General features: G+C 28.1%; 4 protein-coding genes across 13 annotated transcripts; 1 reads left to right on the plus strand and 3 right to left on the minus strand.

The window, feature by feature from the left end:
- Positions 1-3,167: 3,167 nt before the first annotated feature.
- LOC136091712 (uncharacterized) lies at positions 3,168-5,514 on the minus strand. Its single transcript, XM_065819420.1, has 4 exons — positions 5,452-5,514; positions 4,755-4,911; positions 4,175-4,666; positions 3,168-4,123 (listed from the first exon to the last, which is right to left on the minus strand). The coding sequence occupies exons 1-4, from the start codon at positions 5,512-5,514 to the stop codon at positions 3,168-3,170; spliced, it is 1,668 nt and encodes a 555-aa protein (XP_065675492.1).
- A 3,272-nt stretch (positions 5,515-8,786) lies between these two features.
- On the minus strand, positions 8,787-12,139 carry LOC136092289 (uncharacterized). Its single transcript, XM_065820161.1, has 3 exons — positions 11,923-12,139; positions 10,502-10,754; positions 8,787-9,082 (listed from the first exon to the last, which is right to left on the minus strand). Exons 1-3 carry the CDS (start codon positions 12,079-12,081, stop codon positions 8,811-8,813), a joined length of 684 nt encoding a protein of 227 aa, XP_065676233.1. The 5' UTR covers positions 12,082-12,139; the 3' UTR covers positions 8,787-8,810.
- A 25,819-nt stretch (positions 12,140-37,958) lies between these two features.
- LOC136092368 (forkhead box protein C1-A-like) lies at positions 37,959-42,564 on the plus strand. 6 transcript variants are annotated; one of them, XM_065820455.1, is made up of 2 exons: positions 37,959-37,979; positions 41,021-42,564. In XM_065820455.1, the coding sequence occupies exon 2, from the start codon at positions 41,027-41,029 to the stop codon at positions 42,428-42,430; it is 1,404 nt and encodes a 467-aa protein (XP_065676527.1). In that variant the 5' UTR covers positions 37,959-37,979; positions 41,021-41,026; the 3' UTR covers positions 42,431-42,564. The 6 variants fall into 6 exon arrangements, with proteins under 6 accessions (XP_065676527.1, XP_065676528.1, XP_065676523.1 ...); XM_065820456.1 differs by lacking the exon at positions 37,959-37,979 and adding an exon at positions 39,535-39,681; XM_065820451.1 differs by lacking the exon at positions 37,959-37,979 and adding an exon at positions 39,549-39,858.
- An 18,313-nt stretch (positions 42,565-60,877) lies between these two features.
- LOC136071980 (potassium voltage-gated channel subfamily KQT member 1-like) lies at positions 60,878-120,944 on the minus strand. 5 transcript variants are annotated; one of them, XM_065818851.1, is made up of 15 exons: positions 120,734-120,944; positions 108,056-108,143; positions 107,305-107,431; positions 94,910-94,982; positions 94,733-94,829; positions 90,791-90,916; positions 84,805-84,915; positions 78,880-78,975; positions 77,180-77,330; positions 74,790-74,832; positions 67,879-67,954; positions 65,942-66,036; positions 63,809-63,828; positions 63,403-63,446; positions 60,878-61,466 (listed from the first exon to the last, which is right to left on the minus strand). In XM_065818851.1, exons 1-15 carry the CDS (start codon positions 120,826-120,828, stop codon positions 61,104-61,106), a joined length of 1,605 nt encoding a protein of 534 aa, XP_065674923.1. In that variant the 5' UTR covers positions 120,829-120,944; the 3' UTR covers positions 60,878-61,103. The 5 variants fall into 5 exon arrangements, with proteins under 5 accessions (XP_065674923.1, XP_065674924.1, XP_065674925.1 ...); XM_065818852.1 differs by having other exon boundaries at positions 61,062-61,466; positions 65,942-66,033; positions 120,734-120,928; XM_065818853.1 differs by having other exon boundaries at positions 61,332-61,466; positions 63,390-63,446; positions 120,734-120,928.
- Between the last annotated feature and the right edge of the window lie 952 nt (positions 120,945-121,896).

Here is a 121,896-nt window from a genome sequence, read left to right on the forward strand (position 1 = left end):
AATGCTGATGGAAATAACTTAATATGGGATCAAAAACCCCAAACTCCGATTTTTAACAGAGGCTTCTGATGATCCTTATGGAAAAAAATTCAGAGCAATGCACAGTATTTCACTTTTTTTAAATCTAGATATCAAAACATTGAAAAAGGAATGTTTCATTATTATCATTAATGAACAATATTTGAATATCAAAATCAACATTGTTGCTAACAGTTTTGCTAACAGCATTAAACATATATCAGAGCCTTGGATGTGCCTATTGTGATCTTACTATAACTTATCTAAGGAACAATATTAAGATACAGGTACAGTTGAACAGGGGTTCATAATTAAAAAATTAGGACATTGAAAACCATGAAGCATATTTTTGGACTTAGTTTACGAAGATGATTCTTTAACTAAAAAGTCAAAGGATTATTTTTTTTATTTTTTTATTTTTATTTAGGTGCCCCAAGAAGTCCTTACGGTCTTATCACAGAACACCGCGGATAAACATTTAATTGGAAGTTCACGCCTTCTTCCTAACCGATGTCGCAAAACTTGCACAGAGGTGGGGTTTGAACTACGGATCCTTTGTTTCTGAGGCAAGTTCGCCACCACTGCACCACGGCTGCTCATAACTATGATGTTTGTCATGAGCGAAGAGACAACAACTGCAAGACCAACAGCTGAATCTAATATAAGGTTCAAATATTCCATCATACTATTACAATTCAAATTGTATTACCATTACTTGGAAAATCCTGCGTCATACGAGGCGCACAATCTCTTTTAAAAGCAATTTTGTTATTTCACGTGTTGTAATTTTGTAATTGCAAATTAAAAATATTTATATTAATGTGAATAAAAAGTTCCTTTTTATGATGTATTTAACTTAAACATTTCATTGCAATGTCTTATTTTTGAATTAAATTTCTTATTATTTTCTATATAATTTACTAGGAAATTTATAAAGCTGCCCGGGGCACCCGGAAAAGTTTTGCACAAGGATGGCAGGAAGGTAGGCACTGTATAAATATATAAACAAATGTACAAAAATAAAGTAATCATTTATACATTTGTATTAACAACTAAGTTTTAATAAACTTTTAAAAGTGATTATTATAAAAATATTTTCAATCAATAGTTTTAGGTATATTGTAATCTAATAACGAATAACTACTAATAATCGACTGTAATCTAATACACAATAGAGTATTCAAGTCGAGTACATAATAGTGTATTTTACTATAATCGAATTTTATGATTTTTTTTTTTTTTTGTAAAGTATTTTGATTGGTTTAGCTCTACAACTGCTAGTTTCTAGCTAATCATAAAAACGCTTCTTTGCTGGTTTACAGAAAACTTTTTAATAGTTAACGCCAACTACAGAAAATAAAGTTGCTGTCTGCTCCTGATGAGTATAAGTAAATTAATATCTAAATCACGACCTTGTCTAGGTAGCTATAGTCTTTCTTCACTTTCTTTTTTCAATAAACCACTTTTCCTTCACCAAAATGGCGCTGAAACTCACGTACAGAAAATTCAAATTCCAAAAACTTTCCCGGAATATAGTTGGCACAATGCAGGGATGAACCCAGGATTTGTGATACATTTAATATGACACTTGCTAGCATAGAGCAGACTCCAAGTTTAAATATGTTGATGCTTATGTCAAATGAGAGTGTTTTCTGAAAAATTGCAGTGATTGAAGCCTGGAAACAAAAATATCTTAAAACGTTATCAACTTTTTCCCAAATGTGATGGCGATGAGTTGAAAAATATTTAAGTTAACTTCCATAAAATCGAAATTCGTCGAAATATTTCATCAAATAATCTTTTAAGTTCGAAAGTTCTGAGTAGTTTGCAATTTTATTTTTGAGAGGGAACTTCACATGAGATGATATTTTTGAGAGGGTGTAAAAACGCGAATTACTTTTAAGCGTAAATAACTTTACATCACTCATACTAAAATATATAATTTACTTACATCTAAAAGTAAATTCATTTTTTTTTTTTACATAAATTCTAAACCATGTAAAACTTATAAACTTAGTATAAACTTAAAAGTTAGTTTTTTAAATGAGTAACTGTTACTTAAAAAAGTAATTTATTTTTACTAGCGAAAGTAATTTGCATTTTTACTTTACTTTCAAATTTTGCAAGTAAAAGTAAAAATGCAAATTACCTTTACTTGTAAAAATAAATTACTTTTTCAAGTAACAGTTTTTTAAATATTATATTTACGCAAGTTTACTTCATAAATAACTTTTTTTACATATAAAAAATAAATTAATTTCGATGTAAATTTCTTACATAATTATAACCAAAATTGTTTAAAAAGTAGTTTTGGTTATAATAATTTAAAATTTGAAATAAAATCTAAAATAAAAATGCGGCGATTCCTTTATCGGGGATTATCACCAAACCGATTAGAATTACTTAATCAACAGCATCTTTAAACTAATAGTATTATTATATACTTATGTACAAATGATGTCTTATAATGTGTTGTTAAAAACCATATTAAATTCATTTAAAGACTTTATGGATAACCAATAATACAGGGGCGGATTTAGGTATGTGGTGGCCCCTGGGCGGAATATACTGTGGGGGCCCCTTATAATAAATAAGGAAATATATTTTTTTACTTATTGAATAATATTTATTATTATGTTTAGCAGTAGTAACACTAGTAACAATTAACTACTATTTAATAATAAATAATTATAAAAACAATCAAATCGAGTATAACTAGTTACTAGTTATACTCGATATTATGATAATATTACTTAATATACTAGTTACTGTAACTAGTATATTAAGTAATATTATCATAATATTCAGTGTAAGTAATTAAATGAAAAATAATAAATAAAAATAATAAAAATAACAATGTCAAGTAATTAAAATTAAATGCCGGGAACTTTTCTTAATTTTATTTGTACAAACTTATCAATAACGTTTTGAAAATCAAGTTTTCTTAAAATATCAGACTCAGAGCTCATTATCGCTAGTTGATTGAGCCTGTCTCCGTCCATAGAAGTACGCAATCTATTTTCTATGTGCTTTAAATTAGAGAATGATCTTTCACTACTGCTGTTTGTAATCATAATAACAAGATAAATACGAAGAACTATATCAACTTTAGGAAAACAATCTTTTACTTCCTTATTAATTAATATTTTTTACATTAAATGTTCTTGACTAATATTGTGAAATTCACTGATTTCATCTTTCAAATGTTTATAAAATTCTTTAAATTGAATAAGTTCGTTTCCTAAGTGTTCATCAATATCATCCTGGTAAATTTTAACAAGTTTAATTGCTTCATTTTCAATTTCTTGGTTATTTAGTTGTTCTATTTTTCGAAGAAAGCCAAATCGTTGGTATACCAATTCATTAGCAGACAATCGTTTATCCAAGTTAGAAATAAATGGATCAATTACAGGTAAAAAAATTTGAATTTTGAATTTTTGAGAAGAAGTTAAATCTACCTCAGGTGTTTCATAAAAATCTATTGGATTTAAACGGATATTTCTTTGCCGTTTACGGTGTTTCAAATAATCTGTTGTTTCCGAAATTTCTGCTCCTTGTTTTTCATATTGATCAAAGTTATCACGTTTAGCTTGAACAAAATTCTTTAAAGACTTGATGGCAGATGTTGCAGTATTAAGGTCTAATGTCGCATCTTGCAGTAATTTATTAGTTTTATCTACTCTTTCAAGGATATTATTCCCAAAAACCGTGTAAATTCCAGTTTCAAGTGTGCACAATTTGTTGTATACACAATTTGCATCGCAACGCGTTTTTGTTGTTTGTTCAAAGTCATCAGCTATTTGAATTAGAGTACTTTTAAATTGTTTATAGCCTAGTATAAGAGCTTTTGTTGCATCAGATCTACATGACCAGCGTGTAGTATTAACTCGTTGTGGTACATGGATACGGGTTTTTGTATTTTCTAAACTTAGAGCTTTAACCAGTAGTTCATAACGTTTTGTTGATGCCGTAAAAAATTTTCCTACCAAATTTAGGGAATGTGTAGCACATGGAATCCAGGAAGCTAGTTTATTATTTTTCAGAACTTTTGATTGGAGACCATTATATTTCCCACTCATTGCAGAAGCATTATCATACGAATGGCCTCAACAATTTTTTATGTTTAAGTCATATTTATTTAAAAAGTTTATTAAACCATCATACATATCTTGAGCTTTATGGCCTTGGTTTGGCATAAATACCAAGAATCTTTCCACTGGTGTATCTTTTTCAATATATCTAAAAACTAATGTTAATTGATCTATATGACCTTCATCAGATGTTGAATCTAATGAAATTAAAAAATATTTATATAATTTTATACGAGAAATTATTTCATTCAAAACATTATTTCCCATTATTTCTATTAATTCTTCACAGATAGTAGAAGATAAATAGTTAGTGTGCCCACTTCCACGATTTGCATGATTTTCAATGTGCTGTTTAAGAAAATTATCATACTCAGCTAATAGCTTTAGAATTCCAAGATAGTTACCATTTTTAAATGAACCAACAATTTCATTTTTACCACGTAATGCTAAACCTCGTTCACATATAAATGTTATAACACTTACGAGTCTCTTGATTATATTACGCCAGTAACTCTTTACATCTTTACTTTGTTTTATAAGTTCATTGTTAATACGGCCTAAAACATTTACGAGTAAACTTCACATCAAACTGTTTTTTTGATTTTTGTATAAATAATTCTTCATTATAATTTTGTAAATTTGAACTTCCTACTTTTGCCCAATAATCTATTAATCCTGTCATATTTTCAGGCCATAATCCTATATCTAAATTTAAGCTTTCATTAGTTTCTTCAACAATATTTTGAAGTGAAGGGTTTTCGGCGATATTTACTAGTTGAGGCGGTAGAGCAATTTGATATGACTGAAATAAAACAAATATTTAAAATATGTACCTAATGGAAATTAAACTGATAAGACTTTTTTAAATTTGTATTTATAATATTAATGCGTTTGATTTTCAATTTTTATTATTATTTTTTTAAATTAATATATACCTAAGTGGCCTATATACGTATAATTTTTTTCGATTTTAAACAATTTTAATTAGAAAAGGTAAATTTGAAGAGATAAGTATAGTATGTATACATGAAAAAAATATTAATTGTAATATTTATTATTTAAACTACCTAACCTGCATATATTTTATTATTATATGCTATTAAATATAAAAAATAAAAATATATATTATTAAAAGTAATATTTATTCTTTGTATAGTAATTGTAAAACTTTGAACCCCAGAAGAAGAAGAAGAAGAAGAAGAAGAAGAAGAAGAAGAAGAAGAAGAAGAAGAAGAAGAAGAAGAAGAAGAAGAAGAAGAAGAAGAAGAAGTTGTGTTGGGCTGTGTGATGAAAAACTCATTCGCCTAGTTTTTGAAATTATTTTTTTATCTTTTTCTTTTGCCAATATTCGTTTATCTGCACCACTCATATAAACTCGCTTTAATTTATGACGATCTTCTTCCATTTTTAAATTTTAACACTATTCACTGGTTAACTTATAATTTAAGAAACAAATAAAGTCTGTAACTATTGTCTATTGTGTATGCAACTGCTGTTAACTGACGTCTGACATGCAATAAGTGCAACGAACAAATAACGATAATTTATCTACAGACAGATAGTCTGTAATGTGTATTTTATATTTCCATAAACCCACATGTGTATATTTAGAATCACATTTACTAATATTATTACAATCGACGGTGCACACCGATCGCGGACGGCATAAACTATCTTATCTTGATTTTTACAGACCATTCATTGTCAATAAACGTAAATACATCTGTTATTAGTTAGTAAAATAAATATTTTTAAATGTCCAAAAAAAGTTCAATATTATTTAATTAAATATGTGTAAATATAAATAAAATATTTTTTCTGTATTCTAATTTAAATATCATAAAATTGTGGGGGCCCCGAATTTGTGGGGGCCCCTGGGCTGCAGCCCACTTAGCCCTCCCCTAAATCCGGCCCTGCAATAATATAATGATGTCTATTTGCGTAAATTTTGAGATGTGATATAGTATAATAGATAATATAATAATTTATAATATAATATAATAATATAATAGATTAATATAGTTATGAAAAATTTTGGTAATAAAACATACTTAAGTTTCAAATTTAAGTATGTTCTTGTTTATATCACATTAGAATGTTTAGAAAAAGATTGAAACAACCACCACATTTGGTTAGGGTGCAAACTTTATATAACCATAACTTTTGAATTTTGAACTTTAAAAACTGTCTACTTAAATCTAGTGTAAGAAAACAAAAAAATAAAAATTACTAATTTGTTGTCTCACATTTAGGGTAGGGATGGTAAATGTTTTATGGTGTTTTTGTTTCCAGGCTCACCACGAGTTTTATTTATTAATCAACGTATAAGTCGTTGCTTAGCTAAAGCTCGGGTTATACGTATATTACACAGTGGCGTAGCAAAATATTTTTGACCAAACTGATCAGTGGCTGATCAGTGGCCTAACTGCAGCAAGACCATTGTAAGCAAAACTTACATTTTTGCTTACACTGGTCTTGCTGTAGTTAGGTCACTGATACTACACACAAATAAAGATATGTACATAAATAGTTCTAAATTTTTCAGGCCCATATAAAATCACGTAGTTCTTTAAACCAGTGCCGAATTAAGACTTGCAGGGTCTGGGGAATATTTTTGAGCAGATGGGCATTTTTCTTATTAAAGCGGTGTAAAAACTTTAAAGAAATAAAGCATCCTCTTAAAAATTTTGGAGCTTCTTAACCTGCGGGACATAATCCGGAACTGGTTTAAAATTTCTCTCCTTAGTTTTTAAATTATAAAAACTTTTACGCAAAAAACTTGTAAAAAACTAACAATTATGCCAATCGAATTAGTTCAAATGTCTACTCTTTCTGAGTTTCTTATGCGTATATGAGCCTTCTGCACACTGCCATGTTTCAGCTTTCTGATTTTTAGACCTTTCAAATGGTTGAAATTTGGGATTGAATAGGGATTGAAAATTTTTGGACGGTTTGATTTAAAGTATGGTTTTTATAGCCTAAACTGGCTATAAAAACTATCATGGACCGGACCTAAAGAGGGTTTTAATTATGGGCAGAAGCCTGTTATTGATATTTTCAAACTTTGTAGGGAAGAAATACCTAAAACCGCTCAGACCAAACGTCGCCGCAAACTAAACGTTATTTACTCAAAGTTTTACTTTTTTGTATTACTGTTGTACAAGATCCTCTCATAGTTATTGTCGAATATAAGTTTATTTATTTTATATAGACTACTTTTAATTTACTTTATAAATTATATACAATTTAAGCTTATTTAATCTAAATTTTATTTTATATAATTCATTTTTAGTAAAGGTTACTTTTAAAATAAAAAATGCCTTCTTAAAAGTTATTATTTCATTTGTTAATTTAATTATATATATATATCATTACAATTATATATATATATATATATATATATATATATATATATATATATATATATATATATATATATATATATATATATATATATATATATATATATATATATATATCATTACAATTTTCATATGCAAGTTTTTTTTTTATAATTACGGTAATAAATTTTTTTTTTAGTTAGTTATTTTTATATGTAAATTTAAATTACAATTTGAGGAAATTTTATACTATATAATGTAATTTTAAAAAGTAATTAACTTTTACATGTCAAAGAAAACAGCTTTTTCATGTGATTTTTTTTTTACATGTAAAAGAAAACTACATTTTGATGTAATCTTCTTTTACATAACTTACTTTTGAAAGTAAGTTATGTAAAGACTTACATTATAAAGTAAAATCCGTTTCAAAAATATCAAATACTTATACGGAAATGCAATTTACATTAAACGTTTAAAATTATTTATGTAATTGATTTTTCCATAAAAATTCGTGTAAGTAAAAAAAAGTAAAAGAGCCATCCCTAATCCATGAAAATTATAATTCATGGCTAGAAAGCCTAACCTTTGATGCTATATAACTATCGTTATTAAAAATTAAAAGACAAATGGAATATCATCGTTTAAACGGTAAAGTAAAGCTTGGTTTGATGACTTGGTTTCTTGGTTTAATTGCAATAAATTAAAAAAATACTTACAGAAATCGTGATTACAAAGCTAATTACAAAAAAATTATGACTAAATTTTACTTAAACTTTTTACACATACGCTAAATGGAGCTGTTTAGGGAATCTGTGAAAAGATTTTTTTTAGAGTTTTGTACCCAAAAATGCTGAATCTTCTTTGATTTTTTTTTTTTTTAGGTATTATATATATCAACCAAAATTTAAACTTTGTATAAATATTTTATTTTTTCTTCTTTATGATAATAAATGTATCTTTATATGGTATACATGAAGAAGAAAAAATAAATAAAAAAATGAGAAATGTTTTAGCTCAAAGAAAAATAATTTTTTAGAAGTTTTTTTTTTACAATTTTTTATTTAAAGGACAACTTTATTTGCTTAGCTGTAATAAATGTTATGCAATCAATTTGTTGAGTTTCCAGGTGAATCAAAATAATAAAGAAGTTTGTTGAAAAGTTTTTATAAACTTTTTTTGAGTTTTTCGTGCCAAAATTTTCTTGAAATAAAAATTTTCATATATCAATAGAAATTATCAACAACAACAACAAAAAAGGACTGGGGAGGATGAATTAAATAGTTCTGATTATATGTTCAAAATTCTTTTACAAATAAGAAAAATAAAAAACTTGCTATTTCTTTTTAGTACTTTTTATAAACTATTTTTCATTCAATATCTTAACAATAGCTTCGGCTGTGCCAGTTGCTGATGCAGGATTTTGTCCGGTCACAATGCGCTCAGATACCTGTACATTATTAGTAAAAACGGGAGCAGCATGAAAGTTAGCTCCGTGATCTTCTAGTTTGGTTTGAAGAGCAAAAGGCATTGCCTCCATTAAATTAACAGCGTATTCTTCTTCGTTTGTAAATGAAGTAATATTGTGACCATTAACCAAGTAACTGCCATTGGAGAGCTTTACGTTTAAAAGACCTGAAACATAACAAAAACTCTAATATATAAATTATATATATATATATATATATATATATATATATATATATATATATATATATATATATATATATATATATATATATAGAGAGAGAGAGAGAGAGAGAGAGAGAGAGAGAGAGAGAGAGAGAGAGAGAGAGAGAGAGAGAAGAAAGAGAGAGCAATAAGTGCTGCTGTAAAATTTTAAAAGAAGTGTTGAGTTTTATAATCACAGTAGAAGTTAAACTTCAAATAAAATTTCAAACAAAGCTTGTAGTTATATATTATTTAAATTATCACATGTTTAATTTAAATTTATTTTTGTCTTGAACTTTTTTTTTCACCTTACTTAAATTATATCATTTAAATTTATTTAACCTCGACTAGACAGTAAAAGTTTTATTATAATGCTCCCATTCGATTACTTTTTATGGTATAGGTTACTTTATTTTTATAAAAAAGTAGTAGTCACTTGGTAAATTTAAATTCATGCAACTGTAAATATTATTACCTAAGTAAAATTACGAACAACAACGAAACTCAAAACAGTATACATACAATATATGCAACAAGCTTTAACTTTGTAGCTTACGTAAGACTAAGTAAGCTTTAAAGTTAAACTTAAGCATACTTTAGCGTAAAAGTATGCATACTTTAGGCCTAAAGTATATTTAAAACTTATGGAACAAAAATAACAACGTATAATAATATATTTATTAAACTATTCAATAATTCAATTTACCCTATTTTATTTAGTTACTATTATTATTTTTTGTTATGGTTATTAAGAGGCTCTCAGAAGTCTTTACGGTCTTATCACAGAGCATCGCGGAAGAGTATTTATCTAGGAAGTTCTTGACTCCTTCCTTACAAATGTCACTTATTGGGCGAGAGCCAGAACTCTAACCACTGCGCCATGGCTGCAAAATTTTTAATACTATTCATTGTAGATCTGTATTTTAACACTGTATATATGGATCAAATTTATAATATTAATTTAAGGCAAAAAAAAGCTCCAACGGCAACACAACTTGAATAGGAACAATAAGTAACGCTAATGCAAAACCTTCCATGAAGGTAAAGACAATTCCAATACAGATAATTTTAGCAGCCATGGCGCAGTGTTAGTGCACTTGCCTTAAAAACGTAAGATCTGTCAAACCCCACCTCTGGGCAAGTTTTGCCACATCGGTTGGGAAGGAGGCGTGAACTTCCTATTAAATGCTCTCCCGCGGTGCTCCATGATAAGATCGTAAAGACTTCTTGGGGCACCTAAAAAATTAAAATAAATAAAATAACTAATTGTTAAAGCTATCTTCGAATATCTCACTATTATGGAAAAACTATCCAAACCACAACAATTACCGAAATATGAAATCTAATAATAAAAATTAATTTTAAAATACAAATTAATCTCACCAACAGTTCCATGGCAGACAGCAGATACTATTCCTCCTGACTCATAGATCTTTGCAACTAATGTGTTAGAAGCTTCACAATCTGGTATATCAAACATAGGGCCATGACCACCAACATAAAAGATCACATTGTACAATGCTGAATTAACATCACTTAGTGAGATAGTTGAATTAAGTTGTTCAGAAATACTTTGATCTTCTAAAAATTCTTTGCATATAGGATCTTCTTTGAATGCTTCATAACCACTAGGATCCTACAAATAAAAATATAGCTCAGATTTTACATATAAAAATAGATTCTAGATATTTACGTATTTTGAAAGACGGTTGGTACTTTTTACAAAATAGATCAAAACTTATTGAAATAGTTTAAATAAAAAGGTTAAATTTTTCCACATAATAATTAATATTTTCAAACAAATTATAATAAGTTTAGCATTTATTAATATACTTTAAATATTTTTTTTCCCTCTTTTTACCTTCTACTAATCAAAGAATTTTCAAAAAATTATATATATACAATCGCATAAAACTCTCATGTAAATTTTCACAATTTACATAAGAGTTTTATGCGATTTTGTTTGATATATAGTATATGTTATACTATATATAGTGTATATAGTATACAGATTTATATATTTACAATCGACTTGTTTTGCAAGTAGTAAAGAAAACATTTTCAATTATCTTGTTTATCTTTTACCAATATTACTATACGATATTTCGTTTGACTTTTTGGGAACTTTGGGAAGTTCGCAAAGTTCACGGGGAAAAAATCTCGGACGAAATATCATCTACAATATTACCAGAAATTATTATGTTTATGTTTCGCGTCTCTCTACAGCTAGACCTTACGATCTTTTACGAGTCCTCGCTTTCTTTTATTTTTAATCAACGATTTATTTTTTTTTAATTTTATTATTGTTATTTACTTTTTCAGTTTTATCTTAAAAAAAGTTTTATCTTGCAAATTTTTTTATTTTATAACGAAATGTTGTTTAAAATGTAATAAAGAAAAAGTTTCATCGGTTAAAAATTAAAATTAAGTTAATAAAATATAGTAAATTGATTCTACTTTTCTTAAGAAAGCGCCAGGTGCGTTTTCATGGAAGATGAGGAGGTGTCAAGTATCTTCCCCCTCCTTTTAACAAAGTTTGTGTTTGAGAGTTTCAATTGAGAGCGAAAGCAACAAATATAAGAAAAAATCTAAGAAGCTTCAACGACTGTATAGGTCCCCTCTAGAAAAAATGCAACCGCACTTTAAAATAGGTTAGGAAATACATATTTAAATCACTAGATTTAAAAAAAAAACTATACATTTTTAAACTAATTGAAGAAATATTTTGTGTGTTTTAGAAATACAAAAATTTACAATACAAAGTAAAGTAAATTTTTAGGAATTTAATGTATCATTAGCCTTACCATTGGAGTTGATCCACCATTTGGACTGGCAAATGTTATTGAAAGACCAGAATTTTTAAAAACGTGATATGGATGTGCAACTTCAGGCAAGTACCAACCTGTCTTTTTGCCTGTATTTCCAAGTTCACTCCAATTTGTCAGTACAATTAAAACAGCCATAAGCGTTCTTTAATTCAACTTTATAAATAATTACTTTAAAATGAACTAAATTGAAATGATAATTAAACACAATTATAGAATGCTACAAAAGAATTACACAATTAAAGAAAACCACTTAAAAATACAAATTTAAATATAATAAGTTGAAATTTATATTCAAACCGAGTTTCAATCAAACTTTCACTTTTTACTCTCTTTAGGGTATAAGCTAATGTAGAGAATGTAATATTGATTGAATGAGGAAAAGGTCAACGGAAAGTCTCAGGTAACTTTAAAAACCAAGTAAACTAGGTGTTAATCAGAAGAATAAAAAAAAAGAAACCAAAAAAATCATAAAAATCATATATAGTGACTGGGCGTTCCCAGAGTTTTTTTAGAGAAGTGTGTAAAAAAAAAAGAGTTTGTTTCACAATTATTTTAAAAAATAAGACAAAAATAATCAAGTATGGTAAAAAAATATATTTATTACCATGCATAAATTATATTACCATGCATAAGTTATATTACCATGCATAAACTATTTTAAAATACTGTAAAAGACTCAAATTATGCCTAATGTTTTGCATAAAAAAACACGTGAAATAAACTTTGAAATAAATTTTGTTTGAGATGCCCAGCCACCGTCGTTAGCATCTAAAATGTAAAAAACTAATTAGAAAAATAATTCAAGATACAAGCAGAGTTGAAGATAAAACTAGATAACGTTTTGTCTACTGTTCTGCGTTCAAGTACTTTAGAAAGTTAACTGTCTACAAATTTATATTTAAACTAATTGCCTGCTCCATTGATCTAATAAATGTTCTATTTATTTTTTATTTAAACAAGTCGCTTGTTCCATTGATCTTATAATGTCCTATTGACCTAGTTTTTTGATTTTTTAGTGAGATATAATAAAGCTTCTAAAGACTTGAATAAACGCACTAATCTCAAAAATAATAAGTTATTATTTAAATGAATATTTTGAGACTAATGCGTTTATTCAACTCAAGCTGCTTTATTAATCTTAGTTAAGCAAATCAACCTTGAAAGATGATTGAGTCTAATTTTAAATAGATTTAAAAATTTTATGCTCTTTCGCTTTAATATTTATTTTGTAGTGTCTGAAAAAAAAAACTTAGATTAAAAGAAAAAGAAAAAAAAACTTAATAATAATATAAAACAGTAAAAATAGAAATAAAAAGAAAAATTAGTTATATTACAAATATAACTAATTTTAATATAATTATAATTTTTTTTAATATAATATTACAAATATTAGCCGCCGAAGCGAAACGGATTAACTCCCAAAAAATTAAATTCCGGTTTTAATTTATTTCAACTCCACGCTTAAACTATTTCAATACAAAATAACTCCAGAAGTTAAAATATTTTAAAACATGACAAATTGGATAAAGCGGGAGAATAATCTTTTGAAACCCAACTAATATAAATTACCCTTATGTATGTTACATAACTTAGCTTTATTAAATTAAAAAACGCAACTTCTTTGATTAGAAAGAGTTATTTGTCTTTTTATTTAAGGAGTATTTATACATACATACATACATACATACATACATATATATATATATATATATATATATATATATATATATATATATATATATATATATATATATATATATATATATATATATATATATATATATATATATATATATATATATATATATATATATATATATATATATATATATATAGAGTGCTCAATGTTCTTAAAGAACAGAGCAATAATAAATTAGTAAAAAACACTTATCTAACTTTTTTCTTCAACTCGAAGTTTCACCATTGCTGGATCATCAGGAAGAGTTACTAAATCTCAAAAAAAATTCAATCTATAGAAAAAAATATTTTATAGGAAGTTATAATTGCTATATAATTTTTTGGTTAACGGGAAGTTACAGAAAGTAATTATTAAATAAATATCTTTGGAATGGGGATAGTTTAATTTGCTCATTTGCTTTTATAATTTTTGAAGAGGTATTTATTTTCGTGCCTACATTTAAAAATTAATTCAGATTTTTTATTTAATAAATTTTCATGATTTAAATGAGTAATTATTTCAAAATTTTCTTGCAAACATAGCATACATTTTTTGGAAATGTTATTATAGGCAGGGGCAGATTTTAGAATAGACCATTGTAAATTAAAATTTTTATTTTGTTCTTTTAAATCCCAAATATATTTTGACAGCATTGTCTCTTTTGAATATTTTTTGTGTTTAAACGATTCTTTGTGGTTGGCATAACGTTTTTTCCATTCCCCTCGAAAAAAGTTAAATAAGTGTTTTTTACTAATTTATATCTATATATCTAAATATCTATCTATCTATCTATCTATCTATCTATCTATCTATCTATCTATCTATATATATATATATATATATATATATATATATATATATATATATATATATATATATATATATATATATATATATATATATATATATATATATATATATATATATATAAAAACACAGACTTATTATTTAAAATTGTCATCGTTTTGTCAGAAGTTTGGTGTTCATGCTCCTTGAACCTTAGACCATCGATCTAACTTTGTAAACTGACTTTTAATGAGAATAAAGCTTCTTGATTTAAATAAAAGCACTGATTTCAAATAGAATAAGTTATTATTTAAATAAATGTCTTGAGATCGATTCGATTATTCAACCCAAGCAGCTTTGCTAATCTGGCTAAAGTAAATCAATCATAAATATTTGGTTAAATGTAATAAATAAATAGATCTAAAATGACTTTGTTAATGGTTCAAAAATAATGTTGTACTGTTATTAAAATTTGTTGTTATTTTGCTCTGGTATTTATTTTGATATGTTTGAAAAAAAATTTTATCGCAAAAAAAAAAGCATCTATAAAACGAAAAAAGTATTAATATTATAAAAAAGCTACCTTTATTTCATTTGATTAAATTACAAGTATTAAATTCTTCTTTGCTGGTGTAGCGATACGGATTACCTAGAAAATCAAAATTTGCTATTAAAATATTTTAACTCTACGATAAATCAACTCAACTCTAATTTAATGCAAATTAACCGTGGGAGTTAAAACATTTTAAAACATGGAGAAATGGATTGACCGGGGGCATAAATATTTCAAACCCCTTCCCTTTAAAATAAATATACCACCCACTTTGATATACGTGTTATACTATTTAACTATAGTACTTGAATAATTATTAAAAAAAAAAACACAAACACACAACTCAGGGGAATCTTTCGTTTGACATATTAAGTAAATTTTCTGAAATGTGTTATATGATATTGTCTTCTTTTATAAGATTTCATTTTTTATTTTTAACACCTTTTTCATTTGATATTTACGTAAGATATTTACGTAAATATCGTAACTTCGATGCCTTTTTAAGCATTTTATAAAAATCCAGAAACTGATAATATGATGACGAAGACTGTGTTTTAAACTGTATTAAACAGTTTAAGTTTTTCGTGTTTAACAGTTGTTTGGTATAAAATATTAAACTGTTTCAATCTAATGAGCAAAATCATGCTAACAAAAAGATAATGTAAACAAAAAAAGTTACGTTTAGTATATGCACTTGATATTTTTGAAAACAGCAACAAATCTTTAAAGTACTTAAATAAAATTATTTTTAATGCAAGAGAATTAGCTGACGAATTTGACTTCAACTTTAATTTTGAATCAACAATACCACAATATCGAGTAAAAGAAAGAAGAAAGAAAAATGCTCTCATCCAAAGTTTTTTTTTAATAGTTATTATTCATAACTACTAAAAAAAATTTGCAACAAATAAACAAATAAATCATTAAATAGAAAACAAATAAATCAAAATTGTTAAATATCTTTTGATATCTCCCAGTAATTGACAATTTATATCATACAAACTTGCCTTTACTCAGGGTTGCTTTTGTACTTGTCTTTAATAAAGTCAACAATAAATTATCTTTTGAAAATGATCAAAAAACTTGGATGATTGTATCATTTTTGAAAATAGTTTAGCAAAATTTAGCTTTATTTCTTCGAAAGAAAATAAGGAAGTAATATGGGTTCGAAAAAAGATACAATAATGAAATAACTGATGTATTACGTTTTTAATCAGGATTTTTAAAACAATTAAAAATAACATTGAACCTAAGCGTCAACGTGGCACTCATTGCAATCGGCTTCATAAAAACCGTCGATTAAAAAATTCCTCGTGGTAATATACTTAAATATTTAAACCATTGTGAAATCGAGATTTAGGTACTTTAGAAATATCTCGGAAAATGTGTCTCATTGTTTAATAATTTTAAAGATTAAAATTCAAAAAAAGTTTCGGTTAAAAGTCAAAAACGGTTGATGAATGGGATATTTATTTTAGTAGTAATCAAAAAATAGTAGATTATTGTAACAAAGATTCACTTTATTTAAAGCTTCTAAAGACTTGAATAAACGCACTAATCTCAAAAATTACTTTATTTAAAATCATAATTGTTGATAAAAATACAAATAAACGCCATCTTATGTCTACAGAAGAATAAGCTAATTTATAAGAAATTTTATTTATAGATTATAGTCTAATATAAGTAGATTATTAAAATGAAATACTGTGTACAGATTATAACACTATGTGACAAATTTTCACTTTTGTTCTGTTCCTGGGTTGAAAGTGTGTTTTCCTAACCCGTTGCTGTTATTCCAGAAAAACTTTGCTTCTGCGAACAGGATAATGAAATTTGAAAAAACGCGTGTTTTTAAAAAAATTCTCGATTTGCTTTGAATGCTAAGCTAACTCCTATATTATCACTGAACTGCTAGAGTTGTCCAGATGTTTCTACAATTCTCCTAAACACTCTAGAACGTTCAAGAAACTTCCAGAACTTTCGAGAAACTCTCAGAACTTTCTAGAACATTTTCGAACGTTCCAAAAGTAGCTGTACACGTATAAAAGCACAGGTGTCTCGAACCAAGTTTCTAATTTGAGTTATTGCAGACTGAAAGGATAAAGATTCGTAGTTGAAGAGAGGTTATTTATTTGATTGTTTGCATCCAGCTGATTCATTCTGCAACGTGCGAGGACAATTCATAAAAACAAGTGCAAAAAAATTCCGTGGAAGCAAGTTGTATAATGTGCAAGACCTACTAGGCATCGGGGAACAAGATAAATCTTGGGCACCGCATTTCATCTGCAAATATTGCAAGAATACACCCAAAGATAAATTGAACAGTTTCTTCTCACTTTGATGTGTGTTTAATTCATTTTGATATAATTTTAATGCTTTAGGTCTAGTTCATTTCAAGGAGTTGTAATTTTCAAAGTTTTTCCATGAGTTGTGTACTGTTTTCCTGCAGTACACAACTGACTCACAACTATACGTTCCATCTTGAAATCGTTCCATTTTTTGAAAATTCTTGTCCTCAAATTATTATTATTCTTATGTATTATTATGTGTTATGTTACAGGTTGGTACAGAGGAGAGAAGCTAGCCATGAAGTTTGCTTTCTCTCGAACTTGGCGAGAGCTGACGGTCCACACAAGCAATTGCTACTTCTGCATGGTAAACCCAAAAAATTGTCGCACCGTCAAAAATGCTCCTAAAAATCGTTTATCTATACATAACTTCTTTCATCACCCCAGTAACACACAAACCTAATCTGCCAGTTCCAACTCCTCCTAAACGGCATCGGCCATTTTCAAGAGACAGCAGCTAGTCGAATAGCGAGACAGATCCTGAAGATATGGACTACGATTCCGTAGATGAAGTTGGGGATAGAAAGTCGTACTTCCCTAACCAGAAAAACGTAAACAATTTTATTAGGAACCTTGGGCTTACAAAACTGAATGCTGAGCTTCTAATATCTTGGTTCAAACAGTGGAGCTTGGTTGATGGTAACGTACAAGTCACGGATCAGAGGAAGCGGCATAAAAGATTCTATAACTTCTTCAGTCAGTGTGATAGGATGTGCTTCTGCAACGATGTTGCCGGTCTATTCCAGGATATAGGTTTCTTGTGTAATCCTATTGAATTGCGCCTATTTATAGACAGCTTATCCCGGAGCTTCAAAGCTTTGTTGCTTCACATTGGAAACAACTACCCTTCTCTACCGATGGTCCACGCTGTGCATCTTAAAGAGGACTACACCAGTGTTAAAATGTTGCTAAGTGAACTAAAGTATGGCGGCTACGGATGGGAAAACATTGATGACTTCAAAATGGTATCATTCCTCATGGGTCTTCAAGGAGGTTTCACAAAATTTTTTTGTTTCCTCTATCTCTTAGACAGCCGTGACACTTTATTGCACAAAGCATCGGCCACAACGGATCAAGTTTTATGTTAGGAAGAGCAATGTAAAGTAGGAGCCGCTTATAAAACCTCATAAAGTGCTTATGCCACGGTTGCACATCAATTCAGGCCTCATTAAGCAATTTTTCACTGCTCTTGACAAGGAGTCAGCATCATTTCAATACCTTCAAGATCTTTTTCAAAGTTGTCTGAGACTAAGGTCAGGGGTGGTATATTCGTTGGACCACAGATCAACAACATCATAGAATGTAAGTATTTTGCAAAGCTGTTAAACAATAAGGAGAGAGCGGCTTGGAGCAGTTTGTTTGCAGTTGTTCAAGGCTTCCTAGGTAATCATGAAACAACTAAAAATTAAAAATGATCTAGTTATAGAAAAAGCTCATAGAATAGGCCCATCTAAAGAAGATAAGAAACCGAGAACTATTGTCCTAAAGTTGTTAAATTTTCAAGACAAAACAAAAATACTCAATGCTACAAAAAACTAGCGAGGAACAGGGATTTATGTTAATGAGGATTTCGCTAAAGAAACGATCGAAAGCCGAAAAAAATTGTGGGATCAAGTCAAAAAGCTGCGACTAGAAGGTAAGTATGCAGTTGTAAAATATGATAAAATTTTTTCTAGAGAATTTTGGAAGTAAATGTGTTCGTTCTTAAAAAGAACTCCTTTTTAATTTATTTGTTATAACTAATCATGGCTTTAATAAGTGACTTTGAAACTCTTGCCTTTAATTTTTTTTAAACGAAATTTTTTTCATTACACGAAAACTCCGACCCAGATATTAATTATTTTCATGATACAAAAATCGAATGTTCTTACTATTATCCAAATGAGTTAAAGGGACTTCTATTTAAGAATGTTAACAAGGAAAGCAACGTTCAAATTAGAATTCTACATGTAAATATCAGAAGCATTAATTGTAATTTTGAAAAGTTCCAAAATTTACTTGAGGAAACTAAATACTTTTTTAATATTATTTGCTTAACTGAAACTTGGGCTACCTCAAACGACACTGATAAAAATTCTAATTTTTATCTTTCTCATTTTGAATTGATTTCTCTTGAAAGGCAAGTAAATAAGCGTGGTGGTGGAGTTCTAATTTACGTTCGTGAAAATATTAGGCATTGCTGTAGAAATGATCTTTGCGTTTCTAGCGGCGATGGAGAAATATTAACAATTGCGATTATTAATGAACAAACAAAAATCATTTTAATTAGCTGTTTTTATCGACCACCAGATGGCGTAAGCGAGAACTTGAGCATGTTTTTACAGCAAAAAGTTATTGCGAAAGGTAACAACGAAAAGAAAAAAAACTTTCTAATTAGTAATTTTAATATGAATTGTTTTGACTACAATGACGATAACAAAGTTAGAAATTTTTATGATGCAATTTTTGAATCTGGAGCAATTCCTTTAATAAGTCGTCCAACTAGAGTAACAAAAAATTCAGCAACCTTGCTGGATAATATTATTTCCACAGACTTTTTCAACAGTGGTATAAAATTGGGCATCTTAAAAACAGATATTTCAGACCACTTTCCTATTTTTCAAACCATAAACACTGACCAACCACAACAAAAATTAAATAAAGTTATAAAAAAACGTTTTTTTAAACCATCAAACATCAACTATCTTTCAAAAATCAGCTCTCATTATTACATTGGAAACACTTAAATTCTAATGAAAACGCAAACAACCTTTATGAAAAGTTCTTTGAAACATTCACCTCTGTTTACGAATCTAATTTCCCAATTGTTACAATTACATTAAAAACAAAACACTTTATTAATCCCTGGATTACCAAAGGATTCAAAAAATCATCCAAAACAAACTAAAAGCTATACATAAAATATCTGAAAACAAAACACCAGCTAGCGAAAAAATTTACAAAGATTACAAAAATCTTTTCGAAAAAATTTGAAAAAATTTAAAAAAAAGATTCAAAATTAATTAATAAAGTTAAAAATGACTCAAAAAGCACTTGGAAGGTATTAAAAGAAATTACTGGAAATCAAAAAACATGCTCAAGCTCTTTACCACAAATGTTGAAAGTCGATAACAATAGCTTGTATGAACCACAAATAATAGCTCATGAATTCAATAAATATTTCACTGAAATTGGATCAACTCTGTCAAGAAAAATACCAAATATCCAAACCTCATTTTATGATTTTTTGGTACCTATTGACAAAGATATTTGTTCTGAAGAAATATCTGCCGAACTATTATTTGATGAGTTTAAAAAAGCTTTCAAATCCTTAAAAAAAAATAAAGCACCTGGTGCAGATGAAATAAACGGGAATATTGTTATAGATTGCTACGAACAATTAAAAAATATTCTTTTTAAAATTTTCAGAGCATCTATTCATAAAGTTATTTTTCCTGAACGTTTAAAACTTGCCAGGGTTACTCCTATTCATAAAGAAGGCGACAGATCCAATATCAGTAACTATCGCCCTATCTCTGTTCTTTCTATATTTTCTAAAATTTTAGAAAGAATTATTTTCAACAGAGTATACAATTACTTTAATTACAACAACTTATTTCATGACAGTATGTTTCCAGAAAAGGGAGTTTAACTGAACATGCCATTATTCAATTTATACATAACATCTCTGAATCTTTTGAAAAATCTCAATATTCACTATGCGTTTTTATTGACCTATCAAAAGCTTTTGATACGGTCGATCACCGCATTTTAATCAAAAAAATTAAACATTATGGTTTAAACAATAAAATCTTAAAATGCTTTAAAAGCTATTTAACAAATTGAAAATAACTTGTGTATAGTAATGATGGTCAGCAAAGTGAACCCCTGAGCATAACCTGTGGTGTTCCACAAGGTTCTATTCTCGGACCACTACTATTTTTAATCTATGTAAACGACTTGAACAATGCTTCCAAATTGAAAAGTATAATGTTCGCTGTTGATACTAATCTTTTCTTATCCCATACTGATGTTTATGAAGTCTTTTCAACTACAAACAAAGAACTCAGTCTCATTTCTAATTGGTTCAAAAATAATAAATTAACTTTAAATATTAACAAAACAGAATGGATTATCTTTCACTCCTGTGCAAAAAAGCGTTTTTTACTAAGTAATATGCCTAAAATTTATACTGATGAAACGATAATAAAAAGAAATAGGGTTATAAAATTCTTAGGTGTTTATCTTGATGAGAATATTACTTGGAGAAAACATATTGATCATGTAAGCACAAAAATTTCTAAAAAACATTGGCATTTTATACAAAGCCCGAAATTATCTAAACAAAAAAAACCTAACCCAACTCTATTATTCATTTATACCCAATTATATAAATTATAAAGTACGGATAAAAGTAAATTACAACATCTTTATCGCCGTCAGAAACATGCAATCTGCGTAGTTAATTATGCGGATCGCCTTTCACATTCAAAATATTTTTATGATTATATGAAGGTTCTAGATGTTTATAAACTGAACGTATTTAATGTCTTATGTTTTACTTTTATATGGAAAAACGATTTATCTTTATTTGTTTTTAACGACCTTTTTTTTTTAAAACCAATAAATCAATACACATTAAGAAATTATAGTTTTTTAAATGAACCTTTTTGTAGAACTAAGTTCAATCAATTTTGTATTTCATATCGTGCACCCCATCTTTGGAATAAAATAGTATTACCAAACTTTGATCCTTCTATTAATCTTCCTGTTTTTAAAACTAAGTTAAAAAAAAAATTCGGTTGCTTTTTGTAATAGCTATTTTTATTTAAAATATAAGCTCTAAAAAATCTTAACTATTTATTTTTATATTTCCTATAGTTTAATGCATTCCAAGTTATAAAAAAACACACAATTTGCTGGGAAATAGTAGCAATACAGTTTTAACCATTAAGTTTTAATCTGGCTTACTTTATTCATAAAAAATCCCAAACACAACAGAAAGTCTGGATGAACGCAGGATGTATGTTTTCTATGCTTACAAAAAGCCAACAGAGATATGACTAATTTTTTGTTTGAGGGTTTACAAAAAGTCTTTCATCATCAAATTGATTTCAATAATCATTGATTGAGGCTTGGATTTTAGACTTAAAACAGACTTAAAACAGCCAACAGTTGGCTGAAAAGCATACTGACTTATTAGCGTTTCTATTAATCGAAATTTTTGTAAATTTCAATTTTTTTTTGTGTGTAAAAATTTGAAAATGTAAAAAAGCGTATAAAAATGCGACTTATAAGCGTTAAAAAATACAACAAAAAATTAACAAAACCTTACTAATGTCTTCTAAATTTTTGATTATCCAATTTTTAATAAGTCCATTTGTTGTTGTAATCTATGAATTATAGAACACAGTTACTTAGTACTTGTTATTTGCTTTGCGTTAGTAGTGAATTTCATAGTGTATATTTCAATTTCAAAAAGTTGCAATATTTGTTGCATTTTATTTGTGGTTTTTCATTATAACTGTTTTCGTTTTACAGTAAAAAATAAATAAACTAGAGTATTGTGTTATGGAGAGTTTAAAATTGAAACAAACTAAACATTCTTCTACAACTAATTTAACTAAGTATCTTGGAGTTGGAAAAGATTGGTTGGAAACAGAAGTTCCTACACTGAGAGATATACTAAGGAAAGGTCTACATATTTAGAAAAGTTTGCTTCTTTCTGATGATCTTGATAGGTGAGTTTTTTGAAACGATATTACAATATAATATAAACTATATAATAGAGTTTTAGTGGGCATAGGACGTCTAATAACATCCATAGAACATCCATTAGACATCTTGACACCCGTTGGGCGTCTTGGACATTCAAAGGACGTCCAAGTATTAGACAGTTCAAGTATTTCAAATGATATTGTTACAACAGTTTAAATTTTATGTTTTTTTAGGAGATGTCATCTACCTATAAAAGAAATCGCAGTGGTATTGGCAGACTTGGTATTGAAACAATGGTCTCAATCCAATGCTATGTTTAAGACCCCTGTTGTCATATCTCTAAAAATGCTCTCAGATAAAATTTTAACTGCCTGGCATAAATTTAGAGATATTTGTAATCAAAAAGAAACAAAAGAAAAAACTGTCAAATTGTGGGAAGGTAAGCTGGACAAATTGCTAGATATAACAAAATGTAGGTGTAACATTTTACTTTGTACAGATGAAAATTCTCCTTGTAAGAAAGTTAAAAATTGTTCTGAAAGAGCTCATATTTTATGCATTTGCTCTAAAGCTATCAAGATGCCACAACTTGATTTACTATGGCTCAAATCTCAAAGAGATAAGGTTGGTGAAAAATCAGGCTACCAAATATACCAACTAGACAAGGAAGAAACAGAAAGACAGATTAAAGGAGTGAAACGTAAAATAACAGATATTGCATCTATAGAAAAAAGAAAAAATTTGATTAAAAAACCTCACATTAATACACAGGTTCAAATTGAAAACATCGAAGACAAAGTGGGGAATGACTTAGATCAAGAAACTTCACCTTAAAAAATTAAAGATGTAAATGAAAAATCCTCAGAAGACAACTCCAATAACAAACAAAAAACTTCCCCATTTATTACCATTAAACAAAACTACATGAAGATCCCTAATACAGCACTAGCATCTCTTCGATTTGACACATCTCCTGCTGCTACATCTGCAATTGTATCTGCTTTTCTTCAAGATTTGATCAAATGAAATTACTTGAATTCAAAAATGGCTAGTTTAGCATGTGATCCTAAGAAAATTTGGAGAGCCAGACAAGAGGTTATGGCTAAAACTAGAGTTTTGTCAGAAAAAATAATTATTGAAGCTTCTATCAAAGGCATATTTGTAGATGGAAGAAAAGATCCTACTCTAGTTTTGATTGAAGATTCAATTACTAAAGCGTTTTGTCGAAGAACAGAAAAGCAAAAGAACATAAGTGTTACTTCTGAACCAGATGGAAACTATTTGACCCATTACACACCTTCAAAGGGTCCAAACAAACCTACTAAAGAAGCTGCAATCGGTCTTTATAACTGGATGGTTCCTAGAGGAGTTGATCAAACTATAATTGTGATCGGATCAGATTCTACAAATTCAATGAATGGATCTAGTAACAACGGCGGATTATTATCTCACCTGGAGAATCTTATTGGAAGAAAATGTTTTTGGTCAATTTGCATGTTACATACCAATGAGCTACCTTTAAGACACCTGATTGCAAATCTTGATGGACCTACAAACTCCAAAGATGGATTCAAAGGGCCTATAGGCAAACTATTATCGAAAATAAATTAATTAAAACGACTAGAAAAGTTTGAACCGATTGGACAGATTGAACCTTTAATTAAAATTCCGGATGATGTTTTAAAGACTGCCGATGCTTCACTAAGCTACAAGTTAGTTTCTTATCTTGAATCAGGTATCTTGAATCATTCACTTGTCAGCAGAAAATGTGGCAATCATTGCCATAGCAGGTGGCTCACAACCGGTCAAGCAATTCTTTGGCTTTACATTAGTGACCATGGCCTGGAAGGTAATATTTTAAAAAATCTAAAAGTTCTTTCTCAGTTTGTGGCTCAAGTATACTTTCATATGTGGTTTATAATCAAGGTAAAGCACTCTATTGTTGATGGGCCCCATCATCTAATCAAACTTCTTTATCTATTAAGAGGTCAAACAGTCAAAGTTATGGATGTCGTTAGTAAGTCTGTTCAAAATGGTGCATTTCATGCTCATTCTGAGTCTCTCCTTATTTATCTTCTTGCAAGCTCATCAAATGAAAATAGAGCTTTTGCAATCAAGATGATTATGAAAGTTAGGGGAGATTCAGAGCAAGGTGATGTAAGTGTAAGAAACCGAAAAAAACCTACACTTAACTTTGATACTATGACTCTCCTTGAACTCATTGACTGGAGTAATGAACAAATCTTGGAGCCAAATTTTACATGTAATATGACGAAAAAAGATTTACAAAAAGTAATTGATTCTCCTATGGATGTACCTTACTATCCTCTCCACACCCAGTCTTGTGAAAGAGTTGTTAAACAAGTGACTGAAGCAGCAGCTGCTGTTTGTGGTTTTCAGAGGTGTGATGGTTTTATTAGAGCAAGAATAGAGCACAGAGATGTTGTTCCAAATCTGAAATCCGAGAAAGATTTAATCAAGCTGTTTAGTTAATGTTCAAGCTTTATTTTAATGAAAATTTTATTTTCCATAAAAATATGTGTTTTTTTTTTAACATTTTATGTAATAAAAATATATTTGGACAAATCCGTGTGCGTCCACAGAACATTTTGGTGTTTCATATATAATAGTTGCAGGAAATTTATCTGCAGGTTTTAAATTTCAAGTAGCACTTTTTTAGAGCTCAACATCTTCACTCATGAGGGCAAATGAAATAAAAAGCATGAGCAAATTATTTCTGTGTTTTTATTTCCAGAATTTTTTGGTGCCATTTTTTGCAAAACAATCTCATTTGACATAAGCATAAACATAAACTTAAGTTTAGAGTTGCAAATAGCTGAAGATATTATGTAAAACATTTAAAAAAATTTTGTGGGTATTCATGGACAAATCTAATTCAAAACTCTAGTTTTTACCTAACTTGCTTGGTTTTTTAGTAAGATAAAAAGTATTTTTTCAAATCACTAATGCATATATATATATATATATATATATATATATATATATATATATATATATATATATATATATATATATATATATATATATATATATATATATATATTTATATATATATATATATATATATATATATATATATATATATATATATATATATATATATATATACATATATATTTAATTTTTTTGTCTTTTTAAAATGTTTTAATAACTATGTGTAATAATAATTAATATTCATCATAACTATTTTTTCATTTTATCTATTGCTTTCGTTTCAATGTTATCTATTTAAACATCGCACTTTGCGTGTTCATTTTTACCCCCCCCCCCCCCCCAAAAAAAAAAAAAAAAAAAGGATTTATTTCAATGTTGCTTAGAAATACCTACCACATAATAAAATCACTCCCCGAAATGTTTTTTTTTAAGTTTAAAATTTTTTAAAAGTATGACGTACCCTAATGTCCATGTCATAAGACATAAGTATGTTATTTGAGTGATGATTGTAGAAGAAAAATACTCACTTTTTCTACTACAATTATTTTAATTTCATTTTTGAGAACAGTATATTATGTTACTAATTATTTATATATCAAAATAATTTTGTTTTGGTTTTTAGTAAGCTTAACCAGCAATGAATAATATCTTTTGTTTTAGAATAGATTTAGAGCGTTCTAATTTTTTTTTCAACGCACAATTTAGACTTGTTTTGATATGTGTTGTATCCTGTTTTTGCTATGTGTTGTATTTTAATTATGTTATCAGTTGTATGTTATTTTGTTTGTGTTATTTAGAAAAACAAATTTTTTGCATTTAAAATTGCTTTCTTACACAGACGAAATAATCTGATTAGGATTTGAACCAATGTTACCGCCTATTTGTATACTATCATACCCCAAAAGGTTTTTCTTTTGGCCAAAAGTTCAAATTAATTTGTATTTTTTGACACTGGGGAAAGTGAACTAAATTTAAATAAACTATATTCGATGCTGATAATTGCTTAGAAAAAAAAAAATACCGAAACAAAAAGCATAATCAATAATTGATGATCAACATTCCATATATCTTACTACTGATTATCAAAATTCGGTTACTTAAAGTTAAGTAACTGGAATATTAAGTAACGGGATATTTAAATAGCAGTGAATATTAAAAGCTTTTTAATATTTACTGTTTATTGAGCATTGTCTAAAATTATATAAATACCCCTCAGCGAAATGGGAAGTATTTTTTTGGTTAATTGTGATTAATTGTAGTAAAATTTAAGGAGAATCTTTTACTTTTTAAAATGAAGGAAAATTTGAGTTTAATGCAAAAACTGTTTTTCTTTTAGTGAAAGGTTTCGCTTTTTTTTTTTGTAATATTGTTAAAAAAAGTTTATCTCGCGTGAAAACTTGCTCTAAAATGAAAGGAGCTTGATAAAACTGCTTCTACTTGCTCCTGTCATTATCTAAAGTTTTACTTATTAAATTTTACTTATAAATAAATACATAAAAAATCATTTATATTTCAGGCCCGTAGCAACCAAGGGGGCAGCATGGGGATTCCCCCTCCCCCCTTCCCCAATAATTAATTTTAAGGTTAGTTTTTAGAAAAAAGCAAACGATTACAAATTAAGATATAAAAGAAAGAAAAGGATAGAAAAGAACTAACTTGTTATCCGTATTTTCGGCGTAAGTTCTTTTGATAAAAATTTTCGACGTACTACCATTTGACCTACCCAGTAGTATTGCCTTCCCCCCCCCCCTCCCCACAGTGGCGGATTAAGACTTTCAGGGCCCGGGGCTATTTTTTTTGGGGGAAAAAATTAATTATTACTCCTTTAAATTATATCAATCCAGCACAGCCCTTTAATACAATTTTTGTTCCTACGGGCCTGTATTTATAAATGTATTAGAAAATATTTATAAATAATTAAAAAAAAATATTTAAAAAAAAGAATATCACCAACAATTTTTATCGGAAATGCATTAAACCTTATATGGCTTTATACCTATATCAGAACAAAAGTTGAATATAAACATTTTGAATAAAATAAAAATTACAAAAACTTAAAACTGTTATGGAACGATTTGATTCGAATTTCTCACGGAAACATGGCTTAAAAGCAGTGGATAAAATTCGTTTTTTATTAACTAGTTACAAATCAGTTCGCCAACGATCGTGGTATAATAATTTTTATATACGTCTCAATTAATTTTATTTTACGTAACTACGTATCACAGAGTCAACGAAAGAAATTGTAAATCGTTACGCAATGAAATATTTAATTAATTCTATTTATAAACAACCAGCTGGTAATTAGAAAAAAAACAACCTATCTACGCAATTTCTTAACCAAAAGTAGCAGGAAATATATTTACCATAGTACCTAATATATTTACCATAGTACCCAAATATATTTACCATAGTAACCAATAGTAGCATGAAATATATTTACCATTTACCAAACGCGGAAATATATTTACCATAGCTGGTGACTAAATCTGTTTAATCGTGTATTTATAGAAGTACCAGCAACACGCAAGTCAACAAAAATATCTAAGACTTCTTAAACATAACTTAATTATGTAATAACTAATCATTTTCATAAATGCAGCATTGGCAGTGCAGGGTTAAAAAAGAGAGCATCGGAAAGAAGCGAACCGTTGATTTCCTATCAAAAATGCGTCTTGAAAAAGACCCCAATTTTTTTAACATGTTTTTTATAGAAAGTTGCTGTTGAGATTATTCAACTTTTTGCGGTGCGGTGCACATTAGTGAATTCATTTTTTACCTGTGAAAAAGAAACTTTCTTTACCTTTTGAAAGTTCTCTAAAGAACATGCTGTAATTTCGGTTTAGATAGTTTTTGAGTATTTTTTGGCAATTACAGAAGCAACAGCTATGATAGACACGGGATGTTTAAATCAAAATTTGTTGTCAAGAAATCATGATAAGTCCCAGAGTCCTCTAAAGGAATTTTTGTAGGAAAAATTTATCAATGTGATGGATCAGCGGTTGTTACTGTTGAGTTTGATGGTATCCAAGTACAAGATGAAGTTATTTTTATGGATTTTCAGTCGTTTGGAGTTGGTATAATGCTTCGAATGAGTTCCATTAAGTTGCTAGGAGGAGTTTTTATTTCCCCATCTGGAATGGCAAAGTTTGGGTGCAGCGCGTGTGGAATAGCAGTCTCAAACAATGGTAATTTAGATGACCCATGGACTAGACTTCAAAGAAGATAGTCGAATTGACATAGCTTGAGCATTTAAATAATTCCGTTGGAGTAGTAGTTGCAGAGGCTGAATCCATTTCTAAGATACAGAAAAGAACCGGACACTTTGGAGAAAATTGTTTGTTAAACTTTTAGCATTTCCAACCGCTACCGATTCCAACCATAAACGAGCTGTTATTAAAACTTTGAAGCATGTCAGTCAATAGATCTAGCACCTGTACTACGGGTGAAAGGAAAAATGAGTGTTAAAGAAAATTTGGAGAGAGTGGCCATGGATATCATGCGCACCTTCAAAATACGCACTGTGGCGTCAATTTTCAAGTTGATACGAAAGTGTTGCCATTTGAATTCGAATACTTCGTCTGATCTTTGGTGAGCAAGGAGTGCCATCTGAAATTTTAACAGATAACAAAACAACTTTTAAAATTGAGGATCTAAGAAGTTTTCCTGATGGTTGGGGAACACACATTAGGTTTCGGGCTGCCTATTATCCCGAAGTAAATGGAATTGTGGATAGAAACCATCGTACAATTAAAAGAACAGCAGAAAGATCAAAAATGTCAAAACTGAAAGCAGCATATTGGTACAATGTTTTAGCCAAAAAATAAAACAAAAGCTCTATTGAGAAAATATACAGTTATCAAATTAATGTGAAAGAAAATGATAACCTATCGACAAAAACTGACACAAACAAACTGTTTAAAAATGACGATAACGTATGGTTTAAACCATAAAACGCCAAGTGTCAAATGCTAACTCGAAACATTTCAAAACAAATTGTAGAAGTTAATAGGGTTTCCGCATTACGTAAAATGTATTTGATATTGAAATGGTGTAGAATTTCTAGATGTTACGTGGTTCCTTTTTTTTAATGGTTCTTAAATATTTTATTTGTAATTATGTATTAAGCCGTTTTTTTAATGTCGATTTTTATAGGTAGTTGGTTCATATAAGTTCATGTAAAACTTTTGTAAAAATGTCGCATTCAGAAAGAAAGATTAATCATTTGAATAGAAAAGAAGTTTTGTTTCGAGCGAGAAAGTTACACACGCTAATTATTTCGAGACATCAGATAATTATTGAAAAGTAATTAAAAAATAAAATAACATCTACGACTCACTCGTACATAAAATAAGTTTTGAGTTTTTTTTTCTTTGTATGTAACATCAAGTTTAACTTTATTTCAGTATAAAACTCATGTGAGACTCGTATGAAACTCATGTGAGACTCGTATGAAACTCGCAACTTTATTGTCAAGTTTAAATTGTGATAGTGTTTTAATGCCTCAAATGCATTAAAATCTACTTTTAAAGTAAAGACTTCCAGTAAAGATATGAATGTAAAGATTTGATAAAATTAACGTTAATGTTGTAAAATCTGTTTATCATATAATCGAACCTCTTTTGTTTCACATCTTTAATCTTTCTTTTAAAACAGGTAATGTTCCGGAAAAATTAAAAATTGCACGAATCACACCAGTTTTTAAGACTGGCGATGACTCTATTATTTCTAATTATAGACCTATATCTATATTACCGTGTTTCTCAAAATTACTTGAAAGAATAATGTACAACAGGCTATTTAATTATTTATCAGAAAACAATATGTTGTACTCAAAACAGTTTGGTTTTAAGAAAAAATGTTCCACTGAACATGCAGTGATTGATATAGTCAATCAAATAACAAACGCATTTAGTACTAACTACTTTACATTAGGAGTTTTCATTGATCTGTCAAAAGCTTTTGATACTGTAAACCATAACATACTTTTAAAAAAACTTGAATATTATGGAGTAAAAAATAATAACTTACTTTGGTTCAAAAGCTATTTGACCAATAGAATGCAATTCATCCAATATGAGCAAAAACAAACAATTCCATATGCTGTAACTTGTGGTGTCCCCCAGGGCTCTATTTTAGGACCCTTATTATTCTTAGTATATATAAATGATCTAAATCTAGCAACACACTTCTTAAACTGTATTTTTTTTGCAGATGACTCCAATCTTTTTTATTCTCACAGAGATATTAAAACACTTTTTGAAACAGCTAACGAAGAGTTGGGTAAGGTTAATGAATGGTTTATAAGTAATAAACTGTCTCTAAATGTGGAGAAAACCAAATTTATTTTATTTCATAAAGTAAATAAGTTAGAAAATATTCCAATTAAACTCCCAAATCTAATAATCAATAACGCTAACATTAAAAGAGAAACTTCAGTTAACTTTTTGGGCGTAATATTAGATGAACATTTACGTTGGAGTGATCATATAAAAAGCATTGAGAAAAAGTTATCAAAAAATATTGCCATGATATATAGGGCTAAACCATTTCTAAATAATAAATCTTTAAAAAGTTTATATTTTTCTTTCATTCATTGTCATTTGATTTATTGTAATATTGCATGGGCAAGTACAAATCATACAAAATTAAAAAAATTGTACAGTAAACAAAAACATGCCTGCAGAATATTATTTGGAGCTGATAAAATTGTACCATGCGAGCCTCTTCTGCGTATACTGGGCGCATTAAATGTTTATAAAATAAACTTACATCAAGTTTTAATGTTTATGTATAAAACAAAAATGGGACTATCTCCTAAAATATTTCAGTCCTATTTTGAAAAAGTAGAGCATAAATATCCGACAAAATTTTCAAATAATAACTACATTGTCCCTAAATATAATTCAAAACAAATTACATATTCAATTCAATATCGTGGACCCTATTTGTGGAAAAAGTTTCCTAATATTGCAAATACGGAAAAAGTTAGTATACATCAGTTTAAAAAAGAATCGAAACAGGTGTTATTACATATGGATTTTAATATATCCGATTTTAAATGCCTCTTTTAAACTAAAAATCAATTATATAAAATATGTATCAGAATTTATCAATTTATCAATTTTTGTTTGTTAGTTTTTTCATTATTTGAGTTATGGTGTTTCCTCTAATCTTAAAAGTTATTGGTGAAATCTTAGTTTTTCAACATTTTACTTAACTATTAATGAGTTGTTATTTATTTTACTTTTAATTAAATTGGTTAGAAATATACACACATAAAACGGTTTTTTTTTTTAAAATTTGATTTTTTTAAATTAGGTACTCTTTTTTATTTTGAATTTTTTGTTCTTTATTTAAATATTACTTTATTACAAATTGTTAAAAATTTTATTTTCATATTCTTCAACAAATACTTTGTATAATATACGTATATAGTGTGGCTCTTGAAAATACGTGCTCTTTAATTAATTTATTTATTTTTTGTTTTTGTTTTTTACTTTTCTTTCAGTTTTTCTTGTTTACTTGATTATTACTCTTAACATGAATATTGTTCTTGAAGTATTTCTTAAACTAATTGTTATTTATTTTTACATTTATAATTTTTAATAAATAGTTTGTAAAGTATAAATATATTATCCGGCTATTGTAAATACGTACGATTGGGGCTCGGTGATAAGACAAAATAATGTCTTCTACTTGCCCCGCCAGTTTTTTTATTTTATTTATAAAGCTTGTAAATTGTAAAAGTTATTAAACGGCGAAATAAACAAATAAAAAAAAAAAAAAAAAAAAAAAAAAAAAAATGTAAAGATATACAAAGATATAATCCAAAAAAAAAGAGGTATTAAAAGAATAGCATAGCTTTCCAAACTTCCACATGCAATACACCACTGCTATCAGAAATTTCTTGATAAAAATATTAGATTGACTACAAACTGTTATATTAAAAGAATATTTGCAAACAAACAAGAGAACTAAATATTCTGACTTGTTTAAGTCAAGTTTAAGTTAATACGACCTTTCAAAAAAACAATGTCAAAAACTAATACTTAAATTAACTCAATTGGATATCATTCTCTATCGTATCGTAATTCTGCCGTATCTTATCATATCTCCATCGTATTGTATCAATATCGTTCTCTAAAACTGTTTATCAATTTGATACTTAGGTATCAAATTGATAAACAATTTTAGAGAACAACATTCAATTTTTTTTCCATTAGAACACCAGAAGGATATTCTATTTCTACAGCAACATCACTCAATTCCCATATTGTAAATATATTTTTTGATAAATTGAATCAAATTGTTACATGGTTGCCAACATTCCTAAATAGAACCCTGTTTTTCAATCCTAATGAAACTGGTAGAAATTCTATAGAATTTCTATAGAATCTCAGTTAGTTTCTATAGAAACTCCTTAAGAACTTTTTTTACTACTTTTTTTCCTCGGTTGATTTATGGATGCTCTGCGATCTTGGCACAATATTTTCAAATTCCCAAGTACCGGGTTTTGCTTTTAACCTGATCGTTTTTTGCATTTAAGCGACGGTTTTTTCATTTTATCTGGCAGTTTTTCTTTATGATAACAAATAGCCTTGCTCAAAAACAGCTACAAACATAGCTATTCTTTAGCAAGTTGCTAGCTCATTTCACACTGGGCAGCTACTGGAATTGTTCAAAACTGTCAAACACATGTAGGCAAATATCTCTTGAAGTTGTTTTTCATAAATTGAATTTAGACAAAAAGAAGAAATTTCAAAGCCAAAAACACAGTTTTTGGCTTTGAAATTTTTTTATTATTACAAATATATTTGAAAAATACTTATTATTACAAGTTTGTCTGGTTTTAAATTAAGGTCTTTATTCTATAAAAATTTTAAATTCAAAATGGGTGAAAACAATTCACATTGGCTGCTTATAATCATGTGCTCAAATCTTTGATTATAAAAAGTTATATGGTTCAATAGAAGAATTTATTTTTGTAGGAAGTTGAGTTTGAGTTTAGCATTGGCATAAATTAGCATAAATTAGTCTAAAATTACCTACCGATTAAAATTGTAACCAATCATCATAATGTCAATCATATCAACCACTTATGTATAATTTATGCATTAATGTGTTAAACATATATTATTGTCATTATGTTATCGTCTTATAATACATTACTTTACTTTCATCTTATTATTTACTATTACCAAAAGAAATAATGTTAGAAATTTAAAAAAATGAGTCTACCTGAATTGTTAAATGTCTGTTTATTTATCGCATTATAATTTTGGACAATGTTTTTGGTTTAAAAGTTTTACTTTTCTTTTGTTATTATTATTAATATTATTATTATTTTTATTTCTTTGATTTTTAATTCAAAATAAAAAATATTTTATTCGGATTTAACAGTTTCTTCTGTAAAAGATACAAAAGCAGATTTTCTAGTAAATACAAAGGATATTTAAATATAAAAAAGACCAATAAGCACAGAAAGTTTTTAAAACGTTTTATAAACGTTAAAAAACTATTTAATACGTATTGATGGATATTATCCTTTGATTCGTAAAAACTCCAATAGTCACATGCTTGGCTTGGCCAAATACTTATGCATAAATTCAACAATTTTTTAAGAAACTAGGTTTGAATCCTGTGTCGGTTCTTCTGTCTGAGCTTCTGCTTCGCACCTCTTTACTCTTTCACCTTTTTTTTTTTGTTTTTTATCTTTCTTTTTTTTCGTAAGATTGCACTCTTTTAGATGCTATTTCTGATCAGATTGACCATGCCCTTTATCTTGACCACTCTGCGAATATTGTTGTTATTGGTGACTTTAATGCTTATCATATTGAATGGCTTGATTCTAACACTAGTGACCCTGCTGGCACTAAACACGGCCAACAAGGTTGGGGGGTCAGGAAGGCACATGTTTCCACTGTTTTCCTAGAGGATCATTTTTTTTAAGAAAATTTTACGATATAGAAGACCATTTTTGGGGAGTTGGTGATTGTGACCCCACATTTCGAAAATTATATTGTTGGTCCAGCTAAAACTCATAACTTCTGCATTTCTCAATCTCTTACTCTTGTGTGACTAACTTTGTGACTCGTTTTTTCGAAAACCCTCATCAATTTATGATTTGTGTCTTATCTCTGAAACTCACTTGGGTTCAATTTCCCATTGTTTTCTTTTAGGTGGTTCAGACCATGCAATAACCTCTATAAATCTTTTATCTTGTACTTCTTCTTCAGACTCTAGACTTAGTACCCTAAAGACTACTAGGGTTTTTTTCGTGAGGTTCTTCATGATGGTCTTTGGGCTAATATCTTTTCTCCCTCTGCTAATAAATAGACTTCCTAAGTAATTTCCTGGATTATTTAGGAAGTCTATTTATTAGCAGGAATGGAAGCTTTTATTCCTTCTCGTTAGTTGCGCCTCATTCTACTCCATAGTTTTCACCTTCTTATGCTGCTTGTATATCTAACTGCGATCTTTTTTTTCTTTCGATTTTTTCAAAAAAACTACTCTTTTAAAAACAAATATTTATTATTTATTATTTATTATTGCAAGAAATTAATTTAAAAAGGTACTGTCTGATGCTAAGCTTCATTATTCCCAACTTACTAAATCTTTCAACAGTGTCATTAACAAAGGTAAACCTAACATTCAATAGCTGATTCATGGGAATGATCTTATTTCTCTCCCAAAGATTAAGCTAAAATATTTACATAGAAACTTTCCTCTAAATTGGTTCTTGAATCTAACAGCCATGCTCTTTCTGCTACTCCAGTTAAATAAGTTAACCCATTGTTAAAAATTCAAATCACTGCGTTGCTAAAGTCATTTTTCAATTAAACTCTTCTACGACTTGTGGTCCAGACTCCATTCCTGTCATATTTTTAACAAAAGTGTTCTCCAAAACTTTTTTTAATTCTCTCAAAACTTGATCGAACCTTGTTTTTCTTCTAGAAAATGGAAACTGTGGTTTCAACTTTTAAAACCTCTGAAGAACATTCTGGCCCCTCCGAATATTGTCAGATCAATATTCTCTCTATTATTATAAAGGTCCTTAAATTATTGATTAAGAAACGTCTAACACTCCATCTTGATACTATATGCTTACTGTCTGAAAATTAATGCGGTTTTTGAACTTCTTGTTCTACGGCTGACTTGCTAACTGCTAAAACTGAAAGATTATATCGTGCATCAGATGGAGGCAGCAAATAACGGGTATTGCTGTTGACTTATCTAAAGCTTTTGATAAAGTTTTTCATGTTGGTCTTATCTATAAGCTTGCTTCATACGGTGTAACCGTGAATACTTTTGAAAGTATCAAATCTTTTTTTTTCAAATCGCAGCACTAAAGGCATCTTCAAAGGCCAACACTCTTCTTCATATCCATTAAATTCTGGGGAAACTCAAGGTTCTATTCTCGGTCCTATTTTGTTTTTATCTAAATTGCTAATCCTTCTGAAAACCTTATATCTAAAGTGGCTCTATTTGCTTATGACTCAACTTTATACTCCTGTCTTGACAAAAAGTCTTCTTTTTTCAATCGTTTTGAACAGGCAACTAATCTAAAATGTTTCATAGTATGACACTTCTGATGGCAATAATAAATTTGGTACCCAAATAATGCATTTAAGTTTGCTCTTAAGTGTAATTTGCAAATCTTGTATGGTAAATGTGATTAGTTTTGTTAAAAAATGTCTTTGTTAAATATTACAAAAATTATTTTATTATGAAGTTTGTACATAAAAATAAAAATTTGATAAAATATTCAACTAAAAAACATTGTGCATGTGATGATTTTTAAATAGTTCTTTAGAATGTGCGAACCGACCTTGTGAACCGATGTTTTTGTCAACTTAATAATTTTCTAATCTTGAGAAATCAGGTCGCAAAGTTTGAAAGCAAATAAATTTCTTTAATACAAAGGCAGATAAATTTTACACAAAATGCGCGCACATTTATATGCATAAGTTATATATATAAATGTGCGCGCATGCGAATTCGTGTTCAGACAAACCGGCAAATGGCAAGTTTTATAAATTGCATTTTTGACACGCTAGATCATAATGGAAATTATGGGCATAAAAGTCTAATTCTGGTCTTACACTAGTGCAAAATTTTATATTGTTGAGAAAACAGAACTTTATTTTTTAAAATGTAAGCAAAGTTAGTCAATTCAGATTGTTATTGTATTTGATACCTGGTATTAATATTACTAGTACTTTTGCATATTGTATTTGATATCTGGTATAAAAATTACTGGTACCGTTGTATATTGTATTTAATTCCTGGTTGAAAACAGCCAAAATACAAAAATTTGTAAGTTAAAAGTTATATAATATTATAAAAGATTTATCATTAGAGATAAATTTTTTACTTATTTATTTTATTATATGCCTTAATTTTATTTTTATTGAGCCCTAAGACATAAAATTTTATAGCAACAAGTCTTCCATTTGATTTGGAAGAGATTCCAGACGATGTTTCTAATAGTAAAATGTAAGATGTTAGCAGAAAATTAATCTAGAAAGAATTTTTGTTATTTTTTCCTAAACTATTAAGTAACTCTAGGTAAAAATCACAAATTTCGTTTACGAAATAGAGGAAACTAAAACAAATATTTTAAATGTTTAATTTATTGTGCCAAAAATAACAAGAAAAAAAAAAATATTTAGACAAAAAAAAATAAAAAAATGATATAAATTAAACTTGAAAATGGAATGAACGCCATACAAACAAAAAATTTTTTTATTATTCTGTGGTTATAACCTTTTTATCTTAATCAATCGCTCTATCTAGTATCAACTTTAAGAAACTTGTTTCAATGCTAAGAAACGAGTTACTGTCAATAATAATGAAAGTTGTCATAATAAACAAATAAAAAATGAAGAGTGAAATTCAAGATTATTAGCTGAAATTTTCGGAATATGTTTCTTTTCTATTATGCCTTGGTTGAATCATTAATTTTTTTTACAAAATTGATTGGATGATGAGAAAATGTCTTAGATTTTTTAAAGTGAGTGCAAATTTTAAAATTTTTTGCAAAGTTTGTAATAAAAAAAGTTATAACTAGTTATAATTTTTAGAATGGATTGGTCAAACGGCGTACAATTAAGTGTTTTATCTTTGAATAAATTTTCAATCCGTAAACCTTTAAATAAAGATTTTAAAACGCACCCTATTTTTTCCCGCCATTATTAATTTATAACGACTTTTTAAATTTTTCAAATGAAAACAATTAAAATTATTATGAAATTAAGTTTTTATTAGTTCATTAAATACTTTACAGTTTAAATTTTTTCCTTAAAAGTATAAAAAAAACAACCCATAAAAACTTTCCAAAAGTTTATTCGAAATTTTATACATAATCCAATGTTTAATTTACCTAGTATTAAAACAAACAAACAGTACTGGAAAATCCTTTGATAACAAAGGAGTTGATTAAAGAAAAAAAAAAGTGATAAAGATCAAATTTAACTTGCACTGGTTCTAAAAGGAAACGTAAATGTTGTTTTTTTGTTTAAAAAAACTACTTTTCTAAACTAAAAACTGCTTAGAATATTTTTCAATTTTATAAAGCAATTTTTATGGGCAAACACATTTTTATCGTCATGCTTTTATTTTGTATCCAAGCCTGGGTTTCAACAAAAAATCTTGAATTGTTTTGAATAAAGTACGCAAAATATAAAGTTTTTGTTAATTTTGTTTGCCTATTGTATTATAAAATCAATTGTTATTAGTTTTTTTGTTGTTACCTTGATTACTCCCGATTTAATTTATTTCGTTAAATTTCAAACAATCGATCAGATATCAACTAAGATATTTGTTTCAAAAGTTTTATTCTAATAGTTGTAAATTATTACTATATCGATATACAATAATTATTTTAATATATATGCAATTTGTTTCTAAATGCTTTTCAAAAAAAGTTATTTCGATTGACTCTTATAAGAATTATTTTTTATATCTAGTGTTAAATCAGTTTTGTGTTTTGATATAATAAATCTTATTTCCGTTTTCATTTTCATTTAAATTTAGGGTCAGTTTCTGACGTAAACTTTCTGACTTAGTATTCCATTATGCGTCACTTATTTCTACAAAAGCCTTTTATCGCGGTAGAATTTATCTTTTTATCACGATAGAATTTACACACCATTGCGAAATTTATTGAAACTAAATTTGAGTTAGATTATCAGAAAATAATTACTTTCATGAACAATTCGATTATTTTTATATTTTTATTATTTGTATATTTAATTACTTACAATTTTTTTATTAATTAATAAAAAACGACAACTAAAACTATGATCTAAAACGACAATAAAAAATAAATAAACTTGATGCAAATAATGTCTAAGCAAATTGAAAGATACCGGATATAGGTCTTTCAGACAAGAAACAATTTGCAAAATACTTCTAATTTTAATTTTAATATATCTAAAATTAGACTCGATAATCTAAAATTAGAAGTCATTATACTAAATAGTGTCGAAGAAATACTTGTCGTTTATCGCACTTTTTAAAATGAAACGTAGTGTGAGAGAAAAAAACTGACGAATCAAGCACATTGTATGGACCTTTATTTACACGCGCGTTATTTGATTTGATTGACATTTATCTCAGTAAGATCACTACTACAAGTGAAGAACACAGCAGGAGACCCTCGACGTGACAGATAAGTTACTGTGATCGAATTGTTGTTTTATACTCATTTTTTGGTACGGCCATTTCTCTTTTAAATAGTTTAACTATTTGTGTTCACTAAAAACGATTAGCTCATTTTAAATTAAAAAGAAAATCTTGAAAGTGCAATTTTTTCACCTTAAAAAAAAGAATTTTTGAAATTTGCTCATTTTGCGGTGACTTGGTAAACAGTTGTGTTATTCTACGCCAAGGTTTGTATTCTTTGTCAATAAGATTTTTGAGTGCGAGCTACAATTGCGTTTGCTCTTCATATATTTTTTTTATTGCTAATATATACAAGAAATAGGAGGATTTGTCAAGCGAACGCTAAACAAAATTGTTGTCGTTTTGGATTTATATATTGATATAAATTGATAAAAAACAACATTGGTTTGGTTTAACATTGTATGTAGTTGTTTTTTATTTGGGTATATTTTGTTTTTCTTTCGTTTTATTTTGTTACTTTTTTAATAAAAATATTGTCAAAATCATTCAGACAATCGATTTTTTTTTGAATATTGAAATAGCAAATAGTAAAAGTAAACACTAATTTTTATAAAATTAATTTAAAAAAATTTAAAACAACACATGCATTTTTTTAATAAAATATCCGCCATTTTGTTTTTTAGTATAGAACGACTTCATATTGTTACAGGATCTCCTAAATAAGCAAATTGTAATTTTTGCTTTAGAATCTTAAAAATATTTACATGTTTATTTTTTATGTATCTTAAAAATTATTTTGTATTAAATTTTATTAGTTTATTATCTTAATTACATGTTGTTTTTTTACAAGTTTTTTAAAGAATAATAAGTTTTAAATCAAAATTTAGAAATTTATTCGGTGATTTTTTGAATTGAACTTTTCGAGCCGACGATTACGTCACACGTCAAAAATCACTTTTTTAATCATTGTTATGCTACTAAAGCTGAAAGTTTCAGCAAAAAAAAATGCAGTATATTAGCAAAGCCGAACTAGTAATAAACTCAAAGTTTTGTACGTTTGTGTTTTAAGCTACATAGCATTATTTTATGTAAACTGAATAAGATATTATGCACTTTTATTTAACCATGTTCAGTTTGCATAGAAACTCCAAAACAGATATCATTGTTAAGTTCCTTAAAACCCTCAAAGAAAATTAAAATTTTTTTTTCCAAACCTCTCAACCTAGTCACAGGAAACATAACATATTGTAAAGTTATTTTATGTTTTATACCATTTAAAACTAATCTTTTCAAATAAAAAATAGAAACTACATACTTCTGAATTATTTAAATGAATTTTAACTGTGAATTTAATATAAATGGCATTTATTTTTCCGGCTATTTTAAATACTTAAAAAAATAATTTTTTTGTTTAATTTGACTTTGTAGTGAATTATGGATACTACTGTACCGTTTACTACATCATCCGTTGTTGAACAAACTTCTAGCACCACATGCCCAACCCCCTACTACACGTACAACAACGATCAACAAGCCTATGCAGATTATTACAGATCAGGAGCATATCGGACAGCTTCCCAGTACACAAATTTATCAAGCCCATATTATCCAAACCCTTATACAGATGGACACTACCACCACCACTACTATTCCACCTACCCGATGCTAAGCATGCAAAATCAACAAAAAGAACTGGTAAAACCCCCCTACTCTTATATTGCTCTTATATCGATGGCTATACAAAGTTCACCTGATAAGAAATTAACTTTGAGTGGTATATACCAATTTATTATGGAGCGTTTTCCTTATTATAGACAGAATAAACAGGGCTGGCAAAATTCGATTCGTCACAACCTCAGTCTAAACGAATGCTTTCTTAAAGTACCAAGAGATGATAATAAACCAGGCAAAGGTAGTTACTGGTCCCTTCATCCGGATTCTATGAATATGTTTGAAAATGGCAGCTATTTAAGAAGACGTAGAAGATTTCGTAGAAAAGATATGAAAAAAGAAGATGATGACTTGGAGGATGGAGCAGAAGAAGATCGCGAATCTGATGAATCAGAAATTTGGGTTTCTACCGAAGCTAAACATTCAAAACCAGCTGATGAAAATAAAAAACCAACTGTCGAACTAAAATCGAAACGCAGCGAAAAAAATAATACTGCAAATTCATCTAAAGAAGAGACAACTGAAGATCTTTCATCCAAGATCACTATTAAATCAGAAAAAACTACAGACATCCATTGTGATTTGACCATTGAAAGTCTACCTGATAAAAACAATGAAACTGAAAATAAACCCTCACCTCAAAATCTACAAAAGCAAGACGAGGTAAAAATTATTAGCACACATCAACATCAACAAATCAACGCATACGAAAATAATAGCCAAATATTTCAAAAAACGACACCATACACCGAAGCTAATTTAACGTATGCGAGTCTCGATTCCAATTTTTTAAACTACCATTTGAGTTTTAATATGAACGACTCCTCAAACGCACATCGTTACGTCAATGAAAAACATTTAACAAACGTTCCTGGTATCGACTACAATATACGCTCAGCAAGCGTTGACTCAAACCATATTAATCGAGATAATTCAACATCATCTCGATTAAACGAATTGGCTTCTTCATCAAACGAGATGTATACTTTACCGCGTTTTATTACTTCGCCAAGCAGCAATTTTCAGCAAAATGAGACTAGAGATTTTTATCCAGCAATAAATGTAACATCATATGGAAGTTTTTCTTCTGCAGTGCAGGAACAAGACCGTGTGAGTTCATATTATACCCCGTACAGAGCATCAGCTACTCCTACATATCCTTATTAAGCGAATTTTAATTTTTTATTTGACATTTTTGTAACGTATAGACAAGTACATAGGGAAATTTTTTTTTGTTAATGAAAGTTCTTTTTTAAATATATTTGTATTTATTGGCATTTATTATGTTTATATTTTTTTAATTTCGAATCTTTTAGTTAATACTCATCTTAAAACAGTTTTTAAATTAAGTTTTATAAAAAGTTATGAAAAGTGTATAGAATAATGAAATTATATTTTTTTTAAATAAAGTAAAACAGATTTATTATAAAAGAGTACTAAAGTATGTCTAAGTTATTTTTCTAACTGAATTGAATCCTACACGGTCCTTTTTATAAAAACTTTTATATATAGTTTAAATTTAGATCATGTAATTGTATAAAATGTTTTAATGAATTAAAAAAATTATTGATCTTTCCTAATGGTTAAAACTATAAATAATAGTTAACCGAACTCATTAAGTGATGAGTTTTTTATTTAGTCCATTTTTTCATTGTTTATAGACGAATAAAGAGGCATAATAATGCTCTATTAATTGAATTGTTGTTAAAAAAAAAAAAAAAAAAAAGTGTGCACTATTTTTAATTAATAGTACATTTTATCTATTTTTAATTAACTATGCACCTTTTTTAAACAAATAAGTTAACTGAGATTGAAGAACACGGTTCCGTAAAAGTATCACGCAATACTAGAATCTAGGACCGCAAAATAGTCTTCTATTATATAGCGCAAATATAGCGCGGATCCGCAACTTATTTGATTATTTGTTTAATGACTTAAGTAGTTTAAAAGAAAATTTCAATATTATAATTGAACTAAATTAGTGATTGTTTGATTTTCTCAAAATAAGGAGCCCATTTGCAAAACGCGCTACATCCGAGTAAACTGATTTTGAGAAAACAACAAAAACTAAACTACTTTTGGTTGCGCATCAACAGAAATTTTCTTTGTCCATTTTTAGGACCCAAAATTTTTTAATTGATTCAATATTTAAATAGATGATAAATTTAAGTATATAAAACGTGGAAATAGAATGAACTGGGAAACGTGGAAAATGAAACGTGGAAATAGAATGAAAATTTTTATTTTTGTGACTTAGCGCGTTTTGCAGATGGGCTCCTCAAGTATTTAATAACATACTTGAATGCTGATTTTTCCATAACCTTTTTTACTTAAAATAGCCTCTCTATATAGCTTTTTTTTTGTTTACGTTTAACACAATGTTGCTTAAAAACGCGTTTGCTTTTGACTGTAGTTTTAATGTAGCTAAAATAAACAACTTTCTTTTTAGTATTTTATATAAGCTAAAGTCACAAAGTGTACTTCCACATATGTAAAACACTAGAAACACTTGAAATTTCAGTAGCACGTGAGTTATACTTGTGCAAGGTAAACAATTACAAACCAAATCCATCAATAATAAGAAAATAAATATTGTTTGGTAGATATTGTTTGAGTAGTTTAATGAAAAATAAGATAATTGAGTTCTTCATTGTAATGGTTTTATTAAATCTCCACAAATATTCAATAATTTTACTACATTTAATGTTTTAGTTGATAATTTTATACAAAATTATTTGCATTTTAATTTTTTATTTTTTCACCTTATCATTGTTAACACAGATTTTAAAGTTATTTCCGGTGTAAACAATTTTTTGTCAAGGAAATACTTCCGACCTAGCGTTAGAAAAAAACAGTTTTAAACAACCACAATATTGGTAGGGAATGTTTTCATAATCAATATATTTTTGAAAATTGCAGAGTATCCCACGTGTTACATAGCTAATTTAATAAGTCTTTTTAAACCCTTGCTAATACCAAGTGAGGTTAACGGAAGTATGTGAAAAAATTCTGAATTTTTAACATCGCATTAGTTAGTTTTTTTTGTTTTTAGCTTTTCTGCAAGAAAATATTTTATGTAAACAACTTCAAAAAGTTTTTAAAAATCTAAAATATTAACTCCTGCTCCTTAGTGTGTAAGGTACTTGTAACACGTACAGGTGTTTAAAAACGCAAAACGTATGCGAATATTAATTTTTTAGTTTTATCCTAAAAATATTGATTACTGTTTATACGCGCAGTCAAGTTTTTGAAAAATCTTAAAACGGAAGGAAGAAATTAGATAATCAAAAAAAGAATGAGGCGTGTGGTTGGTCAACTGTTTTCTATAAGTTTTAGTAGTTCTAGTCTATATTAAAAGGTCCAGACTTGTTGTTATATATTTGTATTGATTATATACTTTTAATTAAAATTTTTTTTTTGAATTGATCACAACAGTTTAAAAAAAAGCCAAGTCAGTTTATCAAAACCGAATAATACCAAACCAAGTACGTTAATCACAACATTATGGCAACTTTTTTTTAAAACCTTATTTTAAAAAAACTTTAAGTTAGAAGTGTCAAAATATATATTTTTTAATCTTATCTTAGTATATATAAAGGGCAATGTGTGTGTGTTTGTTTGTTTGTTCTCTATAGAAATCCAAACCGCCGGACCGATCTCGATGAAATTTGGCATGGGGGTAGTCCTCGAGGGGGAGAAGGTTCTTAGCTGGGTTTTGACCCCGTACCCCAACCCCCGGGGTCAGGGGGACCATTTTTTGGGCCCATTTTTGGGCCCATTTTTGTGTACAGATATCAGGTAAGCCAGTTTAAATATTGGCCCGGGCAACGCCGGGTAACTCCAACTAGTTATTAAATAAATTAAATGTTTTACTCTTAAGTAACATGTGTATGTAATTTATTCATTTGTTAGTTAACAAAATGTTACACTTTTAGAACTTTGTCAAAATTAACTTAAAGTTTTAAAATTTTTTGAGGTAAAATGTTTGTCTTGCTTACACAGGCTAACGAAACTTTACTTTTTAACTTTTATTTTTTTTTTTGCATAAAATATGTTTTTGTTATAGTATTCCCTATTCTGACTTTAAATATACAACCCTTTTTCTTCTATCACATTAGGTCTTGAAGATATTAGGGTTCAAATCACAAATATTTAGGGATAAAGTCCCTAATATTGTCAAAAAAAACTTCTTCAAAAGTATGTCAACCTGAGTCTAAAAAGAAGCGTTTTTTTTAGATTATTTAACACTCTTTAGCATTTTTACACTACATTTTTTAGAAGAATATACTCCCAGGGGAAAATAGAACTTCCATAAACATTTGAAACATATAGCCTATAGAATTTCTATAAAATGTCTATTAATTTCTATAGAAATTGCTATAAAATTTTTTCTATAGAAAAAAAAGTAGAAAAAAAAGTTTCTTTAGAAATTTCTTTAGAAATTTTTTTTCCTATATGGAAACAAAGTTTTATAGCAATTTCTATAGAGATTAATAAAAATTCTATAGAAATTCCATAAAATTTCTATATGCCATATATTTCAAAAGTTTATTAAAATTCTATAGAACTTTTTTTCTTAGACTATAGAAGAAAAAAGATGGCATATTTGAAATCAGAATGAGGAATACTACAAGAAAAACATATGGTATGCATAAAAAAAAGGAAACAAAAAAGTAAAATTTCGTTTGCCTGTGTTGTCATTATCTTGCTTTGAGTATTTATAAATGCTTAAATATATATATATATATATATATATATATATATATATATATATATATATATATATATATATATATATATATATATATATATATATATATATATATATATATATACAGCTGTATCTTGCTTTGAGCATTTATAAATGTCTAGGCAACAATTTTATTACCGAGCTTAAAAAGTTTAAAAAGTTTAAGAAAAAGGTAAAATGTAATATTTTGTTTACAAACAATTTTTTAAAATTTAAATCCAAGTTGCTGTTTAAACCAGAAAGCGTAGAATAGCCATATAATGAATAACCTAATGTTAATAATAAAAACAAGAGGGTGTGCCCGTTTTTTAAAGTAGAAGCTCAACTGTTTATGTATTTAATGTAAAAAATGTAAACAAATAGTATTAATATTTTATTTAACTCAAACCTAATTAATCAGTTCAGGATGTTTATATTGGTAGAAAGAGAATTTTGACAATCTTGGGGGTGGAGCATATCAAATTAATGTATCATTAAAAGCATCCAACCCTTAATTTAAAATTTTGTAACTATGGTTTTACTAGTACAGTTTTCAAGTATTTATACTCTCTATTCTTGTAGAGTACTCTCAACCTTACTCGATTCAAACTTTGACTACGGGCTATTACATTTTACATTTTATTTTATAAAAATTGAAAATAATATTGTTGGGAATAAATATGTCATATTAAAAAATATTGTTTTGGAAAATATAAAACAAAACTTAACTTAGGTTTAAAAACAGTAGAAAAACATTATTCTAAAGTATATAACACTATCAATAACTCAACTCTTTTTTGAAGTGGAAATAGAACAAGAAAATTCTAAATTCGCGATTTATTGAGAAAACCAGGCAAAGGTGCTGATGGCTCAAAAGTAAGTAAAGACCTTTTAACATTTGGGAAGTTATTGTTGAGTTTTGTGATTTTTAAATTAAATTTAAAAGGCAATGAAACAACTGCATCCTAAGTTTCTTTTTAAATCATCGTTCTATGGACTAGAGGCTGCTGAACTTTAAAATAAAGAATAAAAAATAAATAAAAATAAAAACTCAGGCAAAATCATCATTACATTAAAAATCATAAGTTGAAATTACACTTTTTAAAATTAAGGGTCTTCTTTAAATACGTTTATCTCAAACCATAAATATTTTCCTGGAAGATATCTTATGGTTTTTATAAGTGGTATCTCATTTTAATTTTGGTTTAAAAAAATTGAGGGAGTATTGCTAAGGAAAATGTTTATGAGTCATCAAAATGTCAAAAAATGTTTTAACTAACTTTTAAAAAATCAGCCATAATGAGAGATAAAAAAGGTCCCAAGATTGAATGTATAGATTTTCTATTATTTCATTATACTTTTCTTTTAATGCAAAAAATGATATATTATATTATTTAATGTTATTTAAAAAATATTGAAAAAAAAAGCAATGTTGAAATATTTCCACTTTAAAATGTTAAACTTTTTGTATATTGAAAAAAAAACAGCATACTTACTTAATGCATTATTTTTCTTTATCTAAATTATTTTTCATGAGCATTATTTTTCTTTATCCACATATTTCTTTATATACATTGAGGCTTTAGAAATAACACTTTCAAGCATTATACAAACTCCATACTTTATTATGTTTATGTTTTTATCAAATGAGAAAGTTTTTCAAAATATTGCGGTAATCAGTTTAGCTTATATTGCCATTTAAAAATGTTTACAATGTACAAAAATAAAAAAAAGTATATAAATGGCTGGAACAAGAAGAAGGCATAAATTAGCCTTTTCACCGAGCCCCATTGAAATGCTTCTTGGAGTCTGGAGAACAAAAATATTCAAAAAAGAACCCCCTAACTCATTCAAATATGAAGGCAATGAGTTAATTAAATATTTTTTTATTATCTTATACTAAATTTAAATTCACCAACAGGTTTAAAATTTCATCAAAAAATCTTTTAGGCTTTAAAAGTAATAATTATGTAACATCTCCGTCCTTCCCGAAATGAGGAGGTTCTCAATTTTACATGTTCATAACGATAAATTTAAATATAGTATAAAATATCTAAAACAAATTTTAATTAATTGTTATCCTCACATGTAGGGTAAAAGGGAAGGATTTTGGAGTATTTTTGTTCACGGGCTCCACATTTGACATAAGCATGAACATACTTAATTTTGGAGTCTGCACAAGGCTTGAAAGTGTCATTTCTGAAGAAGGGTCATTAATTCTGGTTTCTGTCATTAATTGGTTTACGTATCCTTACATGTCTTTTACTTTAATGTAATGTGGCTTGCAATTCATTTTGGGCTTTTTCAATCTCTTATTTCTACAAGCTTATAGTCTCCGTGCTGTTTTAAAGGAAATGATAGTAGAGTTTCACAAATGATTTTACTCTCTTTGTACTTCATAGCATCACGAAAAGTTGACCACTGTAAATACCGAGTAATATTGCATCGTTGAAATAAAGCTAAGCAAAATAACGGAGACATTAATGTCTCCGTTTGGGTAACGGCAGGAGTAAATTTAGTTATCGGAAGACTACTCCATTCTTCATAGGTATTTTTGTTATTATGAACAAACTTCAGTATATTCCTTTTGATTAGATACCCCTGTGAAAGTCCGCCCGTAGTTTTCTATATCAGCAATAATTTGATCCTCATCATCTGAAAGAGTAGACTGGTCATCATTAGTATGAGAAAGATTTGTTTCATTATTTTTAGTCATCTCTTGTAAATCATTTTCCAAATCCATCAAAGATACACTTCGGCCTGGTTCAACATTAAACTTTTATTTCTTTTTAACTAGTTGGTCAATTTCACTTGCACCATTAATCTTATCTTTAGTGAATCTTTGATTTTCAAAGTACTCAATTAGTTCCTTCTTTAGATTTTGGTGAAAATCAAATTGTTAGCTTCATTCTGTTATTAGAAGTACTTCTGGTTCTGATGATTACAAATATGGCAGTTGTCTAAGTATAATATCCCTAGATATAGGATGTAAACCAGATTTTTTAAATCCTGTTTTAATGTTTTCACTCATATTTGGAGATAATTCTTTCATAAGACCCTTTAAATGATATAGAAATATGTGTTTAGGGAAGTTCTTCAAACTAAATGATTGTTTCCAATTCAACAAAATTTACCTCCGAGCTATTTTCAAGGATCTAAATGCAGCAACATCTCAGGGTTACAGCAAATGGGTGGGATTTGGTGGAAGAAATATAAATGAGATATTATTTTCTTCACACTTTTGAATCACATTATAAGACAAATGGCAAGATTAGTTATCTTCAATTAGACATTTTTTGCCTGGTAAATTGCTAAAATACTTTTTTATAAACCAGTCTTCAAAGCACTCTGCATTGAATCACCCACTTTGGTTCCTATTGAACCAAAATTCTTTATCTCCTCTTTTGCTCCAGACACCATACAGGTGTGTAGCTTTATAAATTGTGTAAATTGGCAACATCCATGCACTTGCTGACACCATCAATGATATTGATGCTTTACTGCGGTTTAATAATCTAGTTACCTTTTTTGTTCCTCGTTTTGTCAAGACTTTCTTACTAGTGGAGTTGCAATCAAGTTTGTCTTATCATATTTTACTATATTATCTGGATTAACATCCTTAAGTGATACTTCTATTTCATCAAAATATTTATTTATTGCAGAGTGATTGACTGAAGGTGGTTCACCACTAAAAAAAAAAAAAAATCCTCAAATTTTATAATTTCAAATTAAAAAGTGTATAAGAGCATAACATAAGAAAATAAAAAACAACATAAGTGTCATTTTACAACAATTTATTCCTAAAATTGTGAAAATATCTCAAAAAGGTTGCAAAATCAGTTAATTTTGAACAAAATTTTGAAAAACAATAATTAGGAAACAATTAGAAATTAGAGCTTCATATTTGGCAAACAGTTTTATGCACATAAAATAAAGGGCCTGAACCAAAATCAATGCTATATTCTTAGTAAAAGTTGAAATTTTTGATTTTTTTGGCAAAAACATCAAATTTTGGAGGGTTGGGTAATGAAATAAAATAGTAAAATGTAAATAATTCATTAACTGCTTTGTTTTTAGCATATATTTTGGTTCAGGCTTTTCATCATTATATGTAGAACATGTCCTGAAAATTTGAAGCAAAAAACTTAAGTCATTCAAAAGTTATGACATTTCAAAAATTAAAAATTGCACAAAAAAGTGAATGCAGAAAAACATCAATAAACATTTTATAACTAAAAAAAATGTTTACTGATGTTTTTCTGCATTCATTCATTTGTTGTTCTTCCTCTTGCCAACCCTTATTAATGGCTTTTAAATTTATCCTTTTTTTTTTTTTTTCAAAAGCGTCTTTTTTATTCATACTGGTAATTCTGATCCCTACAAAATGAGGACACTGTGGATTTTACACCATTTTCAAGGTTGAGGTGACTCATTACTCTCTGAGCACCAGTAGTTTCCTCATTAAAATACAATAAAGCTGAGTTCACTCCCAACTCAAATAAAGCTATGTGAATAAAATTATTTTTGGGCATCTATCCATCTAATACTATTAAGGCCCTCATTAGAATTCTTTGTTTGACCATGAGTGCATTTTTTTAAAAGGTTGTCATAACTCCATTCTTTAAACTCTTTCTTAATGATATGATATATCAATACTGGCAAATTAACTTTAGGTATGTAAATGCTGTGACCTGAAGAGTTTTCTTTCTTGCTGACACTAACTGAAACATGCTCAACATTTTCGTTTTCTTTTAGGGTAGGTGTTTTGGTCCACTGGTTGCCATGAAATGTTCCTTTTCATTTTAAACTTATTTTTTTGTTGCTTCTCATTATATATAATATTCTAAGATTTTAAAGTATATAATATAAAACTGATAAGTTATACTAAATAATAAAAAAAATGCAAAGCTTTTTAATTACAACAATAAATTATCAGAAGATAGTATCTGATGAATCATACAAAAATAACAACTTCCATACACTGTTATATTCTAAACTTTTATCAAACCATCCTGGTCTTCTAAACTAATGCGTGACTAACCAAATTTGACAAAAAAAAACTTAAGTCAAGGCAAAGAGAGAGAGCAATTATAAACATAAGTTTGTGTTGCTAGGGGCTGTTGCTATGGAAAGTTGTCGATAAGGTCTAAATAAAGTGAAATACCTCAAAAAATACTCAAGATATATCAAAACAGATTCCAGAAACGTTTACAGCTATGTTGAATTACTATAAAACAAAAGTAATCTCAAAAACCAACTTTTGATAAAAATTTAGTTTTTTTTTAGTGGTGAACCACCTGAAGCCCTTGATGTTTTTATATTTAATGCGTTCTGTAAAGATAAGTCATGCCTTTTGGCAAAGCCAAACTGCTTAATGTTTTATTTAATTTTATCTAAATATTCAACCAATTCTATCAAATCATGGTAGTCTAATGGATATCTCCAATTACAAGCAATATGCAATTTTTGAACTAAAGTAGCTTCTTCTTTATTACAAAGTGAACAATTTCGGCCATAAGGTTCAAAAGATTTTTTACAGTTAAATGACCTTCTTAGTGTTTTTCTTGGTATCTTAAATTTTATTGCCACCTCCCTAATTTACTTTCCCTTATTAATCTCTGTCAAAGTCTTCTCAACCATTTCATAAGAGTAATCGAATTATTGTCTTGCATCTAACTGTCTATTGCATTTCCTCGGAATCTAAAAATGAAACATTTTCTAATTATTTTTGTTAAGACACAAAATATTGTTTGATGTAGATGACTAGAATTAAGTAGTACCAACTTAGAAAATAAAATAAAATATAATCTGAATAAGTTCATATGATATGATTGTCTTTATAAATTACTATTACAAAATAACAACTTACCCCGAAGGCCTTATTTCTTAAAAAAAAATCATTTTTACCAAATCACCTCATTATTATAGTTATAATATTGCAACATGTGAAATGAATATTAGCACTAATAAATTTGGTATATACCTTTCTCTTCTATAATGCTACTGTAAAAAATGATTAATAAAGTTTTAACCTATAAAATGTTATTCAATTATAGTGTAAACCACTTTGAATATTTTTATTGTTGTGTTGCGAGGATTTTGTGACAAAAGTGCATTTAAACAAACAATATGCTCACCATTACAGTAGAGTTAACACAGTAGAAATTAAAAGTCATTATTACACATTATTTAAGATCTCAAAATTGACCCAAATAAACCCAAGTTTTACAGCTGATCCAAGTAACCCCATTTTACGGTATGTCCAAATTTGGCCTATATTGAGTTATGAATGTTGAAATGTTGATCTCTGCGCCCTCTACCGTCTACCAAATTATAGGGAGTGGAGGAGATATCCATTTTAAGTTATTCAATTATAATATATATATATATATATATATATATATATATATATATAAATATATAATTATAATAAATATATAAATATATATATATATATATATATATATATATATATATATATATATATATATAATTTTTTTAGTTTTTAACTATTTTTAGATTTTGAATCAGTTTCATATGTGTTTTTATCTACTAAAAGCAAAAAAAAAAAAGAAAAAAATTAAAAAATTTTCATATTTGACCCCCCACCGCTCGTTTTTTCGTGTTTTTTTTTCTAAAAAGAATGACACTAAAATTATTTTTGATAATCAACTATGCTCGCATTTTTTTTAATTTTCTTGTGTAATTTTGTTTAATAAAGATTAATCAAATGTTATTTTCAAAAAAATTTCATATATGACCCCCTCATTTAAAATGTTTTTGCCCCAAAACAATCCTTAATATATATCTATTATTTATATTCAATATAATTAATTATTATTATAATAGTTTAGTAATAAATAGAAATAAAAAAATTTATGAAAAATAAATGGTCATTTTGTTTATGACCAACCCCCCCCCCCCGTCCCCATCTTCTCTCATATTACCCTTATCGTATGATTTTTTTCTGCCTAAATATGGAACTTTATAAATTATAATTTTTAATTAAAACAAAAAACTTGATAGATACTCAATTATTAAACAAAGAAGCAAAGAAATGATTGGTATAAATTCATAATATTATAGCACAATGGGAATAAGTACAAAGAAATTCAAAATCTCATTTTTTTTAAAATTATACCAACAAAATAACAATATTTTAAAGGTATAATAAAAAAGAGATTGTTTAGAGCATATTTTCAAAAATTAAGTTTTTGAATTGCTTGTTTATATATGTGAGGAAGAACTTTTCGGTGGCGTTCTACTGCACGTAAAAGAAATTCTTTCTGCTCTTCATCTTTTGTAATAGATGTTACATAGTCTTGAATTAATTTTACAGCTCGTTTTGCTGTTCTGCTGCATCTGTTCTGCTGCATCTGTTCTGCTGCATCTGTTCTGCTGCATCTGTTCTGCTGCATCTGTTCTGCTGCATCTGTTCTGCTGCATCGTTTATAGATTTCAGTGATTTGATATGCTCAAGCATGTGTTTAAAATTTCTGTTAGCTTTCCAAAACTTTGGGGATTTTGCCAACCAACCACCGTCCTTGTTTAAATATCCGAATAAATTTTAGAATGTTACTTGATATGAGTCAAATTAAATAAGTCAAACAAGTACTCTGCTTCAGAAGAGGAAATTGTGGAAAGCCTATATCATGTTCACAGTTTTCTTTTATATTTCTCAGAATTGTTTTAGCAATTTTAGTTTTATCTTGATCAGATACCTTATCAGAAAATAATGAAAGAGGGGACATTTCTTCGGTTAAATACCAAAGATGCCGATTAAATGTTTCCAGGGCAGCAACAGCAATATCATTGTCAATTTTTTTATAAATAACTATTTCTTTGCAGAATTCCAATATAATTTTATTATCTTTATCAAAACCTTAATATCTTTATTAAAACCTTAATTTTTAATGTACGATCAATCAAACAACGAACAAGTCCAAATTTGTAGCAAGAGGGAATAAAACTAAAAAAATTTTGTAAAATTGCTTTTTTAGATGTACTTATTAAAAAATCCAATTCGTTTTTGACTTCAGTTTATCACAAAAAAACGTATACAGGTCTTTTTACTGTTTTTGCTTAAAAGAGTCATTTCCTAAACTGCTTAAATCTCATGTTGTCTATAAATTTTCTTGTGCTGGCAGTAATGCTAGTTACATTTGAGAAACCTCCAGACACTTGGCAACTAGAATAAATGAGCACCTTAAAAGTGATGAACAATCTCATATACTTAAACACTTAAATTTATCTCTTAATTGCAAAAATTTAGCTAACTGTGATTCTTTTGAGATTTTGGATAATGCCCCAACCAAACACAAATTAAAGATAAAAGAAGCCCTCCACATTAAATGGGAAAGTCCCTCACTTAATAAACAAACTTTATATTATACTATAAACTTATCTATTTAATTTTACTGTCAGTTTATTTATATATATATGTTTTTTTTTTTTGACAGTTGGGTATTTTGATTGGTTATTTACCGAGTTATTTTGTAATAAATATATTGGTTTATTATGTATAATTTTTTGTCTGGTAATATTTATTTGTAAAGACTTCTAATTTTTAATATTTATTTCAGAGGTTTTTATTATTGTAAAATAATCTTTTGAAAATGCAAATAAACTTTACGAAACATATCAAGAATAAAAACAATTGTGTTATTTTTTAAAAAATATATATATATATATATATATAAATATATATATATATATATATATATATATATATATATATATATATACATGCATATATATATTTATACATGTATATTTATATTTATTTATTTAGTCCCAAGATGAAGATGCTATTTATTGTCAGTAGTTTTTGAATGAATATGTCAGATTTCAAGAACTGTTTTATAAGGTTCTCATTACTTTGCAACAATAACAATGAAAAGTATTGTTACTTACGAGCAATGGTCCCTTATTGATACTTTAAACACAGATCATTCTTATATGGATTATTATATGGATTAAATTGAAATATGGATCATAAAGAGAATCTTTTTGAAAAAGTTACAATAACTGATAACCATGTGATAATGTTTATCTTATTAGCCAAATTGGATAATGAGACAAACTCTAATTAAACTAAAGTTTTAAAGAGTAATGTTTTTGACTAAAGTTATATACATTGCAAGAGCAAAGCAGTTGGGCACTCTGGAATCCAGAAAGAGGTCTGGACGACCTCGCATAACTTCTGCCACAACGGATCGGGTGATACATCGGCTTGCTGCTGCAAATCCAACATGGTCATCTCTCCAGATAGCAGTAAATTCATCACTTCCTGCCAGTACAAGAACAATCAGAAGACGCCTTTTGAAGGAATTCAAGCTGCCATCATGTCGTCCAGCAAAGAAAGCCATGTTAAGTAAAAAGAATATCCGTGACCGCTTGACATTCTGTCGCAAGTACAAAGACTGGACTGCACAAGACTGGAAAAAAACTATGTTTTCAGATGAGTCAACTTTTTCTCAGTTTGCCTCATATATCAGACATGTCAGGAGACCTGCAAAACAAAGATACAACATCAGGCATGTTGTTCCCACTGTGAAGCAGGCGCCTACCGTTATGGTGTGGGCAAGTTTCTCGGAATCAGGTCGAGGTGGCATATGGTTCATGCCAAAGAATACAACCATCAATGCTCAAGTTTACCTTGGGATATTAAAGGAAAAGTTGAACACTCACATGAACATTCTGAAATGTAAGGTATTTCAGCATGATGGTGCACCCTGCCACAGAGCAGCAGTTGTAACCAACTGGCTAAGACAGAAACATATCGAAGTCTTGGGTCCATGGCCTGGCTCAAGTCCTGACCTAAACCCAATAGAAAACATGTGGACAATGATTAAGCAGAAGATTGCTGCCACAAATCCAACGTCAGAGAAGTCTCTGATTGATGCCATCAAGCGTGTATGGACAACTGCCATAACCCCAGAATACTGCGCGAAATTGTCCGATTCAATGCCAGCGAGAATAGCAGCAGTACTGGGTGCCAAAGGACATTATTCAAAATACTGATACCATTTTTTACATGACAGAATATTTACTTGTATATAATATTTAAAATAAAAATGATTTCAAAAGTTTTTGTTGATATTTTGGGTATAAAAAGTGTAATTATATCAAAAAACCTAATCGGTTCCAAACTTATGGCCAAGACTGTATATATATATATATATATATATATATATATATATATATATATATATATATATATATATATATATATATATATATATATATATATATATATATATATATATATATATATATATATATATATATATATATATATATACATATATATAAAAACTTTAAAAACACTTAAAAACTATCAAATGTATATATATATATATATATATATATATATATATATAAACTATAAAAACACTTAAAAACTATCAAATGTACAAACTGTCACTATATGGCATTTGTATGCAAACTTGCCGTTTTTTACAATAAACACTTTCAAACTGTCTTTTCAAGCCCTGTAGAGGTTACATGAAACTTTCTTTGTTAAATTATACCAAGCATAGTTAAAAGAATTTGGGCACAATTTGTTACAAAAATATCTGTTTTTTTGTGTGAGGCACAAAAAAACATAGCACTTCATAATAAATATTATTTAAGAGTTATTTTTAAATGTTTTTGAGATATTGATGTTATTATTATTATTATTATTATTTTTTGACTTTTAGAGAGTATTATTATAATTAAAAAGTTGAGTAACATATTTTGTATGTTTAAGATTCATTTTGGGTAATTCCGTTTCAAAACAATAACAAAAATTCAAAACAATAACCCACTAACTCTAAATGACCTAATTTTTGAATCAAAGATACTTAACTCGGCTAAAAAGAATTCCCCAAAGATGTTTTAAACAAATCGGAATATTTTAAAAGTTATGCTCGTTTAAAATTCAAAACTTCGTAACATTTTTACTTATCATGCTCTCCTAGCAACGTTCTTAGTAACAAGTAAATGTCGATGCATACGTTGTTACCTTAACTATATTATTTCATAATTTGAAATTTTCCACATATTATTAGATGCTAAACCATAAAATGATGCTAAGAAATAATAATTTTTTTATATTTATTAATAAATCAATAAGAGTAAATTGGCGTTATAAATAAAATTTAAAAATAAACATGCTTACTATAAGAAGAATTACAGAAAAGGTTATGATCTATATATTTCCAAACTTCATATTCTTAAAGTATATATAAATATCTAAAAAAAAAAAAAAACTGAGCTGTTTTTTGACGTTCTAATCTAAAATTGTGACTTACTAATCTAAAAAATTTAATTTTTATTTTTGATTGAAAGTATATTGAGATTGAGACAGAAAATTGATAGGTATTTATGTTTAAGCACAACCAGAAAGTAAGAGTTCTTACATATGTGTAAAACTACAATATGCATATTTAATAAACTCGATTAAAAATATTTAAACATTAAAAACAGGTATTTTCCCTCAGAGCTAGTCAAAAAAAAGGAGGTACTTTCACTTAGATGTAAAACTACAATATCCATGAAAAACATGTCCATAAACAAACTCTACGGGCCGGAGCTACCTGAGCTGGTTATTTTTGAATTTTTCTAAATGATTTGAAGAGTATAAAACTTTTATGCATAACTGTAGTTAAAATATTTGGTGTCAAAAAATTTAATAGTCAACAAATAATGCGTGCAGTGACACGATCTATTCATAAATATCCACAGTGTAGTTGACTTATGTACTATAACGAAGTAGGTCGGATTCATCAAAATAATTAAGTGTTGCTAAATATTCGTGCTATCTCTACTTAAGATATCTATATAATTATTTGTCTAAGAAATAAAAACAGGCATAGAATTCTCATTATATCATTGTATCGGCCAAATTTAATCACAACTCAATCAATCATAAATTTGATTTAATATATTTAAATGAATAAATGAGTAAAAGATTACTTTTGCAATCCGACTACGTCATAACCTTGTACTTTATAAGTGCAAGTTTATAAGACCAAATAAAAATCTAAAATATGAAATCCTTAAACAAATGCAAATAAAGTTGCTGTTGATTTTAAAATCGTTTTTTTTACTTGCTTAGGTAAATGTCAAGGTGTTACCAACAAAATAACGGTTCCTTGGAGCCAAACAACTTTGCCGAATATTGTCTCGTTACGACTCCTGCGATTTGTTCAATGCATACAAGTTTAGTTTGTTTTATAACATATTCATCAAAAAGTATGCATCTAAGAAGAGAGAAATGTAGCGACTTTTTTACTACGGAAATGTAATAGAGTATACGATAAAAGTTATTTTCAAAGCTTTTAGCAATTAAAGAAAGTACTTTAAAAAAGGAAGTGAAATGTCTAAAAGATAGATAGAAAATATTATTTAATTATGGTTTCCAAATTGGTTCAGCTTTATATTTATGACTATTTGGTACATACAATGCTTTACTTAAATTACATGACATATATTTGCATTAAATGAAGAGAAAATATTAAAAAATACAGTTTAAAGTAAAAAATTGAAATTTGTTTGTAAAAAATGCATTTATTTTATTTTGGTCGATATTTATTTAATAACAAAATTGGTTTGAAACAAGTTACTGAATAAGAATAAAACCGGACATTATGAGAAAACTATTTCAACGAAGAGAAAATCTTTTGTTGACTTTTTATGCGAAGGAACTAAAGCGGAATCTTTCAAGTTGATCAAATGACAGCTGACATCATCATGTTCAACGTTTAAAGTTATAAATAACAAAGCTTTTATTTCTTTTATCAAACTAGACTTCCAACTCACTTGATTAAACAGATAACATTTGTTTTTCATAGTTACTACTAACAAACTAGTAAAATGTAAAAATTTTAGTGAAAAACCCTGATAGAAAGCAAACTTTTGTTTCAACTGGCTGAGAGTGATCATAAAAAACAAAAAAGAAAGGCTTTTGATCTATTCAAATCATTTAGAGACAGGAAATAGAATTCATTTCTCTCTGACATTAGCCTAACCTTGCCAATCCTCTTAATCAAGAATGCAACAAAAACACTCATTTTGCAGTACAGAGTCCATTGTGTTTATAGTTAAACTAAAATTCTGTGTTTTTCTTATTGTAAGGAAACTTACAAACCAAATTTATCTTTCATGTAACTACTTGTTTTATACTTGCTATCTTTTTTTTGGAGGAGAGGGGGTATTGATTGGAAGCAGTCGAACTGATGTCATTTCCCCGGACATAAGTTTTAACTTGGTAAAGGAGCATTTGAAGTAAGATCCGTTTCTTAAGAACGATTTTGCATATGATATTGGTGCTCCAGATTCAACAATCATTTTTTATGAAACTATTAAAAGCAAAACAAAAAATACAGCTAGCTATTTGTGTTAGACACAATTAAGCAAGTACAATGTCCTTAAAAATAGTCAAAAATTGAACCTCAAGAACTGAACAGAAAGTTAAAAACGTATTTGAAAAGTTTAAAATGCAGCTAAAGAAGAATTCTACTCGGAATTGCACGTTTGCAAACACGTTTGCAACATTTGATTTGACTGTGACATTACCTACTGGAGTAAATTATGCTAAAAAATAAGCGCTAAAATGTTAAAAAAAGTATGAAAAAACATTTTCTGCACAGACAAAGTAATGAAGATGAAATAGTGAAACTTTATCAAATTGTCGCATAGCAATTTTATGAAACTGTGAGAAATTACATAACACCTAGTATAACTAATATTTTTTAATTGATTTCAAGTCTTCGGTAAAATATCGAAAATTGGGGAATTGGGAAAGTTGTTTAAGTTTGCCCAGAATTCAGGAAAGAGGCGAAAATTGTATTTTGTCTAAGTTGATAAAGTTTTGTACTCGGAAGAATGTCATGAGATATTCTTCCGAGTACAAAACTTTATCAGAACAAAAACTACAAAATTCTTTGCAAAATTATGTCGCTCAAGTCGATAAAATGAAATATATACAAATTTATTTTGGATTTTGTAGTAGATAAGATTAAATGTCGATAAGAATATATTTAATAACATTAAAAATAGGTAAGACCAAATAATGCAGAGCAAATAAAGAAAATTAAATAAAAAAATCTTTTATTTATCTTGCTTAACAAATTTAGTTACGCAAGAAAAATGGAAAATTATATATTTTTAAATTAGGAAATAGCTAATGGAAAAATATAAAAGTATATTGAAGATTTATATAACTATATTGTTTATTGTTCGGATCTATATGTACATATATACAGCCCTCTGAATTAGGGTCAGCATTCGGCAATGCCGACTTAAATGATAACCTAGAAATGTTTAAGGTCGGCAGAAAATCACGGACCTAGTTTCTATATTCTATGGTAAAACTTGTGCCAAGTATTTTTTGCCGATCTAATGCCGACTTCTAACAGGTTAAGGTCGGCAAACTACACACACACACACACACACACACACACACACACACACACACACACACACACACACACACACACACACACACACACACATGATATATATATATATATATGATATATATATATATATGATATATATATATATATATACATATAAAGCCGGCGCGAAGGGGGAAGGGGCGTGTGACAATTAGTGAACTTTTTGTTTATTTGGTCGCCAAATTTGACCCTTTTAGACAAGTCAGTCGGCAAATGTAGACCTTTTAGACAAGTAAGTCGGAAAATTTTAAAAAACGAGGACGTCAGCAAAAATTGTAATGGCACCTTCTCCCCCCACGTGACACCTACTTGTTCTGGCCCTATATATATATATATATATATATATATATATATATATATATATATATATATATATATATATATATATATATATATATATATATATATATACACATACATAAATAAATATATCGGAGATATATATAAATACATATAACTATATTTGAGAGATACATTTGATAACACCATCAAGCAAAAAAATTGTTTTTCTGATTTTAAATATAAAATCAGAAAAACAAAAAATATTACAAAAATAATAAAAATTATTTCAGCAAAAAAACAAGCTAGTTAAAACAAAAATCGACAAAACACAAAACAGATTGTTTATACAAATAGTCTTTGTCTTAAACAATTTTTCTCATTACTAATTATTTTTGATGCTCTTTGTTTCTATGGTTTCAAGTTGAAAATCTCTTAACATAGTTCTTAGCGATCGTACGTAAATTTCGTGTAATTCATTTTCGTCACTTTCTTCATAACCGCAATTTTTTTGTTTTATTGAACTTAAAAAATTGACTTCATTTTTAATTGAATCTTCTCTACGATTTTCTTTCTGCAGAAGGTTTCCTTCTGACATCTGGGAAAAGTAGAAGTCTCTATCTATGGAAGATTTATATTTCATTCTGTAATTTATTAAGCTCTCGTTTTTTTGCAGATTATAGATGTTATCGGAAATATCTTGACCTTCTACAAACAGTTGCCTCAATAGTCCATTAGTTTTCTTTACCTATTTTGTTAAAAAGAATAAAATTGAAGCTTAGACTGTGCAAAACAAAAAAAATATACTTAATTTTAACGTAAAAAGTATGACAAAATATATGTATAACCTATAACACAAAATATTCAATAAACGATGCCAATCATTTCGATATTAAAAAGTTGAAATTTAAATTATGATCAAGTAAAAAAGGTTGAAAAGAAATGTGAAAAGAACATGAAAGGCATTTCACTACGGATTTTTATAATACACTGCATACGCATATATTACTTTATAAACAATATTAAATGTTTTATGTACTAAGATTATGTTGCAGCACAGAAATACTTTAATGGTAACAAAAGTTTTTTATAATATTAAGTGCTCGTCAAATGTTGTTATTTTATTGTATAGAACACATATTTAGGCTTGAAAACCAATTTAAAAAAAAAGATTTTTAGAACCACCCAATATATATATATATATATATATATATATATATATATATATATATATATATATATATATATAAGCAAAGAAATAGCTTAAATCGGTATTCTCCATTTTTAAGTGGGTGCACTTGAATTTTTTATCATCAAGTCTGTAAATTAAATAGAACTTACATACCCACCTTTTCAATTGATTTTTTCATTTTTTTTATTATAAAAATAATTGAAAATTTGCTAAGAAAAGAATTTGTAATAAAGTAAGTAAGAATAGCAAGTTAAACTTTTTTTAACAAAATCACTTCCAACAAAACTGCCAGTAACAACTATTTAAGTTAAGAGTTACTAAAAAGCAAAGTAGAGAGTCAAGAAAAAAAAAAGGTTGACTATAACTTCAAAATCACTGGGTTCAAGGAAAAAACTGTTAACTAAAATTTGTTAAACGTAAAGGAAGATTTAACGATAAATGAACTTTACTGAAAGATGAGTCACGCAAGACCTTGCTATGGCTCAAGCTTGACAGCTAAAAAATGTTAAACATGACGTTTTTAGGTTGTGTTTAATAAAAAAAACATCAATAAAATAACCATCCCAAGTATGAAAACATTATTCCATTTAAGGACGGAGAAGATTTATAGAGGCAGAGAATGGAATCAGTTAAGAAATTAAGAAGTTAAGAAATGGCGCACCCAATAAGTGAAGCAACCCTAACTGATAATAACTTTTTTGTTTAGATATATGGTTTATATCAGGACTCAGTAAGAGCTTGCCATTTATGAATATATAGAATTATCCTATTGCGCTGGTTACTAGCAAAAAAGAGTTTTACTCAAATTGAAGTTAACTTGATGCTGCAAGCTAATGAAATCTAACCCCAAAAAGGTGCTGATTAAATAAAGAATAGATTAATAATTTTAAATGCATTCCCAGTACACCATATGAAAAGAAGCTGATATTTTTTTTAAGTATGTATTTATATACAATATAAAAATAGCACTGCTTAAAACAAACTTTATTCATATTTATAATAATGATTTTTATGTAGAGTTGATTCCTGTTATTATTCATTTGCAACAAAATTGTTTTATTCAAACTATTTTCTGAACAAATCATACATTTGTAATATATATATATATATATATATATATATATATATATATATATATATATATATATATATATATATATATATATATATTTAATCAACTGGAAATTCATTTGGTTTTCAATAAAAACTAACTTAAACTTATTTGGGTAACATTGATTTTTAAATCATGTTTGGTGTTCAGCCCACTGTGATGGTTGCTTGATTCTTTTGTTGGAAATAACTTTGTTCAAAAATAAACTATTGCAATGGTTACCATACTATTAACAGCTAATTAGAATTTTGTGCAATAAAATACCTCAATAAAGTACTTCAATAAAATACCTCAATAAAATATCTCAATAAAATACCTCAATAAAATACTTCAATAAAATACCTCAATAAAATATCTTAATAAAATACCTCAATAAAATACCTCTTTTTCCAGATTTAAAATCTTCATGAATTGAAGTTCATTTTCTAAAAAATTTTTATTTTTATAATTAAAACTAATAATGAAATTTATTATATATAACATAAAATGTCTTAATAATAAGAAAATAAAAAATTAAAAAAAAACTTTAATTGTAATAAATTGCAAAAACTTATTACAATTAAAGTTTTTTTTTTAATTTAATTAAATTGCAAAACTTAAAACCAATTTGGTTTTAAGTTTTGCAATTTAATTTATTTCTTGTTGATTAAAACACAATGTTGTACAATATAACAATCTAAAACTTTTTTTTTTAATTTATTTATTTAACTGTTTTTATTTATTTATTTGGTTTTATATTGTTTTTACTAACCACCATGGGAAAATATTTCAAGAAACAATAAACTACCTCTTGCCTGTGATTGAATTCTAAAATAAAAAACATAAATTTAAATGTCTGAATGGAGCCATCGTAAAAAAAATATTTAAGAATAAGTTTTTATGTTATAGTGTTGTACTTACTTTATATTTGCATTATATTTACATTACATTATTTTATACATTGTATTTGCATTACATTTTACTTCATTATCATTGTTTATATAGATGTCGATAAAAAAAAAGTCAAATAAAAAAGCAATTTAAAATAAACATTTAAATATTTTTACTTATATTATTTTAATTTTCAATATTAAGAATTTTATGTATGTATTGTTTTTAATAACTTGGATAGAAAAACAAGAGGATTTAACCCATATTTACTATTATAAGATGTTTGGTTGCTAACCAAAAATTAGCAACAAATCGAGGCTTGATTTTGATTAGAGCAGAGTTTTATAAATCAACTGGAATTGGGTTTAAAAATATGGCTAATTTAATACGAATAAATTACAATTTTGTTTTAACAATTTTGCCCTTAATAACAAAAAAAAATTTTAGGCGAGGAAACCCTCCCCAACAAAAATAATAATTTAAATGTTTATTTAAACATATATATATATATATATATATATATATATATATATATATATATATATATATATATATATATGTATATATATATATATAGCTTTATTATTTAATAATATTGAGCACTGTAATACATGCAAGAGTCTTCGTATAATAACATCAAAATACTTAACCTCATATATATTTTATATATCTATGTCTATACAAACATATATGTATATATATATATATATATATATATATATATATATATATATATATATATATATATATATATATATATACACACAGTTAGGGGTTATATATATATATATATATATATATATATATATATATACATATATTGATTTTTAAATCATATATATATATATATATGATTTAAAAATCAATATATATATATATATATATATATATATATATATATATATATATATATATATATATATATATATATATATATATATATATATAACCCCTAACTGGTTGTCAGAAAGTTTTTCCGTATTTTGTTGACAAAAAGTAAAAATTAAAATGCAAGACCGGAATTTTTTTTTATTACTTGATAGACTACCTGCCCCAACCAAACCCTCAGTTGATGTAGCAGCACTCCCTTGCGAGTCAGGCTATAAGATAGTCGATGTAGCAACACTCCGTTACAAGTCAGGCTATTTGTCAGTCGATGTAGCAGCACTTTGTTGTGAGTCAAGCAATAAGATAGTCGATGTAGCAACACTCCGTGCATGATTTACAGTAAAAAAAATAAAAAAAATAAAAACATTTTATTAAAAAAATAAAAACATTGTTTATATTATTAAAAACATTCAGAATGTTTTTAAAAACTCTGGAAAATTAAGAAAACTTCTGGTCAATTTAATTTGCATTTTTGCGGTTTTTTAAAAAAACGATTAATTTGTAATTAAATTAATGGTTTTAACTTTCTGACAACACGCAAATGTTGGACAAAAGTCAAAAGTAATTAAAAGTGACGTATTTGTTGGCATAAGAATCATTTTTTTTCCTTCCGTACTCACAAATGCAACAATCTATAGAACTATATATACACACAGGAAAATTTACCCAGGAAAAAAAATTCTATAGAATTTCTATAAACTTTTAAAAGATATGGTCTATAAAATTCTATAGATTTTCCATAGAATCTCGGTTAATTTCTATAGAAATTTTTATAGAAATTATTTTTCTACATACACTTTAAAAAAAATATTTTACAGCAATTACTTAAGAAATTAATAAACATTCTATAGAAATTTTATGGAAATCCTATAAAACTTTTTTTCCTGGGTAGATAATTCTTATATACATAAATACAATTTAGATTTTTTTGTATGTAATATAAATTAGGCCACCTTAAAGACATATTTTATTAATTATTATCTCATATAAATATATTTTATATTATATTTAATTATATTATGCATCATTTTTAATTATATTATATACCATATTTATTATTCTTACACTATTTCTCAATAACAGTATCATTTATATTATAATTGTTATTTGTAATTATATAAATTTTATTATTAATTGGTAGTTTTAAAACCTAAAAACATACGCCTTGTTTATTTCTTTTAGTTTTGCCAGTATCTCAACTTGAGATGAAGAAAATGATGCTAAAATATCTCTTTCGTCATAAGGTCGCCTTGCCTGCTAATAAATAAATAAATAAGTCATTCAAAAGTGTGGTACATTATGGATATTTTTTATTTTGTTTTTAACTTAATTGTTTTTCTTTTTTTTCTTCTTCTCCTGTTAAAAAATTTGTCTTCAAAAGTGTCAAAAAAGATTTAAACAAAATTAATCAGAATATATTTATTATTTTAATAAAAACTATTAATTGATCATTTGACCTTATAATTGTTTTTAAAATGAAAATCTTTTATAGTTTGTTTGCCATAAAATTTGTTATTTATTAAAAAATAAACAACAAACTATATGTTGAATGCTACATGATTAACTTTAAAAAAAATAAGGAAAAATCAAATTTATCAAAAGTCCATTGTTTCCAGAATTTATAGAGGAAAACTAAAATAAATGGGGCGCTTATTAAATGGGACAAAATCAAAATTTGTATAGAAGCATCTATGGTTGGATATTAAAACTCCTGTGGTAAAAAGTGTTAAACACAACCATTTAATAGACCAAATAATTATTCCCATTATGGTCTAAATATAATGGCATTTGATGTTATTGTGTTTTGGTGAAAAAAAAGCAATTTTAAAACATAAGTTTGTTTTTCTGGTTTTTCAGCGATTTCTAAAGTCATGAAAAATTTAATTTTTGAATACCCAGTTGTCTCTAATTTTTAAAGCATTTACGTTGAAGTTTTTTTTTTATTTCTATTTTTAGTCAGGCTTGTCATTTGTAGATAAAGTGGAAAGCTTATTGAATGGGACAAATTATTAATTATTGAATGGGAGTTATCCAAACAAACTGTTGTAAAAAAACAAAAAAATAAATTTTGACTTGATATTTTGCATCTCTATTATCGCTACCCCATTTTTTTTAACAATAAAAGCACTTTTAGATTCAACACTCTAATATTATACTGATTTAACAAACTGAGAGGGCTCCCATGCACACATAGACTGACTAAATAAGGAGAACATATAAGGAAAAGCTTCAATATTCAGTATGGGTTTTGGTTGGTGCAGCAATTTTTTTAATCATACTTCAATTGTTGACTTAATGTAACTTTTTTTTAATTCAGTTTTAGGAATACTAAAATCATAATAAAAAATGTAAATTAAAACAGAAGCACAAACTTTTTAATTGAATTCCATTTTAATTTCTTCCCAACACAACCCTGTTGTTTATAACTATTTTATTGATTTATACGTTAGCGGATAATTTTTATTAAAAGAATGCACAAAAATGCTTTATAATGATCAGGTTTTTTCTAAATTCTCTAGAGATTTTGCTTAGGAAAAACATCAGTGTTTATGCAGCTGTTAAATAATTCATACTGACAGCCAAAAATTGGCTCACATGATTAAGGTGGTGAAAGGAGAGAATTGGGTAGTCTCTGGAAAAGTGTACAAATAATATTCAGAGGTAAAATAAATTGAACAAGCAAAAGTTTTTGTTAAAAGGGTTAAACCTGGAAAGTTTAATAATTACTAGATATTTTGAGGCTGCAATTTGACAATCGGATAGTCATTTTGCTGCTGAAAGCACTGTTTATATACTGTTGTCACTGACAGCACTGTGTATATACTGTTATTACTGAAAGCAACATGTATGCTGTTAAAACTGAAAGCACTGTGTATATTCTGTTATCACTGTTATTACTGTGTATGTTATCAAAACTCTCTTAACTCTTCAACTTCAGAACACAAACTTTGAGTTGTACTAATTTTTTAAATAAAAAAGAAACTTTCAAAAAGTTTTTTTTTATTTAAAAAAATAAGTACAACTTAGTTTTGTCTGCCAAGGTGTGTTTATTATATACATTTTTAAATCAATTTAATTTTAAAACAATTTCAATTATACCTTAAACTTTCGAGATGCAGTTACCCACTTAAGATATCTGATAAAACGAATGGCATTTTTTTCAGCAACAGTTAATCTAAAATATACAAAAGATTTTAAAGTGGAAATTATATTTATTAAATGTAAAATCTCATAATTTGAAATGCTGAGCTAAACTAATTTTTGCTTGTTTGTTTTTCTAGTTAATTATTGCTTGTTTTTCTAGTTAATGTGGTTGTTCTTTATCTGTTGGTAAAATATTTGTTTGATGAGTGATGCATTATGAGTGATGAGTGATGAGTGAAGTGATGAGTGATGAGTGAAGTGATGAGTGAAGTGATGAGTGATGAGTGAAGCAATACAAAGGATCTAGAAAAGACTCCCTAAAATATTGTTTGTTAAAAAAAAACAAAAAAACTTATATTTAAATTTTTAAAAACATTATTTTGATTTAAAAAAGAAATGAATTTTGTGGAAAAAGTTTGCATTTTGCCTAAAAGGATTGCAAAACATTTTCACAATAGATTTAAAATGATTACGATGATGCCACCATTTTAAAAATGGAGCCAGTAACAAAGTTTTAACCTGGTTCCATAAAAAATTATTATGTTTATTTTATGACCAAATATATATATATATATATGTATATATATAGAACCCTTAGATGTTGTCCGAAAGTTTTTTCGATATTTTGTTGACAAAAAGTAAAAACTAAAATGCAAGACCGGAATTTTTTTTTTTTAATAATGATAGACTGCCTGCCCCAACCAAACCCTCAGTCGATGTAGCAGCACTCCCTTGCGGGTCAGGCTATTTGTCAGTCGATGTAGCAGCACTCCCTTGCGAGTCAGGCTATTTGTCAGTCGATGTAGCAGCACTCCCTTGCGAGTCAGGCTATTTGTCAGTCGATGTAGCAGCACTCCCTTGCGAGTCAGGCTATAAGATAGTCGATGTAGCAACACTCCGCGCATGATTTACAGTAAAAAAAATAAAAATAAAAACATTTTATTAAAAAAAATAAAAATAAAAACATTTTATTAAAAAAAATAAAAATAAAAACATTGTTTATATTGTTAAAAACATTCAAAATGTTATAAAAACATTCAGAATGTTTTTAAAAACATTCTGGTCAATTAAATTTGCGTTTTTGTGGTTTTTTTAAAAAACGATTAATTTGTAATTAAATTAATGGTTTTTACTTTCGTCCAACACGGAAATGTTGGACGAAAGTCAAAAGTAATTAAAAGTGACGTATGTGTTGGCGTAAGAATCACTTTTTTCCTTCCGCTCTTCCTAAAGCCAACAAACTATAGAACTATATATATATATATATATATATATATATATATATATATATATATATATATATATATACATATATATATATATATATATATATATATATATATATATATATATATATATATATATATATATATACATATCAGGGATGCGGAGTCCCAAAAAGGACTACAGATTTGAAAGTCACAAAAAGATTACTTCATCCTAGTTTTTGGTATCCAGGAGCTCTAAAAATATAAATAAGTTTATGGACTATTAATAGGAAAAAAACATAGCAGATATAGCATATCATAAGTCAACAAATATGTTTAGAGCTTCTGGACACTACAGACTTGGAAAAAGTAGAGATATTAAGCCGGAGTCCGCATCCCTGATACATACATACATATATATATATATATATATATATATATATATATATATATATATATATATATATATATATATATATATAAACGTAGAAAAAACAACTTTTTCTATGGTACTTTAAGTTTCATGCCTATACAGCAATCATCAGCCATTGAATACAAATTCAAAAACAAAAAAAACCGCTATCAATATATATATATATATATATATATATATATATATATATATATATATATATATATATATATATATATATATATATATATTGTTGTTTTGATTATGTAATAATAATCAATTTTTTCGATTTGAGAGTGATCAATATAAAATGAAATAATCACAAAATAGATCAATAAATAAATAAAAGAGTAAGATGAAAAAAAACAACTTTTTTACGGTACTTAAAGTTTCATGCCATTTGCGGCACTCATCAGCCATATATTTAAATCAAGAAAAAACCGTTCAAAAATACAATTAAAAAACCGTTACAAAATTAAAAAAAAAACAATGGAATGAGTTCTGTTGTCAAATAATAATAATAGTAATAATAATGACAATAATAATAATAAATATAATGATAATATGGAAAAACATCTTTTTTAATCGCCAGTGTCATATTGGGAAAGAAGGAATCTGTTTCTATGTCTTCACTTAGAAACAATCTCACTCCTTTTATTCAATAAATTAGTATTTTTATAATACAGAATTTCATATTTTTCGGTGAGACATAATTTGCAAGATTTGGATGTTGGATTATATGCTTTACATCGCCTGAGAATTTTCCACTTAACTATAGGGACTAAATTAGCTTCTTTTAACTTCCATACATATTTTGAGAGTTCAGTATCATTTTTGTATTTAGAGATGTTAAATGATTTAACGTGATTAGCGTATCTTAATTTAAAAGGAGTCTCACTTATCCCAATGTAGGATTTTTCATTAGAAGATGAATCAAGATTATCTGTTGTTACAGTTGCTTGATATACAATGTTGCTTGTTAAACATTTATTAAACAATGTCTGACCGATAGAAAATCATTTATAGTGTATGAACAAAAGCAAACATTCCCATCTGCCGTAACTTGTCAGGTTTCCCAGGGCTTTCAGGGGTTTCCCAGAAGTTTTCAATAAAATTGACATTAACACATCTTCCGATTGTTTTATCACTTTAAAAGACCATAAAGATAATTTTGAAAACAATCCGACTGTCCGTTTATTGAATCCTGCTAAAAACGAGGTTGGTAGTATTAGTAAAGATATTCTTTCTAAAATTAATACAGACCTAATAAATGTATTACAATTAAATCAATGGAAAAACACTCGAAATGTTATCGATTGGTTTAAGGCCATAAAAGATAAACACCTTTATAAATTTTTAGTTTTCGATATTATCGACTTCTACCCTTCTATCAGTGAAACACTTCTTAAAAACTCAATCAATTTTGCGAAGCAACACCTAACATTAAATAACGAAAATATATCACTAATTTTTCATGCAAGAAAGTCTTTGCTTTTTAATAATGATCAAGTTTGGATAAAGCAATCAAGTGGTTTATTTGATGTTTCCATGGGAGCGCTCGATGGTGCAGAGGTTTGTGAGCTGGTAGGAATATTTCTTCTTTTTCAAACTTCAAAATTTTATAACAAGCTTGAGGTTGGTTTATACCGTGACGATGGCTTGGCAGTTTTTAGTAATAAAAGCGGCCCTCAAATGAAAAAAATAAAAAAGCATATTGTCGAAATATTTAAATGCAATGGCTTACGGATTTCTATACAATGCAACATGAAAATTGTTAACTACCTTGACGTGACTCTAAATCTTAGTGACTGCACTTTTAAACCTTATTTCAAACCTGATAATACATTAAATTACATCCATGCTGATTCAAATCACCCGCAGAGTATATTAAAACAAATACCACGTTCGATTGAACTTAGATTGTCTACAAATTCATCTAACAAAGAAATATTTCAAAATACTATTCCTCTATATAATGAAGCTTTATTAAAGTCTGGTTATAAATGTAGTCTAACATATAATCCTATAAAAATATCAAGTCCAAAACGGAACAGAGCCCGCAACATCATTTGGTTTAACCCTCCATTTAGTAAAAACAATAGCACCAACGTGGGAAAATATTTCTTGAAACTTATTGACAAACATTTTCCTAATAATAATAAACTACATAAAATCTTTAACAGGAACACAGTCAAAGTTAGCTACAGTTGTATGCCAAGTGTAAAATCTATTATAAATTCGCACAACAAATACATTTTATGCAACAATACAAACCTTAATCAACAGGACTGTAACTGCTATAATAAAAATCTCTGTCCGTTGTTTAATAAATGTTTAACAAGCAACATTGTATATCAAGCAACTGTAACAACAGATAATCTTGATTCATCTTCTAATGAAAAATCCTACATTGGGATAAGTGTGACTCCTTTTAAATTAAGATACGCTAATCACGTTAAATCATTTAACATCGCTAAATACAAAAATGATACTGAACTCTCAAAACATGTATGGAAGTTAAAAGAAGCTAATTTAGTCCCTATAGTTAAGTGGAAAATTCTCAGGCGATGTAAAGCATATAATCCAACATCCAAATCTTGCAAATTATGTCTCACCAAAAAATATGAAATTCTATATTATAAAAATACTAATTTATTGAATAAAAGCAGTGAGATTGTTTCTAAGTGTAGACATAGAAACAGATTCCTTCTTTTCCAATATGACACTGTCGATTAAAAAAGATGTTTTTCCATATTATCATTATATTTATTATTATTATTGTCATTATTATTACTATTATTATTATTTGACGTCAGAACTCATTCCATTGTTTTTTTTTAATTTTGTAACGGTTTTTTCATTGTATTTTTGAACGGTTTTTTCTTGATTTAAATATATGGCTGATGAGTGCCGCAAACGGCATGAAACTTTAAGTACCGTAAAAAAGTTGTTTTTTTTCATCTTACTTTTTTATTTATATATATATATATATATATATATATATATATATATATATATATATATATATATATATATATATATATTTATATATATATATATATATATATATATTTATATATATATATATATATATATATATATATATATATATATATATATATATATATAATATATATATATATATATATATATATACATATACATTTCCTTACAATTTAAAATGTCGAGGTTGTTAAATTTTTTTTAAAAAACTTTTTAACATAAAAATTTATTAACAATTGCATAACACAAAAAATATTTAAAAAAATATGTTATTGATATTGTCGAGTTTGAAGGGTTCATATTTCCGATAGATTACAAGTTTTATATTTTTGAATTCCAGCTAAATGTGTTCTAAAATGTTACAGCAAATTTTAAACATTAACAAGCAGTGACAAACCAAGAGTTATTTAAAAATACAGTTTTTTTGGCATTGTTATGGGGGCAGGTGTTTTGAGATTCCCCCTCCTCCTCTTCCTCCCCTTAATAAAACCAGTGTCGCAACGATGATTTTTATTCATCATTTTTTAAATCATTATTTTAATCATTTGTATTTGTATTTTAATCAATTGCACCTAATGGTGCAATTTGTTATGATTGTAAAAATTTAAGCAATTCCTTATTTGAACTAAAAAGATAAGCATCAGATAATTTAGCTGATGTGGATACATTTATGATATTGAAATTGCTGAAGAAGATATTGTTGATTATAAAAAAATTTAATGTGTAATTATCTATAAGAAAAAATCCATTTTTTATTTTTAATAGCCTTGATGAAAAATCTAGATTTTGATTGAAAGACCATAGCCAAAAAGTTTTACTATCCAGGGATTATAAATGAGGTACTTCATTTTCATTCACTTAAAAAAATATGTATCTCTTGAACATTAATTAATTATTTTGACTGTGTTGCTAAAACCTAAATAAACTTCACTTTCGTCAGATGGCTACATTGAGAGTTGTATAAAGTATAGTTTTAGAGACAAGAATCAATTTAAGTGGTCAGTTTTTCTTGATGTTATAAAGTACAAAGCCAGTAAAATTGTTTATGAAATTCTACCACCATTTTCTTTAAAACAACACGGAGTCTATAAGCTTGTAGATAAGCCCAAAATAAATTACAGGGAATAATGCATTAAAATAAAAGACACATAAGGATATGTAAACCAATATAACCAATGACCTAAATAGAATTTTTGGATGCTTTTGAAATGACACTTTCAAGTGCAAACTCCAAACTTAAGAATGTTCATGCATAGGTCATATAAGAATGTTTTGCAAAAATTTGCGGTAATTGAGGCCTGGAAAACAGGCTTTAATTACCGCAAATTTATTGAGTAAATCTGCTATTTTTTTATTTTTAATATACAAAAAGTTTAATTTTTAGAAGTAGAAATATTTTAATAATGCAAAACTAACTCCAAATTTTTTTTGCATTAAAAGAACAGAATCATGAAATAATAAAAAATCTATACATTCAATATTAGACCTTTCTTATTTCTCATAATGGCTGATTTTTAAACGTTAGTTAAAACATTTTTTGACAGTTTGAGGACTTATAAGTATTTTTATAGGTAATACTTCCTCAACTTTTTTATACCATTAAAATTGCAACTGCCCTTTCCAAAAATAATAAAATACCTTGCGGGAACCTTTTATGTTTTAAGATAAATGTATTTAAAGTTGGCCTCAAATTCAAAGATGTGTGATTTTAGTTTATGATTTTTAGACTAAGGAAGAGTTTTTCTTAGTCTTTTTAATTTTTTTTTTGAAAATTTATCTATTCTTTCCTAATATAAAAACAAACTCAGAATGCAGTTGTCTTATTGTCTTTAAATTTAGTTTAAAAACCCAAAAATCCCAAAAATGACCGACCATAACTCAGGAACTATAAATGTTAAAAAAAACAAACTTACAGGCTTCTTTTTTACCCTATTAGCTTTACTGTAAAAAAAATTAAGCGTGATCGAAGTGTATCACTTTTAAGCCAACAGCACTTTTGCTTGGTTTTCTCAGAAAATGGCTTAATGTAGATAAATAGTTTTAAATATATTACATTAAGATAAAATGATAAGCTTATATAAAACCTAATTTTAATTTAATTTTTGCTTAAGGAAAATTAAAAAAAAATTATTTTTTGATGTAAAAAATATAATTGAATATATTCGCTTCCCAACTGTTTAACTTTAATTTGATACCCTTATTTTTTGTTACCCACACTAAAATTAACTATTTTGAAACCTTACGATTTTCTTGGGAACCAAAATGTGTGTATCTTTTCCACATGATCTAGAAAAATATGTAAGTTTCATAAAGTTACACAAAATAAATAAAAACTTACATACTAAACAAACGAAAAAGTTTCAATTTAAATATTCAATTGAACATCACTAGCAATTTAAATTTCCTGAAGTAGCTAGTCAATCAAGAAAAACTTCAATAGACTTACCAGCAAATAAAGCTCAATCACATAAACTTAAGTTTCCACCCTGTTCTAGAAAAATGTCTCATACCTCTGGTAATCTTACCTCTCCTAATTTAATGATTGCTTTATACACAATGCAGAAAATAAAATGCAAATTTTTTTCATTTCAAATAAAAAAAGGTGCAACACGCAGTTTACAAGAAAAAAATAGAAAATTGTAGCCGAGAGTTTGTTCATTGGGAAGTTCAATGACCCAAAACAAGCTTACAAACAAAAAACTTAAAAGGCAGTACTTTTCAATTTGTGGAAACTCAAATATTCAAAAAAAAACTTTAAATTTTTTATGGTGGTAACTATATATGTACGTTTGCATTCTGACATGTTCTGCAGTGTTCACTCACCTGTAAGTTGCTATTTGTATGTTTGTGTCTTTTATGAATCTTAGACTAGGGTTGCCAGATGTTCGGTATTTACATTGGAGAATACAATGCCGAAGCTATAAAAATAAAGATTTTTACTGTGCTGACCTTCGTAAAAGCCAATTTTATTTAAAACAAGATTTTATTTAAATTTTTTAGTAAAAGTCCTTTTATTAAAAATATATAGAATATATTGGCGCGGTGTTCATTAGCCAGTAAGTTACATCATATATGTTTGTGTTCTGCCTGAACAAAAATTCTTTTACGCTCTTCTTCTTCTTAAGACTGCACTTTTTTAGATAAAATTTCTGATAAAATTGACCATTCCCTTTCTCTTTACCCCTCTGCAGTTTTTTGTTCTGCTGTTTTTAGTAGTGACTTTAATGCTTATTACATTGAATGGCTTTAACACAATTGACTGTACTGACACTGACACAATCAATGTAAAAGATGCTATCTCATGCTAAGCATCATTATTCCCAGTTTACTAAATCTCGTATCTTATCTTCGTAAGTTAGGTTCTCGAAACTTTTGGAAAATCTTCAACAGCGTTATTAACAAAGGTAGGTCTAACATTTCTTCTCTCAATCATGAGACAATCTTATTACCTCTTCCAAGCACGAGGCTGAACTATTTGTAAAGAACTTTATTTCTAATTTGACTTTTAAATCTTATGACCATATTCTTCCTTTCATTCCAGTTATACAGTTTAACTCATTGGTAGACCTTCAAATCACTTGAGCTTCTGCTGCTTAAGTCATATATTAGTTAACTTCTTATACGACTTGTGATCCAGACAACATTCCCGTTATAGTCTTGTAAAAGTGTTCTCCAGAACTCAATCTTAAATGGCTCACAACTTAAATGGCTCTATTTGCTGACAACTCAATTTTCTACTCCTGTCTTGACAAAAAGTCTTCTCTTTTCTATTGCTTAACTCAGGCAATCTTAGATCTGATCTCACTTCTGTAACAGATTGGGGTTGCAGTCGCTTGTAAATTTTAAGTCCATCAAAAGGCAGATATTTACTGCAAACAACTACGCAATACTTTCAACATTTCTGTATTGATGAATACCGACCCTCTCACTGAGTCCTCTTATTTACGTCTTCTAGGATTAATCATTAACTACTGACCTCTCATGGAAACCATATATAAAATTGATTGCCAAATTACTAAGGTGTCTTTTCTTTATCGTGCTCACCATTATCTTTCTTCTGATTCCATTCTCTACCTCTACTAATCTTTACTTTCCCTGTATGGAATATATTGTCATTTTGGGCTGGTTCTTCTAATTATGCTCTTACTCTTTCAGACGTAGTTGAACCTGCTTTATCTGAAAAGATTAAGCCTCTCTTACTTCGTTGTAAAGTAGTATATCTTTCTCTTTTCTACACCATCATGGTCGTTGCTCAAAGGAGCTATCATCTCTAGTTCCACCAAACAAAGCTCATTCTTTCTTGAATTATCATTCAACAAAGTTTTATTGTTTTCTTTATTTGTCCATGCATGCCTTTAAAACTTTAATTCGTCTAGTTTTTTCCCCGCTCTTCAATCCTTTGGAATTGTCTAACATCTTTCTATCGTCCTGACTCATATAACCTACAACCTCACAAGTCGTCTGTTAACTGTTTTCTTGCACTTTAACTATATTTTTTGTATTCTATCAACTCCCAGCTTAAAAGGGTTGGTTTGCAGCCTTTTTTGTTATGAATCAGAAAAAATAATTTTTTTTTATTATTAGTTTATTAATATACAATTTGTAAATGACTAAAAATAAGATACAAAAATACCATCAAGCAGCAAAAACTTTTCTTCCTTGAAAGTTGAAAATTTCTCTTCATATTTTTTTCTCATAATATCATAGTTTTTCTCCATTCCTTGTAGGTATGGTTGCCAAGTACATTCAATATCATTATCGGCAGCATATTTTCGCCAGTAGGACTAAATTAAGTTTAAAAGAAATAAAGAAAAATATTTATAATGTTTTTATTTATATTATTATCAGACCTGATTGATTCAGTAAAGGGAGTGTCATATTATATCAGGTTTTTTAGCATTTCTGGCTAACAACCTCTGCTAATATTATTGTTTTGCCATGTATAAAAAACTTTATATTTAGCGGCACCACATTCACTTGATACAAACCTATAATCTAGCAAGTGCCATATAAAAATGATAAGATTGCATCACAACATCAAGCTTTAAAAAGTAAAGCTGTTAGGTTTTCAAAATGAAGTTTGAAAAAACTCAACTTATCATATATTATTGAAGAACTGCAAGTGATCCTAAATTGTTTATCATCAAAAAACAACAAGGACAACTATGCTGAACTAATAAGAACACATATAACAATCATTCTGGATAATTTGGCCCTCAAAAAAAATTAATTAGACTTAGTAAGCATGATGATTAGTTGTTACCTTTAGAAGCAAAGTTTAAAAGTAGAAAATAAAGTTAACTGGATCAATGTTATGAGAAAGCATTTATCAGATAAAAACTATATGGAACTGAAATTTTAACGGTGAAAAGGAGAAAAAGAGAAAAAGGCAAAACCGAAAGAAATTATTTTAAAAATTAAAAAAGATAAGTTAAAAATAAAGTAAAATAACAAAAATATTAAAAGGTACAAACAAACTAAAAGATTGAAAAAAACATACAACAAGAAAATTATTAAAAAAGTAAAACGAACAAATTGATTTAATAAAATAAAACAAAAAGAATCAATTAAAAGCAAAGTAACAACTTAAAAAAAAAAAAAGTTCGAAAAATGTTCGAAAAAATAACAAAAAGAACTATTTAAAACAAAAATAATTTACTAAAAATTTTTTACGCTTTTCTATATCCGCCAAGAGTAACAGATATAATTTATTTTATTTTGTAGAATTTTTTGCATTTGCCTTTTCGTTATGTAATTTTTGTTTTCATTTTGTAGTTTTTGTGCTTGCCTTTTTGTTTGAGTAAAGTTTGTTATTATTTGTGCTGTTTTTGCTAATGATTTTTATTTTTGTTATTAATTGAGTGTTTTCATATTTTTTTGTCTTTTTATTGACCAAAATTACTCGATTCGCAGTGTCGACTAAATTGACTTGATTTAAAAGTTTTTATTTAAAACCTTTCTGCATATTTGCAACTCAGATTTGGAATAAGTAATAACATTGGCAACTTAGGCCATCACATAAAAATCGCTTTAAAAATGTGAACATTTAAGACCTTTTTCAACTGATTGCCAACTGTTTCATCACTTCATCATACTATTTATTGCTCAGTATTCATTGTGGTTATTGACCAATCAATTTAATTTTAAATTACTTTAACCAACTATTTAACTATTTTAATTAACTTTATGATTTTATTCAAAAGTAAGTAAAAGCTATAAAAACTAGATACAAACTTATTAAAATTTATAGTTATTAAAACTATAAGTTTTAGCAGCAAAAAAATATCACATTATTTTTAAAATAAAATAAATTTTAAAAAAATCTAAAAAAACCTGCAATAATTCAGCAGCTGGTCTTCGTCTTCTACTCACATGTTTTTCTTTTTGCTGTTCTGATACTTGTAGAGCAAAACCTGATCCAATTATTCCCTTAATAGAAAATATTGTCATGCCAGAATTCTTAAATTTCCATACTTAAAAAGATTAGAAAGAAGGTGAATGAAATTTTGAATTTGGACACTGTGTTACTAAGACTCTCAAGATATACTCATGGCATAACTCAAGCTTGTAAAAAATTTTCTTTTAACAATAATAATTAACTTTCGTTTTTTATTTTGTGCAACCCTAGCATTTCAGTTAAATGGAAGGTACATAAGTTTATTAAAAACTTGTATAAAGTGTATGTCAAACTGAAAAGATGCAACAATTGTAAAGTTTTATAATAGTTTTTTTACTATGATAACAAAACATATTTGGATGAAAATTCTTAATAATTATACAAATGTGTGTGTGTGTGTGTGTGTATATATATATATATATATATATATATATATATATATATATATATATATATATATATATATATATATATAAATATATATATATAAATTCTTTTATTGTAAATATATATATGGTGATATTGTAATGATGTGTTTTATAATAATGATATGAGGACATAAACTAGACTTCTTTTATTTTATATTTTTTTATTGTAATGATATGTAAAGAGTGTTAACTACTAAAATGTTATGGTGGTTTTATTATAAAATAAAATGTATATTTATAAATAACATAACTTTGTTAAAAGGTTGCTTAAGTGCAGTGCTTGTTTTTGGTACAAAAAGGACATAAATCTTAAATTAGGGTAAAAAGTCCAAAAACTAAATTAACAATATCTTCTAAAGGCTTAACTTAGAAATAAGCAGGTTCATTCGTTGCAGCAGATATCTGAAATATATTGGCATGTCTTGCCTGATTTGACTGGGTCAGTTTGAAAATAAGAATTACCTCAAAATCGATATTTTGTGACTTATTTACTTTTAGCATTAAAGTCATTATTGAGTGTTATTATTTATATTTGACTCTAAAATGCATACACTCAGATTAGGCGTAAGTACAATCGACAGAGCAGAGGTAATTGGTTAAGCAAATTTATGGCACAAATTGCAGAGCAGGTTATAAAATCAACTGAATTCTTATTAGAGACATTCTTTTGGATTATAAAGGATGCTGAATTCTTATAAATAATCTGCAAAATAATTTGGGAATTCACATGCACACTCTAAATCCAAAGTTAATCCTAGAAAGAATTAAGCGTTTATAGACTTTGGTCTTGTGCACAAATATTTTTTGTGTTAGGTAGTAAACACCTTACCAGTAAATAAAGCGATCTGCCGTTTTCTAATATGTGATCTGCCAAATAATTCTGCAGATTACATGTTATAATTAGAAAAATTAGGTTTCCAAAGCGACGATGTGATGTAATCATTGTCGTCTTCATTCAAACCGCCTTCATTTGGAAAGCACTAGTGAAACTATATTTCCAAGGACTCTCTCACTTTTCTCTTAAAATAGTCTACCACTACTTTAACGGTGTTGTTTTTATTCAGAAATTTTAAAAAACTTAATCAATAATTAACAACTTTAAATGTACATAATGTATATTGCATAAAAATACAAAAAAGGCTACACTCCAGTTTTTTAAATCAAAAAACCTTCAACAATTAATACCTCAAAAAAACAAGCCTCGACTTGCCAACAACTCTTACCCAGGAGTCTACAAACTGGAGTGTTCGTGTGGAAAGTTCTATGTAGGTGAAACAAAACTCAAGATTTCAACTCGCATTTGCCAACATCAAAAACATACTTTTGAGGGAAAATGGAAAAATTCAGCCGTAGCGGGACATTCCAGAAATTGCCAGTGTCTTTGGCTGGAATAAAAACAACACGGTTAAGGAAGAGGTAGACTATTTTAAGAGAAAGGTGAGAGAGTCCTTGGAAATACAGTTTCACCAGTGTTCTCCAAATGAAGGCGGTTTGAATGAAGACGACGGTGATTACGTCACATCGTCGTTTTGGAAACCTTATTTTTCTTATTTAAGACGCAAGAACACATTACATTGAAGTTTTATTATTTGTTTGTTTTTTTAATGGTTTTTTATATTACTTGAATAATGAGGGTATATATAACCCCTAGAAATATTGTAATTTAATATAAAGAAATTTATAAGGGTAAGTTTACATACTATACCAGATGTTTCAACTGAACTAAATTTTATAAAAACTTATCTAAGATGTTGACTTTTAAAAATTATGTTATAATTAGGTTGTTTGGATTTCGGCAAGTTTAAGTACAATGCATTAAGTTTGATTGAAGATCGATGGTAAAATGAATATACCATCAGTTGTTTTATATAAGCTATTGATATTGTACACTTTTTACCATCAACCTTCAATCAAACGCCTCATCTTACCTATATTTATTCTTTCTAACATTAAGTTTCAGTATGAAGGACGTCGCACAGTGGTCCTTTCCGGTGATCTATGGTTGCAAAAGTATTACACCACAATATAAGGGACTGAAAATTCGTATACAGGTAAAACATTGTTGTATATGTAAAATACAAGAATGAACTTGGTTAGTTATGGTAGTAAAGATAGTAATTTCACGGCAATTGTCGTAAGTAGGGTGCACTTTTACTGTCTTTAGGCAATAGGATTAAAACTTGGAATTCCCTAAGTGCCGTGGTTTCAATATTCTACAGTTATTTTCTTAAAAATGAAATCTGTCTACATCTGGCAAAACACTTATATTTCTTAAAATATCTTTATTTGTCAAGAACTGTAATTTTAGTATTTATTTTATATTTTGTTAGATTTTAAAATTAAAAAATGATGATTTTTGTTTTGCTATGTTAAATTATCGTTTCTTAGAATTATTAAGTACTGTAATCTTTGTATATTTTTAGTTCTATTTAAAAACAATGTTAAAAATAACATCTTATAACATTTGTTTTATTTTTCTGGGGAGTAATTTTAAATCAAACCAATTTTAGTTTTGTTTTTTTTAATTACCAGTATATAAAAAAATCGCCTAAACCAGAATCCTGAAAATATAAATATAACGATGTATTTGCAAAGGAGGTATTAAATTTAATGTTTAAAAAAAAGAAAACACGGTAACCAATTTTTTTCAGCATCTCTTTTACCCTCATGCCTTAATTTAATTTGTGTAGCTAGAGAAAGCTCATCAGATGTCCTACCTTCAATGAGATCTTTCTCTCTCCTAGTTTTCGCTGAATGACTGCATTCTCCGAAATGTTTTTTTGGATGCCCTGTGTTTTCTGTCTTTTCACCTTCCTCTCCAAGCACTTAAAAATTACAAAATCACTGTCCAACCAGTCTTTGTTGTGGTGTAAAAATTTGTCAACTGAGCGACATCGTTGTTTTATTTTTCAGCAAATTTGCCACACAAATTTTTTAATTGTTTTTCAAAACTCACTTTAGGCCCATCTTTAGTGTCACTACTATTAAAGTTAATTGTTTCTTCTACAAAATTCATCACTGTATAAAAATTTCTTTCTTTCTACCATACTTCAAAAATGTCTCGTTTTCTCACACGACACGCTATCGAACCTACAAAAATTAATAAAATATAGAAAGAGCACATACGAGTACACAAGAGTAACTTTTTCTGAGAGATAAATAAAGTTACAATAAAAAAATAGATTAGCAACAATCCCGAACAATCCCAAAAGTTCTACTAATAAAATCTTTACAAATTCTTATTTTAGTGCTAATCTATCATCATCTTTACAATCAAATAATTTTTTTATCAACAAAGATACAACATATAATATTGTAAATATATACCTGTTCGCTTGACTTCCATTTAAAAAAAATATTAAAATAACAGTTTTAGGTACACTTAAATTCACTTTGAAAGGGCGCTGGTAAATTGCCTGAAACTACTGAGCATAAGCTTGTTAAAGAAGTACAACTTTTGGGTTCAATTGTTCACTTCGAGGTGGGAGTTGAGTTCTAAGAACGAATTATTTTGTTTACCTGGTTATCTAGGTATTCAATGAATGTCATTACAACCATTATTTGATGATGAATTTTATACCTTTTGCAACCATAAATTATGAAAAAAGACCACCGTGCATCGCTTTTCATAGCTTATTTGGCCAATCACAACACAATAGTTGTAAAATTTATTCTGCCAAATTATTTAGCAGATCATTTATAAGAACTCAGCCTATTTTATAATCCAAAAGAATGTCTCTAATAAGAACTCAGATGATTTTATAATCTGCTCTGCCATTTGTACCATATAAATAATCAGCCAATCTGTTCTGGCATTTCTACCTACCCAGGATTAAATAATTTAAGCTCATTAAACCAAGTACGATCGAGATAACTTAAGCAACATTGCATTTTACCCTGCTGTAATGTTAACATTCAAATTGAATAAATCATAAACTGATAATAAAAGATTGCTATATTTTTCCCAAATATAATTGATTTAATTGTATTTGAGAATCAACAATAGTTATCTAAAAACTAAGAGAGAAATCTGTCTCATTGATATTCATTATGTTTGTAAAAATCAGTATTCATCCAGTCGGCGTGATGTCATTCTGTATTAAAAAGTTTTTTTAAAAGTATATTAGCAAGTACAAAAGTTTTTTTCTAACAAAGAGAAATAAACGTATTTATTGCAATAAAAACGTTTGTTTCTATTTGTTTACCTACCTAGCGAACTTGATGTTGGAATTTTCATGACTAATTTAAGTTATTCAAACACCAAGAAGGCTGGTATAAATATGTTCAGAAAAATTATGTAATGAATAAAGTTATAATAAAATATTAACTTTTCAAAATAAAGTGCGCATTGAGAGGTTAATCTGAAGTCGGGATGCTGAATAAATGCAAATTTTATAAGTTTGAAGCAGTAGCATAAGAGCAAACTGACATTAGTGCGACTTGGAATTAATGCGCTAAAAGAACTTGCAAGTATTGGCATAAGTGCAAACTGGTATAAGTGTAAAGCAATTTCAAACATTGGAGTAAGTGCCCTGAAAGAATTTGCAAAGATTGGCATAAGTGTGAATCAATGCAAATGTTTCAATGAAGAGGTACTTAAACTGCATACGTACTTACTGTCTTAAATCTGTTTTTATGTGTTTAGACGCCGTGGTGCAGTGGCTAGAGCGCCTAGTTTAGAAAGAAGAAATTCAGGGTTTGATGCAAGCTCTGGGCATATTTCACGCCTTTGGTAAGGAAGAAATAGTTAACTTCCTAATAAAAATTAAAAAAAAAAAAATCCCTGCCTCCCCTTCTTGCATGCGTTTGTTTGATTTGGGTAACCCACTTACCCCATCAATATATATGTGTAGTCTAGTTTCAACCTAGTTCCTAAAACAATGTGCTCCATTTATGAGTTAGAGAAGTTTGTAAACCTAGGGCCATCCCACATAATTTGAAAACTATACACTTCTAAGAAATGCTTCTTAGTGAGGTAATAAAAATATTTATTTTTTAATTCTTAATTTCTTTTTTTAATAATTTTTTAAAGGTCGAAACTAGACTATACGTATTGATTAGCAAAGTCCAAACATTCCTTAGAATATTTATCACAATTACAAGAACTTTTTCAATGTGCAAAATTAGTTGTTATAGACTAGTCAGCTGTTTTTTAGGATTCCAAACATTTTCAGACTATATTTTTATTGTTTGCAAAATATTCAAACTTTTGTAAGTTGTAATTGTAGTTTTGTAAGTTGTAATTGTAGTTGTAAACTATTTGTAGTTTTTAAAAAAGTTAAAAAATTTAACACGAATTTGTTAAATCAACTTTTCAAATGAATATAAACATGATATCAATTATATATTAAATTTAAATCAATAGACCAAAATGCAGTCTGCACATCATAAGCATACAGAACTAAATAAGACAGATTTAATTTAAATACTTACTGCGGGAAGTGCAAGAAATAGTGCGCCAAATAATGCAAAAAAACAAATTAATATTTTTTCTGCTGGTTTTTCAGGAACAATATCTCCATATCCAATAGTTGTTAACGATATCTAAAAAAGGAATTATATTGCAATAAAAACAGTTGTAAACCCAGTGCCATTGCTAGGCTCCCCCACCTTTAAAACAATATAATTGTATCAGTAAGTGTGTGGAGTACTAGTCATTGTATATAATGTAACACCCACTACTGCAAAAAAATAATTTTTTTAAACCTATTTTCTTAAAAATTCAAAATCTTGAGTACCACTTTTTTTTAAGAACTAATAGAAAAAAATAACAGAAAATATTTGATAGAAAGCCCTCAAAACTGTATTCATAAGCCACAAAGGTTTTTTGAAAATTCTAACGACAAAGGATTTTGTTTTTTTTAAAAGCTATTTTATATAAATTGCATAACTAAAAAGCTCAAGAATATTTTATTCTACGGTGCTCTTTATTTCTATAATAAGATGAAGATTATGTGATTTTACTTTTTTTATGCATTTTCAAAAGCTAAAACTATTTGAAAAATAATCTTGTCACATTAGTAAAACCAAGGTGGAATTTCGTTCTTGTCACATTTGAAAAGCAAAGCTGGAATTTTACACTTGTTGCATGCTGGAACTATCACATGTTGTGAATGTAAAGAATTTTTTTTTCAATTAACTGAACATATTGTGATAGTAAAACATTTTTTTTATTTTACAAGTTTTTTTTCTTATTTTCGTTTATTTAATAATATTCAGAGATGTATGTGTTGAAATTTAAGACTTGGTCTCAAGACGTCTCTAGACTTACATTTAACTGTCTTGGTCTTGAAGCTTGAAGCCTTAGCCTTGGACTTGAAAGTCTAAAGCATTGGTCTTGATTATGATCTAATCTTTAATAATCACGCCATTGATGGATTACTACATTGTTATTACAAAGATTAAGGTATCATACAAGTAATGAAATAAAGTGATACATAGTCGTCTGTTTTGCTTTTCACATAATTACTTAAATAAAATATGCAAAATTTACTTTGATTTTTTTGTAACAATAGTGTGTGGCTGATATAGTGATGAAAAAAAAACTTCATGTCTGCTATATGTGTGTTATTCTTAGTTTCCCAGTGTGATAATCTTGTGCCATTTTTTATTGGTCGTTTTATTTTTAAAAATACAAGAAATCTGCTATTATTAAATTTTTTTTTTTAGACTGCAAAAGTGCACTATATAATTTACAACAAATTTTTTATGTTATAGATGTGCAATTACGTTTAAGGATAGAGTAAAAATGGTAGTATGATACATCATCTAAACGCCTATTAGTATGCAGACTAGGAATATAACTTTTTTAAAACTTCATGTTCCTGTTTGTCAGTTTGATAAATAATTACTCAAAAACAAATATTTATTTTAATATCTTTTGAAAAAAGTTCATCCTAAATCAAAATATAAAATTGCGTGTTATAGCTTAACAATATACATTGTTTAATAATTACATGCCCAGTCACTAACTATTACAGTTACTAGAGCATAGCAAATGCTTTGTATTGTCTATATTTATTATTAATATACATCAGTACATCACTTTCTATTACATAAAAACATCTAGACTGCAATTTGTCTTTTTATCTGCAGACTGAATATAGTTCCTGCATCACTTTTGTTGCACGTTACACGCACTGGTTACTTCTTGGTATCTTCAGTGCTGATGGTTCCTATTTCCAGGGTTTCTCAAATACCTGCAACCCCTTCTTGTAGGGTTTTAGTATTTGTAACAAGTTAGTATAGGCTTGTTTTCAAATTGATCAGGAAACCAATACTTTTCCCAGTCATACCAAATAAATCTGCAGATTTTCTGTAATGTTGGCCTTGTTTTAGATATGAGAACAAAAGCAAGAATAGCAAGGAAGGCTATTTAATTCCAATGTATTCCATTAATAATATTAGAAACTTTTTGAATGTTAACAAGTGGAAAACATCCTTTTTCTTAAAACATAAACACAAGTTTCAGATAATGCAAGAAGTTCATGTCATCTCTCCAGCCTGACTTATCGACAATCACATTTGTTCCATTCAAAAACTTTGCTTGCTGTTCATCAACTGAAGTACAAAAGGATACTCAAGTTTGGGGACTTGGTGCATTCACCAATTTCCTCCTCCATGATCAAGCGTAGAATCCTATCAAGTACGTGATGCTGGTAAGAAATTCCATCAGTAATAGCTTCTTCATTTTTATCTTTCAAGCACAGTTCAGCTAACTTCTTTTTAAATATTTCGTTTTTTCAATGCTGCAGTCTGATATTCGTTTTTATTAAGACGCTTTCCTTCAAAATGTAGATATCACCGTTCAGTTTTTAATGCTTTTCATCACCTCTTTTTTTCAGTTTAGAAGCGTCCTTAAATAATTACTTATAAATTCCAGCTTGACTGGGTGTTGGACTGTTAACACCATTAAGTGCCAATTACTTGCAAATTTTGGCAGCTTTTCTTGTTGATACTGTTGTTTTTGTCTTGTTGTGATACTGTTGTTTTGTCTGTTGTTTTTGTCTTGTCTTGTTGATACTGTTGTTTTTGTTCACGGCAACTTTACTCTTGTTATTTTTCCCTTTTGGTGGGCAAATATTTTCATCATCGTCATCATCATAGGCGTAGAAAGAATTTTTTGGTGTTCGAGATAGATAACTTCCAGACATGGAGCAAACTCCAAACATTTATATGTTTATACTTATGTAAAATAATAAGGGTTTGCAAAAAATTGCGATGATTGGAGGCTGGGAACAAAAAAGCCCCAAAATTCCCCCCCCCCCCTTTCCCCAAACCTGAGAGCATTAAGCTGATGAAGTATTTTTTGTACTATTCTTAACTAGACTTATATTCAGCGATAAATTTTAAGTTTCATTTTAAAATATTTTAGCGTTCAAAAATTATGACCATATAAAGTTTAAACCTCCTTCAATTTGAGGGGATTGCAAATTTTATATGGTAATAATTTTTAAACGCTAATAGATAATACTATCTCGAACACCAAAAAATTCTTTTTACGCCTATGGTCATCATCATCGTTTTTATATTCACTTTCTATAACATCAGGCTTATCCAAATCGTTATCATTATCATTAGATAAGAAATCTATGAAACTGATGTAGATGGTATGTCAGGTGAATTTATTCTCTTTGAAGGATAAATTGTTTACTTGCCTGCTTCTTTACAGTCCAGCCAGCACAAACACGTGTTTTTTGAATCAAATATGTTAACATCTTTAGACATATTTATCTGAATTTAGACATCTAAAAGTGTTAACATTTTTGATGCGAAAAAAAACGTCTAAAAGACGTGTTCGTGCCGGCTGGGAGGTAGCATAACCAACTTTTCCTCAACATTCTACTTGTAGATAATATTTATCATCAGCTGACAACCATATTCCGTCAAAATCAAAGAGTTTGTCTAATGCATCATATTTTCCTCGTTTAACGCATTCATCGTAAGTTTTTAACGCACATGAAATTTTGATCGGATGCATGAGGAAAGTTTAATTTATTTCTCCATAAACTTTGAAATTCTTTAGAAATGTTCACTATTCTTTCCTTTCGTATTTTAATTTTAGAGAATCCAAGAAACTGGTATTGCCAAACTGCATTTTTCTTTGAGTGAAAATTCTTGTGAAGGCATAGCGCCCATTCTTTTATGCAACTGCTGAAATTTCATTATTTTTTTATTATTATTTTTTCTCTACAGTGCTAAAACTTTTCTTGTGTGACATTGTCTATTAAGTTGTATTAGTTCTAGGTACAAAAAGTAAACAAAGTAAATAAATATATACTGATTACTTTTACTGTTAAATGTAATTTATATATATTATGCAGTGCATATATTTTTACATATTTCAGAAAAGCCAGTAACAGTGTTTAATAACCACCAAATAATATCTGTTTAATTTGTCAGTCCCAATTAAAAGGGTATTTCTGTCTTTATATAAATCTCTTAACCTTATCAATTAGCTGTTCAACAACAACAACAAAAACTAGCGCAGAAATTGCTTATATGTCATGGTTAGTAGTTCTAAAACAATCTTCACATTTCTAGAGTGTAATATGTATGACTATCAACAAAATTCAACGGGCTGCTGCATTAAATTGCAGCCAGTGTAGCATGACTACAATTTCTAAGCAGTGACGCAGTGATAGTGCACTTGCCTCAGAAGCAAAAGATTTATGATTCAAACCCTACCTCTGGGCAAGTTTTGCGACATCGGTTAAGTAGGACTCTTCTGTGGTGCTCTGTAATAAGACCGTAAGGATTTCTTGGGGCACCTAAAAATAGTTTTTTTTAAAAAAACGCATCAGTTTTAATAATAGCAATATTATAATTGTACTTTATCGCATTACTTTGTTATTAAAATCTAGTGGAGCTGGGTGCTTTTTTGTTGTATTTAGGTAAAAGTTAATCGATTTATGATACAGAATATTTGTAATATTGAATAATGTAATATTTGAAAAAAAAACTTAAAATATTATATTCCTAATGCATACATGTTTGAGTATGAGTCTTATGGTATTAAACTTCTAAGAAGTCTAAGATCATAGTCTTTTGAAAACTTTCAAAGTCTTGGTATTGAGCTTGGGTTGACCTTTTTGATGTCTTATTGATCTTCACTCCAAATGTCTTGGTCTTGACTACGTCTGGTCTCGGCCTTTACTACCTTGTCTAAATCTCTGTTAATGTTTCTAAAAATTAAACTAGTTTTTTTATTGATTATATACAGCTTTGGCCAAATACATCCGGCTATAATTATTTTAGGTAATTACATGTAAATGTAAAAAATGCTGCGGGCAGGTCACTTAACAACCACGTGTTTGTTGCTTAGGTAGTTACGTAGTTATCAACTAATGAAAAAATATCTTATAATCTTTACATTACTCTACATTAAAATCATGTGCAGTTTAATTATTAATATTCTAAAGCTTTTAAACAAGTTAAAACTATTCAATAAAAAATGAGCATTGATTAAAGCGTTGGCTTCAGAAATTAAAAAATTTAAGGTCTGATGTTTTTTCCATACATGCAACAATGGTATGAAAGGCGTCAAACTTTCTAGTTAATTTTTTTTTTCCTTTATGCTCTGTGATTAAACCGTATGTCTATTTGGAGCACTTTAAAATGCTTCAAATACGGTTAAATAAGGTGAGTAGTACTTATCTACCAATAAATATAACCATAAGTAAAAATGTTTAAAGGTGTGTAGTAGTTATCTACGAATAAATATAAAGCTTTTGTTTAAATTATAACTTATGCTTCAATAAAGTTATTTGAAAATAATTTTTGATTGCTTGGTAAATTGGCTTTTTCATTTTTTCAAATCGCAAATGAGTTTATAGTATCTTCTTTATATGTAGATTATTCTGTGACTGACACGAATTTAAAGCAGGAGGAATAGTTTATGAACAAAATTGATGCATCGGTTCAAGTTAATTAATTAATGGATGGATATGTGAGCATTTTTCTAAAAGATTGCCAAAGCGCCAAAGTCTTTGTGTAGGTGTTTAATAGGGTTTCGATTTTAAAAGTAACATTTAAAGAATAAGAAACAAAATGACGGCAAATTGCGCATTTTTGCGATTTTTTCAAAAATATGAAAACTAATTTATCCAAATGTAGATTACATCACCCTACTGTAGAAATTTGCAAAATATACAACTAAGAATACGTAAAAACATTTGCATTTTTTACTATACGGCGAGTTTTTTTGCCTTAAAAATTCCCAAAGCTTTTTTTGAAGAAATCCGCAATTTTTTAATTTTTATGAAAAGTTGCAATAAATTACCGTTTTTAGCATTGAGTTATACAGAAAAATTCCATCTGACCAAAAATATTAATTTAATTTCAAAAAAGTTGTTATTGTTGTTAAACTAAATAAAATTTTGTTTAACAACAGGAGTCATAAAAACAATATAAATCTTACCACTCCCCAATAAAAACTGTTAAACAAGTGGTCGTTAACTTTGTCGTGTTTTGTTTCTATGGCGAATCCAAGAAAGCTGAGCAATAAAACCACAAGAAATCCCATGTACCAGCACGTTAATAACTCCTGTAATAACATATTTAAAAATTTAGCTTGTTATTTAAATACGATAAAAAGTTTTTGTTTCGTTCGACCCTATTTTACTCTTGTAATATATTTTTTGTGTACATAGAAATATATATATATAAATATATATATATATATATATATATATATATATATATATATATATATATATATATATATATATATATATTTATATATATATATATATATATATATATATATATATATATATATATATATATATATATATATATATATATATATATATATATATACATATATATATATATATATATATATTAAAATAATACAAAACTCTTGTTCGTTGAGAAGTGCTCAATATTTAGAAAATTGATTTTGATTATATATAAATTTCAAAACAGAGCGGTTTAAAATAAAAAACGAAAAAGAAAAACTTTTATTATGAAACTTGCATACCATCCAAGTATAAAATCAACAAACGGCAATCATAAACGCAAGATAATTGGGTTTAATCTTCCCATCAGTGCAAATTTTGTAACAAAAATAGGTAGGTATTTTTTGAACCTCATCAACCTCCACTTTCCAGTTAACCACAGAATTTGTAAAATATTTAATAGAAACACAATCAAAATTAGTTATTCTTGCATGCCAAACATAAAATCCCTTATTATCTCTCACAATAATAACACTCTACCTAAGGAGGCAAAAACTAATGAAAATTTTTTCAAGCCAGAAATCAATTGCATGTTAAGAAACCGAAGCAGTGCAACATGTCAAAATATGGCGGAAAATGTATTACCAAAGAAAATGTAATCGAGTTCCTCAAACAAAAAGATGAAGAAAAAGCAAAGAAAGCCGTGAAAGTTGCTAAACTTAACGCAAAGCGTAGATTCTCTATGCTAAGTACTCAAATCCCTGAGCATAACAAATGCTGAGCAACCTCAGCAAAACAATAATAAAGAACAAAAACCAGCAGCCAAACGATTAAAAGTTGCAAAATGTAAAAAGAGTAGAGTACAGTTACACAGAAATGTTACAATGCGAAAATCCGATGTGTCAGGAACGGTCGTGCAAAGAAACATGTTTACCAAAAAAATATGTAGTTGGAACTAAATTTTTTTGTTGCAAAAAATGTAATAACTTTAATATAGTTTCTAAATATAAGTTGTGTTAAAAAGAAATAATAAAAAAAAAAGTTAAAATTTAAAAAATTCAATGTTTTCTTAAGTGTGCGGTTTTATCAGTATGTTGCTAAAAACTGCCTAAATAATTTAGTATTTTCAATAACTTCATTACTATTTTTATAACATATATTAATATTATCTTATGTAGTTTTTTATTAACTATCTAATAAAAAGAAACAAAAAAAAAAAAAAATGAAAAAAAAAAGTTATTTAATTTTTATTAATAAGTGTGCGGTTTAACTCTACTAAAAATATTTGTATTTCAATTAAAGGTTTTATGCAATTTTTTAGAGGGCTAAAAGTATTTATTCACTATTTTTAAAAAAAACTTTTCTTATGTTAATGGAAACATTTTTGCCATAAGTTGAATTGAACGAAATTGTTTCTAGTTCTATTTTGCTTTTTTGCATTTTTTTTTTCGGGTCAAATTTTTTTTCAAAATTTTGAAATCCACATTTTATAAGGACATCTTTGTAAATACGTTCATACGGGTTGTAGACATTTTTGTCTGAAGAGTTTTGGTTTACGCTGTTATTAAATGAAATTTGGATTTGTTTAAGAACTTGGGGTGGATGGTTTGAGATAATACTAAAATACAATAACTAATCCTTCGGTTTTTTGAAAGATTTACATCAATATTTAAAGAGGTGTGACAAAAATAAATTTGTTCAAAAATCTTTACAAAAACTTTTCTAATTTTATTAAATTGTTGACCAGGTTTTTTACAAATTAATATTAAATCATCATCGTGATAAAGATCTAGTTTTTTGATATTGATTATTTTACTTAATAAATCTAAAATATATAGTCCAACAAATCAACAAATTTCTTTTCCATCATAACAGTCCATTGTATGACTCCATAGTTGTTTTATTATTTATTAGTTTAATGGAATTGATAAACTTTTTTGGTTAAATATCCCAGCTAGCACACATACATTGGGCCAACGTATGAAAAACCATCGCTAACGTTGGTTGTTTTTTCCAATGCAAATCCAACGTTAAGCCAATGTCATGTTTTTAACAATAATATATTTTATTGTTACGTAAAATATTTACTGTTAATAATATATATGTTGTTGGATTTTCATCAGACAAAACAGTCGACGTTCACGATGGTTTTACATACGTTGGCCCAATGTATAAATGCTAGCTGGGATATCTGATATAACCAAAAAAATCAATCAACTCCGTTAAACTAAAAAATAATAACACAACTATGGAGTCGTACAACAATTACAATGCCAAAGCATATGCTATGCCAACTAAAAATTACAACATTGAATCAACATTAAATATTACACTTTGCCTATTTAAGATACAACATTGTGCCAATGTAAGACTTTTGTTGTTGGCGACCGATGTTGTGCCAACGTAACTTGCAACATTATTCTAACGTTTTTACCAACATAAGTATGGTAGCTGGGATGGTTGAAAACTGCAAAATTTTGTTTTGCAAACAGTTTATACATTTAATTGGAAAAACAATTTAAAACTCGAGTGTGTGTGTGTGTGTGTGTGTGTGTGTGTGTGTGTGAGAGAGAGTTGTGGTAGTAGGGAACGAATTGAACTTAATTTTGTGGCGTTATTTACTTTTAAAATTCAGGTCGCTAAACAACAGGTTGCTAAACAACACTTTTTTGAGCTTTCTTAATAAGTCTTTTAATACCATAAATCAAAAGTTAAAATGAGTCATAAAGCGTTTAAAATAATTATAATACCAATATCTCCCCATAAACCTCAAACACTTTATCTTTCCGTGTTGTGGACCCTATCAATCTATTTGACCCCCAATATTAAAAAAAACTTCACAATTATTTGTTCGCAAATTATTGTAAGCACAGTTACAACATTGTAAACAGAAATTAGAATTTGTTAATTTGAAATGTTAATTTAAATAAAAGCCACTTTAACATTTACTTAATATGTTATGTTGTTGCTTTTTTCTTTCATTGTCTCTTACTTATTTCTGTTAAAAAGCTTGTTAACAAAGATATGTTCTTAAGAAGTATGAAAAATACACGCTACTATAAGAAAATACATGCTACTATATGTATTAAAACGAATGTGTAAATTTAACTCATTTATTTAAACTTTAAATATTCGTCTCTTTATCACAAATAATTAACCTCAGAGTAATTTAAAAAAAGTTAATCTCACTATTGCAAGCCTGGATTGTAATTTAGAGTTATTGCTAACTTTTTACTAAACGAGCGAAAAACAAAATCAAGATATTTTAAATAGCTTATTTTTAGAAAAATTTGACGCTGTTGATGAAAAACACGAAATTTAGAGATATAAAGAGAACCAAAAAATCCAGTTCACTTTATGTTCTTCAAGAACTTTGAAATTTAACATCCATGTCCTTCAGTAGAACTTATTCCTTTAACTTCATGTTCTTCACAAGCAAAATCTAAAACATTAAACTGGCCTTCTATTTGGGATATAAAGTCTTAGAAAATACTTACAATTCATATGTTTTATATGTTTCATAAGTTTCAAAAGTTTTTTTGTGCTTGTTTATTCTCGAGCTTATTTTCTTTAATCATGGCTTTTAAATGAGTTCATAATCAAGTGTCGATGAATTAACGAAATAAAAAATTTATCTATAGGTTTTACAGTTTTTGTACAAGTATTTTTAAGGTACTTACATTACGGTGTTTTTTGAACACTAATATAAATGAAGCAAAAGCTCCTCTGTGCCTATCTAATCTCACAACTTTGAACAATTGCAATAGATAAACTTTTCTAAAGAAATTTTTAGTAAATAACTTAATAGAAAAAGCGAAATACTTGTAAAATGCATAACGCATTTCAAAAATATGCACCTTTTAACCTGCATGCTAATTTTTATATGTAATAATACAACCACAAGCAATGATGAAATAATGACTGCAATATCTAAAAAACAACGCAGAATCTAAAACATTTTATTTATGTTGTTAACAACATATCATAAATGTTGTTAACAACATTTATGTTGTTAACAACATTTATGTTGTTAACAACATTTATGTTGTTAACAACATTTATGTTGTTAACAACATTTATGTTGTTAACAACATTTATGTTGTTAACAACATAAACACAAAAAGCACGTATATTAAAACATTTTAATCCTTGTAACGAAAAAGTAATTCAAAAGTATCGAAAATGTAGGTACATTAAAACATTTTAATCTTTGTAATAAAAAAGTAATTTAAAGTGGAGTTAGGACTATTGAAATTGGGTCAAATCATGATGTTTCAACCAATCGCATGTGGGGCACCATCTCTGATTTTCCTGATTTTTACATATTGTTATGTGCATTATGTAGATAGGTTAAATTTGAAATTTCAGATTTCCAAGTACAACGGTTCAGAAATTATTGCCTTAGAATCGATTTACAAATGGTCAAAACAAAATACTTTAGAGCTGTATAAATTTTTTCTCACTTTCAACAAGTGTCTCATTTTTCCTAGAACTATTTTATGGATAGTTTTCTCTTTAAAAAAGTGGTTTTTATTAACTTGTGTTAAATTAAAAGTTTTCTGATTAGCTACTACTTTCTGCAATAAATAGGCAAAATATAGGCAGCTTGTTTTGAGCTAAGATTAACAACATATAAAACTATTAGACCCAACTATCTGAAAATGCAAATATTATAAACTTGTCCAATCCACATTAAAAATGCCAGCATTTTTAAATAACCCTATTTTTCAATCATCAACGGTTGAATGTGTTACTAAAAACCAATGCCCCACTAATCTGCCAACTAAACTATGTGAAGGGTGCAACTAATTATAAGTAATTTCTTAATAAAAAAAAAGTTATGGTTGGTTGTCCTCTTCTTGATCTGGTCTTTATAGTAGATAGGGGCGCAAATAAAGGGAGTAGTAACTTTTTAGAGACCTTCATTATGGTTCAAATAAAGGTGTCTAAATTAATTTAGATATTTAGATGCCTAATATCTAAATATCTAAATTAGTTTCAAAATGAAACCATTATTTTTTTAAATTCTATTTTATTTTAGGTAATCAGTGGTCTGTATATGGTCTAGACCTCTTCCCCCCCCCCCCTCAAAGGGGGAAGGGAGGCAATCAACTCACAAAAATACAAGCATTCATTTTCTAGCATGAAACATACATGATTCATTTTCTAATGGATATACAGTTAAGGCCATTAGATCTTTATTGCATTTTGTTATGCTTTTACCAAAAGATTCAAATTTTGATAGTGACTATCAAAAATGTGTGCTAGATTTTCCAGCAAATATACAATGCAACAGCCTTAAAAGTTAATAAATAAAAGTTAATTATATTACTAAAAGTTGGTTGCCCCATTTCCCCCTTTGATTGATGCTACCCTCTCCTCTGAAAATGCAAATATTATAAACTACTTGTGGATGAATAGAATAATGCAACAGTTAGTTTCAATTTGACATATTTTTGCAATTTTAGGATTTTTTCCGAAGTTGAGGAGGTCATCATTTTTTTCTAATTTAACACAAGTTAATAAAAACCACTTTTTTAAAGAGAAAACTATCCATAAAATAGTTCTAGAAAAAATGAGACAAAAAAGTTGAAAGTAAGAAAAAAGTTATACAGCTCTAAAGTATTTTGTTTTGACCATTTGTAAATCGAGGGGGGGGGGCACTGTGTCATGTTTCTAAGGCTATAATTTCTGAACCGTTGTACTTGGAAATCTGAAATTTCAAATTTAACCTATCTACATAATGCACATAACAATATGTAAAAATCAGGAAAATCCGAGATGGTGCCCCACAAAGTTTTCTTTAAATTGGTTGAAATATTATGATTTGACTCAATTGTAATTGTAAAAATTAAATACAATTACACATTACAATACAATAATGTTGTATTGTAATATTACAGAAACAATAAAAAAAAATTATTTTGGTATTGTATTGCCGTGATGAAAAGCAATTACAATAAGTATTGTATTGTTTTTTTTCTAACAATACAAAAAAATTCAAGAACTATTGTATTGTATTGTTTTAATGAAATAAAATTACAATAACTATTGTATTGTTTTGATGAAAACAATTGCTATTTTTTATTTACGGATTTGCAATATATTGCAAATTTTATTTTTTGCATATTTAGATTTCGCATCACCTATCTTGTTATGTATTTCTAAGCTCTAAATGGCCGCAAAATATTGCCTGCCTGATGATAGCCTTACTATTATGAAAAATAACTTTCATAATTTATTTTATTCAGCATTTTTATTTTTCCCTCTTGATTTTAATACTGCAAAGGAACTTAAAATATATATGAAAATTAACTTTAGTAACGCAAACAGTTAAACATAATAATTCTTCTTAAATAAAAATGTTGTCTTTTATTACAATAAAAATATTTTGTTATTGTATTACAAAGACGAATTACAATACATTATTTATTGTTATTGTACTGAGTCATTACAATACATTTTTTTCCCAGATATTGTTATTGTTTTATAAAGATGAATTGCAATACAATATTTTTTGTTATTGTATTACAGAATTACAATAGCTGTAAACCACAAGTATTGTTATTGTTTCTAAATTAAGTTGATACAATAACAATAATTATTGTTACTGTTATTGTTTTCATTACAATTACAATAGTTCTAACCCTAATGGAAAGTATTGAAAAAGTACGTACATTAAAACATTTTAATCCTTGTAATGATAAAGTAATTAAAAGTTTTGAAAAAGTATGTAGATAAAAACTTTTTAGCTCTTGAAATCTAACTCAAAAAGATTTTATTTCTTATGTTTTAAACGGATTCATTCTTATTGCTTATTACAATATGATGAGATCTTAAGGAAACACAACTGTTGAACGTTTATTAACTCTATCTATCTATTAGTCCGGTAGAATTTCACCAAAAAAGGGGTCAACCTAGAAAAAATTATTATAAAGACATGTTATATATCGTTGGAAAGCTTATTAGTTCCTCTTTAAAATGGGTAATTGGTATTTTTTTTTTATTTTGGGGAAAAAAAGTTATGACGTCACAAAGATTAGGAGTAAAATACGAAATTTTAAACGTTGCTGATAAATTTTAAGTATGCTGTACAATAAGTTGCGTTGTAACTATAATAACACTTATATTTAAATAATATAAAAGTGTTGAGTATATATATATATTTTTTGTTACTAGAAACATGGCTTTCGGAGCCGCGGGGGCCACAGCCCCCCAAAGGACCTTTTTTGAATTTTGCAAGAGGAATTTTTTTGATTTTTTGTTTGTTTTTGTCAAATATTTTTGTTAAACTTTGTTTCTGTATGTAAAAATGGGTAGAGGGAATAAAAATTCCTTGTTCTACATTTCGAATTTTAAAGTTATTAGAATGTAATATTCTTTTTGTATTCAAAATGTAATCGAATTTTTTTGGCAATATTTATCAAAAACTTTTTAATAAATTATTTATCTTAGTGTTTATAATTATGTAATGATTTGCTATTTTCAGATTTTGATATAAATTATCTGATCTTGTAAGTGATAATAAAACTAGTTCTGAAACTGAAAAATTATGGACTTAAAAAATGAATCCTCTGTATGTGCATTGTGTGGTAAAATGAAATTAGAAGGAGATTCGTTGAGCCAAGTGGGGGCAAGATTTGGAAGGAATGTTGATAACCAAGGAGCTCTTGGAAAATTAATTGAATGTGCTTTAAAATTGGATTTAAATGTATTGGTAAATGAACTGAATAAAAAACAAGAGACAGGAGAAAAGGTTTTTATTCACTCATCGTGTCGAACTAAATTAAGAAACCAATCAAAATCAATTAAACGATCACAAGCATCGATGGAAACTCCTATTGAAAGAAAACGTTCAACTCGATCAGAACAGATTTTTTTTAATTTTAAAGAGCAATGTTTTTATTGTGGAAATATGTGCACACTTGACAGTCGCCATCCTGAGAGAAATAATTTCATAGAAGTAAGAACAAAATCATCAAAAATTTATCATGCAACTCTAGAATTATGCAACGAACGTAACGATTTTTTATCTAAAACAGTTGAAGCTAGACTTTTGAATATAAATGATCTTGTAGCTGTTGAAGCACGATATCACATCTATTGTCGTGCAAAATTTGAAAAACCTATTACTACATCAAGCTGTGGAAGACCAACATCAACAGAAAACCTTATTGTCTTTAATGCAGCATGCATAAAACTTGAGGAAGATATTGATCTATACACAGTCTCTGAGTTTTACGAGATGATGCAAACATTAGGAGAAGAAATATATTCCCTTAAAATGACGCAAAATAAATTAAAAGAAAAATACGGAGATTCTATGCAATTAGTCTCGCGACAAGGTAAAAGTAATATAATTATACTGGACAGATTTAGACATATATTATGCGAAAACTGGTACACCAGAAAAAAACACAATGCAGAGGACGAAAAAACCAGAGTTATAACTGCAGCAGCAAAATTATTGAGTGATTGTATAAAGAATTTTGACCATGATATAAAAACGTATCCTTTAATAGAAGATGTAACTAACAATGAAAACACCTGCATACCCTTATTGCTGAAGGTGTTTATCAGAGAACTAATTACTGTGCCATTAAAACAAACTTCAATTTCACAAGCATTGTTTTCTGCAGTGAGGCCACAATCAATAATGCCAATGCAGTTAGGAGTAGCCGTTACCGTTGATAATGTACTTTCTTCCAAGTGGCTAAATGTTCTACTTGCTAAACTGGGTTTTGCATCAAGTTACGACGAGGTTTGTTTATTAAGTGATAATTTTATTTGTATTTGTTTTTTAAAAAATTTTTTACACATAACAATATAGAATACAAGAAAAACTAAATTTATTTAACAGGTCATTCGTTACAAGCAGAACATAGTGAAACACGATAAAATTAACGATATACTTTGCCCTGAAGGTAAAACATCTATTCAGTTTGTTGGGGATAACACAGATCATGATTTAGCAACAATTAATGGTAAAAATACACATCACGGATTAGGTTCCATATCAATTGCAAATGGAAATTTTATTGAGAACTCAAATAAGAAAAGATTGCCTAGGGATAAAAAAGATTATTGGTCCAACATAAACTTTGACAACCAGATTACAATTTCTCAGTTTTACAGCTCTGACGTTCCGGTTTTGTTTCAAATAAAATTTCAAGAATTTACAAAGGTATTTACTTGACTGGGGTTAAGAGGGATAGCGTTTCAAAAAATTAGTGTTTAAATTTCATGTACAGCTTTAAAATATAATAAAAACTTCTATAGATACAATTTATTTTGAGATTTTTGATGATATGAGACAATCATTAACTTTTAACTTTCTTTTATTTAAGGTTACTTTAAAGCCAAACCTTGTCGATATACTTTGGAACATGTCGCATATCTTTGAATTACAATGCCCAAGTTGGGCTGCCTACATGAGTCGTCAAGTTAATAATGTTCTTCCTATTTCTAAAGTATCCATGCTTCCAGTAATCAACTTACCGGCAACTGATTTTAATGCTTTATATTCTTTGTTAAGTTTCGTTGTAATACAATCAGAAAAGCTAAAACTTGGAATGCCATGTATTACATTTGATCAACAGCTTTATGTGAAAGCCTATGAAATTGCGGCTTCAAAGAAAATGAAAGTTTTTAATAGAATTGGTGGATTTCATCAGCTAATGAGTTTTCTTGGAGCTATTGGAACATTGATGGAAGGAAGTGGATTAAAAACTGCTCTTGAAACTGTTTACGCTTCCGCTTCAGTCAACCACATGTTTTCTGGAAAAGCAATTTCTCGAAGTCTTCGAGGCCATATGTTTGCTGCATCTTCTATCTTATCTATATTGCTGGAGGAAGTTTGGGTTGAACTAAGCGATGAAGAAAAAACTGATATTAAATTAATGTACAGCTCAAATATGCATAACAAAAATGGCGACACTGACCTTGAAAAGAAGTTAATTCTATAATTTGAAAAAAAGCAAGAAGAATACATGGCAAAATCACGAACTGCAAAATTATGGCTAAACTATGTTCACTATACAAGAGTTTATTCAAGCGGAAAGAACTAGTAACTATCTATGCCATTTGCTCCTTATTCTTTAAAAGTTGCCGATGGTGGCGCTCTTTTATACTGCTGCGATTGGAACAAGGGTGAAATATTTGACAATATTTTTGAAAAGTACATCCAATTTATTAATTACCTTAAAGTTAGTGTAGTAGTATTCGATGGATATAAAAATTCTACAAAAGACGCTACGCGTATAAAGCGTGGATCTTTATCACAATTTGCAGTTGAAATACATAAAAGCAATCCTTGTCCGTCTGATAGAAGTAAATTTTTCTCTAACTACGCCAACAAAAAATCATTTATCCGAATTCTAGAAGTTAGATTAAGAGAAAGAGGTTTTACTGTGTATGTGTGTCATTCTGACGCAGATACTACAATCGTTAAAATTGCACTTAACTTTTCCAAAACAGAGCCCGTCACAATATTTGCTGATGACAGCGATATTCTTTGCCTCTTATTACACCACTGTAAACCAGTTGAATCTTTACACAAAATATATTTAACAAGTATGACAAAAAGAGTTGATTGGCAGCGTGAATGTTATGACATTGATCAGATTATTGGCAGTACAGCAGAACATGTCAATAACAATATTCTTTTTGCGCACGCATTTACAGGTTGTGATACAACATCAGCAATTCACAACTTTGGAAAGACTTCAATTTTTAGAAAGCTTGAAGCCAAAGACTTGTGCAATGCAGCAAATATTTTTTACCATGATGATAAATCGCCTGATGAGATTGGAAATGCATCAATTCGTTTCTTTCAGCTGCTACATTCCTCAACATCAAATCTACAACAAATACGAAAGCAAAAGTACGAGGAAATGATAAACTCAGATCGAGCTCACATAGACCTTTCTGTTCTTCCACCATCTCCTAGAGCTGCTTACTACCATGGATTGAGAGTATATCATCAAGTGCGTATTTGGAGATGTCTAAGAGAAATTGATCTTGACCCACTTAATTGGGGATGGAAATTAAATGGCTTTATGTACTCACCAATAGCGACAGATGAAAACGCAGGTCCAGAGGATATCCTAAAGGTTGTTCGATGTGGGTGTAAAAACTCCTGTTCGAGTCGATGTTCCTGCAGAAAGATGGGACTTCACTGCACTTCATCGTGTGCTACCTGTCACGGGATTAACTGTACAAATATTGAAAAAGTTGACGAAGAAAATGAACCAGCCCATGACCGTCACTTCTCAGATGTTTTTACATAAATTTTAATTTAATCAGAATAAGTAAGATAAACTTAATGCATAAAGATAAACTTCTTTGTAAATATTTTTTAACATGCTCTTGGTAACATTACAGAATAATTACGTTTAACAGTATTTTATATATTTTGAATATATTTGTTTTGTAAACACATCTACAAGTCAAATTTTCAAAAAATTGGCTAAAGTAGCGTCCCCCTCTGCCTTTATACCGTACTTTTAGTTATTATTATTTCGCTTTCAGTTCATTAAACCAACTACTAATACTTAGGAGTAATAAATATAAAAATATATTACATTTACTTGCTAAAATTATAAATTCTTTTAGTAAAAAAACGTCAATTTTGGTGCTTTTCTGCTAATCTTTATGACGTCACAACTTTTTTCCCCCAAAATAAAAAAAATTACCAATTACTCATTTAAAAGAGGAAAAAATAAGCTTTCCAACGATATATAACATGTCTTTATACTAATTTTTTCTAGGTTAAGACTAAGTTCTACCGGACTACTATTAATACTATCTGTTAACTCCCGGTGCGAAATAAAGTTGTGACAAGTTAGCGGTTATTTAGCGGCTAGCTAGCTTTAAAGCACTTTTTAGGCAACTTTTTTTTTACATTATTTTTTCATTTTGTTTTTTACGTCGCAAAAGATTTGATTTATTTATATCTAAAGCAACATACCGTATTTTAGCTAAGAATAACATAACAATAGATTTGTAGCTAATAGATTGCTGTTAATTGCAGCATTGTAGCTAGCGATATCATTACGGTATAATGATAACTACAGATTGTAGGAATATAGCTAATTGCAACAAAACGACAAATCTAACCTAATTTAAACGTTAATTTTCATTTACTCGTCTAGGTTATTTAATTACTAGTCGAGAAGGAAACATCGTATTAGTAGAGCCGATCGAGACGAGTACCCTTAGTACCGAAGTACTACTCGTACGCTGAGTAGGCGGAGCCGGGATTTGAACCTGCATTTCTGCTGGTATCGTGGCTTTTTAGCTAGCAATGTTGTTACAATATGTTGCTATCTACGTATTGTAGCTTTTTAGTTGGCTTGAACATAACTATAAATTTCTAGGTGTTTATAACAAAGCGCATTGAGTCAAATTGGTTTACGAAGCTGTAGGCAACTTCATTTGGTCATCATCATAAGATATCTTATTCAATGTGTCTGTCGGTAAATGAAATTATTTTGTGAACTAAAATCCATAGGGTCTTTACTTAATTAAATAAAATCATTGAAAAAACAAGCTAGTACTAAAAATAAAGCAAATGCTTTCTATAGCAAGTATTGGGTAACTTGGTACAGCATTTATGGGAGGGTCCTAAAACTAAAAAGTCTTACTTTACCATTAAGTCATAAATAATCTTAAAAATCATTTCTTTAAATATTTATATTCAATTTTTAAGATTTATGTAAATATGATAATAGGAGCAGGCACGTCGGAAAGGGGTAGCCTAGGGTAGCAACTGCTACTCCTGCCCTTTTGGCTGGGGTGGCAAGGGTAGAAAGAATGCACCCTTTCTAGGAAATAAGTATGGTAAATTTTTATGCTTTAAAAGCATTTTATTGTCCAACATTTTATTATCAATACCTACCAACTGGAAACACCTATCAACTGGAACTGGTAATAGGTAGAATAGGGGGTAATATATTTTTTTCAAATTTTTCAATTAGAAAACAGTTTAAAATTGGTTTAAACGATTCTTTAAAAAGTATTTTTTTGAAGAAAAAAAAAAGGCCTAGAATCAATAAGCAGCAGTGGCGCAACTCAGAAACAACTTATAGCCTAAGTGTGAATTCGAATTGTGAATCATTAACTATAGAGGTGGTAAACCGAAAAGCCGACGCGTGTAACTCGAAAAGAAAAGCCGATGCGTGTAACTCGAAAAGAAAAGCCGACGCGTGTAACTCGAAAAAAAAAGCCGACGCTTGGGGATTATTGAATGATTGCAATGACACACGTAGCGCATGCGACTTCTTTATCTTCGTCTTTACAAGGCAATTTGATAGATCTTTTCATAAAATTCAGAAAATTATTAAATCCAAACGTGTGCATAGCCCGTGGATGACTAAAGGTCTTTTAAAATCATCACAAAAAAAAAAAAGTTTTACAAAAAATTTTTAAAATACAAAAACTATGAAAACAAAACTAAATATAAAAAATACAAAAATTATTTCGAAAAAATAAAAAAAGCAATCTAAAAAAAACTTCTATTCTGGTCTTCTCCAGAAATCATTTGGAAACGCTAAAAAAACTTGGAGTATAATAAAAGAAATAACAGGGAAAACAAAAATTACATCTAGCAACCTCCCTAATCTACTGAAAACTGATCAAGGTGAAATTTTTAATTAAAAAAAAATTGCTGAGAGACTGAATAATTTTATATCTGTTGGGGAAAATTTAGCCAAAGAAATCTCTGCAAGTAGCAAAACATACCAGTCTTTTTTGAAAAAATTAGATTTTATTATGGACAATTCGGAAATTTCCATTAAAGAACTTCGTTCAGCTTTTGACTTGCTTCAGACAAATAAAAGTCCAGATCTTGATGAAATAATGCAAATGTTTTGAAAAGTGTCTTTGATATTATTGAATTGCCTCTTTTCATTATTTTTACACTTTCATTAAAAAACGGGGACTTTCCTGATCAATTAAAATTGCTAAAACAATTCCAATTTATAAAAACGGTTGTCGAACGTGTTATGTATAATAAAATATATAACTATATTGATAAAAACAATATTTTATATGCTAAACAGTTTGGGTTTTGGAGAAATCATTGCATTGAGCATGCAGTGATGGATTTGGCTAGCAATATTTTGAAAGGATTTCATGACAATAACCATACACTTGGAGTTTTTATTGATTTATCGAAGGCATTCGACACTGCCAATCACGAAATCATGCTCTATAAATTAAAAAATTATGGAATTTAAAATTCTAATATAAAATGGCTACAGTCTATCTACAAAATCGTAAACAATACGTGACGTATGATTTAACTTGTATGCAGTTCGAAGTTATTAGATGTGGTGTCCCTCAGGGCTCAATACTTGGTCCTTTGCTGTTTCTCTTATATATTAATGACATCCACTTATCCTCTAAATTCCTTAATTTTGTTCTTTTTGCTGATGATACTAATTTTTATTTTACTAATTTAAAATTTGTTTTTTTTACTGTAAACACAGAGCTAATAAATCTCAATGGCTGGTTTAAAGCCAATAAACTGTCCGTAAACATTGATAAAACTAAATGCATTCAGTTCACAAAACCTTGGAAAACTGATAACATACCCATGAAACTTCTTGATTTATTTTTGAACAACATTAAAGTAAAAAGAGTTCATTCAATGAAAATCCTAGGTATAATACTTGACAATCATTTAAATTGGAAAAATCATATCCAATTTGTGGAAAACAACATTTCAAATGCTCTTGGAATTCTTTTCAAAACGAAGCACCTTTTGAATATAATGGGCTCAAAAAGTTTGCATTTTTTATTTATTCATAGCTACATTAGTTCCTAAAATATAACGTAGGCAAGTTTAATTAAATTTAACTTAAATAATTTAATTTAAAATTATTCATCTTCTTTAAAAAAATTTATAGCAAACAAAAGCAAGCGGTTTATTTTGAATGCAGGTAGATATGCATGCGCCAAGCCTTTACTTAAAAAAATAAATGTTTTAAATATTTATGAACTAAATATCTATCAAGGTCTGATATTTATGCCTAAAATTCATAACAACATACTTCCAACATATTTTCACCCTCATTTCACCTTAATTAATCACAAATGCTCTACAAGACATTCCATTGACAATTTTCTTATCTCTACAACATCCCTTAAAAAATCAGATTTCTCAATTTCATGTCGAGGACCACGTTTGTGGAACTATATCCTGAATAAAGTCATGAAAAACATAATTTTAATTGAACTATTTAAAAGAACAGTTAAACAATATTTATTAAATTTAAGTAATAAAAACATTATTTTGTATTTTTAAAAACACTTATATATTGATTTGTTAACACGTATATATGCATCTTATAACTTATGTATATTTTATGAACTGTAAAATGTTATAACATGTATAAAATATATACAAAATTTGTAATATGTATAAAGCTTATATAACGTATATTTTAGGAAATTATTACGTAAAACTTTATTGAAATTTTTAAGAACATTGGAGCAGGGTGATAAGACCCATTGTCTTCTACTTGCTCCTGTCAGAATATAAAGATTTAAATTTTAAATTTTTACAAAAAACATTGTAAAACAATTGCTTATTGACGAAATATATAAATAAAATATATAATGAAAATAAAAAATAAAAACAATCTAGGCAATTTTACACAGTTTGAAACAACCCTAAGGTACATTGAATTTATCTTTTCCATTCTCTTGCTCCGCAAAAATCTGATCCAAAAAAGCTTCAGAATCTTCAGTATTTAACTCCAAACCTTCCCTTAATGTTATGACAATGATTTTCAGCTTTTAGCAAGGCTTAACAGACTAAATTTTAATTGTTCAGATCCGCCACAATCCGTAGTTCTTTCTAACATCAAAGTGCTGATAGGGCCGCCGCTTATATTTAGTTCAATATGTCTGGAGTCAAATAAAAATAGTTGACTAGCAAATAGTCTGTACTTCTTTTAAAACTTCATTTTAAAAAGAAAACTAGAAATTTTAATATTTATTTATTTTTTTTTTTTTTAATTTATTTTTATTTTTACTTTTTTTGTGATGGGAAAGTCAAAAGTAAAATACTCAACATATTTTAAGTTTGAAAGAATTAAGGGGAAAAATATCTCATAATTAAACCTTTTTTTGGTTACATGCCTGTGTAGAGCGTTGGGCGCTTTTATTACAACAAATGAATATGACATATATTTCTAATTTTTTAAATTAATAAATTTAATAAAAAGTAACAATGACATTTACATACCAATAATCATATGTGGTCTTTGCAGGAACTTTTTTAATCCTCCATTTGATCCATATGTTCCGGTTGCTCCTGAGCCAAATACGCGGAGTCCAAATTCCAAAATAAAAATTGCTAATAGGAGTATTTCCTTAAAATCAAATTTAATAGAAGAACTAAAGTATTAAATGTTTTATATCCAGTTCATACCGATAGTAAAACACGTTTTAAAATTTCATGCTGATAGTAAAACACGTTTTATAAGTTTTATACTTTAATCTTAAAACTCTATAAAACAACAAAATAACAATATGATGAGGTTTTCTAAAACTAACTTTATCTAAAACTTTTTATATTAACAAAGCAATTTCGCAATATTGTTTTATTCTTGCTTTTACAACAGCCTTTTTTCAAAACCCCCCAAGTTAAAAAAATTCAAAGTTGACTTTTGTATAAAATAAGCTAATTTGCATACCTATAAACGTTAACAAAGAGTTCTGCTAATATTTTTTTTTAAATGCGTTTTAATAGAAATACGTCAAAAGCGACTTAAGACGTTTCGAAAAATCATTAGCAATTTAATCTAAAAACTTAATTTTATAATCAATTTTAATCTAAAATTCAAAACCAATTTATTTGTTTCAAACAAAACGTGTTTAAAACAAAACGTGTTTTAGAGTTAGTATGAACGGGATAACGATTTTAATTTCAATAAACAAGAATACTTTTAATTTATAAAAACGTTAAACATTTTTTTTTAGGTATAAAATATTACTAAAAAAAGTTGACTTTTTTCTAATGGATCAGACTGGAACATGGAAGTAACACATGCTGCTGCTAAACACGATATTATCAGGAATGCACTAAAACAGTCAAAAGTTAAAATAGTATATCATAACATCAAAAGCAGATATCAAAAATGATAGTTGCTTCAACAATCACATTTTGATCTGAAAAATACCTATATAGCTTAAGAAACAAAAATTTGTAAAGCTTACTTTCACTTAGAAAATCCATTCAATATAAATGAAGAGTCTTCATACAAGACCTTTTCTTTTGAACGAGGTGGTAAAAGCATTTTTATATAGACAAAGCCGGCTTTTAGGCCTTCCAGCTTATTAGGGATCCCCAAGTTAACCAGAGGTGAAAATTAGTGGAAAAAACTTGTTTACAAGTAAAAGCACCGTTACTTGAGTAAAATTTTATTAAAATACAAGTAAAAGTATGATGATAGATATTGGAGAAAATATCTGTCATCATTCGAATTGTAGATGCCACTTCTGGAGAGACTTATGTCAAAGAATATTTTCTGGGTTTAATGTTTTGCTGCAAAAGGTCTATGTGTTTTGTTCATTATCTATTTTTCTATGGAAAATTCTTAAACAGCATTGCCAACTTACTGCAAAGCAATTGTTCGAAACCTGTTGCAATTGTAGAGTCGATTGTAAAAAGGTTTTGTGTTTCCGACCCAAAGAAGTTCGGGATTTGTGAAAGCGCGTCAGACAGTGCAATAGTTTCTGGAGTACAGAGCTTAACCGACAACATTTATTTGTTTTCGCTTATCATTTCTATTGTGATATGACATAAATAGCTATTGAATTGAATAAAGTGACCAAAGTTTTGCAGAAGCCTCAAATGAATATTTCGTGACCACCCAACTTGTGAAAGCAATGCGTACAATTCTGGCTAATATCCGAAACAATCGGTTTGAGAATAGTCTTGCCGATGCCACTGCAATTGCAGAAGAGCTTAAAATTCCTTGCTTATTTCCAACAAAGCGATAACGTCTAGCTAAACGACATTTTGAATATTAGGTTCATAATAAACAAATTGCTCATGCAAAAGAACAATTTTGAATTGAATTCTTCTTTCTGTTAATTGATATGGCTCAAAATTAGCTAAACAAACGATTTCCGAAGTCGGAAAAATTCAACGCCATATTCAGTTTCCTCCATGGTTTTCGGCAAATGAAAACTTGCTCCAACAATGGTATATTGAATATTCCTACAAACCTGCAGATTGCTTTAATGCACTCAACGTCCAATAAATCAGACATAGAATCAACAGAATTAGCCAGTGAGTTGCGAAACATCATTTTGGCTCTACAAGAAAACGTCAGATCTCCATTTAATGTATTTACGTTAATTGTGCAAAATGATTTGACTGAAATCTATTCGAATGTACCTGTTGCTCTTAGAATAGTACTAAAAACGCCAGTACTCATGACTACTGTTGAACGCAGCTTCTAAAATGTGAAGCTAATCAAAACATATTTATATATATAACAAAAAAGAGCCACAAATATTTTCGGCTCTGTATATAGGCTGCTTAAATGTAGATAGAAAAAACTTTTTCTTTCTTGCAGTCACTTAAAATACATTCAATTTTCCCTTTTCAGCTTGTTAAAAGTTTCTTCTAATTGATGAACAAAATGAGTAGAACAAGAAGGTCTGAAAAAGTCATTTGCTCTGAAAAAGGTTTTAAATCGGTTTTTAATAGGAACGGAGACAACGCAATTATAAATAAACAATATTAAAGAGGTTCCGAACTTATTACTCGTGAAGGCGTAAATAAACATAGCAACTCACAAAATCTTTCATTGTTTTACTAGTCTTAAACTCTCTAGAGATTCGTTAGAAGCAAGGAACGGGTGAAATTCTACAAAACTACTTTTTAATGATCTTAAATTTTTTGAAAATAGCAATAGCATTTACGGAAATATTCATTCGTATCTTATTGTTTTTGTTTATGTCTATGTAAATTATTCTATTTAATTTTTGAACGCTTTATGTTTTTTTTTCAGGGTGGGGCTGAGCCTCAGCGCATTCCGCGCCTTTAAGTAGCTTTACTTTAGAAAAGATTATACAGTTGTAATTTTGTTCAAAGTAATATTTAAACTTATAGTTACTTATAGTTGATCTCAATATTTAAATTTTCTTGTGTAAGTTTTATAAATTGCTGTATTTAAAAGATATATCATTAATAAGGAAATAGAAATAAAAATTACAGATGATGGTCTTTGCCATTTTTATTAATTTGAATAAAACTTTATTCGAAGTTTAAAATTGCATTTTGAATTTAGGGATGCCTAACCACCTAAAATTTAAGTAAAGTAATTGCGTCATTGCCCCCTCCCTTCTTCCTCTTTGAAGAAAATTGACTACAAAAAGCGGTATCAAACATGAATTAAAAACGTAAAGCCAATGACAATAAATCTTCCAATTTATGTTTAAATAAATTTACGCATAAAAGTTCAGAACAGAAAGAAATTCATCAAGCGGTAAACACCAAAGTAATTCTAGGCAGTCGTAATAATTTGTGGCTTTCCCCGTGGCAAGACGTAACTAGTCATGACTAGCCAAGGTAGGTGGAAAACCCTCCGTAATAATTTTAAATTTGGTATAGATGTTAGGAAAACTAGACTTATTGAACCCTAGTTATTAGACTTATTGAATCCTAGTTATAGCTTTTTGCTTCAAACGATATAGCAACAGCACTATTTTTCACTTTAGCCAATAGTTTTAACTAATTATCTTTTTCCATAATAAGTAAATCTGACCAAATATTAAGTACCAGTATTTTCCATTACTTAAGACAACCGTATAATAAATACAATCACTGGATTGCCCATAATTTATATTTAAAAATGGGTTAAGTTTAACAACAAGCATTCCAAATAAGTAAAAAATTAATTTAAATGAAACAATTGAATAAAAAATTGATAATTTTTTGTAAAGAAGAACATGTTTATAAATGTTTATTTGAATATAAATATGATTAGGAGCAACATAAATATGGAATTGGCTAATTTAGATTTACGGGTGACAACTAAAAAATGAGACTGGATTTAAAGACACATATCTCTTTAAAGGAACAAGATTTTAAAAATAGAAAAACTGTTTTATTCTAGCTTTTAAATATTTTCATTTTTTGAAAAATGAATAAAAAAATAAACTCAAAACAAAAAGAGAATAGAAAACGTGTGTATGAATTTTATTTAAATTACAAAAATGCTGGTAAAAAGTTCACTTATGACCACTTTAAAGTTGAGAATATACCTAAAAGTACTATCTACAAGATAATTAAACGTGCTGAAAGTGAATCTGGGTACCAAAGAATTCAAGGAAGTGGAGTAAAAGCTAAAAAAATGACCAGGACAAACATTGAAAGGCTCAAACTTATGTTTGGCCATAAAGACGGAGTTTCTCAACGACAGGCAGCTAAAAAGTTCAACTGTACTCAGCAACACATTAGTAAAACATTAAAAAAAAGAAGAAATATTAAATCAAGAAAAAAAATGACGATTCCAAAACGCTCTGACCAGCAAAAAGCAGCAGCTAGAACAAAGTCCAGTTGATTGTGTCAGAAATTCAAAAATCGTAAACCAATCATTGACGATGAGTCTTATTTCACGTTAAATCACTCCAGTATCAATGGAAATGAAATTATTTATACTAGTGATGTAAAATCTACTCCATCTACAGTTAAATACCAAACAAAACAAAAGTTTCAAAAGAAATTACTTCTATGGATTGCTTTTCTGAAAATGGAATTTCTCAACCTTATTTTGTACCAAGTGGACTGGCTGTAAATCAAAAAATCTATTTAAACGAATGTATTAAGAAGAGACTTATTCCATTCATCAATAAGCATCATTCAGATGGTGCATATGAATTCTGGCCAGATTTAGCATTATCTCACTATGCAAAAACATCTTGTATCTAAACAAGGAAAACGTGCATTATGTTGAGAAAGTGGATAACCCTGCAAACTTGCTAGAATGTCGTCTTATCAAAAAATTTTGAAGTATTTTGAAAGGCCTTACCTACAAGAATAATTGACATGCAGAAAATCTTAAAAAATTACGTTCTAAAATCAAGTATTGCCTTAATAAAATTGATATTGAGCTCATACGGAACCTAGCTCAGTCTATACCAGGCTTATTTGATAAAGTCAGAAGAAATGGTTTAATTGAGAACAACTGATTATATATTTAAAAACTATTTAACATGAGTATAAATTGCGAAATAAAAATGGGCATGAATAAGCTTGCATTTAAACACAAAACAAAGTGAAGAGGTGGGGGCGAGAGGGACAGATTGTCCCAGGCAGCAGATGTCCAAGGGACGTCAAATAAAAACAAGGTAAAAAAAAAAAAAAAGATTATTCGCTGATAATATAGGAAAAATTAGGAAGAATAGGGGCGCCAATCAGGGTTGCTGTCCCAAACGGCGCGAATGCTCTCCCCTGGCTAAGATACGGAGACAAATAGTTTGTGGTAAATAAAAGATTTTGTATGAAAAGCTTCTGAAAAAAACAACAAATATCAAAGTAGTACATTTTACAATTCAGCACTTTTTTGTTTTATCAAGATCTTCATAAAAGTCTAAACTATTTTGAAATTTTTAATAATTGTGTTTATAAATTATAGTTGTAAATTATTTTCTTATTTGCTACTATATACACTGAAAAAAACGCATTTTTTGCTTTCTGTAATATTATTTGAAAAATCTGTTATGTTAAACGTAACAGATTTTTTAAATATTATCCCTAACCCTAACCCTGACGGATTAAGGTAACAAAGTTAAAATATGGTCACATTTTCGGAAGGTAAAAATAAACAAAACTTTATTTTTAAACAATAATAGAAGCTAGGGCCAATGACATTTTATATAAACTAAATGTCTAACTTCAATCCGAAAAGTAAAGCCTCTTTTTTACAAATGGTGGATTAAATTTGAAACCAAATATTGTTTAATTTTTCTTGTTAAAGGGAAAAACCCCTCAAAAAATTATTTTCTAAAGTAAGGCATTAAAGAAAGTTATTGCATGCTTCAAATAAAAGTACACTAAATGTTAAGAAGATTTGTCATAAAAAATGACACTCCGTTGCCATGGCAACACGGTAACTAAGGAAAAATGTCATATTAGTGTCTTCACCCTGACAAAGATTGCAGTCAATTACAATGATACTTTTAGCTGACTTTTTCCAACTTCTAGTTAAAAGATAGATCTATGCAATAAGCAGACAGTTTTTGCAAACAACTTTTCTGTCATTAAAATTGGTCAAGCGGTTTTCAAGATACTTCTACCGAGAGATTAAAAACACGCGTTCTGAGAAAGATGCCAAATAAGTTGAAATTGTGATGAAAAATATTATAAAAATTCAAAAAATATAGCATAAAAAAAACATATTGATAGTATTTTTTAATCATGAACACCAGCCCCAAACATATTCCCTTCTTTCTGTTCAAATTTGTCAGACTCTTTATGCTTGCGGCTTCTTAAAATCTTCCTTTATTTCTTGATGGTGTCTTGATTTTTATACCCACACATCGTAACTCTTCTCTGGTTCAAGTAATTGCATTCAGAAATGGTATTCTGTCCTGGTATCATATTAAGTCTTTCAAATATAAGGATACTTGACTTTAATCCTATATTAAAGTCACCAATAGCATCATAGAGTCCAAATTTCAATTGCGTAAGCGAAACATACTTTGACTTGGTATTCTGGACCATATCATTGCATTTAAACTTTTATTTTGGTTCTGTATTCTTCCATGAAGTAAACAATTTAAGTAAGCATATTATATTAATTCTACATAAATGGGCTTTAACCTAAGTACAATTTCAATAGGAAGACCTGGTACCGGTTTATACATATTGATTCCATTAGCTTTATCTCAATTGTATTTACACCAACTGTCTTTACCTGTGGAGCAGGTATTCGGGTAATGCCCATTATTTTTGCTTGATGATATTTGAAAGATGCTGCATGAAATAAATTTGCCAAGACTGAAGATCTCATACTTTCAAGGTTGCCAATTTTGCCTAATGCAAATACTAAAAAAATTTTGCAATCGATCAATTATAGCATTTGTTAAACCGCCTTTACCATTTAAGCCTTTGACTTGTTTTTTCAATTGTCTAAAACGAGATCCAATGCGCTTTTGAAAATTTTCTATACAATCCAGTTTAATTACTTCAACACCCTTGTAGGTGTTTTTGACAGTAGTACAGCTTTTGCTATCATCATCACCCAAGTATTCTGTGTAGGGGAGACCGGGGCTAGTTGGCCGCAGGGGTAAGTTGACGAACTGCGTTTATCTTCAGAGTCTTTCATCAGAAAGTGACTAAAATTACACAGAACCTTCCTAATTGACCATTTCATCATTCACTTTAGTATTGTCAGAATTTGCGCATGCGCATGGGAGATATTAGGATATATGCGTTTTTTTGACAAAAATGTATCTTTTAGAACATCACTTCCTTTTTACTTCACAAAGAAAATAGTTAGTCGTATGAAAAAAAAGTTATTGTAAAAGTTCCAGTCACAATTGGTTTACTATATTCAGTCAGACTTTTTTTCAAAGTTGCCGTTTTTCAGGATCTATAGACTGTTTATTGAAAAAAAGGCTTTCAGTGTAAGTTGGCAAAATTTTCACGGGGTAAGTTGACTCATAGCATTTATTATGGAAAAAAATTTGTATTTTAATAAAATTAATTTTTTTTTTTTTTAATTTTTAACAATATTGAAAAAGTATATTCTTACAAAAAAATTTACAAAAAATTTTTTTTAGGTTTTTTTTCACAAGTAAAAAGTGGGCTACTGTTATGGCTGTTATACGGACTTATAATTGATACCAGCTAAAAGTGATATTAAATTTTGGGATAAAATTGTTGCCAAAATTAATAGTAAAAAAATTTCTATTAGTTTTACACTTAATAGTACATTAATAATCATTTTTATAGTTTGCGCCAACTTACCCCGTGATGGGGTAAGTTGGCGCAACTTTTTTTTTTTTTGATGGCCCGGAAAGGCCCTATTAATTTTTTTTTGTAAATGAATGCAAATTTTATAAGTTACCCAAATTCATACTCTTTAAGACTAGACTTTAATATTTTCAAAAAAATGTACTGTTAGGGCTACAGAGCTCATAGAGTAAAAACCGAGCCAACTAGCCCCGGTCTCCCCTACTGTATATTAACTTTCTGTAAAGAGCAATTAAATATATTTATTGCCCTAACTGTTCCCATTCCACCAGCTGATCCTTCATAGCTTTTATTGCAAATGTGGGGTTTTTTTTCTGCTGCTATTTGCTGCTGTTTTGAATTAACAACATCTTGATTTTTATCACATATTTTACATTTCCTAGATAAAGGTTCAACATCTAAAACCTTCCCATCTTTAATTGATAATGCTGCCGTCACCCCATTGCGTGAACTATATCCCCTTTTGCGCCATGTTCCATCAACAGAAACTCTAGTATCTACGATCTTATTAGGAGATTATTTTTCTATGATTTGCCTTCTCTGAGTTCTTGTACAGCTTCATTTATAATTTCAATAGCAACAGTTTGTGCTTCAGTAGTCAGTTTTTGAACAATAACATTATAGCTTTTATTGCATAATCCTTTTGGGATATTCATAAGAGTGGTAAATCGATGTAGACTAGCTTGGCCTTAGCGAAGTGTTCTAATAACATACACTAAAATTTTATTAATACCAAACCCTGCTACATTTTGTGATATGCCAAAGTCTAATTTGAAACCACTAACACAATTTAAAGATAAACTTGATGTATATCCCATGCAAGACTTTTTATTTTCATTATTAAAATACATTTCGAAAATACATTATGGTGCATTACGGGTAAAGCAAAATTTAAATATAGAGTTGAATATTTCCAAAATGTTTGTAATGTTTCAAACGGACGGTTATGAGTTAAGTAAATTTTAGTGTAAATATAAATTAAATTTTAGTGTTTTACTATAATTTATGTTTTACTATACTTTAAGAAATAACTTCTGCAAAACGGCTACAAGTTGCTTTTTGCAGCAGGTGAGAGTTTTAAATCAAAATTATCTTGTCTCAGTGACAATTTAAAGCACAGCTAGTTGCTGAACAAATTATACACAACCGCAGAGACAAAAGGTTTTTTATAAAACAAAAGGAGATGATTCAGAATGCAGATGAAACTACAGTAGTGCTTTGTTTTAACTAAATGCAAAATTTGCCACACACATACGTACCTGTAGAGGAGGTGTTCTTTATGCGCAAGCTGCGATTAAAGTTAATTTTTGTTAACAAATCAGTGTGCTGAGGTGATTATTAAATCAAATAAACCAAATACTTTTCTTGTTAACCAAGTAACAAATAACATGACATATGCTTTTAATACTTGGTGGCCACAGAGAAGAAGACTGTTTTAGAAGAAGACTGTTAACTCAGATGAAGCTTCTAAGGGGGAACATTGAAAGGAAACAGGATTCCTAATTAAGTACCCACTTACAAAGACTTTTATAACAATAAAACCTGACGAACTTGACGGGTTTCTGAAATAAAGGATTTAATTAAAAAAATTTAAACAATTAAAAATTTTTACTGGACAAAAATTCATTGTGATAGATTTTTAATAAAGCATTCAAAACTTTGTATTCTATGAATAGACCGTGTAGTTTTAATATAACTATTGTTTAAAACATAATTTAAAACTCTGTTTATTACTAGTTATAATTATTATAACTAATCTACTTAAATAATTATTAAATGAAGGCAGATATTAGAACAATTTTTATTTTTCGAAAACGTATCTTAGTTTAAACTGCCTTCTTTGTTATGAATCATAACATTTGATTAAATAGACTACTAAAATAATTTTTTAAAAATTAAAAAAAAAAAAAAATAACAGCTTTTAAATTATTTCGCTGTTGGCATTATAAATGCTGGTTTTTAAATATTTTATCAAAATATTAAAGTTTAACAAAGTGTTACATTATTAAAACAACCAAAACGCATAAGTTTAATTGGCTCGCTTGGGTCTGCGTACTAAATGGTCGAGCGTAAATTTAATGTAGTTTTCTTTTTTTTTCATAATAAAAGCTTTATTTTCTTTTTTTTTTTATTATAATTAAATTATTTTGCCGTGTTTTAAAAATTACAAAAAAAAATATAACATTAATAGAAAATCCTGGCCGGAGCAAGAAGAAGACAAGTTGTCTTATTGCCGAGTCCCATTACATTAGTGCTCTAAAACGTGTTTAAAATTTACATGCGTATTAAATGATAAATTAATCAGTATAAATACATACAATTTCAACTATAAAATAATTTTTTGCTAACAATATTCAGCGAAATAATTTAAAAAATAAAAAAGTGCAAACAAGAGAAAATCATGAAAGTTATCAATCCACAAAAAAACCTTTTTTGTATAAAAATGCATAACATATAAACAAGAGTTATGTTTTATTAAAAATAATGCAATAAAAATAAGAATTTGGGCTTAATAAATATCAACAAAAACATAATGGGCTTAATAAATATCAACAAAAACATAAACGTTAATGCAGATTTGCTTTTACGTATATTGTTTGTTACTAATGGTTTTTAAACCATTAGTAACAAAAGCTAACGAAAATCCAAAAGTTTAACTGATTATTTTAAGTGATTTAACTCAAACCTTTTTAAGTTGTCACAAAAGATATTAAAAACGAAATTTGAAATCTAATAAACCAAAGTCCATGTTTAGCAAATGCCGTTTTAAATTCACCTTAAAATTTTCCAAAGTGCAATTTAAAACGAAATTTTGTTTTTCATTAAAAATTGGATAAAAATTTTTCCAAACAAAAAGTCCCCAATATTGAATTTGGTACGAGCTTAATTCAAGATGTATTATTGGAACGACATAGTTATTCTCTGAAAATTTGGTAGGATATTTATGAGAGATTTTATTAAAATAGGATTAAAATGTTACTGGAGATAACCCTCTTAAAATTTTTTAATGTAATTTTTTAATTTAATGCAATGGAACTTTTATTTACAATAATTATTACTTAATCCTTAGTAATACAACTGATACTCATCCTGAATATGTAAGTTACTTCTTTGACACAAATCACATTGTGGTTTGTGTCACAGAAGTAATTAATATATTTAGATACAATTATGATTTTTTTATTAATTCCAGTTTTGTTTTATATTTCATTTTCACAATTATTTTATTAATTCCCTTTAAAAAAACATACGATTATTTTATTAATTCCAGTTTCATTCAGGTCGGTTTAAATGTGAAAATAGCATGACTAAGCACTTTTCAGCGTACATAAGTGGAAAGAAACATTTTTTTGTAATTTGTTTATGGAGTTTAATCTTATTATGTAGTATATGGTATACAGGGCTGACAACACCGGGGGGGAGTATTCGTTTTTTTTAAAGGACCATTTTTTTTTTCTAGAGTTTCTAGTTATAGTGGACATTTTTTAGAAATTGACGATTGTACTCTTCCACTTCGAAACCCGTGTCGTCGGTCCTTATATCGGTCCGTGTCGTCGGTCCTTATATATTAGTATTTAATAAATAGATGTTTAGTTTCAATTTGTTTGTTTATTTAGTTTCTGATTTATTACAGTGCTGGCAAAAAGTCTTGCAACAAGGCACAATTTTACACAAATCAATGTTTCCACGCCAGTAGGCTCAGTATTATTATCTTATATTTTTATCTTTAGGTATAAATATATTTATAAAGACAATTTTGTAGCTTAAACAGTTAATTCAGTGAAAATCATGGCTAAGATTTGGCAGCTTAGTAAAGAAAAAAAAGCATGCATTCAACGTCTTGCTAAAAGTTGTATGCCTCATGCAGACATTGCAACAATTTACATGGTTGAACGCACTACAATTTGGCGTGTTGTAAAGCAGGTTATCCCCCTGTCTCTTAAAAATAAGTCTGGACGTCCTAGAGTCACTTCACAGCGTACTGACCTCAGGATAGTAACAATGGTCAAGATGAATCAATAACCTCTGGTGACCTACAGAACAGCATACCAACACTTTCTAATGTCTCAAAGCGCACAATCCGTCACAGACTTTCTGCGGAAATAAACTTACCTGCACGAAGGCCATTTAAGAAGCCATTAGTAACTGAAAAGATGAGAAAAAAGCGCATTGAGTTCTGCAAGAAGCATCAAAATTGGACAGAAGAGCAGTGGACACATGTGATGTTCAGTGATGAGTCCATTTTTCGTCAGTTCTCTGATGTTAAGCTTTTTGCTCGTCGACCTACTAGTTCTAATCCTACCAATCCTAAATACACATGCAAAACTGTGAAGCATTCACCTTCTGTAACGGTGTGGGGTTGTTTTTCTGCTCATGGCCTCGGAGATTTATACTTTTTGCCCAAAGGAGAAACTATGAATGCAAAAAAGTACCTCAACGTTTTGGATGAATCTCTAATCAATTTCATGATTATTCATCAGTGCACAATTTTTCAACATGATTCAGCACCATGCCACACTGCGAAGTCTGTGAAGCAGTGGCTTGGATCAAAAAACATACAGTTGCTTGATTGGCCTGAAAATTCTCCAGATCTCAACCCAATTAAAAATCTTTGGATGTTAATCAAGAAGCGTGTATCTGCTAAGAACTGAAGTTCATTAGATGGTTTAAAAAAATGCAACTCGCCATGTATGGTGTACAGAAATTACATCAGGACTATGTGAAAATCTTGCCAAATCCATGCCCAAACGAATTAGTGCTGTGTTAAAAAACAAAGGATATCCTACCAAATATTAATAGTACATCTGTTTAAAATGATTATACAATGTAATAAAAATAATTGAACTTGTTTTTGGTGAAAATATAATATTTTTGGAAGTATTATTGTTTTTGGAAGTAATTATGAAAAGTAATTATGATGTTGCAAGACTTTTTGCATTTGTGTCCACATTGCAAACATTGATTTGTGTTAAGTTGTGCCTTGTTGCAAGACTTTTTGCCAGCACTGTAAGTTTTGTTTAAGGAAGTTTATACTAAACATATTAATCTATTTCTATTATTAAATTTAAAAAACTTTTATTATAAACAAAAAGCTACACTGTAATAAGGTAATAATTACTTACACACTTACAATTAGTGAACTGAGATGTTTGAAAACATTTTTTTTTAGGATTTGAATTTAATAATTTTAAAAGTAATTTTAAAAGAAATTATAAATCTTATTGCATTTTTTTGGTTTTTATTTAGGTTTTGTATTTACCGTAGGAATTTTTACTTGTTGGGATGCTTTTTATTTCATTTTTTAAAAACAATCATAATTTATTTTTAGACACCATTTATCAATTTAGGATTGAAAAAAAAAATTTATTTTTTTTTTTTTATTATTTTGTATTGCTTATTTTGTTTGCCTACTAACACACACTTGCATTGTTTTGCGCCAACTTGCCACCGCAATAAGCATTAGTTAGCACAATTGCATTGGTTATGTTCACATTTTTTGGCATTAATGCAATATTTAAAACTAGCCTTTAGCTATTATGTTATGAGAAAAAGAGGTCAGCTAATTTATCTCAACATACAAGTTCTTAAAAAAGTGATACACCCATTTAAAGGCAATAAAATAATAAATAAATGCTACTAAAATTGAAAAACAATAAGATAAAATAAAAAATAAACATACATTGCATAATGGTATCTGTAACTAAATGTAGAATTTCGTTTTTCTAAAAAGGAGTATAACATCAATCGAATAAGTTTTAGTTTTCTTGCCTTCATTTTTTAATATTGAAACTATAAAAACGATTGTTGCTTATATTCTAGTAAAGAAATATTAAGTTTTAAGCAAACTTAACTTAATCTGCAATAAAAGTCATGAATACATTCCAATATATAATTTACAAATCATACCTTGTCGATATTTTTCAGATCAAATAAATAAATCATAATAAAACTTTCTTTTTTTTTTTGCATTCGTTACTATTTATTTGTGCTTTGTCAGCGTCTGAGCATTAATATTTTATGAATTTACTCTATTTATTACAACTATAAGTTATTTATTATAAATTTTTTTAAATATCTATCATATAATACCCTCATTATTCCTGGTAAACATAAATTAATTTTGAAAAAATTTTAAAAATTTAAATTTAAAAAAAAAAAATTTTTATAATCAAAAAAATGGGTTGTAACGCTAAGATTTTTTGGAAAATGCAGCGTATTATTTATAAATAAAATTAAATAAATAACTTTTACTTGCCACCCTTCACGGCTCAGCGTAATTTTTATAAATTTTATAGACTTTTTAGTAATAATAGTTTTAAACTTTGTTTTTCTAAAGAACTACTCGAAATTTGGTCTAGCGTTGACAGAAAATCGAAATAAATCGCTTCCTTTAAGATAGTTATTTAAACGCTTCCTAATAAGCACTTTAAATGAGAAACACCAGAATGAAAAAAATTTATATGCTATAAAATATATATACAAATATATCAAACTACTTTTGTTTATATCTTTATATGACATGGAATATTTTGGAATACTTAATGAAATGTCATTCGTATTTAAAATATCTTTTTTTGAAAAGACATTCAGTAAAGGTGGTGAATTAACTTTCTCAATGTCCCAATAGACCAAATCACTGAAATCTTTAGCTCCAAGGTTTAGTGTCGCAGAAAGTTTAAAATGTCTATTGCGATCCTTAGTAACTCTAGACTTAAGAATGGTTCCATTTTTAACTCCTTTTCTTTCATCATTTATTATCGCCAATAATGTATCCTCAGTGTTTTACAAATTATGAGTTTTGCTTTAAAATTTGCTCAATTACTTCCTTGTATTTTACATCAA

The sequence above is a fragment of the Hydra vulgaris genome, chromosome 15, assembly GCF_038396675.1.
Source record: "Hydra vulgaris chromosome 15, alternate assembly HydraT2T_AEP".
NCBI lineage: Eukaryota > Metazoa > Cnidaria > Hydrozoa > Anthoathecata > Hydridae > Hydra > Hydra vulgaris.

Coding starts and splice junctions, on each gene's coding strand:
- LOC136092289 (XM_065820161.1), bottom strand. CDS start 12,081: ATGGCTGTTTTAATTGTACTGACAAATTGGAGTGAACTTGGAAATACA. Junction 10,755..11,922: donor ATGGTGGATCAACTCCAATG/GTAAGGCTAATG, acceptor TTTTATTTGTAG/GATCCTAGTGGTTATGAAGC. Junction 9,083..10,501: donor TGTCTGCCATGGAACTGTTG/GTGAGATTAATT, acceptor GTTATGTTTCAG/GTCTTTTAAACGTAAAGCTC.
- LOC136091712 (XM_065819420.1), bottom strand. CDS start 5,514: ATGGAAGAAGATCGTCATAAATTAAAGCGAGTTTATATGAGTGGTGCA. Junction 4,912..5,451: donor GTGCAGATAAACGAATATTG/GCAAAAGAAAAA, acceptor GTTTTATTTCAG/TCATATCAAATTGCTCTACC. Junction 4,667..4,754: donor TTATTGGGCAAAAGTAGGAA/GTTCAAATTTAC, acceptor TAAATGTTTTAG/GCCGTATTAACAATGAACTT.
- LOC136092368 (XM_065820455.1), top strand. CDS start 41,027: ATGGATACTACTGTACCGTTTACTACATCATCCGTTGTTGAACAAACT.
- LOC136071980 (XM_065818851.1), bottom strand. CDS start 120,828: ATGAAGGCAAGAAAACTAAAACTTATTCGATTGATGTTATACTCCTTT. Junction 107,432..108,055: donor AAAAAAGTCAACTTTTTTTA/GTAATATTTTAT, acceptor TTTGATTTTAAG/GAAATACTCCTATTAGCAAT. Junction 78,976..84,804: donor TATTTCTTGCACTTCCCGCA/GTAAGTATTTAA, acceptor TTTTCTATTAAG/GGAATAATTGGATCAGGTTT.